At 41.0% G+C, this 144,179-nt stretch overlaps 1 protein-coding gene and 1 pseudogene across 2 annotated transcripts; one reads left to right on the top strand and one right to left on the bottom strand.

The window, feature by feature from the left end:
- Positions 1 to 29,327: 29,327 nt before the first annotated feature.
- On the bottom strand, positions 29,328 to 129,938 carry LOC140915356 (heparan sulfate glucosamine 3-O-sulfotransferase 1). 2 transcript variants are annotated; one of them, XM_073354944.2, is made up of 2 exons: positions 129,393 to 129,938; positions 29,328 to 32,665 (listed from the first exon to the last, which is right to left on the bottom strand). In XM_073354944.2, exon 2 carries the CDS (start codon positions 32,547 to 32,549, stop codon positions 31,620 to 31,622), a length of 930 nt encoding a protein of 309 aa, XP_073211045.1. In that variant the 5' UTR covers positions 32,550 to 32,665; positions 129,393 to 129,938; the 3' UTR covers positions 29,328 to 31,619. The 2 variants fall into 2 exon arrangements, with proteins under 2 accessions (XP_073211045.1, XP_073211044.1); XM_073354943.2 differs by having other exon boundaries at positions 129,402 to 129,937.
- On the top strand, positions 84,687 to 85,760 carry LOC140915204 (cyclin-I pseudogene; annotated as a pseudogene).
- Positions 129,939 to 144,179: the final 14,241 nt, after the last annotated feature.

Raw genomic sequence — 144,179 nt, 5'->3', positions numbered from 1 at the left:
CTGAAGGAACGTTAACTTTATAATTTTTAGCATGGATTCTATATTCTGGAAAAACATGATATCTGTATATTTTTACATCAGGTTAATATGTAAATACTGTACTATGGATTTATTGTACAAAATACATGGTTCCGTAGAAATTTTTTTAACAATAGTCCTTTATATTTTAAGTATTATAAAGGTTTCTATTTTGTAATATTTAAGTATGATTTTAATATCCCCCAAATATTTGTAACATTATTTGATATCTACTAAAATTTTGTTTCATTTTCCCATACGGGACTGTAAGCAAGTGTTATTCCCACTTTGAGTCTCTCTAATATATTTCTTCTTTTTGACTGCTCAAGGAGGGACCTTCCAGATGTTCAAGAAAAAGAAGGCACTGAGATGTGCGCTTCGGTACTCAGATCACACTCCCTCTTTCTTAGTGTTCCTGGTGCTCAAGCAAAGGCATAGGGGGCAAATCCCTTTGGAATTTGGGAAGAGATTAGAGTGTAATGACTCCATTTTTGAACACTACACTCTGATTCAGCAGCTCCTTTGGCTTCTCTACTTGGGGTGGTTTGAATTTCCCAGTGGTGTGAATTTTGGCAAATGTGTACGGTAACTGTTAATAGTGAAGCCTAGGCGATGTTAGGAAGCGGTCTAAATTTAATCTGCAGTGTGACACGAATAGACAAAGGATATTGAGCTCACAAGGTAAAGTCTGCAAGCTGAGTCATCAAGGGTAGACATAGAAGGGCTTATTCTTCATGGCTTATCCCCGTGGGAAATAGCTTGTAGCAGTTTCTGTGCAAATTTGTTGTACAAAAGTGAAATTGGAAAGCTGTGTGATTAACTAATGAAAGATCAGGCTTCCCAACCTGGTAGGGATGACTATGGTACATCCGGCTCCATACAGTAAGGACTCCTCCTGAATAGGGGGCTGTGCTGAGCTCCGCTGGGGAGCAAAGCTCCAGAAGGAGCCTCGCTGCTGTTAACTGAGTACAGCTTCAGCTAGGGCATCTATTCAAAGTGCTCTGCTTGGGACAGTGGTGTGGAGTTCAGCCACTCCCCCTTTCTACCTCTCCCCACCACCAAAATATCCTGCAGAGAAGCTTGTGCATGGTGCAGCGATGAAGGGAGAGGGCCATGGGGACAGGATGGGGCAGAAAGGGACATTTTCATCCCACTCACTGAAGTAGAGGAGGCAGTGTGACCCAGCTGTTTTATGTTTGATTATCTATGGTGAAATCAGTGCAGAACAGATCAGAGAGACATGACCCTCTCCCCGCCCCCCCCAGAGCTTACATTCAGATGAATCCATTACAGTGTTGCCAACTCTCATGATATTTGGTACTTTTCTTAGAGCTCCAGCTCCTGTACTTGTGTGAGAATCTCAGCTTTCATTTAAAATACAAATACAAAAAGGAAAACTGTAACCCTCTTCGTTGTAGAGGAAAGCTTACAAATGCTTCAAAAGCCAAAAGGCAATTAAAAAGAACCCAAGAAGTATTTTTAAATCTTATGATTCTGGGGGGGGGGGGGGGGGGCTTGAGTCATAATTTCCCAGCCCTTGGTTTTGATAATATTGATGTAGGTACAAGGGTCTACTTAGGTAGATACAGTGACAGGATCAGGGCCTATTTTAGATGATCTATTTCTGACTCCTAAACACCCAGCAGAAGTCAGCCTAAATATAGCACACTCTTAAAACAAACAAGCAAGCAAAACCATATGGCTTTCTTTGCTGGAGTATCATCGAAATGTATCATGAAAAAAGTACATTTTGCTGTATGATTTGGAGGAGGACAAAATGTTTATTTGCCATGAATACAATGTGATTTTAATAGTAAGATTATTTTTTTTATTCATGCTGCTGTATTTAATTTCTGGTCTCCAATGTTCTTCAGATCCACTCAAGTTGAGTTTGCAAGCACAACAATACAAAAGTTTTTGTTTTTGTTTTAGCAACAGTGAAATGTCATAAGATGGCACAATGAAAGATTTTACAATATTTCTTTAACTGCACACTACGCAGCATAGCTCAGGTTAACTACACCAAGCCAAAGGTGGAACAGAAGGCCAGTGTGTTTGTATGCACTACTGTTAAGAAAGACATAGGATTATTGTACTATCCTATTAGGATACGCTTTCTGACATTTAAGACTGAAAGGTACTAGATGAATTGCAACACTGACTGCACATACAAAGTTCTGTAGCCAGAGCACTAGTGTGGAAGGGATGCTTTTCTACAGTAATGCTGCGGATGAAAGCCAGCTCAAAATAAGAATGATTGTTTGCTCCATTCGACCTTAACTCTGTTTGGTAATATATTTTTCATTATTATTATTTTAGTTATATAGTCATACAATGAAATTGCTAACATGGGACCATTCTTAAGACAGCAGTATTTAAATGTCAAGACTCTTTATTGTTCAGGTTTTCTGGGTGACAGTGTTATTATTATAATTTTAGGGAAATGAGTGTCTGATGTACACATTTAATGTACACACTGCTTTGGATGCACTTCCTTTGCCTTCATCTTCCTGCCCTATGTTACTATTGGTCAGGTGCCTCCATGCTGTACTTCATTTTTTGTTTTTTTCTTCCAGTCCGTTAAAAAAGGGGTGATGTCTCACTCATGCATCATGAAGATAGACAATCACACCTTGGAATTGTGCAATTCACCCAGGACCTTGTCCCAACAATAGACGGGCAAAGCTATTCTGAAGATAATGAAGGAAGAGACAATAGACTGTCAAGGAAGAGCTGCACTGGCAATGATGAAAGCAAGGAAGGTGGTGGAACTACCAAGAATGAGACAAGAACTAGGATACTTTGGAATGAAAGGAATCAGTGGATTTATTCATTGGAGGTACGTGGAACCTTGCAGGATTGGGACATTAGCTATGACTTGACTTCCTTCAAAGGAATAAGGGGCCCACCATAGCTCACAGTTGCCTGTTATTAGGGTATTTCCTTATTCTGAAAGGAAATAATGAACAGTGTAAAATCTTTACTACTTCTCCTATTGAAATCAATGGGGTTTTGCTCTGGATTTCAGTGGGACCCGGCTCAGGCCTTTCACTTGTAATTAATTCTCTGTCTTTATTGATATTTATTGCTAATAACGCTCTAACATGTCATATGTAGAATTGTGTTGTATTTAGGGTGACCAGATGTCCCAATATTATTAGGACCATCCTGATATTAGGGGTTTGTCTTGTATACAAAACTATAGTCCCCCTCCCCTCCCGAAAAAAAAGTGTCCCAATTTTTCACAACTGCTGTATTCTATCGATTATTTTAAGACCCTGAGCTAAATTCATCCCCGATTAATGCCAAATAATATGTCATCTAAATAGTTGTAACACTACTTCCTATGTGAACAAGTGGTTGGATTGAAAACATTACAACAAATTGGGATATAATACAATTTTCATGTGTCTCCTTAATACTGTTAATATCACAGACTTAAATGAAGCAGGGTTTCATGCCTACCATCTAGATGACATTCATTAATTCCAGGGTCCTTGTCATTCCGAATCAGGTTCAGCACTGAAACCCCAGAGCTCAGGAAAAGCAAGGTGACTGTCTTGTTAGAAAAATCGCTTGGGGCATGAGGGTGATTATCAACCTTTGAAGGGCAGCCTAGTTCCTTAGAGAATCTAGAAGAGTATCATACTTAGGGCCTTACCAAACTTCTCGAGGTATTAGTCACAAATGTGCCTTTGCAAGCTTTGTAGCCAATGTAAACATCTTTCTGATCAGAACTTTCAAATCAAGATATCTTAGTGCATTTCTTGATAGAGAGTGACAGCTTCATGTTATCTGATTATTCTACTGAAGATATTATTTGACAAGCACACAGGGTAGAATCTGCTACCAAGGCAGGTCTTGGAAGCAATCCTGTTAGTAAGTTTTATGAGGCATCTTCAGGCTGCTTAACCTTTTGTAGGATATTTAGGCTGTGGATGGGGGAAAGAGGTATTCACAATGTAAACATTTAGCATCCAATGCACTTATATGGGACTTTACCTTGGGGAAGCAAGGGAAGGTATGGATGCAACTGGCAGGGCCATGACCCATATTATTTTCCATACTGATGTTGTAGAATCTATTAACATTAAGGCTTTAGGTCAAGGGCAGTATTTTCAAAAATTAATGAGAGCAGCTGGGTGTTCAGCACTTTTTGAAAAATAGGCTCTTTAGATGCCTACATATGGATTTAGGAGCCGAGCATTAGATTTGAAAATTTTTGCCAGAAGGCCTGAAAAATTAATATCAGGCATATGACATTGCTTCTTTTTACTCTAAGACGCTTTGCTGTGATTAATAATACAGAATTAGAGAAAGGTGGAATCATATAGGTCTATACTCTTCACTGTCATCGTGTGTGTGTGTGGGGGGGAGCTGGGGAGAGGAAGCTGCAATCAATGAGATTACAAAGTGTGTAAATTAGAGGAGAACTGGCCCACAAATCAGATCTTGCAAACAGTAGTAATGCTCTCCTGAGTTGTCCCAAAATTCATCTCCAGATTGCAATTTTTGCTGTTTTGTATTTGGAGATAAATGGAGAGTCCTTGAAAGAGAAATTTTACCTCCATATAATTTTGAGAAATATAAACTTCAATAAATTAGACTATTTCTAAAGATAAAAGCTAGTTGACAACGTGTTTTCCTGTCCAGTCATTTAAACATTTCCAAGCTAGCTACCATATTTCTGGGACTTTTTTCCAAGATCAAGCTTCAGTTCAACTTTCTTCTTGCCTTCTTCAGTAAGAGCCTCTGCTGCCTTATTGCCTGTAAAATCCACGGTATGGGAGTTCTTTTAGCTGCTATAATTTTGATTATGTACCAACAAGACTCTTCTACAGTATGTTCGTATCAGAGAAATATTTCTCTCCTGCCAATGAAAATTTGAAGAGCTAAGTCTAATTCTTCAAATTAGTGTAATGTTCAATGATCCAATGCAGTTCAAAGCAAACTATAAATGAATTCCAGAAGTGAGAGATTGTTTTCAGAGCATTATATTTCCTTAATGTATATATAACCTTACATCCATCTTTGAGTTCTCAGAAAAGTGTTTTTTGTTTTGTTTTTTTGGTGGTGGTGATCTTCCTTGCCATTAAACACATAGCTGCATGTACAATACTTGGTGTAAAATCATGGAAACATACTGCTTAATAAATACTGTGTGTAGTGATGATTTTCGTTTATCTCTTTCAAACAACAGTGAAGAGAGAAAACTGCAATGTGCTAAAGAGTTTTCCATTTCATAGGCTTGCTTGCTATAATACTTAAGGAGATTACTCCTGTAACCAGAGTGCTACATCAGTTGTTCACATATAATCATGCCTAGGAGATTTGTCCGACTGAATTTCTTTATCAAATTGTGTGTGTCTCTGCCTTTATGCTGACCTTCCACAAGAGCTAATCTGTATCAAGTTAAGACAGGGTCCCGCAGGGTCAAAAAGAATCTCCAGTGTTTTAGGTTGTTTTTGAAAACTACATGAAAGATACATTAAGGACAACATTCTACAATAGACTTGCAAGGACCTAAGCAAATGTTATGTCCTTAAGGTGACTTTTTTGGGGGTGGGAGGAATGGGTAGAGAGAGGATGTTCTTCCAAAAGAGTATTGAAACTGACACTTTAGTCAAAACTGAGTTTAAAACAGAGGAACAGAAGCTGCATAAGCAATGAATTATCCCTTTAACATATTTGAATAGCTTACTAGAGAAGATCTTATGCATCCGATGAAGTGGGCTGCAGCCCACGAAAGTTTATGCTCTAATAAATGTGTTAGTCTCTAAGGTGCCACAAGTCCCCCTTTTCTTTTTGCAGATACAGACTAACACGACTGTTATGACTGTTCACAGAAAAAAATAGAGTAATTGGCGTGAGTAACCACTTGGTGTCATCCAGGAGCTGCAAAATTAAGCTAAAAGGCATTTATAAAACCTTGTCTCTTAAAGAAAGTGATTTAGACATAACAAGTCCAGAGAGTTTGACACATTTATATTCTTCAGGGTTTTTTCTTCAGTTCTCTACAAAACTTTGCTAAGTTTTTTTTTTTCCTAGGGTCATGCATCATCTGTTTAAAGAAATTTTCTGACAGAATACTTAAGATGATTTCTCTTCCTCCTTGACTGAAAGAGAGAGCTGCAAATTTGACAAGAAATTGAACCATATTCATCCTTGGTGTGACTGCATTCATTTCAATGGAGTTACATAGAGATTAATTTGACTCAAAGTCTTTCTCAATATTGTACATGAAAACACATGGGAAGTTTTTTAAAATGTTTGACCGTTGGTTTTACTTGTAAGATCATTTATCTGAGTTATGTTGACTTTGCAGTTTGTTTTTTTCTTTCAATATCAAAACTTTACACAGACCCTTAAATGGGAATTTAACTCTATTTTTCTGCAGTTCTTAAGAAAGCAGAAAAAAATTCCCTCTGGACCAGAGATTTGTGTCAGCAAAAGTTTCAGTTTTGCTGACAGATACTGACTAGCAGAAAATATGCCCTCACCTCTACTGCTGAGCATGGTTCACTCATTGTGAATCAGTCTGAAAAGGGATTGAAATCTTCTCTAATTCTGAAAGAAAAAAGGGAACTTTTTAGGCTAATCCTGATTCTGGAACACTGAACAACTATGAATACCGGAGCAAAAATGAATTTAACCCAGCTCTAGAGCAGGATAATTTTGTTGTCCATTATCACTGGTTGTTAATGAAATAAAGGTCATCAAAGCATACCTGTGGGCATTTCCTGAGGCCTTTATACAAGGATGAGTTCCATGTTGCTACCTACCGTGCCCTTTTAGAAAGGAGACACACCTTTTTTTTGTACCAGTATGTCCCAGGTGCGGCTGTTCCTGTGGAGCCAAGTGTGGTGCTGCAGGCACTCCCTGCCTTAGTCCCCAAGTCATGGCTGCCTCCTTGCGGCAGGGTGGCTAACAAAACTCAGAGTTTGTGTGTTTAAAGGCACATGCATCCTGACAAACCTCAAAGGCACGTGCACAGTTGCAACACTTCAGGCAAGGCCCTGACCCGGCCCTGGGGTTCTGGGCTGGCATTGAGCTGCTCCTCCTCTAACCCAGCCTCACCCTGCACTGCCCCTGCAAAGACACAGGCATGCCTGGTAGCTCCTGACTGGTCAGTGTTTCCTCTAGCCACCGAAAGACTGTCTCTTTGGTAGCGGTAGGAGTGGCTTTTCCTTGAGTAGCAGGGAGGTGTCAGGGTGCCCCAGTAGGGGAAAGAGAAGGCTGACAGACTCTATCACATAGTGCAGAGGTTTTCAAATTGTGGGGCACCCCTGCCCTCCCTCAAGGAATAGTTGAGTGGGCGAGTGACAATGCCAAGCAGCTCAGGCCAGCCCCATGAAATGGGATTCAGGGAGGGACCATCCCCTCCACCCCTGACTCACCTCAGCAAGGGTGAGTGTCCGATTTCTGCTCTTGGCAGCCTCCGTGCCCAGTGCAGGCTCCACCTCCATCGTACACACCTTTCCCCACCTTGAAAACCCAAGAGGGGAGGGGTACGTATTGGCTCTGCCCTAAGGGTGCAGCCTGTCAGCAAGGCTAAAGCAGCCAGCTGCTGAGGTAATTTAATTTAATTTGAGGTAATTTAATTAAAGTTGTCTTAAGTCTACGAGTAGGCTGTCAAGCATACTTTTGCATGTGTCTATTTTTGTCTGGGTGTGGGGGTGGAGGAGAGGAAGGGGGTGTAACCAAAAATTTGTAATTCAAAGTGGGAGACTCAGCTCAAAAAGTTTGAAAACCACTGACATAGGGTGATTTCCCCTGCCCAAAATAGTTATACCAGTACAACACCTCATGTGTATCCAGTTATGCTGGTATAAAGCTGCCTTATACTGGTACCGCTAATTTCCCTTCCAGTATGGGAATAGCTATACTGTTCTAAAGCATCTTTGTACAGATATAACTGTACTCACACTTGGGGGATTATAACTGTGCCAGGATAGTTAAAGCAGTCCAATTTATGTCTGTAGACAAGTCCTAAAAAGTGGATGTCAGTGGAGGGCATGAGAATCTCAGTGAACGAAAGCTGTGTTCACCACTGGCAGTTCTACAAACAGCCTTCTGTTTGTATATGTGTGTCTGATGCTTTTATCAAATCCATCCATGATCCAGCGTAGTGCAGGAGAAAGGCAAGACAAAAGCAATTCTGCACAAAATATACAACTCAGAACTGTGGAATGAAAATGAATCAGGACTAATTCCTTTAGAGGAAAGGGAGCTCTTTAATATTTACTCATTGATACAGCATGGCTTAAGCTCTAGTAAAGGAGTCAAATGTTTTATTTGATCATTGTCTACTTTATTTTGTGAAGGAAATATGATTTCAAGAATTCTGTCTCTTGTGTCAAACTTCACAGGGACTAGACTGATGAAACTTGAAGGAACCTTCAATGTGGCAGTGACTAAGGCTGTGTATTTTATATGGATGGTGCAAAAATGCTGTCATTTCTCTTCACTCTTTGGCTGAATTCCAGCTATATCTAGTTCAAATATTTCTGACCTGCAAAAACCCCTGGAAACACCGGTTCCTGCTGAAGTGGCTATTGCCTACCACCCTTCCCTACTTCCTGCTGGACCTATTCCTTGTTACTACCTCCTCAGGCTCCTTCCCATTAGATTGGCTTTCCTGGGCTCAGCACATCCGATGAAGTGAGCTGTAGCTCACGAAAGCTTATGCTCAAATAAATTGGTTAGTCTCTAAGGTGCCACAAGTACTCCTTTCCTTTTTGCGAATACAGACTAACACGGCTGTTACTCTGAAACCTGGGATCTTGGTTTTCCCTCCCTGATCTCTCCCACTGGGCCATCCTCCTGTGGCTACTTTTTTTTGACCCTGGCTCCCCCTCCTGGCAGGCCCACATCGTTACCATGCAATTCATAATATTTTCCCACAGCGTGTCCATGAAATTGGAAAGTATTTGCTGTGAAAAATACTTTGCCTCTGTGTCTATAGGTTCCTGCACCTGCAATATATTTACAACAGGCTGCAAGTTTGGGTTGTGTTGTCATCTGAAACTTTCACAGATTCCACCTTGCATAAAACCTATAAAAAAGAAGAGTATGTACAGAGCATATAAATTAACACATTGGGTTTAAATTCAAGGATTTTGCACTTACTTGGTCATTCTCATAAGTATGCTGAGAGACCTATTGTGAAGCACTGTCATTTGTATTTCCATCTTTATGAACAATTTCCCCAAGCGAATATGATCCCAGTGGTTTCTAACAGCTGCACAAGAAAGATAGAGCTGAGACTGAAAGAGTCCAGAGAAGGGTACAGAAAATGGTTAGTGGTGTGGCAGAATATCCATAGGAACACAGAATGATTGAAAAGACTGGGATAATTTAGTGTGAAAGGTGAATCAGAAGGCTTTGATTGAGGTGAGAAGATTATAAAGGGCTTAGTAAGAACTACTTAGTATCTTCCTTTTAACCCTATCTTAAAATAGAAAACGAAGAGTACAAGATGAAATTAAAGCACATGACATTTTAACAAATATAGGGATTCCTCCCATCCCTGAGAGTATAATCATTCTGTGGCATTTACTGCTGCAGAGGTCATTGAGACAAATAAGTCTGTGGTTGGCTTTAAAAATCTCTGCTCTACCCCTTCCTGCCCCCGAATAGCACTGAATAAATTAGTTAGGTGGAATTATAGCATTTTCATCATCTACTGAATAATTCTATATTGGCTGCTAGCTGGGAAGAAAACATTGGCTTAGATAGAACTACAATTTGTCTGATCCAGTGCGGAAACTTTTATGATCTTATGTTTTGTTCTAAAAGAGGCTAATCTCATCTGCTGGAATCAAGGTATCTGCTGGAATTGAAGCTGGTTGTTGAGGTTCATGTCCTGAAGAAGCACCCGTTAACTGTCCCCTTGTTTCTCTGAGGTAGCCTGTAGAACATCTTTGAGTAGGCCAAATATAGTTTAAGAAACAAGGACCACCAATATGAGCAAGGCAAGGTATAAAGTATAAGAAAGAAGTTAAATAAAGGGCAAGATTTTTTAGAAACTGGATTCTCTTTCTGCACCCGCAATTATTTATTGCTTGAATGCCTAAAATGGTGCTGAATATGATTGTCCTTGCCCATGCTTGCAGCTCAAAATGTGCTCAGAAGAACTTCAACAGCAGCCATTGTCCAATACGTTTTTTTGTTTTTTTAATCAGGCCCTAAGGAGAGGTAGTTAAAAGATTATCTACAACCTCTTCTGATTTGGATTCTTGGTCAAAAGAGAATAGAGTAGGGCATCCTCACCCATTATGTGTCTTTCTTACAGGCCTGTGGACAACAGAGACACAGGAAACACCTAATGACCATGGACAAGAACCAATTTTCAGTGAAAAAGGTGACAAATGTCCTTTCAGAGTAGATTTTGGGTGCTTTGCAGTGGGTCTGTTTCTTATTAGAGGAGAAAGCTGTGAAACAGACTCTTGGGGTATTTTCTCATAATCTATTTTTATTCAGAAGATGCACACAATTCGTGTTTACTCTGACCAGAAATGGAAACAACAGCAAAACTACATACAAAGAATTCCACTTGCAGAAACTCCAGCTAACATTTCATTGGCTTTGTCTTTGTTGAGAGAGAGAGGTGTGTGTCCTTAATTTAAATTAGCTACTTTGAGGTAACATCCTAGTGAAGACAATGCAGTTTGTAGTTTTCATGAGTTAGCCGGCTGAGTCAAAGCCAATGATCCCCCATAAGCTTGATGTCAACCTACTAATTTGTGTGAAAACTACAAATTGCCTTGTCTTCACGAGGATTTTACCCTGAGTAGTTAACTCATTAGCTAATTTGAGTTAAGAACACAACTTTTTTTTTTTTTAATACAGTGTAGACAAGGCCACTCTAACAAGAAAAGCTGCTCCTAATCTGATCTTTGATTTCTGTCCTACAATCAGCCCGTTGGCTGTTCCGCTACACTCTTGCCTGAGGACATCCCTGTTTCAGAGTCACATGGCTTTTATTATGCTCAATAGGAAGCACAGGCTAGGTCAGATGCACTTGGTCAGATGCACCTCCTATTCTGTTGCAGAGCAGATGCACAAAGGAACCTCTCAAACGGATTCTGCTATAACCAGTGTCCAGTCAAGGGGGCTATTTCGTTGTGGTGTAGACATTCGGGCTCTGGAAACCTCCCACCTCCCAGGGTAATTTACTACTTATGCTGCCAGAGTGGTATAAAGAAGCTTTAGTGAAAATGAGAATCTGGGCCTTAATGTGGACAGGCTGCGAGCTGCCAATGGCATTTTAAGGACCAAGTTGGTCAGACCTATTCTGAGCAGGATTAGATGACACAGTGCTTAAAACACTGGCAGCTGCTTATCTGTCTAATGTTAGGTTTGGTATGTATCTGAGCACCTCACAATCTTTAATATATTTACCCTCACCACACCCCTGTGAAATGGATCTGGGGTCACAATGGCTCACAAGCTAAATATGAGTCAACAGTGTAACACTGTTGCAAAGAAAACAAGTGTTCTGGAATGTATTAGCAAGCAAGCCACAAGAATGAATTCTTCTGCTCTACTCTGTTCTGATTAGGCCTCAACTGGAGTATTGTGTCCAGTTCTGGGTGCCACATTTCAGGAAAGATGTGGACAAATTGGTGAAAGTCCAGTGAAGAGCAACAAAAATGATTAAAGTGCTAGAAAACATGACTTTTGAGGAAAGATTGAAAAAATTGGATTTGTTTAGTCTGGAGAAGAGAAGACTATGGGGGGACATGATAACAGTTTTCTAGTACATAAAAGGTTGTTTAAAAAAATGTTCTCATTAACCTCTGAGAATAGGATAAAAAACAGAGGGCTTAAATTGCAGCAAGGGTGATTTAGGTTGGACATCAGGAAAAACTTCCCATGAGGGTTGTTAAAAGCACTGGAATAAATTGCCTAGGGAGGTTGCAGAATCTCTGTTACTGCAGATTTTTAAGAGCAGGTTAAACAAACACCTGTCGGGATGGTCTAGATAATACTTAGTCCTGCCTTGAGTGCAGGGGACTGGACCAGAAGACCTCCTGAGGTCCTTTCCAATCCTATGATTCTTGAAATTTTTTTGAGAAATTTTGCTAGTGTAGGAGAGGCTTAAGCTTACCCCTTTTTATGAAGAGTTTCATATCACACAAAAATACAATACATAAAAATATTTATGTAAAAATTTGACCAGATGCATTTCATTACTACCGTTGCCATTACAACAAAGATTATTAAAAAGATTTAACACAGTGTAGACAAGATAATTCATCAAATGAAAAAGGTAAAAAAAAACTGGGCACATTTTAACTTAGTTAATTTAAGCTTTTGGATGAGTTAAAACAGTTAAAATATACACCGAGGTCCTCATTAATACAAATTTGAAATAAAATAAGAATTCCTTAGTTTCTACAAAAGGAGAATGAAGGCAGAAAAATGACAAATTGATATATGAAAAGCAATATATAAGATGTGACAGATAAATTATCTTCTGATATTTTAATGAGTTTCAGTTAAAGAAGTTGGCAATATGATGATTTATTGAAATTTTTAATAAAGTAAATTGAAAACTGAAAGGTGATCTGAATGAGAGAATCCTTATGAAGAGTTTGAACATTTAGAGGAACACTACTACATATAGTGAAACACTAACACACACACAAATATGCATTTGAAATATATATATATATATATATATGAAAAGCCTACAGAGGTACAATAGCTTCCCTCTGTTCAGCTGAACTTTGATCACAATTCTTAAGACTTCCCCCATTCAGGGGAGACAAAAGAAGTGCTCCTGATACACACTTGTAATTCCAGATATAATTTCAGAGTCCCTTCTTCCAACCCCATGGGTTAAATATTTGACTCAGTAAATGCACACACAAACATTTGCACAAGCATTTTTAAGTACCAGCACTTACAGACAAAGGTAATAGAATTTACATTCTTTTGGGAATAATGATTGAGAGTGTTTATCAAGAAAGTGCACATGTACTGAATTTAGAATAAGCCTTCCAAGAGATTAGTAATTTGGTGCTTAATGCCAAATTGGTGCCACATTGCAAGCTATTTACATAAGGGCATAACCACTCCTTTGTACAAAATTATGTGGAAATGTTTCCTTGGTGAATGAATAGCAAAATACAATGATCTCCCAGAGTCATTAAAATTTCTTATTAACAAAGTAGCTACCTGTTGTCAACAAAATAATTTATACCAAACATCACAAATAATAGCTGTAAACATTTGATTTGACCATTCCACACTTCTGGCCCGAGCCAAACACAGCTGAAGTCAGTGGGAGCCTTCCTATTGCCTTCTGACGGCTTTGGATCAGGTCTTATACACTTAAATGCCTTCAGAACGCTTGGATGAATATAATTTGGTGACTTGTTGTGTTTAGTTTATCGTTTTGTTGCATCACCTCCTGGATACTTCAGTCTCAGACAGTCCCCCATCTTAATGAACAGAAAAAGAATAGGTTTGTGATACATACTCCCAACGTTCTCTGTGGTGAAGACTAGCGGTGTTGTCAGCTCTTGTGTTTTAAGTGCAGGTCTCAAGATAATCGCTCTTAAAGTCCAAGTTGCTGGAATTGGTGAATACATGAGCATCTCAGCTTATGTTTTTTGTTTTTAATGAAAATATATAGACCTCATTGTTAGCGAAACGTGTGAAAATATAATCCGAGTGTACCATAAAGGCTTAAAAACCAGAAAGCAAATAAAAAGACCCAAATGTATTTGTTTTTTAAAATCTCATTATTTTTTAAACTAGTCTTGATGCTTTGGGGAAATTTGTTTACTGTCAGGAGTAGTAGAAGAGCTCTGTGTAAGCTCAAAAGTGTGTCTCTCTCACCAACAGAAGTTGGGTCAATAAAAGATATTACCTCAGCCACAGTGTCTCCCTAATACCCTGGGACCAACCTGGCTATACCAACGCTGCATACACCTTCATATGAATGCAGCTAGATTAATGACAGGTTAAAAGAAAAGGAGGACTTGTGGCACCTTAGAGACTAACCAATTTATTTGAGCATGAGCTTTCGTGAGCTACAGCTCACTTCATCAGATGTTTACATCTGATGAAGTGAGCTGTAGCTCACGAAAGCTCATGCTCAAATAAATTGGTTAGTCTCTAAGGTGCCACAAGTCCTCCTTTTCTTTTTGCGAATACAGACTAACACGGCTGTTCCTCTGAAAGCTAGATTAATGTTCACATGGACTGCATTAGCAGAAAGGTTGTGTGTGTATGCGTTGATTTAGAGTTAGGTGGTATTTAACATGAAAGGAGGCAAAATAGAATTGTGATCAGTGGGCTAAATCTTGAGGAGGTCCTTTAGTCGGTTTTTTAGGGGAACGCCTACAGTTTAGGGGAAGAGTTTCAGTCCCTCAGGAACCACATGGAGTGTCCTTTCTCTGCACTTGAGTGGTAGAAAATGAGGAAGAACTGGGAGGAGATAGCAGTTGCCTCTACAAAACCATGTCCCCACATGCCCTGAACTCAGTGGAGGACCCTCTACATGTATAAGAAAGTAAAGGAGCTGAGTTCAGCAGTGACAAGGTCAGTGAAACGCCCCCCCATGACCAGCATTAAATCTGCAGACAGTAACAGGGTGTCAGTTATTTTTCTATTCTTCTCCGGGGCGGGGGAGGAGAGAGAGAGAAGAGTCATGCTGTCAGTTTGCCAGGGTCTGAAAGGGGAATGGGCAGGAGTCGTGGAGTTGAGCTCAGAGGCACAAGGTCTCTGCACAGATGGCTCTGTGCCTCTGCCATATTCAATACTGTGTATCCTTGGAGCTGTGTATCATTTTCTTATTCTGCAGTGGGAAGAGACATTCCTGGCCTGTCCTTTCCCAGCTTCATAATCCAGGAGTAAACATCTGTATAGACCCTCAGCATCCCACCCCCCTTCCGCCCACCACACTCCCAGGGCTTTTCCCATTTTTTTCTCATGGGGATTAGGGCAATCTCGCTTGTGTTAGGACCTTAGGCTTTGGCCCACAGTAAACTGTTGGGAATTAGACATGAATCAGGTTTGCGTCTTGGCACTAGAGTTTTATTTTATGCTCTGTATTTCAGCACCGGGCATTTCATTCTCTAACCCTCCTATGACAAAGTGACATATTTTCAGCCAAAGCATTTACCGGATGCAAGACATTCTAGGAAGATACTAAGGGAAAGTAATCTGTACCTTTCCATCACAAGGATGCTAAAAGAGCAGTGGATGTTTATAATAATGTACTAACTACTGTGTTAATTCCATTCTTGCCCTAGTTTGATTTTGTTCTACACAATGTAAACAGTACTGGTGTAGGCCCATGCATTTGGGGCAAGACAATCTAAACCTACAGGAAGCTTTACATTTTTGGTATAACTGGATGCAAATGCAGTATTGGGGGCAATAGAGGCAGATTTGGTATGGTCTCACTGGTACAGCAGTGGTTTCATGCATACCTGAAAGAACATTCCTAGCCCATGACAGGAGAATTCTAGGCTCATGTGTGGTGTATCCCCCCAGATTGGTTTTGGCACGAATGCATGTAGCTATAGTCTGTCTTTTCAAGAGGCTTCTCAGAAGGATGGCCTGAACTACCATATATAGGAGATACACTGCTGTGTGTTTTTGTTGTAAGGGGACGTGCAGTGTCTGATCAATTTAATTTACTGACCAGAGATTGGCTAAAATTGAACCCCTGTATAACTGAGATTATGCGGATTGGTTCAGGCAGGAGATGTGAAGAAAGTGTCATTGCCCTAGGCTTTCTGAATTGTAATGAGGAACTGCATCTCTGGACCAGCACAGTGTGGTCATTGACCTAGAGCTGAGTTGAGGACATCTGGAGCCAACTATGGTAAGGGCAGTTACTTTATGATGTTAAGAATGCCTCCCAGACTGTGGTATTCCCTGGTGGTAATCATGATCTATATCTTTGTGAATTGGTGGTAGGATTACTGTAATGTGCTATATACTGAGAAACCTTAGTAAGAGATCTGCTGCCTGCAGCTAGTTCAGAATACAGCAGTCTGATTGTTGCAGGGGGAGATTAACAGAGGTTAGTCTGACTGCTCACTGTTTTGCCAAGTTGCTCAGCTGCCTGTTAGCCCAAGTATCAGGGTTAATTTTAATATTTAAAGCTCCAAATGGATTCTATCCCAAGTGTCTTTCTGAGCTTCTGATGACCTGTATTCCATTCCAGCCTCAAAGGTTGGAGGGAAAGACAACTTTTTGACCTGAGTGATGGACTAAACGAAGGTTGTACTTTGCCTGTGGAGCTCTAGGTCTGTGGGAATGCTTTCCTCACAGAGCTGAGAACAATCCTACATTCGGTATTTTTAAGAGGTCTATGCACCAGCATTCAGAAATGTGAGAGCCCCTGTACAGTAATTGTTTTGTTTAATTGTTTCTAGATAGGGTCTGATTGAAATGCGCACCTGTGTGTTGCACACTAATTGTGTGAACCCCGTTGGTGCTCACTAAAAATTCTCTACTGTGTACTGACTTAGACCTGTTTCACAGACAGTTAGTGCATGACCCACTGGGACAAACTAGAATTTACACCCTCTTCGGTATGCACTTATGCAGCATGTAGACAAGCCCTTAGCTCAGGCAGAACACCCATTACATTCAGTAGGAGTTTTAGGGGCTCCAGAATCAGTCATATGCTCAAATAAATTTTTTAATCTCTAAGGTGCCACAAGTACTCCTCTTCTTTTTGAGAATACAGACGAACACGGATGCTACTCTGAAACCAGTCATTTAGTTTGTACTGTCTATTTCGATCTACCCATCAACAGGATTCATACTGTAAAGGTTACAATATTTATTCAGGCATTCTGTATTTTTAACATCAAAAGCATGGGATAGAATTTAATACGTACAGATTATTTGGCTATAAGCTTCTCATACGTAAAGTTCTGCAAACAAGCAAATAAAGGAAGTAAAGAACACTACACTTAAAATGAATTGTGTTAAATTTGGCAAACACGCTGTTGCTGAGTTCATTGCAGTAGCATTTGCAAAAATGATACTAGATTTTCAGTCCTATGATCTTTATATTAAAAGTAAATTATCACCCTTAAGCAACAAAGGAATTGCCACTGAGCATAATTTTGAAACAACAGCTACAATAAGTTACTTTGATAGCTCAGATAACATGTTATCTAAAGTAAAACTAAATAGCTATTTAAAAGAATTCCTCAGTGTGACTGCTAGTGTTGCAAATACTATATTTCTATTTTATAAAGTGGTGTCTTATCATCTTTGAAGGCATGTTGGAGAGTGTTAGAATATATTCTATCATTTAGATCCGCTTTAGGCAATTATATATGTAAACATAATGACATTCTTATTCTTTTTTAAATGGATTGATCTCAAGTCTGTGATGAATGAATCTGCTATGTGTTTTCCTGAAATCTTGTTTGAATTAAATTAATCCAATATTAATTTATTTTACATGTGCCAGAAGCATCATCCTATTATTAATAAGTTGAAACAGACAGCAGGAAAAGGAGGTCCCTCCTTAGCATTGCCAGAGTGCATCTCTGTGTGTATCCAGCAATCTGTGTGATATGTTGACAGAATGAGGCCAGGGATGCAAATAAAGGAAACTTTCCCCCCACTCCTAGCAGTAAATATATTTATTTATATATGAAGTTAGAAAACATATAAAATCTCCGCACTGTATTTTCCCCTGCATGCATCCGATGAAGTGGGCTGGAGCTCATGAAAGCTTATGCTCAAATAAGTTAGTCTCTAAGGTGCCACACGTACTCCTTTTCTTTTTGTGAATATAGACTAACACAGCTGCTACTCTGAAACCAGTTTATTGCTTGTCATTCATTAATTTACTGAATGGTAGTTCTACTGATAAATTAAATTGAGAGAGAAATGGCTTACATATTATTATTAACATTGCAATCATATGTTTAATTCATACATTAAGAGATACTGTATTTGTATTTTAGAAAGTACAGTCATTCTAGCTGGCTTATCAGCCACCAAAGACTAAAAGAACATTTTTTTTGCACACACTGATGTATCAGTGATTGAAACATAGCTCTTCATTTCATAAAATATCTGCCAGAGCTATAATAAATATTTGGGGAACATCCACTGAAGATAGAGAAGCTATACCAATGTCAACAGCTGAAGTTCTGTCGCTATGTAATTTGCTAAATATATATATTTTCAATTGAAGATTAATTGGCTTTTCTACTGTTTTAAAAATAGCAACCCAATCACTTTGTTTGATATGACTGTTAGGAAAGGGTATGTTGGTATTGTTTTCAGGTTCGCATGTCTGGTCTCCTGAGACACTAATGCAACATAGCTATAAAGCTGTTTAGTTGTGAAAGCCACCGAAAAGGGAAATGTTTCTGGTTTTACTTCTCTCAGCCCAGGGAGGTGGAATTTAAAGTCAAAATTATTTATTCTATGAATTAGTAAAGTCAGGATTCATTCAAAATTTAAAAACACAGAGAAAAATCTACAAAAAGAAAGGGAAATCAAAGACAGTTTGTGAGTGATGGTGAAGATGGGCTTATGTAAAATAAACACCTTGGGCTTCAGTTTTAAACCTGGGTAATGTATTCCTCCTCCCTATGATCATAATATACAGGTAATCAAGAGAGGGGTTCATAAAAACTAGAACATGTGGGACTGAGACAATACCCAGTTCTTATTTGTTTAAAAAAAAGACGAATGCACGGAGGGCCTTATCACGGTAAGATGCGCCTCCACAGCTGCTGGCCTATTGAAACGAGAAGCTGCAGAAAGCTGATGAGACATTCGGGGCTAGATCCTCAAAGGGGATTTAGGCAGTGCAATTCTGAGCCTGACTTCAGGTGCCCTGCTGCCTAGTGGAATCCAGGATCCTGAGTTAGATGCCCAGGCTCCCGCTGCAATAGCTGGGGAGAGTTAGGCACCTGAGAATGGGATTCCCAAATACTAGCAGGCTGAGCAGACAGCCACCTAAACTAGTCAGTAGGAAAGGTTTACAGGTGTTAGCTACAGAACTCTCCCCCTATAATGCATGGGGAGCCTGGGCGGCTAATGCAAGGCCGCAGGGTGCCTAGGGGCGAGGCACTGCAATATCTAAGTGCCTTTGTGAATCTAGTCCTAAGCGATTTAAGCTTGGATTTGCCAGTTTATGATCTGAAAAGGTAGGTAATTGTTATACAGGCCATTGATGGATGGAAGGAAGTATCATGAGTTAAGAGCCTGTAGCAAAGAATTAGTAGGGTGTAAAGCAGTTACAGTTCACCAAAACATCCATCCCACAACACTCACAGCCCAAGGGGAATCACAAATTACATCCTTCTTATGTGTGCAATAATTACTCCAATAGAAGGAAAATGTCCTAGCAGAGAATAAAGTAAAAACTTGCTGCCTCATCCAGCATAATATGTAGGTGCAGTTCCAGACATGAAATGACCGGGTGGTGGGGGGAGGGGGGACAGGGCAGAGAGATTGGCCAACTCCATGAACCCTGCAACAAAAGGGCTCTCTGCTCATTTGGAACAGGGATGTCAATCCAGGTCTCCCACAGCACAGTTGAGTGCCCTAACCAGCAGACTATTTGGGGTGGCCAATAGTTGTTAGGCTAGAGAGTAACAATGTGTGATGCTATAGCCCTGCCATTAGGGCTCTATAGAATCAGACCCCCGCTTGTAAACTCGGAGTTTGGGAATTGCCACCAGGGCTAGGACTCCAAACAGCTCATCAGCTCTGAGTCCTACTGGTAGAAACATAGGCACCTAGGGCTAGCTCCACAAAGGCACTTAGGATATAGATTCATAGATATTTAGGTCAGAAGGGACCATTATGATCGTCTAGTCTGACCTGCACAATGCAGGCCACAGAATTTCACCCACCACTCCTACAAAAAAAACCCTCACACCTATATCTGTGCTATTGAAGTCCTCAAATCATAGTTTAAAGACTTCAAGGAGCAGAGAATCCTCCAGCAAGTGACCCGCGCCCCATGCTACAGAGGAAGGCAAAAAACCTCCAGGGCCTCTTCCAATCTGCCCTGGAGGAAAATTCCTTCCTGACCCCAAATATGGCGATCAGCTAAACCCTGAGCATATGGGCAAGACTCATCAGGCAGATACTACAGAAAATTCTTTGGCTACACTGTGATTAAACACCTGAGCCTGGCCTGTGTCAGCTGGCTCGGGCTATTTAATTGCAGCATCTAGCTTTGGGCTTGGGCTGGAGCCCAGGCTGTGGGACCGCTTCCCCCTTTCAGTTTTACAGCCCTGTGTCAGCGGATGCAGGCCAGCCATGGGTGTTTAACTGCTGTACCCTTACATGACTAAGTCCAACATTTAAGTGCCACGGTTGGTCATAAAACCACAACTCAGCTGCTGCCGAAGTTTCTGCCATTGAATATGCACAAAGCCACTGAAGTCTTAAAACTGCTCCACTACTCGCATCGAAGCTGCTTGGAGACTTGGGTTCAAGTCCCTACTCCACTCAGTCAGTGTGATGATTTAAGTTGATGAAGCACCGCATCCCAGATGAGGGCCCTCCTAACCATGGGATAATAAATGCTCTCATTCTTATTTGTTTTGGTGAGAAAGGGTTGCTCTGGCTTAGGCACTGAACTCAGGGTTCACAGCTGAGAATCAGTATAGGAGATAGGGTGCCTCCCACCCATGTGTCAGTCAGGCATCCAAGGGGAGTTAAGCACCCTTAAGAGCGGGGCCCTAAGCACCTGTTGTTCTTCTGCATCACCTGCAGGCTAGCTTAGGCAGTGCCTTACTTCACTTGCTGACTTCTGTGAAGCACTTTCTTTGAGACACCTAACCCTCCCTCGTCATTGTATGAGGCACCTGAGAGTCCAGCTTGGGGGCTGTGACTTCCACAGTCCAGAAAGAGACCCAGGTCCCCTTTGTGAATTTAGCCCTAAGATGGCTTTTCAAAACTTTACCTCTAATCCTTTTGTGCCACACTTCACATGCCCTGGAAGCAGAGGGTGCGATTTTCGAAGTCACAGAGGTGCTTTTGAAACCCTCCATCTGTAGAGAATAGATTGATTCAACTTATATGCATTTCAGAGCTTGATTGACAACAATCAAGTTGGGGTTGGTCCTGCTTTGAGCAGGGGGTTGGACTAGATGATCTCCAGAGGTCTATGATCATACATTGCTATGGTTTTCCTAATATGTCTGATACCCCTTCCCCCACTCCCCTCAATGCACCACCTAAGAGTGGAAGGTATCAGCTGGCGGAGAGCTTAGTATTTGCCTCACATTGTTTAATTCAGTCAGTGGCTAACATGAGCTATTAGTTGTCTACTTCCTCCTAGCTCAGGCATTTATTCCTCAGGCGATCAGTGGAATTACACTGATAACACACTTTGGGCTCTTCTGCTTTTACAGGATATTTGGGATGAGGGTTAGAGGAATGGTTTTGGGGAGGTGAATACCCAGCCTCCCACCCTCTTGCTAGGGCTAAAATGGGATCTCCCCTTCTCACCAGCTTTAAACACCTCTTCCAGTGGTTTGTTTTCAATAGATGCCTGGGTCTGTTCGAAGGCATCAGCAAGAGACGCCATCTCCATCCACAGACTTTACATGTTTGTCCCATAGACTCTGCTTTACATCAGCCTTACATATGCCTAGGAAATGCTCTTGAGCTACAAGCTCAAACATTCACTCAAAGCTTGTAACACCTTTGCCCCTCACTCACGTTCCCATCAAATCTTTCAATTTGTCACATATTCCCCATTACTCATACCAGTATCCCTATTAAGATTCCTAAATTTAACTCTCTGTGTTTCAGGGGCAATCTGAAACCGTTGTACTTTTGAATTTACAATAGTCTAAAGCATCATAGAATATCAGGGTTGGAAGGGAATCTCAGGAGGTCATCTAGTCTAACCCCCTGCTCAAAGCAGGACCAAGCCCCAAATCCCTAAATGGCCCCCTCAAGGATTGAATTTACAACCCTGAGTTTAGCAAGCCAATGCTCAAACCACTGAGCTATCCCTCTCTCCTCCCTCTTCAAAGGGCATTTCATTGAATACACTTAGAGCTTTACCAGTTTATTTTATAATCAGGGTAGGAACTTTCTTGGCATCAGGGTTCTCATACACTGCACACAGCCTTTCAAAGGTAGTCAGATGTTCAGCAATATCATCTGTCTCCTTGTATGCAGGATATAAATGGTCCCAAGTGTGAATTTTTGGCACAATGAGAATTGCTGAGGTTGGTGGGTTCTAGTTCTGCTTCTCTAGCAGGTCCAGTTTGTGTTTTCACTCTCTTTCTCCCCGCTTCTCCTTTATCTCCAGTTCTTTCACTTGCAATAGTCTCTGGTGTTCTCTCTCCTTTTCTGCAACTTGCAGCCTCAAAAGCTCCAACTTTGCAATCGCCACTGCTTCCAGTCATTTTCCTGCTTTTCTGTTCCTACTGCCCTTTCCCGAAATAAGCAAACAGAAAATAACAAACCAAAAGCCTCCTCCTGACTGTCCTTAGACACCACACTTAAAGCCTCACTTAAAATCTTTACACCAGTGTATGAAGTGCAAATCTTGCTCAGCACAACAAGCTGTGTGTTTCACGCTGCTCTCTGCACCATTGTGATGGGATTCCCCCTGGGGTGCAGCCTGAGACTGAGGGACCGCTGTGCCCCCTTAACTCTCTTCAGCCTGGGCTGTCTCTCACAATCCCTTGCTCGTGACCAGCAGCAAGCCCCTCCAGGCACTGGGATCACTCAGCACAACTGCATGTGGAAGTCCCACACCCAGCTAGATTGCATGAATGCTCCCAGAGCCACTCATTACTCACACAGGGAAAGACACCAGAGCCAAATCTCCCCAGCTCCCAGCACTGTACCTCAGGAATATACCATCTTGCATGGCTCAAGATGGGCAGTGCAAATTTATTAATTGGCTCACCACTTCAACAATGGAACGTGGACATACACCAGCCTTTGTCAAACCTGAGCAGATTTGCCCCACACTTCATACAAACTTGCTGGTAAAGATAAACAAATTTATTGACTATAAAAGGTAGATTTTAAGTGATTGGTAACTAACTGACTTTTTGCCTAAGAAATAAAATATAAGCGCACAGTCTCAATCCTAATAGATTGGGCAGCAACAAGATTAAGCAGTTTTTCTCACCCCACTGGATATTGCAGTCCTTAAAAAACAGCTTTGTACCTTAAACTTGGAGTCTTGTCTGTTGGAGTCTTGTCTTCGTCTCAGTGTCTTGGTTGCTTGTAGCGTAGGTGGTGGCAGGAGAAGGGCCAAGCATGGGGCCCCTGTGGTCTCTTTCACACCCTCTGTCCCATGTGCTTGGAGAATGCAAGTCCAGGCATGTCTGGGGGCATTGATGAGTCCCTAAGCAAGGTTGAGCAATTCCCTTGGTGTGGCCTCATACAGGTGAGTCATTGAATTGTAGCTCCCTTGCGGGACAATGGCTGGTGATTTCCGTTCACCAGCACCCACCCGGGTGTTGGTTACCTCCTTTGTCATTGTTGCTGTAGAGTCAGTAGCTGGGTGCCGCCCAAGCCCACAGCATATTTTAGTGACAACCATACAACGCAATTCTCATAACTTCGTATGCGTTGATGATACACATATTTAGATAGAACAATGGCTTTCAGCAGATCATAACCTTTCCCCTGATACAAGGCATGCTTTATATGTAAGACCACGATTATACAAAAATGAGGACTATGGGGGTTCCAGGATGGCTCCCCCAAGCTATAGAATGTCACACTAGGAAAGATTCATCAGGAGGGAATGAAAGGTGTTCGCTCATGAGGAAATCACTGGCACATGGTCCTGGAATGACTGAGTTATGTGAATGTAACAGTAAATTACATTCCAAACATTCCAATAGCTGCCCATGCTACAGTACACCCTCAATAGGATATCATTTTAGGGCAGAGCTTTGGATGCAATCTTGTTTTGTATTGGAGCAGGGTATTTTCCAAACGGTGCGAGATGATTTTTTTTGCACAGCTATAGCATACCTTTTTTGAATCTTCAATATTTTTTCACTTGTCTTACGAACCAATCAAGGCAAAAATTCACCCCCCATCACTTTGTAATATTCTGTGTGTGTGTGTGTGACTAGCCTTGTGTTGCATTAATGCACCTTGTCCTTGTGTGTGTGTATTATTGGGAGTGGACTACATTCACCCTGACTGAATTGGCCCTGTCAACACTGGTTCTCGTCTTATGAGGTAACTCCCTTCTCTTCATGTGTCAGTACAATAATGCCTGCATCTGTAATTTTCACTCCATGCAGCCGATGAAGTGGATTCTCGCCCACAAAAGCTTATGCCCAAATCAATCTGTTCATCTTTAAGGTGCCACCAGACTCCTTGTTGTTTTTGTGGATTCAGACTAACACGGCTACCCCCTGATATATATAGATATATATGAAAGAGGGCATTTTAGTGTTTACAGGACATGGTTTTTCAGAAGGGATAAAAAGAAACACTTCAGTATGAAGATGTTTTACGTCTCAGCTCACGCAACTCAGATTTTCTGCCTGACACAGACTTAGAGCATGTTGCCCCAGGCTAGTGGTAGCACAGTGCAACAGAGTCTAAGGTCACTGTGCTTCCCTCGCACCCTCCCCTATTTCATTTCAAGCCAGTGATCTATGCTTCACGAAAAGTTTACAGCAATATATTCCTGTGCAGGACAAAAATACTTGATTACGTAGCTGTATTTCTGAGTAGAGAAAGAAAAATGAGGCAATTTCTATTCTAAAACTACTTTCAATCCATGGCTAAAGAGACGGCTTTGGGAACCAACTTCATGGACATCGCAATTCCTGCCGTTTAATCCCAGCATGTTTCATGTCCTTCTGCTCCATTGTAGCAACATTTGAACTGCCTCTAAGAAAAACTGTTCATTCTCTTCTGCCACAAACACGTCTGCATTTCTGCTAAAGAGCGTGCGGTAAGACCTTTTTTTCCCTTCAGAAAGCTGGTGGGCATTATTTATACTAAGAATAAAAGGACATAGAGGATAAAAGTGCAAGTCAAACACATCAAAAGTATAACACAAAAATGTACTAAATGATATTTGCTACACAGCTGTTATTTTACTAGATATTATAAATTTGACATGACACGAGCTTAAAGGAATACAGTATGTTCAGAATACAATGTGCTATTTTTATCTGTATGGTATATTAGTGACAGCAATCACAGAAGATTTAAGTAAGGCACTAGCATGAAATTCATAGTCCTGAATCCAACTCTTTTCTTTCTTTCCATTAATTTTTCAGGAATTGTGATGAGTTGGGTCCCAGGACATTAAACTCGAAGAAATTAACAACGCCCAGCGCAACCACTATAGGCTAGTGCAGACACATTTTTAGCCACTACTTAAGATTACATTGGCATTTGGTTTATGAAATAGTAACTGAAATTTAATGTCACTTGCAATAAAAGCCCAGCTAACCAGGGGGCAAAGTATTTGGCCAGAAACAAACATTGGTCATTAACTATTGGTAGTGATTGATTTACTAGGCTAGTTACGACTGATTTTAATTCCAATGTGTCTGCATTTTTCCCCCCCTGTTGCAATGCAAACTCTTGGACTCAGGGATCAACTTTACAACTGCAGGAAAAAAAATCTAAACTTCATCTTCATAATTTAAAAGTCTAGTTCCCTGCACACTAGTCATATTTTTAAAAATTCTCAGTGTTTGGTTTACAGTTTCTCTTTTGTTATATTTTTAAAGTGTAATTGAGTAAAGGCTGGACTCTCTGTGCCTGCATCTAGATTTTTAGGAAAACATTTCTAACTAAAAGGGTAGTTAACCTCCAAGGGCGGTTGTGGACTCACCATCACTGGAAGATTTTTAAAGAAAACATGTTGGTCAAATATCTGTCAGGGATGGTGGAGGTTTACTTGATCTTGCCACAGTGCAGGTGTAACCCACATACCTCTTGGGTGTGGTGTTCTGACCCATCTAGTGGCACCAAGACCACTGGGAGAGAGAGAGAAAAATGAGTCTGCTCTACAGCCTCAGATAACAGGCAGCTGTCTTTTAGCTCATGCTGTAGAGGCTCATGCTCTAAGCACCAGAAGTCCCCAGTTTGAGCCCGCTCGCCGACGACTGGGGTCTGTCGGCGTTACACAGGGGCCTGGACTTGATGCTTTTGCGAGGTCACGTCCAGCCTTATGTTTCATCCATGACCGTAACACATTTTGTAAAATAGTTGAATTATTGTTTTGAAGGCTAGACTACAGGCAGTCCCTGCCCCCACCCAAATCAGTTCATCTTTTAGTCTGTGCCTCTCACAGCAGAAACATGTAAGCCATATGTGGTTTTTCTGAGTTTGTTAACTGGAATAGACAGGCAAAGCAGATACAGTATTTTGAACAAGATACAATGGAGCATCATGATGCTACTCAAACTTTTATGCATCAAGTGGAAAAGATCCTGTGGAGTGGTGATGATGGTCAGGGGAAGGGGGCAATGATGAGTTAAGGCTGCTGTGGGAACCTTCTTAATTTTTGCATTTTTTCTTTGTTTGTGCATGCCCCTGAAATATGTGAATGTTCCTCCCTCCTTCACTTGCAAGGATGGTTCAGCCTAATTGTAACCATTTCCCAGGACCCTGTTTTGGGAGCTGCATGGGTTTGGGATCCATGTTGGGGTGGGAAGCGGAAAGATGGGTAGTATTTTGTGGGGATGGGAGGGTGACATGATATGCGTCCTCTAGGATTTGGGTGTCTGAAGATTCACATGGAAATCCTAGAGATTTCCACAGAGAGCCTTTCTATGCTGGGAATCTTAAGGGAGATGATGGGGGAAGCCCACTCGTGTGGCTCCATCAAAGCCATGCTATCAGTGAGTGGGTTGTACCCAGGAGGACACTATCCAGCCCATAATAATAATGAAAATCAATTGGAAAATTATTACTGTGTGTGAGAGACCAAGTGCACCTCAGCTGAATAATATTGGGACCTTTCAGTGTTAGGCTGGAAAGTAAAAGCTTTCATTTGAGGTGAATGGGGGTACAGATGGGGACAAGGGAAAAAGAATTCACACTGTTGTGGCTGCTGCTGTTTGGTTGACCGTTCTCTGCAAGGCTGCGTTTAAAAAAGGCAACAGCACAGCTGTCTATATTTTGACAGCTGCATCTTGCCAACTGAAAAAGGAGGGAAACTATATTTAAAGTGAAAACTTAAAATGTACAGGATGTTGCAGAATGCTATAGAGCTTCTGAAATCCTCAGTCTTTGCAATACAGTATTTTTGTTTCTGATGTTAGTGGCAGGGCTTAAAACAATCTCCACACAATCTTCCAAACCAATCTCCCTTGTGAAAATGGTCTCTGAAGCAGTTCCTCTGGCTGGCAGGCCATGTCAGAAGAATGAGCATTTGGATGACCCAAAAGTTGGGGGGGGGGAGGGGGAGGGGGAGAAGAGGAGGAAACAGGAGTGATATTTGTCCCTCCTGACCTTCAAAAATTCCTTGGATAATAGTTTCTCCACCTTGATGGTGCATATACTCCTCAATGAGTATTATTTAATTAGCAGGTTTCAACATTCAACCATTTTTGAATTGTGTATATTAAAAAAATTATATTACCTTATCAGGGAAAATTATTATGTTTAGTTTCATGTAGCTAAAAGATGGCTGCATGAATTTTCTATTATACATATGGGGGAAAAGGTCACCTTTCAACTGAGACCATGTATGGAAAATTTCAGCCCTACAGGAGAATGTTTCAGAGACTGAAATGGGGTCTGTAATTGAAATTATGGTTGCAATCTTCGCTTCAGTATTCACTGGGCAGAAAAGGCTGTAATGCAAAGGTTAAACTGGATCTTTTAAAATGGATTCCCAAATCCAAACTTCAGAGGGGTTTAGGTAAATGAAAAAAGTTGATCAACAAAGTTCAACTATGCATAATATATTTCTCCTGCTATTAGTAAATTGTAAGGAGTTCATTGAATTAATTCCCTTAGCTGTTTTTCCCAGAACTGCTGAACAGAAATGGATGAAGACTTTGCTCACAAATCAGGTAGATTTATGCATCACTAATCCATATAGATCAGCACTCCTTGAAATGTAAATTTCAGAAACAGACACTAACATTTTTACAGATGCACACAGGTTTCTGCCAACTGATGTTCCTACATACTAGTCACGTACAGATTATCTGTAAACCTCAGAGAAAAAAAAATGAACCTCCCTTCCCCCAAACCTGTATTGATGCCTGCAGGCAAATATATAGAAAGATATTTGCTTTCTTTCAGAAGCCTAAAGGAATTTGATGCAGACTTGTGAAATCGTCTGTTATTGGCAACTACTATAAAAAAGCCTTTGTCTTCAACTTACATCTTTCACCAAGGAAAACCATTACACTTGCTTGATACAATTAAATAGCACTAACCTCAGTCAAAACCTTGCCAAAACAAAGTGTGAAAAATGGTACAACTAAAGTGTTAGAATGCATAAGTAATGGAAAATAATACTGGGGAAAAATGAATGCTATAAGTTAATGGTATGTCCTCTTCTGGAATATGGTTTTCACTTCTGGTTTGACTTCAGTGGGACACGCTAAGCAGACCCTTATTCCAGTGAGGCCTTTCATTAGAAAAAGATACAACTCTGACTTTGGTAAAAAAAAAGTTGGACCATAATTATTTATTCCTCTGTAAGTACATTTCAGATGTACTTACCCACTTTTACAAATCAGAGATTTACTAAATAATGATTGATACTCCAGAAAACTAAAATAATTGAAAAAGTTCATTGAATGATGAAAGAGTGATTGGCTCTTAATACAGAAATTATATATATATATATATATACACACACACACACACACACACAAATAGCAAAAGTAGGTAATTTAAATATTAGTCTGAAAATACAAGCTGCTCTGCACAATTTTTAACCTTCTGCTTTTATATTGGAGAGGTTTTGACAAAGAATATATTTCCCTTTAACTTTGTCTGGGGAGGATTCTATTTAACCTCAAGAGGAGTTGTTATGGATGTAAAGAAAACACTAACCAACTGTAGAAAGATTGAATAACTTCAGTTCCCATGTACTTCAGTTGGATTTCAAAGTACACACAATCTCAGTGCAAAAAGCACTAGATTCCTTGATGTTAGGGCCAGAAGTGACTATAAGATCATCTACTCTGACCTGCTGTATAACAGACCATAGAATTTCATCATAACTAAAAAGAAAAGGAGGTCTTGTGGCACCTTAGAGACTAACAAATGTATCTGAGCATAAGCTTTCGTGAGCTACAGCTCATTTCATCGATGAAGTGAGCTGTAGCTCACGAAAGCTCATGCTCAAATACATTTGTTAGTCTCTAAGGTGCCACAAGTCCTCCTTTTCTTTTTGCGAATACAGACTAACATGGCTGCTATTCTGAGACCTATCATAACTAAACTATGTCTTCCAGAAAGGCATCCGCTGTTATTGAGTCAACGTCTCTCATAGAGTGGAGGTTTGTGATTGCTAGGGAACAGGCTGCAGTGTGGTACAAACTAACAGTACTAGGAACAACTAAGGGATAACATTTCAAAGTAATACTGGATGAGTAGGAAAACTCCCATTCACACCAAAGTGACCTGTGTGTAGGGGTGAAAGTAACTTGATGGATGGATTTACTGGTATGCAGGGCGGCTGCGATCCTGGGCAAGGCGTGTGTGTGGGGAGGGGAGGGCGTGGCTCTGGGCCCCCAGAAGAGGTGGGGCCTTGGGCGGAAGTGGGGGAACTGGCAGCAACAGCAACGGCCAGGAACCCCTTTAAATTGCTGCCAGAGCCTCAGGGTAGCGGTGGCCGGGAGCCCCAGGGCTCCAGTAACGATTTAAAGGGCCAGGGGCTCCAGCTGCTGCCGGGAGCCCTGGGCCCTTTTAAATTGCTGGGCCCTGGGGAAGGTGCCCCTTTTGCACCCTCCTCCTCTCCTCCTCCCCCCCATCAGCGACCCTGCTGGTACAGTTGGCTGTGTACCGGCTTTCTTACCGGTATGCCATACCGTACCGGCTTACTTTCACCTCTGCCTGTGTGGCTGAATCACCACCTATCATTGTGAAACTGGAGTTCCTGAGTAGCAACATTCCAGCTGATCATGAAGACTATATTTTCTTCTTCTCTCCTGCCTGTCTGGAGTCAAGCCTGTTGATGAATATAGAAAGTATTTTAAAAATCCCACGCTAGGATCTTATTTGTACACTGGTGGATGATTCTTAAGAGAGACTTTTCATACTATGATCATTAAGACCAAATGCAACTGCTAGTACATTTCTCAGACTAACTGTAACTGGCAAAAATAACTCCTGCCAGAATGATTAAAGTAAGTTTTCTTTTTCAGTATTGATACACATGAGAAGGGTTAGAACCTAAAAAAGACCAGCATGATGCTGTTAAAATTATAATGAACAAACAATTCCTAATGCATGAATATGGATTGACATGATTTTATAGAAAATCTGAGTAAATCATACTTGATATCTTGAATATAACTTGTGACTGATATACAATATTATATACATGTTACATGAAATTACTTTCAACTCTGAGTACATCTAATGATCTGCAAATAGAAATTACAAAAAAATGGTATTCCATGCTTTGGAGAGCAGGCAATTAATATTTTTTCAGTAAACAATGTGTCAAATTAGATACATAAACTAAATCTAAGAGAGCAGTAGAACAATTAGTCACAGAAATACAAACAATAAGTCAGTATTGATGAAAAATTGTTTTCCATTCAAGAGGAAAGTGACAATTTATGTAATTAAATAAACATTTGTACAATTGCTGACATCTAATGACTGTTTACAGATTTACTTTTTATTAAGCATATCAATATTGCTATGTAAACCAAGAGTGTTTTGGATGCTTGTCTATTTGCATCCTGAACCCCAAAATTTTAAGTTTCTCCAAATAGTTAATTTTCTCCACCAGTTTGAAGATTTTGCGTGCAATTAATAAGTGTTAATACTAACATTCTATATAGAAGGAGCTTCAACACAGAGCAAGCTGGTAGGTATTCAAAACCATAGTTGGACTGGAGCCCCTTTATTATATGTTAGTTATTTAAGTAGGAAGTACTTTATAATAATAGTTAATTTCACAGATTTTAAATTGTTTAAAGGAAGCACTTTTGGAGTCCCCTGTATTAACATATGTCATTATTCTACTGTATGAAAGTTCTAGAAATCAATGCCATTATCATGGTGCATGATATAAAAAATACTACCAACAAAAATTACAGAACAGTTCGAATGATACCATTTCAACTATCTACATTTTGTATACTGCTTAAAGCAGTCTCATTTTTCCAAAGAGACTCAACTCTGATCTCAGTCATACAGGTGTAAATCTGAAGTTACTCCACTGAAATTAATGGATTTGCAGCAGTGAAACTGAGATAAAATTCTGGCCCACAGTAGTTATACATAAATATATCAAACTTATTTCTCCCATGTTTAAAGGGTGCTGCTAATGGACAACAATCCCCAATGGAGGCTATGTTTTCAATATAACCACTTCTGACGTTTTCAGTCTGAGCAACCCCAGAGAGTTTACAAAGGTAACTTTGAAAATAGTTTATTTCAGGACATTTTAAGAAACATTTATTCCAAATGTATTAATGCCAGTCAAACGAATGATTAACCATTCTGTAAAATTTTGCATTGTGCTCTCTGAAGTAAGAGTAAAGTTGCTCTAAAACAGTGTTGTTGACAACAGGGTGGGGGCGCCCTTTGGATTCATGTAAACATCTCTCTCTTCCATCACTTCTAATGCAATAGAACCCCTTGGTTTGGTTAAAATAAAAATTTGAAGACATAATTCTGGAAGGAAGATTAAGAAATGTTTCTACTTTTTGTAACTCAGGAAGAGGGTCCTTGATTAAAGTATTGCCATCCACTATGTGAATCTGATCTAAGTTGAAATGCTTAAGCCACTTTTCCATATGGATATCATAGAGACTTCTCTGAATAGCTTTATATTTGGTATTAAGTGCTCCATTTTTAATAACAATTTCTTCAAAGGGCTGAACACGCTTGTGGCTTTCTAGTCTGTTGTAATATACTTGGGTATAATCAGATATTACTCTCTCAGTGGGGTCTCTTAGAATGAGAAGCAATTTAATAGAGCTATTCATGTCATGAATTCTTTCTGGAGCCTGTGGTGAGGTAAAATAGCCTGGTGTTTTCTCAATAGTAATTTGATTTTCATAAGAAAATGGCATCAGACTCCTATACCAGTCTATTCCTTTAACATAATTCTCATCCCAGTCAAAGAAGTGGACTTCTGTAGTTGCTACCACAATATTAGGATGAATATCCAACATTTCCAATAAGGCCCTGGTCCCTCCTTTTCGAACTCCTACAATGATCGTCTGAGGTATTCGTCGGTTTGTGCCAGGAGGTCTCACCTGTGCAGAGTAGTGTTCACTTTTATTATTGAAAAATCCTACTTGCGACTTCAGTGTCTCCAGCAGTGCCCCATTCTCAACAGGAGCACCCTGAGTGTGAGTCAGCAAAAGATAAGCTGACACCAGGAGGAAGGCCATGTGGAGAATAATTAGTTCAAAATGCCGTTAAGCTTGGCTGGTGAAATAATAGGCGATTCCCCTCTCGAGGAGCTGGTTGACAGAACTGGGGGCGAGCGAACAACTTTCTGAAGCATCTGCAAAATAAAATAAGACTAATAATTATCTCTGTGTATATGCATGAATGCATCATAGATGAAGTCTGACTTCTTCTCTGTAATTAGTACCATGCAAAAAAGTTATCTAAAGCAGTTTACTTCCTCTCCCCCCACACCCCCGCCACTCTGTGCCAGGAGAGTAAAATGGTGAATTGACATTTTCTTGCTCAGTGCTGTAATTAATGGTGGATACTACATCAGTGAGAACATTTGCCTACTCAAAACGCTGGACTAGGCTACGAAGAAAGAAGAGGAGGCTCTACCTGGTTCTATTTTCCTTGTTATCATTTCCTTCCTTTTACTTCTTGCTATTTAGGACACGCCATTAATAGGGCTGTCAAGCAATTAAATAAATTAATTGTGATTAATCCCACGATTAAAAAAATGAAGCATGTCCTCTGGAAGGTGGCTGAAGCATGAAGGGCCATACAAATGTATAGCATATCTGGCACGTAAATACCTTGCATTGCTGGCTACAAAACTGCCAAGCAAACATCTGTTCTCACTTTCAGGTGACATTGTAAATAAGAAGCAGGCAGCATTACCTCCTGTAAATGTAAACAAACTTGTTTCTCTTAGTGATTGGCTGAACAAGAAGTTGGACTGAGTGGACTTGTAGGCTCTAAAGTTTTACATTATATTTTTTACATAACTGCACTCAAAAACAAAACAATCTACATTTGTAAGTTGTGCTTTCATGATAAAGAGCTTGCACTATAGTACTTATAGGAGGTGAATTGAAAAATACTATTTCTTTTGTTTATCATTTTTACAGTGCAAATATTTGTAATAAAAATAATATAAAGTGAGTACTATACACTTTGTATTCTGTGTTGTAAATGAAATCAATATATTTGAAAATGTAAAAAAAACCCAAAATATTTAATAATTTTCAATTGGTATTCTATTGTTTAATAGTGCAATTAAAACTGCAATTAATAGCCATTAACTTTTTTGGGGTAACTGCAATTAATCGACAGCCCTAGCCATTAATAATGATTCCATGACATTTTGGAGTATCAATTCATCTCCCCAAATTCACTGCTAGAATCTAACTAGCAAGTGTCATTTAGTTGATGCTTTAATTCTGTCTCCAATGGGCTATGGGTTGAGAGCCTTGACTTGTAGCACAGAAAGGATGTGTCTAGCAAGAGCAGAGTGAAATAAGGCAAAATCCTTGGGATCCAATCAGTAAGGAGACAGACAGACACAACAATGCATCAGAGCAAGAGAAATGGAGTCTGCATCAACTGAATGTGGAGTGAGAGGATAAACTAGTCTGGGTGGATTAGTTGCAGAAGCTCAAAGACCTGTGGTGTGTGCATGCACACACGTGTAGCTGGGGTAGTTGCTGCAAGGTCAGAGCTTTAGAATTAGAGCAGAGAACATTAGTCTCTCCAAGGAGAGGCTAAAGGTTGTCTCCAAGAGATACCTAGAATACAATTCAGGGGATTCTAAAAGTTTTTGTCTGGGAGGTGGGAGCAGGGGGCAAGTTTGGATGGTCTGGGCTCTATTTACTATTAATTCATCCTCAAACAGAAGAAAACCAGATATTAAAAGAGAGCAGGGGTTCTTAATCTGACAGTCGCAACTATCCCACCCTCCCAGATTGCTAAATGGGATGCAGGTCCCAGCTAGATGGAACAGGACTCCTGGGAATTGGAAAGGGATATATACAGAATATAGATAAATTTATATGGTTTTACTAATATTTAAAATGGACTTTGTGTGAGGCCCCTCTATATACTATTTGGAAACTTAGCTATAACAGAGCTGGCATCACAGAACCACTGATAAAAAATAATTTAGAAAAATACAACATCTGCACCAGGATAACTATGCTTGAGCGCACTGGACTGGATGTTCCAATCCCTTAAGTCCTTACTCAGGCAAAATTTCCTTGGGAAGCACTTCAGGATTTTGCCCTATTTCTGGGCAGCTAGAAGATTTTAATTGGTAATAAGCATGTATATTATATACACCATATTTTTCTTAACATGATTTATTTTTAATCCTAATAAAATGGAGTGTGAAAACTAGTTCATTTGACAAGCTCTGGCTAGAAATGGTGAAGTTATCTTATACAAATGAAGCAATAGTCACTTAAAACAAGAACTACCTATTTAGATTCTATTTTAAACCTCTATCTCATTCTTCGATTTTTAAAATGGTCTCAGTTATTGCAACTATCGCTCCTTTTTCAAATTCTAGTTTCAGTGATTTGCTGTGCTTTTTCTGAACATTCATCACATTAGTTCATTAATAACCTCTCTTACATAGTACCTCAAAGAAAGCAGACATTTTCTATTAGTCATGGCTCTGAAGAGGATTCACAGCTTCCCTCTATTATATTCCTTTTGGTAATTGTTTAGTCTGAGTTATTGGCAGCTTACAGGCTTAAGTTATCACAGTAATATTGTCAAAATTTTATGGTAGATTCTAATACTGTATAAGTAAAGCAGTAGATTTACTAAATGACAGTTCTAAATCTAATAATTAAAGGGCCAAATCCAACTGCCTCGGAAGTCAATGGAAAGACTCCCATTGACTCTAATGGGAATTTGATCAGGCTCTAAATTATAGGCAGCATTCATCAGCAAGATTTTTGAACTGACTGAGTATATCTAAAACTTTAATTTTACTTATAAACAGTGCCTCCTGTTGTGGAACTAACTTCACTCAAGACTATCCACATTAAAGCATGCCCCAGAGCTCCCGGAGGAAGACCCCAGGGGCAGCAGCCTATTCAAAAGGAGCAATAGATACACAAATATATGCACATGTGGACATACTTAAATACTAGAAAAATCCAATCTTTAAACCCAGTCTGAAATTTTAAGCCAAATCAAACCCAAGAAAAAAGTCCAAAGCAGAATGCCTCTCTAATCACAGCTAGACTAAATATTGTTATAGTTTTACCAGTTGAGAGAAAACTTCTATTTAAAGGGTTCATACACATCACCATTTTATTATGATTTTTTCTTTCAAGATTTATTTTAAATTCTCAAAAACAACACAAGGGACACCAAATGCAAGTTTTTATATTAGGACACTATGGCAGAATGTATATATTCACACCAGCAGTAATTTGCAGCCACATATTCAAAAATGGCTACTATTTTTTGGGTGTCCATCTTGAGAAACCTTGGACCTAATATTCAGATGTGCTGAGCACCTAAAACTGCAATGGAAGTGGCAGGTGCACAGGTCTTTTGAAAAGCCGGCTGAAAGTACCCTATGTAGAGCTCCCAAAATTGAGGTACCTAAAAACAGTGGCGCTCTGTGAAAATTTTGGCCATAGGATTTGAATGCAAGTCAGATGCTACAGTCTAAGAATTTCCAACACAGTTCTACCTCTGTGGCTCTTGATATTTCTAAATGGTTTGCACAGTGTTATGAATCAGATTTAAGGACAATTATAAAAAAAGTATTTTAAAAAATCCCCTTTTTATGAAAACCACCGCAAACACAGAAGCACCATGAAGTCAATAAACCTTAAATACCATTTTTTGTTTAAAGATGTAGTGGGAACAAGAACACATTAAAAGAATTACAGTAATTATAAATGAAAATGTGATTAGAATGCAAATCCACCCTGTAATAGCTAGGCCTAATCTTGCCTTTAGAATTAGGTATAAAAGATGAAATACTGCTTTCTTCTGACTTCCTGCCTACAGGCACTGCAGGCAAGGAGTGTAGCAGAAATCCCATACTCAACTGCACAGGAGGAGGTTGGTCTACAGAGAGACTCCACAAACACCCAGTGTACTGTGGAATTTAGTTACTCCATGAGTCCATCAGAACCCAGGTGGGCTTTGTTAACAAGCCAGGGGAGGAGTCATGGCCTGTGCATCCATGAACTGGGCAGTCATTCACCAAAATATCAGGCTGTTTTCACTACTTCCACCACATTCTGAGTTAGAAGACTTACAGCCTGGATGTGCCTGATATGATAAGGCTGAAGGCATTCATCAGAAAACAGATCAGAACTCTTTATCCAAGTAAGGAAGGGATCTGAGACTCATAAGGACACTTACTGATTAGGACAGTGGATATTTCTATATATATTTTTCGCCAGTGAGAATAATGCTTCTCATGAAAAATTAAGCTCAAATTTAAATTATCCTATGCTCTTGCTTACATCTGACCTTTTTATTTGAGACCCCCAAATTCGGAGAGGTTTTGTTATGCTTTTCATTTAGCTCCAGTGGAAAAGATTTCCACTCGTATGTCAGCAAAGAAAGGCAATTTAAGAGGTTTATCAGTGGTAGTCTCTTAGTTTGCATAATCAGTCGATTACCTCTTTGAATAATTAATGGTATAAAATTATTGTTTTCTGATATTCTTTACAAAAACATTGTTAGGATATTTAATCTGTTATTGAAATGCACTTAATATATTTTTCTTTTTTGGGTAAACCTTATGAAGAATGAAATAGGCTGGAAAAGTGAAAATTTACTTATCAAGAAAAATTATACTGATATACAGCAACATAGAAACAACAAATTGGTTTTTTTTTTTTAAATTGCTCAAATCCCCACCAACTTTGGTGAATTAAAACATGAATGCTATGGTTCATGCTGTAACATCTAGAATCCCGATTCTGCAAATAGACATGCACAAGTGAACTTCTCTGCACACATATTCAGATGCAGAACTAGGGTCCATAGGACGGGGTTTTCAATTACAATTACAATGAGAGTTGTCCTTCTATCTCTCAAAGGCTCCACTGAAAAATCCCAGCCTTGATTTAAAACAGAGTCTGCCTACTATATATTATTTCTTTATATTACGGTGTTCCCAAAAGCTTTGGCCAAGATTGGGAAACCACTGAGCTAGGCATGGAACCAACACATAATGAACACTTACTTAGCTCTTTACATTTTGTAGATATAAGAACAAAACACTGCAGATGAACTATTACACAGGCTGTTTATTTATTGTGCCCAAGCCCTGAGAGATTTGTTTTGTTTGGTCTTGCAGTTATTTTGATTCAAAATGTGGAAACAAACCTAAAAATGAGGTTAAACTGTCAAGGAGTCACATTAAGGACAGTTAGGTGCAGTCTGTTGTTCATTTGTCCTATTACTTACAACCTCTATGATCATTAGAGTTAACATATACTGTGAAGTTCAAGCCTCTTAGGAGGCTACAGCAGCCATAAGTATAGTAAGCTGGTAGTTTAGATGTTTCTCATGCTTTAGGTCACAGATTCCCAGACTGAGGCCCAAATGTCAAAATGTCAGCTGAAAGTATCCCTCATCTGTTATTTTGGGAAGGTTACATTTTCAATTTCAGCAGGTCAGGTTGAAACTGTACCTCTGAAGGTGTGAGACAAATGATAAGACAGCAATAGGTAAGAGCTGACTAGGTTCCAATCACATGAACAAGAGTGCACAGAGAATGCCATGCTGTCATGGAGAGAATCATCACGGTATGCTGCATGAAGTTTATGTTAAAAAAGGAAAAACAAACAAACAAGCCAACCAAACTTTGAAATGGGAATAAGTGGATCTTTTTTTTAAAAGGCCAAAATATCCCAAATATTTTGCATTTTCATTCACTGAGTTGACTTTAAAAGAAAACATGGAGAAAAGCACGCAGATAGGTTCACAAAGTGCTAATTAACACTATGTAAAGGCAAATCATTACAAAAGAGAAAACAGTTGAATATCTGGATTTGCCATTCCAGAAAAATTCAGAGTAAATTGAAATCTGGGCTATTTTAGTCACATGCTGAGAGTTCTAAAACAAATTTTGGGAAACATTCAAACATATCTACATTTTCTTTTTACTAATGATGATCGCTCATTTATTACATAAATGCTACCAGAAAATAAAGTCCCAAGTGACATCTGCAAATAGATAATACTCAGGGCAGTGCTTATTTTTATATGAAATATTTAATGTTTAAATGGAACAGAGTTCAGAGTTATTACATCTGTTTTGATACACAGGTTTTTCCAGCAAACTCAGGTGAGAACACCTAAAGCTTAATTCTGCTGTACTGCATCCACAATCTGTATTTTCATTTGTAACATTTGTGTATTTTCATTTGTGGAGAAAACTGTAAGCTGTTTAAAAAACATCAGAAACAGGGAAAAGGTTTTGCAAAAAAATGGCTAGCTAATGATCTCAGCTACATGGGAGTAAGTCTGGAATAACTATGACTTCAATGGCGTTACTTTGGATTTAAACCAGTGTAACAGAGCTCAGAGTCTGGCCCGAAGTCTTCTACTACAATCAGGCAACAATCTGTGTTGTACATCTGTCATAGCATTTCTAGTCACAATAGTCATATAGGACCCTGTACTTCAATCATTAAGCTGAGCACAAACAGGTTCCATTCTTTGCAGTGTAGTATTATGCACAAGGCCCTTTGAATTCTGTGATTTCACAGCTGCTGTACTTAGGGAATCTATTTCTTGTGACAGTTTTGCAATTAACTGCCATATTTTCTACCTGCATGTCCATCTGCCACCTTTGGTTTAAATGTTGTTAGGTGGGACAAGCATCCTTCATAGCTAGGTTTCAGAGTAACAGCCGTGTTAGTCTGTATTCGCAAAAAGAAAAGGAGTACTTGTGGCACCTTAGAGACTAACCAATTTATTTGAGCATAAGCTTTCGTGAGCTACAGCTCACTTCATCGGATGCGATGGGGATTTTTTTTTTTGAAACAGTTAACAGATTGGTTCCTAAAAATTATGTCAGGTAACATGGTTCAACCAGCGTCTTGTGTGGCTGGGCAACATGTTTTAGAAACTTTTCTAGAAATGGCCCTTGAGACCAGCTAAGTTAGAGCACTAAACAACTTTTTGAAAGTTTTTCTCATTTGACCTAGTTTTGCTGCTTGGTTCCAGTCTGTTTCTAAGAACCTAGAAAAGTGTTTCAGATTGGAGATAGTTTTGTAATGTAGACAGATCATAAGAACGGTCATACTGGGTCAGACCAAAGGTCCATCTAGTCTAGTATCCTGTCTTCTGATAGGTTTCAGAGTAGCAGCCGTGTTAGTCTGTATTTGCAAAAAGAAAAGGAGTACTCGTGGCACCTTAGAAACTAACCAATTTATTTGAGCATAAGCTTTCGTGAGCTACAGCTCACAAGTGAGTGTAGCTCACGAAAGCTTATGCTCAAATAAATTGGTTAGTCTCTAAGGTGCCACAAGTACTCCTTTTCTTTCTGTCTTCTGATAGTGCTCAATGCCAGGTGCCCCAGAGGGAATGAACAGAACAGGTAATCATCAAGTGATCATTAGAATCTGAATCCTGGTTAGGTTCACCCCAGCTCTGGCCACAGGCACAGAGAAGCCCAAATTGTCCCCACTCAATGTTTTATTTATTTATTTATTTATTTATTTATTTAATCTAGTTACTTCTTTATCCCATGAGTAAGTGACAGATCTGGTTTCATTCACTCATAGGTTCAGTCACATGTATTGTGATTCAAGGGAGTCCAGAAATTGAAAGACAAATAAATGATCAGTAGTATAGAAAGCTTGTACCCCTTTTAGCAGGTCCACACCAAGGGATTCTCAGGGTCTGGTTTGCCTATTGTTTGAGATCAAGAGTTGTTACAATTACATACTCAAACAAAACTGGTTCTGCACTTTCTAACAGTATTAATAATGTTTTTGAGTACAAATACTTCAGTTTAGCTAGTTTACAATTCATTTATTATTTTACATGATGGAAATTTCTTAGATTTATTGCCAGAATAAAACATTACCTTGAAAATATTACCAGGGATAATCTAATTCAGAATATGCTGTAAAACTGATGTCTAAATAGATCAAAATTGCCTTTGGGAGCAATTCCATCAGAACAACATTCCAGGTTCAGTCTAAGAAATTTGATTGATTTTGATGAAGCTCTATGATGTTAGATCCTGTGGTTAGGCTATAATTGCTACATAAATGTAAAAAGGATTTAAACAGGATTTAAAGGATTTAAATTGGAATACATTATTTCAATAATTTTTGTATTTTGCTGTCTTTATGCAATTAAATGCACATTTTTAGAAGACAATATGAGCTGTTTTGTATAATGAAAACAATAGATTTTAAATTGCAGCATCATGCACTTCCTGAATCTCAGCACATTCCTATTAGCTTTATGGTACATAATTAAAAAATTAACCCCATGATACAGAGTCAAAATTATACCGTCATTATATGTTATGTTTTCTATTATTTGGTAATGTTGGCGTTGCTTAGTAACATCAGTAGACTTGGTATACATTCGACAGAAGTGAGAGTTAGAAGGAAATTAATGCTGCAGAGAAAACCTGGGTATTCTTTTAATTTTTGAAAATCTTAGTGATGACATTTATTAAAGGGTCTAATAAATTGGCTGAAAATCATTTTAATTTAGTTGAGTGTGGAGCAGTTAAGGGTTTATTTGAACTCTTATAAAATCTATTTCTGAGGGAGTTCATAATTTATCTTGCTTCAGTCTTAAATAAAGCACTATAGGGTCAATTTAACCATAGTAATAACATTATAATTAATAACACTATTTGCCACTTCTGTAGTGCTTTCTGCATGAGGATTTCAAAGCACTTGACATGCATGAATTAACTCACTGCACCCCAGTGAAGTGCAGTAGGTATAGAATTCCCATTTTACACAAGGAAATTGAAGCACATGCTTAAATGCTTTGATGAATCAGGGCTTATGTGACCTGTCCCAGGCTGTATAGCAAGTCTGTAGCAGAACCAGAACAGAACCCAGGGCTTCTGATTTCTACTTTCATGCTGTTACATGACAATTGCTCCCCCTCTCATGGCAACAGAAGATTTATGTTGAACTTGAGAGAAAAGACTCAGTATCTCAGGGTAACAGCCAATTCTTCTACAACATTTGGCTAAGTATTTTAGTTGGAGATGCAAAAAAATAGTAAAATTTGGCTTCAAGCTTTCACAGTCTGTAATACAGCTCTGCAAAAATAGTCCCTTCACTGGGGAATCTGGCAAAAAAAGCAGCAGCAAAACCAAACATTTTCGTGGGGGTTGGACTGGGACCAGAGGAAGCAAACTATACTTTGTTCTTCCCTTAACAATTTTCTTGTAAATCAAAAGCCGTTTTTGGAAGTGAACAAATGTTATTTCACTGTGAAATTCCGTTACACTAAGGATACCAGCTCATTCCAACACAGGCCACCAAGCAACCTCAAGATGATAGCTTTCAGACATTACTAAGGGCTTGTCTACACACACACAAATTGTTTCACTTTAGCTATACTGGTATAGTTCAAGTGGTACAACCTTTCTAGTATGGATGCATTTATATGAGTATCAAAGTTCCTTATACCGGTATTGCTTATACCTAGGTATGGAAGGCGAGTAAGATATACCACCATAACTGCTTTCACACTACAGGTTGTAGTATAACTATTTCAGTAAAAAAATCACTCCCCTAATTGAAACAGTTATGTCGATATAAAAACTGCATAGACAAGGCCTTACCTGGTCTGGATTTGAACTGGTGAACTCCTTTTGCCAAGCACCTAGAGGCTCCAATGAAGATTAAAACCCCACTGTGCCAGGAACCCCACAACCAAAAACCAGTCCCTGCCCTAAGGAACTTGCAATCTAAGTATGTCACATGAGACAGCTGTTGGACACAACAAACAGACCTGTGGGCTAGGGTTGCCACGTGTCCGGTTTTTGACCAGAACGCCCGGTCGAAAAGTGATACTGGAGGCTCCAGTAAGCGCTGCTGACCAGGCTGTTTAAAGTCCAGTCGGTGGCATAGTGGGGCTAAGGCAGACTCCCTGCCTGCCCTGGCTCCATGCAACTCCCGGAAGCAGCGACGTGTTCCTGTGGCCCCTGGGGAACAGCGACCATTGGGAGCTGTGGGGGCGGTGCCTGCAGGCGTGGCAGCGTGCGGAACCACCTGGCTCCTCCACTGAGGAACTGCAGGGACATGCTGGCTGCTTCTGGGAGATGCCGGAGGTAAGTGCCGCTTGGAGCCCGCACCCCGAGATCTCTCTCGTGCCCCAATCCCCTACCCCAGGCCTGAGCCCCCTCCCGGAGCTCGCCTCCCACACTCCAGCCCCCTGTCCTGAGCCCCCTCCTGAACCCCAAGCCCCTTATCCCTAGCCCCACCTCATAGTCTGCACCCCCAGCCAGAGTCCTCACCCCCTGAACCCCAACCCCCTGCCAGGTGAAAATGAGTGAGTGAGGGTGGGGGAGAGCAAGCGATGGAGGGAGGGGAGATGGAGTGAGTAGGGACAGAACCTTGGAGAAGAGGCAGGGCAGGGATAGGACCTTGGGGCATGGGCGGGGCAGAGATAGGGCTGGGGCATTTGGTTTTCTGCAGTCAGAAAGTTGGCAACCCTATTGCGGGCACAAGGGGACAGTGAGACAATTATGATTAGTCTAACAGGCAGTGGTCACAGCACATCAGATGTCTAGCCATTGCCAAGCGTTTCATAAACATCGTGGTAGAAGTGAGCTTTGGAGAGATCTGAAGCAAGATAATGTATTAGCTTTGCAGATTTTTATAGGGGCTCCTCTAATGCCTAAGGGTTGGTTTTGGAGAAAGTGCAAAGGTGTTTGCAGGAAAAGTGGCCAGTAACGTCTGATATCACTGGCAAGGTAGAGAACCTAGTTCTTAGGGGGAAATTAACCAAAACATGTCCTTGTCTTTAAATTAAAAACCACAACACAAGACACAACACAGCTGTTTGATAAAACTGAAGTGGACAAACCTAGATTGCACAAGTTATCATAGATGCTGGTATGCTAGGTGGTGAAAGTGGAGCTAGTCACATTAGGTAATACATGCAAATCTGTTTTCACTTAATATTTTTTATCCATTTCAACAAAACAGGCAACCCAATAATCCAATGCATAAAACCCGTTGCTTAGTATAACTAAATATGAATTTATTCAAATCCAATAAAGGGAAGAATAAATCTTTTAATTCTTAGCAATGAGACATAAAAGTAATGGGACCATCAAAAGTCATCATTGCAATGCCTTTATCTCCCTCTGTAGAATAATTTGAGAAACTTCTTAAATACTCAGCATATGTGCAATTGTTACAGCAAAGAGTGCCTATCTTTGCTTGATTCCTTCCATTCTTAAATTCAGCTACCCTTATGTGCATAGCTCAGAGATGTCCAGTCATAGAAGAGGAATGAAAAAGGGTAAGGAGCAGGACAGAGCAATAAATGCCACAGAGTAATTTGAGCAGTGACAGGAAGTGGACTGGTAAAATAAAAGAATAGCATGGAAGCTCTAAAGAGAGCCTTAAATCAGAGTTACAGTAGGGAACATGAAGGAGCTAGACAGGTGAAACTGAAGTCAGTGCTGCAACATTTTAAGCAGAGAATAATTTCTTTGGAAGAACACCACATGGAAATGAGAAAATGGTCAATATTAATAACTTTTTAAACCCAACTATTCCATGAAGCTAAAAATTGGGACAGAGTACTCACACCAGCAAATCTTTCTGAGCATGAAAGAACTGGTAACTATGGCCAAGATCCTCAAAGGTATTTAGGCACCTAACTTCCACTGAAATCAATGAGAGTTAGGTGCCTTAATACTTCTATGGATCTAGGCCTATAATCCCATGTGTTTTCTCAATACTCCACCACCATCTTAATCACAATGCTACTTCCATTCAATTCAATGGGAAAACCAATTGATCTGAAATGGTACAGACTCAAGTCCTTAACTCCCATCAACATGGACCCTGGAGAATCAGACCCAAAAAGGAAAAAGCATTTGTATGCTACAAGTACGATACTTTCTATCATAGATTTCATTGTTTTTTTCCCAACTATGCCATGGTTGAGATTTATCATAATTCTGAGGTTATTCTTGTTTCCATGTGCATTCAAAAACTAGTCAGATAGAAGTGGATGGGAAAAAGCCTTGTATGCAAGAATTTTGGAACTCCTGTTCCCTCAGTATTGATGTCAGTTGTGAAAGTATGAAAGCACTGACCAGGAAAAAAGGACACATACTACTTGCCAAAGGGAGTAATGCTCTAACTTTCGACCTGAAGCTGCTTTCCTGAACATCCACAAAACTCCCACTCAGTTTGGGTTATGCAAGGAATACAGGACAAGGGGAGTACTAAGAACTGCAGATCCCTGTGATATTCAGAGTAACAGACAGAGATAGCAGGGTATACCGTTGCCAATGGATGTTAATAATCTTAACTACAACTGCACATCATCTATTTCATTTTACTTAAATTAAAATGTGTGTACTTAAATTAAGGGGTGATGGGGAGGGGAAGCATTAATAAAACATTTTCTTAAATGATGCATTTCCTATAAATATGGTATAAAAGAACCCACTGAAATGCTTATCAGGAGCCATAAGCCATCTTAAGACATCTCCTGAGAATGAAAAAAAGTCAAAAGGTACATATTTAAACTCAAATTACTAGACACAGTATATATTTAACCCAGAGCAGGGTGAAGAAGTAAACCATTTACAAGTTCTAACATTAGCAGTAAATTTATTTGGTTGGATCTTTTGTTAACGAAACCGCATTTCCATAACATCCCACAATCACCAACTTCCAGAAATAAAAAAGAAAATAGCTATTTCGTGGCTACAGATAGGAGCCGCAAAGTAATTGCAATTGGCTGCAGGCTTCCCTCTTACCAGGTACACAGACTATAATGAACTAAAAAAAAAAAAAAGCTATGGAAGGTTAGCATAAACTATAAATACATTAAATACCTGGCAGGTGATGTCAGCAGATTGGAGTTTTTAAAAAAGTTTACTTCCCTGAGACTAGAATTACCTTCTTCTAATTATTTTTTCTGATAATTTAAGATGCAAAATTGCCTGATGCTATTATAACTGCCAATTATTTATATTCATTCACACTGCAATAGATTTCTGGGCTAAGTGTATCTTTTATAACCTAATCATTTTTATATCACTATGATATTTTGAAGATGAAAAATAAAATCTTCCATGTATGTATTGTTGTATTCTAGTCTTGGTAAATTCCCTTAATGTGCTTAATTCCACATAACCATGCAAGTACAAAACATGTCTTCATTACCTCTAAGTGGGGATAAAAAAAAAAATCTCTTAATATGCTATAGCCTGTGGTCAGACTAATACAAACTGACAAGGTCAGTTTGAAATGTTGGTCTAAACCAGCATGGGCATATTTCAAATAGAATTATACTCTTGTTTAAGATTACACCTGTAACTGTCAATTATACTTCAGGACAAATGCTTTAATTAAGCAATAAAACATGACAGGCAATGCTTTAAGCAAAATAGTAGTACACATCAAGTGCAAGATGTGACGATGTTCAGTTTCCCACAGGCTGTGGTTTTAGGCCCAGTCCTGCAGTTCTCACTCAGGCAACCTCCCACTGAGTAAAGATTGCAGGATCAGGTCATTCTACCAGTGGCATGATTAATTATATTCATCCACCATCATTCTGAATGAATACAAAGGGCACTTTGACAATCCCCAATTTTTGGGGAGAAAAAAAGATTTGTTGTGTAGGAATCACGTGACATACTCTGAAAATCAAAGTATAAATAATTATTAGAATCACAAGAGGGTGTCAGTCACTGATGGCTTACAAGAAGAGGCCAGCTGGGCTCCACAGGACTACAGGACACCAAGAACCCAATGGACCTCCTCCCCAAATCTATGAAACTGAAGACCTCCAAGGTTTCCCACAGAGTCCTTTGAAAAGGCCTCAGCTCCCAAGGAAAGAAGAGTGGAGCACAAACTTTCAGTGCTCCAAACTGCTGGGAATCCGGTGACATTATTGGGCAAAGGTTCAGAGATGTTTCTGGAAGGGAGGTCCTGGACTCTCCAGGAATGGGGAGGAGTTGGCTGTAGGCAGGGCTGGGTAGAAAGGGATAAACACTTCTACTAGGGCAATTAAAAAAAGAATTGGGCAGAAACTTGTAAGGAAATAATTGTTTGCTAATGTTTCTACCCCTTGACTTTGTATGCCATGTGCCTTCAGAAATAAAAAGCTAATTTAGAGACTTATAGCTGAAATCACAGTCTCAGGACAATTGTTTTCCTTTCCTTTCCATCCAATATTGATCCCAACTTACCCAGTCCTGCTGGCCTAATTCCAGTACTGCAACCAAAACCTAGTGTTGAGAGTAGGAAGGGTCAAATCAAATGATTTAACACGTTAACTGAATATGAATCAGTCATATTAACTGAACCAAGTACTTCAGAATAAGTTTGGCTCATATTATGTGAGTAGTATCCAAGAGCAGCAGATAGAAACAGCTGATAGCACTCCTAGTTCTGCCTGGGCTCAGCCCAGCCAGCAGTTCCCATCTGAGCTGACATTGGCTGGACCATCTCTCTTCCCTGGCCTCCTTTCCCTGGAAGCTCCCTTCCCTAAGGACTGTGGGAGCAAAGATTACCCAGTGCTCCACGAGGGGCATGAAGATCCCCAGGAAAAGAAGTCGGTCAGGCCAGGCTGACTCTTTCTTCCCTTCACACAAACTATCTCATCCTTTCGACAGGTTCCAAGCATCCCAGTGCCAACACAATACCTCCCTCTCTCACACACACAGACTCATCTTTAGTTATCGTCTTAGGGGATTGCTGGATGCCTTGATGCTCTTCACCTCCACTCTGTTTGGGAGCTATCTGCCCCCTTTTTAACTCCTAATACTGTGGTATTTCACCCACCCTGCATCTTTGGGTTAGCAAGGTATCTTCGTACAAATTATTTCACAGGCTTTAAGGCACTAAAAATCGTAAATCCTGCAACACCTTTAAGTATATTGGCTACTTCAGGTATTCTTGAAGTATGTACACACAGGTTCATACGTTATTTTAGGCAGCATATGTAGTGACACAAATAATGCAGGCTGCCTGACACTTCCTATTATAAGACCATGTTTTCAGTTGCTTATAACTTTGCCAAACTTGAACTGTTCATGCTGAAGTTTTCCATGCTCGGTGTCTGCTTCAGGCTCAGTTTTTGGGTAAGTTTAAGCAAAAATAGTTTAGTAGTTTTTCAGAAGAAGACTAAAGAAACATATCGGTTTTGCCCATGTTGATGAATTGGTGGTGGTATTATTATTTAGAAGCTCTAGAACCTCTCTGGTTTGGCACAGGGACCTGAAATTTGGCAAGGGGGTTGCGCTGGGGTCAGGGATTGCCATCCCTGTGAAATACTCTCTCCATATGGCCAAATTATGAGAGCCTTGGAACTCTCACAGATCATGCACGCTCAGTAGGGAGTTGCTAGGTTTTGGCAGAGAAATTCTGTCTGCACAGGGTATGCCCCTCCAGAGCTCCTACATGTGACTGCACTGCTCATGTCCCATCCCCACACAGTGACTCGCATGTTCCATCTTGGGACTGGGCAGGATTTTCCCCTGTAATTACTCTGAGCTGCTGTGGCTCCAGGCACCAGAACTGAGGGCAGGGAGACTCTCTCTCTCTCATGTTCTCAATGCTCTCTCTGCTGATGCCCGGGCAGCGAGGAGAAAATAACTGCAGCCTGATTTAGAATGCAAGGCAGTGAGAAGGACAGGGAGAGAGCCAGAGGAGATACGAGCAAAAGGAAAACAGTGGGTGACAGTAGTGGTGGCAGCAGAGGGGGAGAAAGACTTGGCAGGGAGGTTTAATAGGAGCAGAGGAAGGAATGAGGCAGGAGCAAGGATGTTGGGGGCAGAGAGAGGCCTGGAGGGGGCAAGGGGTTAGACTTGACACTTGACAAACTCCCCTCCAGATCCTGGAATTAAACGTAGGAGTCTTACTCCTGAGTGTCAACATTCCTCTGTGAGAAAACAGCTAACAAAGTGTATGTCTGATACTCCTCTGCTCCACATACTCAGCCTGCTACTACTAGTATCCACATACTCAGACTACTCCACTCTCTCAAGTTGCAGAGGTCTGTGCCTTGGATCTAGAGGTCCAAACCCTGCTGATGACCCAAGCTAGTGGTCAGTATATGATTCAACATGGTGGAATTTCTATTTTTTCAGTTTTCGTAGAAAAGTAAGAAATTTGCATTAAAGAAATGGTAAGAGAATTTTAAGGTTGCAAGGTCAATGACTCAAAAGTTAGGAAATGCCAAAATTAAGGTTGCCTGTGCAACCTTAACCCATACCCCGTATGAGAGTATTTATGAGATAGTCTTTAATTACATGATCACATTTTTTAAATGTTTTTTTCCACAGGGCCCCTACCACAAAACAGGATAAAGCACCATCGTTCCATGGACATATTATCTTGAGGCTAAAGGATGTAGCTCTATGGTTCTGAACAGGGAAAACAGATTTTTTTTTCCTTAACTTGAAATGTATTTGCTTTTGTTGCTTTATCAAACCAGATTATTACAGTAAGGTTACCAATCTAGCATTTACACTGAAATGGTGGAGGGGGAGCATTAACCATCACTCAATAGAACTAATAAGAGCCCAATTAATTCATTTGGTGTTAGGCGTGCCTGCTTAAATTCCTATTCTACCACGCTCTGTGACAGAGGTTGCAGCCAGCTCCATGCTTACCTCCTCATCATGCACTTTAACTACAGGGACTTTGGCACACATGTTTGGGGAAGCAGGGTTTCCCCTTTGGGTACATCTACACAGCAATTAAACCCCTGCAGCTGGCTTGGGTTAGTGGTCTTGGGCTCACGGGCCTTGGACTGTGGGGTGTAAAATTGCAGTGTAGATTTTTGGGCTCTGGGATTCCGTGAGAGGGGAGCCCAGGCTCCAGTCTGAGCCTGCAGGTCAACATATCAATCTTTAATCTCACAGCTCAAGCCCCATGACCCCGAGTCAGCTGATACATGTGCCTCAGATCTTTAATTCCAGTGTAGATGTACAGTTTGATTTGCAGCATGTATTGAAGGATGGGACCAGCGTGATAGCCTAGGACTTGGGGGAGACAGATTGCCTGCTCCACCACATACTTCCTGTGTGGTTTTGGGCAAATCACTTAGTCTCTCAGTGCCTCCATTTCCCATCTGTAAAACAGGGATAATAGCACTGGGTGTTGTGAGGTGCTCAGTTGCTATAATGTCTGAGGCGCAGGTAAGTAAGTATCTAAGGTAATAAAAGTTAACCAACTACCATGCAAGCCAGATGTAGCTTGTAGTCTTAAATTAGATAATATAAAATGATCAGAATAGTAAATGATCTCTGGAATTACTTGAAAAAAATAGTTTTATTTCAAAAGGATATCATCAACTTGATCTGGAGAATTACACTCTAAACAGGTACTATTTCCGTCTCTGAATCCCCGCTAAATATTGTGGTATTACAATCACATTTTCCTATTTATTTATTTTTTTAAACCCACACAACAGAGGAAGATGACTGATCTTTTTCTCAGGAGAAACAGTGGGCCCAAGTATATATCAAGCATTGTCAAATGCATAAAGGAAACACATTTAAAAATACATTTCTCTCTTATCTTACAGTTTTAGTAATTGCAGAAACAACATGAAGTAAAAAAGAAAAAAAAAGGATGGAAGGAAGGAAATTTAGACAGAAGTCAGAGTTTTAAATTTGAGGAAAGGACGTCAGGATCTAAACCCACCAAAGTATGTTGCTGCATTTAGAATTTTAAATTTTGTTTAACACAATCGGCATCTGAGCTACTTTACGTGCCAAAGTTCAGCCAAGTTTGAATTAAAATATCGGCATTCCAAACCCCTCCAAAGCCCAGTTGTATTAATGGAGACATTGACAGACGAGTAGCTGTAGCAACACTGCTGGATGCCACATAATTAGAGCTTGTAAAGTGTGGGCTTTGACAAACCTTTCTGCTGACTCTTACTTCTCAACTTCTAGGGGGTGGGGAGGGGGAGAGTATGGTATTAAACTGTGAATTAGGTAAGAGAGCACGAATACCCTTAGCTTCACACTACATCTAAGGCTTGTTATTTAGGAGAAATTTCTCTATCGCATCATTAGGGTTCAGTCAGTTGTTTTGCTGGTTATTGAATTTGATGGGGGTTAAGCACGTGTATGTAATCACAGAATCATAGAATATCAGGGTTGGAAGGGACCTCAGGAGGTCATCTAGTCAACCCCCCCTGCTCAAAGCAGGACCAATCCCCATTTTTTGCCATAGATCCCTAAATGGCCCCCTCAAGGATTGAACTCACAACCCTGGTTTAGCAGGCCAATGCTCAAACCACTGAGCTATCCCTCCCCTTTTACATTTAAATAAGAGCTTAAAGATAGAATTGTATGCTCTGCAAGCTAAAAACAGAATTAAATCAGAATTAACTGTTTTTCCTGTGGATTACATTTGACTTTTTTTAAAAAAAATGTTATAGTGTTAAACAGGATTAAGAGTAAACCAAAGCACATTTGATGAGAAACCTCCAAATTATCCAATGATGCTTTTAGTTTCCCACTTGAGGTACATGCATATATAGAGAGGAATGGTTCCCTTCACCCCAATGTGAATCAAAAATGGCAAAGAATACACCTATACCTATAAATGGCAAAGAATTCATGTTTGATATCCAGGTGATCTAAAACATAGCTCCATCCCTGGGTCCTTTTGAATGATAAATTGACCGCACCTTGCGTAGGGCAGAAAAATGTGATGGGAAATGTTTTATACATTTCTGTGAAGGAAAAAAATAGAATTTAGGAAAACTCTTTCTGGGCTCAGATCCTGGAAATATTTAAGTACATGCTTAACTTTAAGCATATAAGCATATAAACATAAGCATATAAGCTTAGACCACTGAAGTCAGTGATATGCACACATGCTTAAATTAAGCATGTACAAAAATGTTTGCAGACTCAACACATAGTGAGCAAACTTTCCTTTAAAAATAAATCAAAGATTTTAAACTGGGATTTTCAAGAGAGTCTGAGGGAGGTAGGAACCCGAGTCGAATTTACTTTCAATGGCAATTGGGTGTATAACTCACTTAGGTTCCTTTAAAAATCCCACCCTAAAGTCCTCTGGACTATGCCCAGAAGAGCCAAGGTATTCTCTTGTAAGACAAAATAATGAACTGAGTCCTAGGAAGAAAGCAGGTAACTGTCAGAGCTTAATTTTTCCTCGGTGGTTTTTTGTTTGTTTTTTTGTTGGTTGGTTTTTTGATAACTTGAGAGCCAGGGATGGTGACCTTGCTAATTAATACTCTGCATATGCTTGGAGGTCACTAAAATCTGGAAGTAGCCTCTGAAGTGTGCTACTGTCTATCACTAACTTCCTGCCAATACTGGGGGTTTATAAACAAAATGATGTATTGGGTGTTACTAGTACATTTTGCCTTGTGCCAAACATATTTATGTGCGTAAACTGAAGGTTTCTCAATAGCTGAACACTAAGTGTGTAATATGTATTCTATAATTTATGAGCACTAAGGCCCAGATCCTGAAAGGTATGTGAAGTGGGTTGGGTTAGACCTCATCTAAACTGTTGACCTCCACCCTTCTTAAACCAAACAGTGAGAACAAGCTAAACAGACCCACTTCAGCAAAGAGGGTATATGACCCTATACAAGAATTTGGACTTTGTGCTCCATATTGTCTGTATGCATACACACATATAATCAGAGACAGAAACAGAGACACAGCCAGGCAGGCAGTCTAGAAGCATAGTAACATGGGCCTGTGACAAAGGAAAGAGAAAAAGCTTTTGGGAGTGTAGAGTGTTGGCTGGAAAGACAGGCTTGTACTGGTGAACAAAGCAACAGTCTCCTACTATTTGATTCCTACAGTGTTCAGAGGAACAGAACCTTGTACATTTCTGATAAATAAACAAGATTGCATACAAAAAAAGTATTCCATCGTCAATTTCAACACCAACTGGAACAACGCACCTTTGACTAATTGCTCGGGGTGAAAAGGGGTAATAAGTATTTAGGCACCTGAAGTCCATTGAAATCAATGGATGTTAGGGGCATAAATATCTTTGGGGATCTGGGCCTAAGCTTCTTTAGGTGAAAATTACCTGCACCTGGTCATGCCTGGTCAAGTCAGGTCAGGATTGAAAACCTGCTATCGCTATGACCTTAAGCGGTACAACCTGTATTGGTCAATGCCGAGTGCTGGGTGGCAGTTAATTAACCCAGAAACCTCAGGAAGCGCCAATGGCTTCGGGCTGATGAGCGCCCGAGGCGGGTAGTTGAATTCTTGATGGAGGAAATGCCATCAAAAGGCGGATGAGCAAATTCACTCAGTGTTTTTGCCAGTGACAGCCACACAGGACAGATTGGGTCCTTCAGCTGTGGCTGATAACCAATCTAGGAGTGGAGCCCCGAAAGGCAGGCAGATGGAAGATCTCCTTTGCTCTGGCAACTCCTGCAGCATAGCTGGTTCCAAATGTATCAACTTCCATCCTTCCTTTGGTCCAAACCAGTAAAGTCAAGAGGGGGATGCTGACACATGGGCAAAGCAGCGCCTCCATATCAACTGCCCAGGCTATTGCAGCCACATCACATGGAAAGGAGGCTCCATTCTTGCTGGCAACATGGAGACAACATGGAATGTGGCAGTTATGGGTTAAAAGCTGTCACTTGATTGGAGTAGAGGAGGGCACCACAGGTCACCTTTGACAGTGGGAGGAATCACTGCATTCCATTGGTCAGACACCACCCACCACAAAGCCGGACAGCCCCTAGACAGTTTGGTGCTGGCCCGCCACAGTCTGCTCACCTCATGGGGATACGTTTGGCTACACCAACAGTTGAATGGCAGACGGAAACCTTGCACCTGGCAAAAATAAGAAACCAAGAACTTTCCGGCTTGACAGCTGGAATATCAGGACCATGTGTCCGTGACTGACAGACTATGACGAACTACAATAAACAAGCAGCATACAGAAGTCAGCTTTGATAGACTGTGAATTGTACAAACTCAATGTTGATATGGCAGCACTTCAGGAAACAAGATGTTGATGCTGGTTCTGTCCAAGAGGCCAATTACACCTTCTTTTGGCAAGGTAAAAGCAGATAAGAAGATCATCTGCATGGTGTTGGTTTTGCTGTTAGAAATAAGTGGGTAAAGCTCCTAGAAACATCCATTGGGAAGTCAGAGAGTATCATCTCACTTAAACTTCAAATGACCATCGGTTCTGTGAACATCATGAGTGCCTATGCACCAACACTCAAATCTAGCCCCAAGGAGAAGGATACATTTTATGACTTTGAATCAAGTTGTCAAAAGAATACCATCAGCTGAGCAACTTTTCCTCCTTGGTGACTTTAATGCAAGAGTCAGTGCAGCCAACAACTCCTGGCCAGGTTGCCTAGGACATTTTGGCATTGGCAAGATGAATGAGAATGGCCAATGACTTCTTGAATTCTGAGCCCAAAATCAAATGTGCATTGCCAATTCACACTTTACAGGAAAAAATCACCACAAAGTGTCATGGCGACATCCATGATCAGGCCACTGGCACCAATTACACTTTGTTATCAACAGGAGGAAAGACCTACCCTTAGTGCAGAACACTCGCATGTTCCACAGCGCTGATTGTGACACTGACCACTCCTTGATTATTAGCAAAATGAAGATTACAACCAAGAAACTACATAGAGCAAAACCTAGGAGCAAGCCCAAAAATCAATGCTATTAACACCAAAAACCAGAGGAAATGCCGGGAGTTTATGAAGGCTTTTGAATTTAGCATGCATGGGAAGTCATTACCAGAGAAGGCAGAGGAATTCTGGGCAGATTTAAGAACAACAATCCCTGAAACAGCTGCATTTTGAGGAAAGAGACCATCAAAAAAAGGACTGGTTTGAAGAAAATGAAGCGGAACTATTATGTCTCATCAACATTAAGAACACAGCCTATCTGGAACACAACAAGAAGCCAACAGAGAACACCTCAAAGAGACTTCGACATGCAAAAACCGAGATACAGCAAGCAAGCAGACGCTGTGCAAATCATTACGGGATCAAGCTCTGTGAAGACACACAGATCGCTTCAGACACAGGAAACCTCAAAGTCATGGATGACGGCCTGAAGAAAACTCTAGGTCCCACTGTCAACAAGGTTGCCCCTCTCAAATCGCACAGCGGTGAAACCATTACAGATAAAACCAAGCAGTTGTCGAGTTGTGTTGAACACTATTTAGAGCTATACGCACAAGAAACATCACCGGACCAAATACCAACTCTACAGGTCACGCCAGAGCTAGATGTGGAGCCCACGGTAGAAGAGCGAAGCAAGGCCGTTGATTTGCTATCAAGTGGCCAGGCTCCTGGAAAAGACGGCGTCCCAGCGGAAACCCTCAAGGGTGGGAGAGACAGCCTATTACCATATCTTCATCAGCTGCTACTTACGTGCTGGAAAGGGGGTAAGGTACCACAAGAGATGTGTGATGCAAACATCATTATTTTGTATAAAAATAAAGGCGAAAGGGCGATTGCAACAACTACAGGGGTATCTTGCTAGTAAGCGTAGCAGGAAAAGCTTTCGCAAAAGTCGTCTTAATGCGCCTACAACAGCTGACGAATTGTGTCTACCGTGAATCACAGTGCAAATTCAGGGCTGAAAGATCAACTACAGACATGATATGTTCTCTGCATCAACTCCAAGAAAAGTGCAGAGAGCAAAACCGACCATTGTACATCGCCTTTGTGGACCTAACCAAAGCATTTGACAGAGTCAGCAGATCAGGTCTATTTGCAATCCTAGAAAAGATAGGATGTCCACTACCCCTGTTAAGTCTTATACATTCATTCCACAACAACATGAGAGCAACTGTCCAATTTGATGAGTCCACTTCAGACAGCTTTGAGATGCAAAGCAGAGTGAAGCAAGGATGTGTTCTTGCCCCTACACTATTTGGAATCTTCTTCTCAGTACTCTTGAATTGTGTGTTTAAGGACATGAAAGATGGAGTGTATCTCCACACAAGATCAGATGGGAAAATCTTCAACCTGTCCCGATTTAAGTCAAAGACCAAAAAGTCAAAAAGGTGCTAATCAGGGAACTTCTATTTGGTGATGATGGTACCCTTATAGCTCACAATGAAGATCTATTGCAAGAACTCACGGACTGCCTTTCAAGTACCTGTCAGGCATTTGCTCTCCCCATTAGCATCAAGAAAACAGTTGTATTTTGGGTTCCACAAGGTCCTTCAATTACCTTAAATGCAAATCAACTAGAAGTAGTCCTATAGTTCAGCTATTTAGGTTCTATAGTGACCACCAACCTCTCACTGGATGAAGAACTATATGTTTGCATTGGAAAGGCTGCCACCACCTTTAGAAGACTAACTAAAAGAGCATGGAACAACTCAAAGCTTACCATGAAGACCAAAATGCTAGTGTACCAAGCTTGCCTCTTCAGCACTCTCATGTGTGGTGGGGAAACAACTAATGCTCATCAGGACAAAAGGTTGAACAGTTTCCATTTATGTTGTTTACACTGCATACACAACACCAAATGGAAAGATAAAGTCACCAACGCAGAGGTTCTTCAAAGGGCAAATTTACCAACTGTTACAGCCCGGCTCAAGCAAAGACGACTGCGCTGGCTGGGCCATCTGAGTAGGTTGGAAGATAGACAGATACCCAAGGACATGCTATGTGGGGTGTTATCAAAGGGAACAAGAACAACAGGATATCCCAATAGGATATCCCATAAAGACACATGCAATTGAGATATGAAGGAATTTGGAGTTGATCCTGACCAATGGGAAATCTTGGCAAGTGATCGTAACAAGTGGTGTGATTGTCTCCATCAGGGTATCACAGTCCATGGCAAGAGCTCACTCCAACAGCTTGAGGAGAAAAGAGCCCATAGAAAGCAAGCAGCTCCCGACCAAGGTACATCCTTTGCAATAACTGCCAAAGATCATGCAAATCTTGGATTGGTCTATTCAGTCACATGAGACATTGCAGACTATCTACATCATAGGCTGCAATTCCCACCATCTCTCACAGACGAAAGGATTCCAGCATCATACCTGCAAAGCCCAACAGTATGTTTAATTTCCTTTAGCACATCTTCACTTTCCTCTGTAAATCATTTCTGCCTTAACAGATAAAAATCATTTCTGTTTACAGCTCAAATCCATCCCCAAATATAGTCTGCCCCTCCAAATGTATTTAGTGCTGCTTCCCTCCAAATCAACTAATGCTGCAACTCCAATCAGTTGCTCTCCCTCTACTTTTTAGAAAGGTTCCTCTTCCTTAAGCCTTTTTTTTCATTGCTCTTTTGGGTAAGTTTGAGGCCTTTGGCCAGCTCCTCCTCTTCACCTTAGCACTTTGCTTTTAAGTCCCTGTACCCCTGATCTTAAAGGAACAGCTTTTCAGAGGCAATCCTATTCCTCTTTCCCATTCTGTGAGAAATGTAGCAGACTCCAGTACTCTGCTCCCCTTCTCACTTCATCAAAAAAGAACTAGTGGACACTTGAATCGCTCTCTGCCCTGTTTCCCCACTTCTCCCCTGTTCAAGAAGTAACAGTACTAGGGTTGCTCCACTCTTGTCTTCTCCACGGGAGCAGGTTGAGTGTCAGAACTTCAGCTCCACAGGAAATTCTCAAACACACTTTCACACCACTCTGGAACAAAAAATAGAATTTTCAAAGTTTCCTATGGAAGAAGAAAGCCAATTTTTTTTGTTTTGAATCAAAATGTTTCAATTCAAATTTTGAAAAGAAATAGAGCCTGGGAGCCCAAGTTCCAAGACTCCCAGATCAGCCATGGCTCATAGGGATATTAGACTCCCAGGTCCTCATCAGCCCTAGTGGATAGATTAGCAGAACCCATTGCATTGAGGGGAACCGGGTGCCTAGAAGCCCTGGGAGCCATGGCTGAGCCAGGAGCATAAGCTTGGGAGATCAGGCTCCCAGATCCATGGAAAGACCCCAAGCAGGGTTTTCAGAGCTTCCACGCCCAATGTTGTGGAGCCAGGAGCTGATCCCTATCTACAGCTGGGGCTCCCAGAGCTTCCAGTTCTGGGAAGTCCAGGAGTCCCCAACCTTGGGGTTGTCTGTCCTGGAGCTGCAGAACCTGGGAAGCCTGGAGTTCCCAGCAGCTTGCCAGGAAAGTGGGAACCTGCCTATGGTTTGTCAGAAGTTTGAGTCAAATAGACTTCTGAAAAACATTTCTAATTAGACGAATTGGCATTTTCCAAGGAGCCCCACTTGGTTGGAAGCTTCCTGGCCATCTCTATTCTCCAGAAGAGCCTGAGCTTGCCTCCCAGCATTCTTACCTGGGAAAAATTTCGTATCTATGTGAGCAAGTGGACAAATGGGGCCAAATTCTCAACTAGTGTAAATCATCACGTCAATGGAGTTATGTCATTTATACTAGCTGAGGACCTGGGCACATGATCTTTTCAATCACAGACTATGATTTACGAGCCTCTTTGTGTGGGCTGTGAGAAGGGATCCAGTATTGCCAAGCCCAAGCATTCAAAAATGATGAGACAAAAAAAAGTCTTCTGGTTTTTGAGGTTTAGGGGTGCATTTTGGGCTGAGATTTTAAACTTTCCTCTGCAACCATGAGGAATAGGAACAATTTTTTAAAAAATTAAATCTGGGATTCTCCCCTAAGCACATGAATGCAGAAGCTAGGGCTTTCAGAAAAACCTCAAATATGATGAGATCCAATAAAAGTCACAAGAGCTGGCAATAGTAGCTGAGGATGTCAAGAAAGAAAGTGAGGAGGCATAGCCGATGGGGAGATCTGGGCACAGCAAGATAACCTTCTGCATTGAAACAACTGCAGTAAATACCTACTGAATATGATATAGGGGAATGTGCCTTTCACAAACAATTTCATATTATACTTCTTGTTTCAAATGTGAAATTACATGCTACTTTGGCTATACATGGCACAATGAACTTTAGCTCATTAGTTTTCTTTAAACAATGCGAAGTATTCTGGGAGACCAGGTGCTCAGATATTATAGACTTGATTAACGGGGGCGGGGGAGGGAAATGAGTGGTTTGGACTGGTCATGGGTGAACATGGTTTGATAAATACCACTCTAATTAATCTGCAAAAAAAGTGGCTGTCATATTTGTTGCTCTGTTACCAGCAGTTTACACAGTACATAAATCTCTACTTGAACCCACAGAAAACTTAAGAGTTTTCATGCACACGTTCAACAACTACAAAATGGTACCATAATAAAACATTAGACAGGCATCATATTGATGGGACATCCAGAAAATGCCCAAATAACAAACCTCAGACATGATGTAATATTAGAAATGTATTCATGCTTCTTAGGTAACACAGAATTTTATATCATTTTTTTTTTCATAGTGAAGTAACAGAGTTGGCAAAACTGTCAAAGCAAAAACAAAACGAACAAAAAAATCAAAGCACTAAAATGTTTTATTTCTGTTTCAAGCTAACAAAAGACTGTTGCTCTCCATGACTGGTATTATATGTAACAATCTCTGGGGCTGAGGGAGAAGAGAGAGGAAAGCACACTTGAAAGTGCTGTTCTATTTTGGTCCTATCCTTCTAATCCAGTATCTCCCCTACTTTCCCCCCTGAGTTTTCAAATACAATGGAATATAAACTATTAGAAAAAGCTGAAGTGTAGGCTTGTGATCAATCATTCTTTCTATCTTTCATTCAGTATTTAATAAGGGATGGAACTCCAATTTTTCTTATTGTATGGATCTCAAGCCAAGCATTTCCTCCCCCGTTTGGTCCCTTTTTTAGGTTGATCAAGGACAAGAAAATTAAAAGATCTATTTTGAAGATCAGCCCCTGCTTCTCTTTTTAGCCATTTTTTCTCTTCACTATTGAAGCCTTGTCATGTGAAATGGAAAAAAGGTCCTGGTTTTAAATGTACAACCTTCCTGCACCTCTCACTCCTTATCCTTCCAACCACATAATCACAATAACATGCCCCATGTTAATGCCATCCTTGTAGTGTGCCATCTCATTCTGCATGTTACCTTTGAGCAGGTCATTTTCCTCATGTTCTCAAAGCAATCTGAATTTTCCTGCAGGGTTGGCTCGGCAGAGCTATTTTCAGCATGTTTGTGGTGTCACTCTTCATCACCTGCCTAATAGTTACTTTCAGACTTAAAAAGAGCAAAGGCCTACAGGTGAATGGCAGTTAATTTCAAAGCTTGGTGAGACAGAGATAAAAGCATAAGGCCAACATTTTCAGACTTGGGCACTTAAATCAATAAGGAGAAATTCACGCTGAGTAGTGCCTTATTCCAGAAGTAGTCCCATTAAAGAAAATGGAGTTAGGTAAGAATGGCAGAAGCTAGTCCATATTTAAAAGCTCCTGTATAAAAGTGGTCTGGCTTTTATAGATGCTGAGCACCTGCAGCTCTGATGGCCTAAATATGAAGGTAGCTGCCTGACTTTAGGCATCCTCATTTGAAAATAGTGACCCAATCTTTACACTGACCATTTCAAACAAGTGTATTCAATTTGACTCTTGGGGAAATTCCTTTGAAAAAAGTCAGAGTTCCACTAGGTTTAGGTAACTCTTTGTTAAACAGTTATGGTTGCTGGGATTAGCAGCAATACCTGGTCACTGGGAAAAGCTCACCCATACCAGCATGCAGTGTTGGTAAGTAAAGATTTCTGTGGGAAACGTTATCAGTGGAAACATTAACCTATAGCAAATGGCAGAGGTCAAAGAACTACTATATAATTCCTGTTCAGGTAATTCTTGAGAAAACAGAATTTTCAAGTATTGAAAAAAATCAAGTGGTTTATAGTTGTTAGATTAAAAAATATCCCAACCCTGAGAAGGCTACCTATCAGTGTAAGAGAAATCAGACTGTCAACTGGTGGGGAGTATTTCTATCAATGTTGAACCTGAAATAATGTGTTTACTTCTGGTTTTGGACCTCTTAAATATGGATTCAAGGACTGAGTACACACCAGTATTGGACTTTGCAATGTACCACCAGGAGGGGGCAGTGGTCTGCTACAAGTGCAGTTCCCTGCTATTAAAGCTATTAAAGGGAGCTCCCTTCTTTCTGTCTCTGGTGGCTATCCAGACCAGGTTGAAGTTGTATCAGTTTCAAAAGGATTAGATAACCCCGGTTTCCTCCCAGTTCATATTCCCTCCTTCATTAAAACAGGTTCGAATATCTCGGCTGTCATGTGAGCTACTTGCTGAGGGTGAGCTGCTGCATTTGTCTGCACAATTATTGCATCTAAATTCCCTATTGCTGGTAGCTAACTCATTATTGCGAAGTGCTTTCCCATACAGGCAGTATGACGAACTTTTAAATAATTTCCAACACACACATTTTCCTTTGGATGGGTTCTAAAAGCACCATCCAAAACGCAGGGCCCAAATTCCATGAGGGGCTCAGGGAGCTAAGGGTGCTGAGCATTTTGCATGAGACACTGAGCACATCTCTGCACCCCAGGTGCAATCCTGTGAACAGGTGATCAGTCAAACCCTCTGTAGATTTGATCGTTTTTTGCTTTGCATAATATTATCCTCTTGATCAGCATCGACTCCCATTAATGACTAAGGAGGAATGTCCATGCACTGAAAAGAATATTCCCTATAAGCAGCAACTGCACCGCATCTTTTAATCTAAGACAGCCACCCAATATTTCAGAAAATTCTGCTGGGTTCTGCTCTTTCAGAGATAATAAAGCAAAATTTAGCTTTTCATTTTTTGCTTTGCTCTATATCTGAATATTCTTTGTTTGAGTTGAGCTGAAATTCAATTTACAAAACAAAGATATATTTTTTAAAAACTTATTTTATTAATTGGTGCTGCAGATTCCCCCTCTCAATGGGAGGAAGTATGGTCCTGTTAGTAAGTCACTGGATTGGGAATTGAGAGACATGGGCTTGTTTCTTAACTCTACCACAAATTTCCTGTATGACCTTGGAAAAGTCACTTAATCATCTTTGTGCCTCAGTTACCCACCTGTAAAATGGGAATAATACTATTTCCCTACCTGTCAGGAACGATGAAAGGCTAAATTCATTGTTTGTGAAGTGCTCAGATACTGTGGCCATGAGTAGACAGAAACAGGTTATAAACCAATGACTGCTCCCATATGACTATTTCTTAAAGGTCATTACAAATAGAGTTTTACCTTACAAAGCATCATTACTTCAGAAGCTTTATAGCAATATATTTTTAGATGCCTGCTCAGCAGTCACTGTTTCAGTTTGTGAATTGGATCTAGCTCTGAAACTGCTCTCCAGTTACATTTTAAGAAGTACTTACTACTTCACCACAGCCAGGGTGTGGGTGGGACATTGTAAAATGCTAACATTTCCTCTTCTCCAACAGAGTCTCAGCTGACCCAAAGATTCTTTCCCCACTCTAGCAAAGTGGCAGATCTCACAAGATATCTTGGCGCATTTCTAACGAGTACTACAGAGGAGCTGAATGTCGTGGTACAAATTGGTACCAAATGGTAACAATGGAAGGCACAAGGGAGAGGGGTCCTGGAAGTTAAATTTAGAGGGTCAGGAAAAGGATTTAAGGCAAGGGCCTCGTATTCTCTGAAAAGCTCCTAATTCTACACTCAGGCCAGCTAGACAGGAGAAACCTGGGGGCTCTCAATGCATGGATGCAAAAGGCAGTATAAAGAAGAAGGGTTGAAGTTCATTCAGCATTGGGAAAGGAGAATCTATATGGAAGGGATGAGCTCCACCTTAACTAAAGTGGGAGCAGACTGCCAGAAGAAAAAATTAACAAGTGTTAGATCAACTATTTAATATAGGAGCTAGGGGGAAAGCTGACAAGTGGAGGAGAGCAGTCAGGTCAAAGACATCTGCCAGTTAGCCAAAAGCAATATTATATCTGTTAAAAGGCAGGACTAATCAAAGCTGAACTGGAGGAGTGGATAGGTTAACATCACAGAGATATTTGCTAGAAAAATAATGGGGTCAGTTAAGGAGTTAAATAAAAAGCAAGCAAGCAAGCAAATAAATAAATAAGACTAGAAAAGTCTATGTAGCAAAGTGACAAATATAAAAGCAAAAAAGGAGAAGGGTAAGTGTACTTGATTTATGTATGTTTTGGGAATACATGAATCCTTGTAACAAACCACAGTCTTATTACCTCCGGTAAATTCACTTAGCTCCTACCTAATCCCTGCCAGGGACACTGGTCTTTCTGCCACCTCCCAGGAGAAGTTCATGGATGGTTTTGTTTTAAATTCAGAGAGATGACATTCCATATACAAATTTGCTTAAAAAAAAAAATCAAACTGAAGTCATTTAGCAATGGATGTGCTTCTGCATACCTTTGGATGGCCAAAAGCCTTACTGCATGCAGGGTGTTCTTATAGTTGGATGCAGCAAAGTTATAGCTGTGTGGATCCCAGGATATTAGAGAGACAAGGTGGGTGAGGTAATATCTTTTACTGGACCAACTTCTGTTGTTGAGAGACACAAGATATGCCCTGAGGAGAAAGTCCAGGATATGAACCTTAGCACTCTTAAAACCACTTTCACCAAACAAGGACACTCCAGCAGTTAAGTGGATCACATCATGGAACAGGCCACCCAAATACCCAGAGAGAACCTGCTTTAATACAGAAATAAAATTACTTCCAACTGCACACCCCTAGTTGTCATCTACCACCCCACACTGGAACCCATATGGGGTATTGTCAAACAACTACAACCCATGCTCAGTAGGTACCCCATCCTGAACTAAGTCTTTCCTGAACCCCCACTTCTGGCTGTCAAACAACCCTCCAATCTTACCAAGCTCATTCTCAGAAGCAAGCTCCCCACAGACGAAGTACACACCAACTCAAAGCGACACCAGACCCTGCCAAAACAGATGCAAAACTACAGACATATCTCCACTGCTACAATGATCCAACATTCTCCAAAACACACCTTTCAAGATCCATGGATTTTACACATGCCTATCACAACAAGTGGTGTACCACATCCAGTGCAGTAACTGCCCCAGTAACAATGGTGTGAGTGAAACCAGACACACAATCACTACTCTCTTCTAATGAACTCACACAGGAAGATGATAAAAGACAGAAACACCACATCACCTGTGGGTGAACACTTTTCACAAGTGATCATTCTATGCCTGAACTATCAGTCCCCATCCTTAAAGGAAACCTGCACAACACTTTCCAAAGATGAGCCTGGGAGCTTAAATTCACAACTCTGCTAGACACTAAAAATCAGGGACTGAACAGACACATTGAATTTCTGGCTTATTATAAACAAACAGTCTGTAATCCACTAACCCCCCTTTTTGTCCTATGAGTGCATAGGTATTAACACACCACTGTACCTTGAATGGTCCCTTACAATATTTGCCAACTACTGATTGTGCTAAACAATCTCTTCCATCTTGCATTTAGCTGTGATGCTTAGAATACCTTCCCAGACCGCAAGAATCGCTCCTTGTGGCTCAAAAGCTTCCCCCTCCCCTCAACAAAATAAGTTGTTCCAATAAAAGATGTTACCTCACCCACCTTGTCTTTATAGTTGGAGACCAACTCACCAGTGCAGTTCTCACACTTACCAACACTTCTCCATCAGTGCACTGAGGCTGTATGCAAAAAAAATTGAGGACTAATTTTTTGCAGCTGGTGACATATTTTGAAATATTGCTGTGCTCTGTGAGAGCCTTATTTATATTTTGAGACAACAAGGAAAATATTCACTTGTTTGGAAAGATAAATGTGAAATCTATTTAGGTAAAAAAGTGTCTGCACTGAAATCCTAGTATCATTGATTATATCGTGTCTGCTCTTCTTACTTTCAATGAGTTTTTAGTCCTTCACTGTTTAGTCATTTATACACAGAGTGCTTTATAAACACCGCAGAATACTATTTCAACATTTCAGTCCAGTCCAGTGAGAAAAGCGTTTACTCATTATAGTGATGTCATGTTTAGTTTTGCAGCTACAAATAATAACCTTTTCTGAATTATTGATTATATATGTTCAGTTCTTTTACCTAAGAAATGTATCCCAGGGGACAATAAATCTAGATTTGAAATTTAATTGGGAATTATACAAATATGGAAGAGTTATTTCTGTTTATAACATACACTTTCATTGCTTTTTTTTTTTTTTTTTGAGTATGTAAGCTATCAATTTCTGATGCTAGCACTTTTCTCTTGAAAAAATGGTAATAGCTTTTCCTCTTGAGAGAGGACAGTATTTTATCTAGAAACCGTAAATCTATACTTTACATTTTCTAATGCTGTATTTTCATCTTAGACACATAGCCTAGCATTATGTTTTTTCACCTAAAATATTTTCATGCTCATGTGCTACTTATTTCTTTGGGTTTCTATCAATATAAATTTAAATGTTTCAGCTAGCAACTTTAAATGTTAAAGCAACTTTAATGTTAGAACAGGTTAAATTTCCTTCAGAATTTTTCTGTCAAGGGGGAAAGTCTGACATCAATATTCTTGGAAAATACTTGTCACACCTACAAACTCCTTAGTTGCTAGGGGGACGATACGGAATTCCACATAGCTGATGCATTTGTTGAGATTACAGAGGTTGAGGATAGGTCTCATCCCTCCCTTGGCCTTGGGAACTAGGAAATACTGGGAGTAGAATTCCTGTCCCAGATGCTGCAGGGTGACCTCCTCTACAGCCGCCAAAGCCAGCAGAGACTGAACCTGCTCAAGGAGCAGGGGCTCCTATGAGGGGGGCCCCTGAAGCGGGGCAGGGTGGGGAGGAAGGATGGAGATGAACTGAATGGCATAACCTGACTTGAAAATGCTCAGGACCCAGCTGTCTGTGCTAATCAAAGTCTCAAACATTATAAAAACAAGCCAGCCTGTCCCCAAACAGAGAGGACAAAGAGGAGGTTACCACTGGGTCATTGTCCTGGACACACAAGTCAATACTGGCACTTGCTGGATGCCGGCGTGTATGTATGTGTGGGTGGGGGGAAGATGATGTGGCTGGCTAACCCCAGAACTGGAGGATCTCCTCCTTTTGGATCTATGGCCCTTCCAGGAGTAGTCCTGCTACCTTAAAGGAAGGGAGGACTGTCTAAAAAAATGCTGAGAGCGGTATTGCTGTGTTGCTACTGAGTGTTAGAGTGGCATCTCTTCGTGGCCAGAGTATATTCTCCCAAAGAATGTAAAGTAGCTCAGGAGTCTTTAAAAGAGTGCAGTATTTCATCTTCTGAAAAAAAAAAACCTGGCCATCAAAACAGTAAATCCTCAATGGTTTCATAGAATCATAGAATATCAGGGTTGGAAGGGACCTCAGGAGGTCATCTAGTTCAACCCCCTGCTCATAGCAGGACCAATCCCCAATTAAATCATCCCAGCCAGGGCTTTGTCAAGCCTGACCTTAAAAACTTCTAAGGAAGGAGATTCTACCACCTCCCTAGGTAACACATTCCAGTGTTTCACCACCCTCCTAGTGAAAAAGTTTTTCCTAATATCCAACCTAAACCTCCCCCACTGCAACTTGAGACCATTACTCCTTGTCCTGTCCTCTTCTACCACTGAGAATAGTCTAGAACCATCCTCTCTGGAACCCACCTATCAGGTAGTTGAAAGCAGCTATCAAATCCCCCCTCATTCTTCTCTTCTGCAGACTAAACAATCCCAGTTCCCTCAGCCTCTCCTCATAAGTCATGTGTTCCAGACCCCTAATCATTTTTGTTGCCCTTCGCTGGACTCTCTCCAATTTATCCACATCCTTCTTGTAGTGTGGGGCCCAAAACTGAACACAGTACTCCAGATGAGGCCTCACCAGTGTCGAATAGAGGGGGACGATCATGTCCCTCGATCTGCTCGCTATGCCCCTACTTATACATCCCAAAATGCCATTGGCCTTCTTGGCAACAAGGGCACACTGCTGACTCATATCCAGCTTCTCGTCCACTGTCACCCCTAGGTTTGCCGCATATCAGGAAAAATACCCAAATTGTGCAGTCATGAGGTCCTCCTCATGGTCATAGGAGGCACCATAATTCTGGTCATGGCATCCCCGCATGTCCACAGCTGAAGTCTTGGCCACCATATAACTTTCCACAGTGAATACCGTAAACTTTTCCCTAAAGGGTTCTGGCAATTTGTCTGCCAACTTAGACTTGGTCATTCAATTGACAAATTCATTTGTAGAAAGAGCAATGCCTGCTAGTTCGTGACGCACATTTATAGAGAAGAGGAGGTATAAAACTTCCTCCCCATTAAGTCCATTCTTTTGTACTCTTTGTCCTTAGGGATGGACTTACACCTGCCCTACGAAGTCCTGTCATTTGCTGCAGTCACCACCAGGGAGTTAGGGGCAAGGTGGGAGTAAAAACCCTCAAAAACCCTGCATTAAGGACAAAATACCACTTCTGCAAATGCTTTGCCATGTGGGGAAACAAAGCTAGAGTATTCTAGAGAGCCTCTGTAGGCTCCAAGACAGTATCATTTATCAGGAGGGCTACTCTCCCAGCAGTGATGACTGAAGAATATACAGCAATTTATGTGTATTCTCTGGCAAGAATTCAGTCTGGATACTCAAGGTAGTGACCATATGCCTCAGGAGGTCCTGATATACCTTAAAGTCCTCTGGCGCAAAGGGACAGGAAGATTCTGGCATTAGAGAGTCATCTGAGGAGGATGAGGAAGCAATTTGTTGCACTGACTATGGGTCCTGTTCTTGTACCACTGGGTATGGTTGGAATAGCCTGGAGGTCCAGGGGGAATGGGCTCAGTAATTGCTTGCAGTTAAGATGGTTTTGGAGTGGGAGCCACCATTGGGACTGGTAGTCTCACTCTGAGCAAATCAAAGAGCAGGACCTCAGGGACTGAGGAGCATCCCAAGGATTCTAAGGTGGATACTGGACATATGGATAAGGCACTGGTGGCCAGTAGGCACTGGGCCAAGAGCCCCCGCTCTGACTGCAGGACCGATCCCAGTACTGATGGTGATGTGAGGGCAATTCTGATGCCTATCTGAGGATGAGGGTGACCCTGACCTGGAACTTGAGGTGTACCAGAGGTTCTCTGGTGACTGTGGGGGAGCAAAACCAATGGGGCAAACAAATGGTCAGATTTGTCTGAAACACAATATGGGGGCAGCATCAGTACTGAAGAGGAATGGGGGATTAACACCTGCAGCACCAAAGGGAGACACTCCCACCCAGTACCTGTAGAGGCACCAGTACCTAGGCCAGGCGTGGGCAAACTTTTTGGCCCAAGGGTCACATCTGGGTATGGAAATTGTATGGCGGGTGCAGGAGGGTGCTCCACGCTGGGACACAGGCGCCACCCCTGTAGCTCCCATTTGCCATGGTTGCCGGCCAATGGGAGCTGCGGGAGCAGTGAGGGGAGCCCCCTGGCTGCCCCTCCATGTAAGAGCTGGAAGGGGGACATGCTGCTGCTTCCAGGAACTGTGGCATGCAGGGAGCGGGGCAAGCCTCCGACCCTGCTCCTCGGCTGGAGCGCCGGAACAGGGCAAGCCTCAGACCCCACACCCCAACAGGAGCTTGAGGCCCAGATTAAAAACATCTGAAGTGCCAGATGCGGCCCCCGGGCTATAGTTTGCCCACCCCTGACCAAGGCTAAAGGCAGTACCAAGCTTGGTGAAGGTATCTGCCACCAAGGTGACAGTGTGGAAGGATGCACCAACATCAAGGGGACCTTTGATGCCAGTGTAGGCCTTACCTCCATGGCCTGAAGCCTGGGTGGCATGAGCTGTGGTGCTGGTGAACCCGGTAGCTCTGCAACATGGCCAGGAAATCTCAAGGGCACAATGAAGGATATAGCAGCAGAAGCCATGGCACCAGCAAACTCTTGAACAAGTGGAGAGTCCAGGACTCCGAGGCAAAGCAGGTCTGATACCGTCTAGTACGTTGCCAGGATGGGGACAGTTGGTGCTGATGTCATTGATATTGGACTCAATGGATGCCCCGTGGCCAGAACTGGAGTCAATAATAAGGGCTTTCTTTGCTGTTGGCAGAGTACTAGGGAGCAGTTAGGTGGGCCTGCTCCATCCTGTGTGACAGAGGGAATACAGTGCCAGTCAGCACCCCTCTTAGAGGACAAGAAGTCTTCCCAAACCCTGAAATGATCCTGATTCATTTTATGGGACCCCTTTCTCACCATTCCAGATGAGGAAGAATGACCCCTCTGCCTCTTGGGACAAATGCCATATCCACCAATGAGACGAGTGCCTCAGTGCTGAATGGGGTCTCATGGTCTGCTCCAGCCGGTGCTGCTTCAGCTGTAAGTCTCTCACCACCAGAGTTGTCTTTGTGAACAATTTGCAGATGGAACACCTCTCTTTGGGGTGCCCTTCACCGAGGCACACCACCACCTTGTGTGGGAGTTGCTGTTGCGGATAGCCCCCCCCCCACACAATGGACAATGCTTGTACCCTGGTGAGGACATCATGCCAGGCATCCACCTACCCTGCCTAATATTTTACTAATCCTAAACTTAACCTCAAGTACGACTATATACACAAGAATCATTTCTCAGAAACAAAGACCAAAAGCACAAGGTGAAAAGACACCACACAGAACTCCAACTCTAGCCACGGACAGTGAGAAAGAACTGGGGGGGGCTTGGGTGGTGCCACCCTTATGGCCAATGGAAGAGCCAGGGCTGTAGGGCATGAGTGCCACCCCTTCAGGTACTGCTAGGCAAAGGTCTCAGGCACCAGTGCACTGGGCTCACACTCACCTGCATAGAATACATTGCTGCATCTGCTAGCTATGCATTTCCAGCTGAAGCTAAGTGACTAATCACCATGATGAATAGCATCAGATTTTATATTTGAATAAATCCCCCGGCGTGATGCCAATCTTTGGATTTCACAAAGTAGGGAAGGACAGAGAATAATGTAGTTAGACTCACCGGAATTAAGTTACTTGAGTTCCTGAGCATATGTAGTTGATGCTGATAAATGCAGATTATGAAGTTGTGTTGCAAATAGCTAACTGTATATTCAGTGGAACTGGGATTGAAGAGATCTGCGTTAAATTCCTCTTACTGTGGGCACTTTTGCAAATTGCTTAAGTGCCTAGCTCTGCTCCCACTAAAGACAAGGCTCTACCACTGGCTTCACAGAGAGCAGAATTAGGCCAATGCTGAGCACTTCTGAAATTCCCACTTCTAATCTCTCTGACTCAGCTCCCTGTCTGCAGGATAATAACACTTCCTAACTCCAAAAGGGTGTCGTGGGGATAAAACCATAACTATCTGGAAAGTGTCCAGATGTTACAGGTGTACTGTGTGTGAGTGGGGCCAGGGGGAGACAGGGTGAGGGGAAGAAAGATAGGCAGTACTGACATGCATTGCTACAGCAGAACTATACGGAAAATGATAAATCACCAAGACCAACTGAGTACAGATACACAAGTTCTGAAGGAGTTCACAAACAAAATGGATTAGTCTCTAAGGTGCCACAAGTCCTCCTTTTCTTTTTGCGGATACAGACTAACACAGAGGCTACTCTAAAAAATAAGCTGCATGTCACAAATATGCACTGTACTGGAAGGTGGCAAACATACCTATCTTTATGAAAAGCATTAAGAGTGATCCTTAGAATCAGGTAAATTGGTTGAACTAACAGAATTATATATCACTTAGCCAGACATGCCATAAGGTCAAGTCTACCTATTGATATGCCCACCACCACCACTGGATAATCTGACAGGCACATTGTGTACTGTACCTCTCTAAATCTATTATAATTCATTGAGCACGTCAGCAAAACAGAGAGAACAAAACCAGCTGGCATAACTTATTTGGGCCTTTCAAATAGCATCTGACAAAGTCTTTTACAAGAGAAGAAACTAACCAGTTTCGGGGTAAGAAGAAAAATTCCATCATGGATTAGAAAACTGGCTAAAATATTGAGAACAGAGAGTAGGAATGGATAGTAAATCTTCAGCATACGCACTACTAGGTTCTAAATTAATTGTAACTGATCAGGAAAAGACAAAGGCTGATATTCGCAAAAGATCCTAATTGTACGTCTACATTGCAAAGAAAGACCCGCAGCAGCAGGTCTCAGAGCCTTGGCCATCTGACTTGGGCTTGCACTACAGTACTGAAAATAGCTTTGTTGGCTCAGGCTGGAGCCCAGGCTCAAGACCCACTCCCTTCGCTGGGTTTCAGAACCCAGGCTCCGAAACCTGGAGACAGGAGTGGGTCCCAAGCTCAGGTCCAGCCTGAGCCTTAATGTCTATACTGCTATTTTTAAGTCCCTTAGTGTGAGCTTATGAGCCCAAGTCAGCTGACCTGGGCTCTGAAACTTGCTGTCATGGGTGTTCTTTTGAAATGGAGACCTACCCCTAATGGAGTTTCTGTACCTACTTCCTACTGAATGTGAATTTAGGAGATGGCACCTAATTCCCTTTCGCTTCTTAGAGTCCTAACGATAAAAGTTTCTTTGTGGAAAGTTCAATGAAAAATTCAGCTCAATGCACTTTGGTGGTCAAAAGGCAAACAAATCATTAGTATGCAAAAGCAATGGGACAGAAAATAGCAGAGCTATTATGTAAGTTTGTAAGTTAACGGTCCAGACTGACTGAGAATACTGTGCTCAGTTCTGGCTAATTTATCTCAAGAAGATATAGTAGAAATAGAAGAGGTTCAGAAGTAGATGACAAAGATTACAGGCATAGGAGACATTTTCATGCCAGGAGAGATTCAAAAGACTGGTACTGCTTAGTTTAGAAAAGAGACACAAAATAATCTATGTTAGTGAGAGAAAATTGGTACACCTATTACCCTCTCACAAGTCCTGAACAAGTGGAATGGAAAGGTAACAAAATTAAAAACTAATAAAATGAAATGCTCCTTTAGTGATGCTCAATTAATTTGTGGAACTTATTGTCACAGAATATCATTGAGGATTTATCCAAAAGCAAAAAAAAAAACCAAAACCAAAACACAAAAACACACCAAAGCTGGAAAAAACAAACAAACAAAAATCCCAGTAACAGATAAGGCAGTAAAGGATTTTGAAATACAAGAAAGTAAAAATTTCCTTAAATAAGCAAGTATAAAAATGAAGTAGATTTATAAGAAGTTAAAGTGAAATTGAATTGAATGTGTAAGACCATATTTCTCTGATCACAATACTTGGGAATGGCGTATATGAACATTAATTTTCCGTCTGTGGCTCAATACCCTCTCATTACAAATCTCTGAATTCAGTGCTATTTTATTTAAATAAAGATATCAGCAACTAATGCATGAATTTCTTAATAAGTTAAGGTTTATTTGTTCCTTATGGTCTTCTCAGGGGTCTCTGTTTCTGAACAGCTTAGCAGAGCTTTCATATCACTACTCAGAGCAAAGCTTTTCGTATTTCATTAACCAGTCATAAATATTGAGAAGACCTGAAACTTTACCGTTAAAACATATAATTCATGATTTATGGTGAAAGCACAAGCAAGCTCTACTGACTTTTAGAAGGCCTCAAAAGGACACTAAAAGAGCCTGCCGTGGCAACTGTGGTTCACAGACTAAAGATGTAGTGAGGAGACAGAAGGTATAAAGTAGCAGCAAATTAATGGAGAAAGTTAAAGTATTGCATGCCCTTTAAAGAAACCAAGACCTTAATATCAAGGCCAGTGGGAAATAAGATAAGTAAATCATGCATCCCGGAATATGGGTCCTTTCTGCATTTGATTAAAAAATATGATGTTATATGAAAAACAAACAAAGTCTTCATTTAAAGAAAACAAAACCCATGGGTAATTAGAACTGGTCAGAAAAATGGAGTTTTGCTTCCATGGAAAATTCTGACTTTTCATCAAAATATTGAAAACTGAGGTTTAATTTTTTGAGCAAAATGCTTTCCATGAAGAATTCTGATATTCATCAAAAAAATTAAATTAGACACTTTTCATTTAGTTGAAAGCCCAATTTTTTTTGTCATTATGCAGTTGATGAAAATGTTTTGACCAGCCCTATTTGTAGTTATTCCTGCTGTCCAAGTAGACTTCTCCATAGTAGCCAGAGCAGCATTGTCCCAGTAAGTCAAACAGTGATACGTACAATACAACTCTTCTTTATAGTCTTATACAAACTGCATTCCAAAATATTTCATAAAATTTAACAACAAATGACAGCAGCTGATATTTGACAAACTACAGAAAACAATCATGTGAAAAGATACAGGGAATAAATTAAAACATGATCAGTCATAAAAATAGATGGTAGCAGTAATGGCTTCCATTCACCTAAATAGAAGTATTAATTTCAAAGCATTTCAAGAGGGACTTTTTAGATACTCTCACATCAGTTGAAACATACAAGTTCCTTAGCAGTAGTTTTCAACAGAACATTCATTAACTTGAGATGCTAACTGCACTTCAGGAGCAAGTTTCTCAGACGTACTAGATATACTGTTGAGCATTAAAGAGATAAACGATTATTTACATCTATCAACACTTTCAGGTTTTCTAGAATGAAATCTATTTCAGCAACCTTTTCCCTCTGCCATACATTTCTGGCACATTCCATAGATGAAAGCTGGAAAGGAATATCAGTGTTTTCTATCCCTCATTTTGCAAGGCCCATAACTTTTCTGCAGCATTAATTAAACCCATGGTATAACTAAACAATAGCTGATCGGCAGAACAAGTGGCTGGGCTCATGTAAAGTAAAGGAGAAGAGCCTGGCTCTAGAAGAGAGATTCACCTTCTTTATACTGACCCAGCCTGTCTGGGAGGAAAACAAACATAGGGAGGTGGTTACAAAACATAAGGAGGTTGTTAGTTAATTCAACAGGTTTGTAGGAAAACCAGTTGTATTTCCCTATACAGGTTGGTTGCAGCCCTCTTGTTTATCAAAGCAGTGGAGCTTCTGGCTGAAATTTACAAGCTGTTTAAGGAAGATCATCATCATTAGAGGTATTCAAGACTTGCTGAAACAGCCATCTATTAGGGATATTTCAGAACTAATGAAATCAGTCCCTCTGAAATACAGAGAAATGGACTGGCATAATTCCCTAGGGGTCTCTTCCATCTTAAAGGATTTCATGGTGAAAGATGAGCAAAGTGGTTCCATTTAACTGCTGCTATGCCTGACAGGTGCCACAGACTGAAAAGTTAGGCTCTTGTTGAGATTTAAGTAGTATTTGCGCAAAAAGGGCCTGATGCAAAGCCCATTGAACTCAACGAGCCTCTTTCCATTGAGTTCCATATGCTCTGGAGCAGGGCCTAAAAGTTTCTGACATTAGATTAATAAACCCCACCACTACAGTACAGCGACAAGTACTCTGACTAGAACCTTCAACCAGGCAGAGCCCCATGGGACCCGATTACAAGTGTTGGGTTTGGAGGGATCATGTCAGGCATGATTTTTCTCAACACTATCGGGCTCAGGTCAGATTCGGATTGGCTGTGGTCTAGTCAAGTTCAGGTTGGGGTTAAGAATTAGACCTCAGCAAACCTCTACGCATACCCCCTACAGATCCTGGAATTGAACCCAGGAGGAGTCCTCAGTCTCTATGTTTCTTTGGGGCACCACTGCCTTCACCTCCCATAGCCCCTTCAAAAGCATGGAGGGTAGAGCTTCTGAATTGAATTTTTTTAACATGAGCTACCTTTTTCCTAACCTCATTCTTGGAAACAGCTGAACCACTTTTAGCAGAATCTTTCCAAACAGCTCAGCTGGAGACACACATGCAGCATGCAAAATTTCAGCTCCAAAAAAATGCAGATTTGACACTTTTGACAGACACCTCATTGGGAGTAAGGCAGCCTGGGGAGTCAGGCAGCCTGGGAAGTCCTGGGGCCAGGAGCAAGCCCAACAATTCTGTTTTTGTTCACCTGAAAGAGAATTTTTTAGAATGTTTCCTCTGGTGAAAAATTTTAAATTTTTGACTTTTGTCCCATTTTGCAATGAAAATGTTACCAAAAAATATTAATTTTTCATGGGAGGGAAATTCTGTTTTCAGCTCAGCTCTAACAGACACAATGAAGTGTCATCATTGAGTTAACACTGCAATGAGATTAACAGGGTACAGAAGAGCTCACACCTCTGCCACTGTTTGAAGCTGTCCACAGACTCTGGAAACATCACGGTATCAGTTTACTCTCGGTTCATATGTGAAAGGTATTGTTCTCAACCATGAGGGCTAGGAACATCAAAATATTCTTGGTGGGCCAAATAAATGTACCAAGTGAGCCAGATCCAGTTCACGTTCCACATGGTTGACTCCCCTGACTCACAGGCTTCACTAGCCAGCCCCTACGAGAAGTAGTGATCTAGTTATGCAGTCTCTTGATGCCCAAGGCTGCAACAACTATCCCAGAGCAGGGAGAGGGTTTTATCCTCTCCTGTGCTCCCCAGACACCAACGAACTTTGCTTCACACTGCTTGTGTTTTTGAACAATGCAGTCAATACAACAGAAGTGAAATCCTAGCCCCACTGAAATTAATGGAAGCTTTGCCATTGACTTCATTGAGGCCAGGATTTCACCTCAGGATTCGGCTCACTATAGAGGATTTGAATGTTAATATTTAACAAAGGGAATTTTGCTTCTATCCTCTACTCATCCAGGGTATAGAGCTTTCCTTATATTCAGCCCCTGGTTTGATGTTTCAGTCTTACTCAGAACTTTTGTATAATGTTCCCAGTAATGTAAGATACTTTACGAATTTATGTTCTGATCATTTTGTTTCTGTATGAATTCTATAATGTTTCTTGTACAGGGCTTTTCAGATAGTGAACCTTGCTTTTCATAAAGCTGAAACTGACTGTATATTAGCATAAGCATATTGAAACCAATCTCTGGATTCTGAATCACAAATCATAAAGACCTGAAGATAAATACTACAGAAAACAACTGTAAGTGTAATTTTCTTTAGCCTCCCAGGGGTATACTATACTTTTTGCTACACCAGCTGTATAGTTGGAAGCAGATTTACTCTAATTCAGTAACTGGGTTTTCCTGGTTGCAGGCGAGGGGGAAAGGATTAAATATCATGTCTTCAAACATCTTCTGGGAAATTGTATAATAAATCCCCACAGGGATTTCTGTAATCCTCCTTCCCAAACTCAGACAATCTCTTTAAACCTGCTCAACATTTCTGCCAAATATAAATGGGACACGTGGAAGGTTCAACTTTTATTCACACTATAATTAACATTAAGAAAAACAAATCTTTGTAGATTGCTTCTTCACTTATCCTATGCAAGAAATCCTCACCTGCATTGAAAAAAAAAACCCCTAATTAAAGTTCACTTGCTGTTAATTAAACAGGATTACACAGTTCCCTAAATTAAACTATTGTATTATTTCAAGTAATGCAATTCACATTTTGCATCTAATTAGCAGTAAATTACTGAACATGGTTCATTGGTAAATTTGACTAAAATTTTCCAACTTTAAAAGATTGAGATGCACCAAACAAATACAACTAGAGAAACAAGCTATTAAATATAGTAGTCTATCATAAAAATAAAGCTTGCCTAAAAATGAAGACCATCTCTAATAATAAATAATACTAATAAAAGATTCAATGTACTTTCATAGGTAGAAACAATAAAAGTATTCAATAGCTTTCCTCTTAAAATGTCGGAGTGTAGTCTTTGTTTGACAGTATTAAAATGTCAGTAGTTTGCATCTTTATAAAGAACATCATACTGCTTATGGGATTGTTCATGCTGTTTAAAACTAGACTATAATATTCTCTTGCAGGGTGCTGATGCTAAGAATGTAGAAGAGGGTGCTGAACTGAATATGTTATTCAGCATGAATATTTACCCCCCAATAGTATGAGGTGGTAATAAAATAAAATAAAATAAAATAAAAAAAGACTACAATGAATAACAAAAATCTCAAACACATGTCCCTGAATACTGCTGTTTCGAGATAGTAATCTAAAGCAATTTTAAAAAAGCACACTCCTCTCATTTTTTAGATCCATATTTCTGTTTCTACCTAGCTCTGAACCACAGTTAGGCAGAAATTCAGGAGGACAGCTCTTAAGCACACGCTTAAGTTCTATTGAGGTAAGAAGCAAGTACTTAAGTCCTAAAATGCTTTCCTGAATTGGGACATTATTTTGTTACAGTAAAATTAATCCGTTAACAAGCTGTCATATGAAAAAATTTTACAAAAATATTTCTACATCAGAATGTATTTCCTAACATCTCTTCTTAGGATTGTAAATCTTCTGAAATCAAGGATTAGAATATTTTGGCTTAGAAAAAGTTGTGTTTGACATTTGGGGCTGGATCCTGCAAGTTCTAAGCACTCCAGACTCATGCTTAACTTTACATGTGCTGGTAGTACAATGAATTTAGTGGAATTACTCATATGCTTAAAGTAAAGCACATGTTTAAATGCTTGCTTGATGAGCTAGAGTGCTCAGTACCATGAAGGATCAAGATCATACATAGTCTTCTTTAAGAGCATTTAGAAATACCTTTGAATTAGATTTCAAGACTCTGACAGGATGGAAATTTAGGCCAATTTTTTCACAAATATCGAATAATTTTGGCTGCCTCTTTTTATAAGGACCAAACTGGAGACACCTACTGCCTATTTCTTCAAATCAGGCCCACACTCTGCTACAGTTCTGCAGCCTCATCACTCACAGAATTTTGTCTCCAACATAGTTAGGATTTAAGCAGGTACAGAAAAGACTCTATCTTAATAAACACAGTTTGGAAATATAAGATGTGTTGCTTTTTGTCTGTCATTAGTACGTAGATTATAGTCTGTACAAACCATATAAAAATCAGCATAATTTTACAGTTATCAGCCGAAGTTTATTTACAGGCACAGTTCATTCTATTTAATCACTATTGGATTCTAGTGCTTCTACCATAAGAAACAAGATTTTTTTTTTTTTTGTCTCTGAGAAAGTTTTAACAGGCCAGTTAAAATGTTAATAGTGGTAGGCTGCAAAGAACCTTGCTGTTATGGGAAAGTGATTGTTCCAAGGCTTCAGTGCTAATGCCCGAAAAAGAGGTGAAAAATTGCCAGATGATCAGAAAACCTTTTGAAAAATGTTTAAATGACACTTCTTTACATTTTTAGGGTTCTTTCCAATAAATTATTTTTAATTTAATTAAGTATTGACTATACAGCGCTGATACGATTTTCTTGTAAAAAACAGCTAGAGCATTAGCAATAGAGTTTAGCACACTCACCAGTCCTGTACCCACATCTCCAGTAAAAGCTGCTGTCCAGTAAATAAAGCTGAATAACTCTGGGACGCTAAGCACATTTTTTCCTGCTGTTTTAAGCACACTAGCTAACGTTTGTAGAGTTTGCATGGCTTTCTTGTCGATACCTGCTGGTCACAGTTGGTGGAGAAGCAGTTTCTCTCATGAGGTGCTTGTTAATTAAGCATGGCAGTAGCCATTCAAGGTGAATTTCAACTCTATCCACAAAAGAGAAAAAAATATCAGATGTACCCTCTGAAGGCTCCAATCTGTAAATAGACTGTTTGGATTCTATAGTCACTGCAACTTAAAAAGAAAAGGAGTACTTGTGGCACCTTAGAGACTAACCAATTTATTTGAGCATGAGCTTTCGTGAGCTACAGCTCACTTCATCGGTGAGCTGTAGCTCATGAAAGCTCATGCTCAAATAAATTGGTTAGTCTCTAAGGTGCCACAAGTACTCCTTTTCTTTTTGCGAATACAGACTAACACGGCTGTTACTCTGAAACCTGCAACTTAAAAGAGTCTGTAACAGCTTAATGCACACACTGGATGACTTTTTTTGCTGAACTGTAACATAGTACAAGGAAGGAGTTTTTTCTCCTGGAACTTTAGTGTTAACACAGTCAATTCTTTAAAGAAAGAAAGCTTCAAAATCTTTGAACTTATCAAACACAACTTTTAGCCAAAGGCCTGCTCTGTCTTTCCTTGCTTGTCTTCACTTTCAAGACCCTTGAAAGCCTATCCCTGCCCTATCATCTCACGTTCACTATTGAAATGTTGACTCTTGCCGCCCATGATACCAGCCTCCACTGCTCATTTAGTAAGTTTTCAAATAAGCACTTCATGTTTCTCTCGTGCTGCCCCTCATGCTTGGGAGGAGCTCCCCATAAATATCCGCCAAGCAACCTTATTATCCTGCTTCAAAACTCTCCTTAAAACTCTCCTTTGTTGTGATGCCTACAAAAAACTTGACAGCAGATAAGCTGTGGATATGCTAAGATCCCTGCCTATCATCAAAGCCGCAACTAGGCATTTTAGCGCCTGCAGCGAGCAAGCATAATTGCACCCCGTACTGTTTTTTCCCCATAATTTTTCTGCCCTGTTCAGAAGCGACACATAACTGTTGATAGTGGGTTGGGGCACATGTACGGGGGCATGTGACCACCCCACAGAGGTTTTCCAACTGTGGGATGTACCCCTGAGTAATGTTTAGGGAGGCTTGATCCAGCCAGCCCCACACAGTGGGGCTCAGGAAGGGAGTGCCACCTCCACCCCCTGACTTACCTCAGCAGGCCACCCACCCTGTCTGGGTTAGGGACGCAACCAAAAAAAACCGGAAGGGGGGCATAATGTGATACCCCCCCATACCCGTCCCCCCCCTGTCATCTCTGGCCCCCTTTTTCCACCCCTGCGGCTTTGTGTCCTGGGTGGCTGCCCCACTCGCCCCAGCCTGGTTAGAGCCCTGCCTATCATGCTGACCAATATTGTCTCAGTGTTTCCTTATACTCCTTTGTTTGTCTATATGAATGTGTCGTCTCTTGGCTTATACTTAGGTTGTAAACTCTCTGGGGCAGAAACTGTCTTTTTGTTATTTATTTATACAGCACCTTGCACAAAGGGGTCTTGGTCCCTGACTGAGGCTCCCAGGTGAGAGCTAATACAAACAATCAACTACTGTAGGTTTTATACAGTCAGTGCTATTCACATAAAGAAACAGAAACAAAAGCCATTCCCAATGAATCCCAATTGAAACATAATATCCAAGGTTGTATGAGCCAGGAGTCTGCAGTATTTGACAGCTGAGCAAGGATCATTTGTTTCATTTGTGAAGGTAACCTGAAGATTAAACTATTAGCAAAAAGAAAAGGAGGACTTGTGGCACCTTAGAGACTAACCAATTTATTTGAGCATGAGCTTTCGTGAGCTACAGCTCACCTCATCGGATGCATACTGTGGAAATTGCAGAAGACATTATATACACACAAAGCATGAAAAAATACCTCCTCCCACCCCACTCTCCTGCTGGTAATAGCTTATCTAAAGTGACCACTCTCCTTACAATGTTTACAATACTATTAATAATACAACAAATAATAATAATAATAATACAATAATAATACAAACTATTAGCAGAACCCTTTTCAGGAAAGGCTGGTTAAGCTGTAGCAATACTACAGACAATTGTAAGGCGGCTACTTATTTAACGCCAACCCCATTCCTCACAGGGAAGGATTCCCCAGAAACAGCTTGGCATCATCCCGGGGGGGAGGGAGGGAACGACACGGGACTTGGAAGTTGACAGAAAAAGAGGCCTTCAAAAAACACGCTTGTCCACTATGTTCACAAATCAGGCCCAATAGTAATCGTGAGATCAAAATAAACAAATAATTATTTTTACACACACACACACACACACACACACACACTCTCACTCAGCATTTTAGGTTCTTTTTGTATGCCTTCCAGTTTTTAATGCTTGGGTTCAAAATTTTAAACTTTTCTCTGCAACAAGTACTTGAAACTTTATTTAGTTTTCCTAAATGAAAGCTGAAATTTTTTACATAATCATAAGATTCCAGGAGCTGAGGCTTTAAGAAAAACAACAAATATAGTGAGATAAAAAACACCACCACAAGAGTGGGTTTCACTGCAACTGATATGAGTCATGTTGCTTAATGCACTGCTGAACGGTGCTCAGATACTGTGGTGATGAGAATGATATAAAAACCTGAATAAAATAAGGATTGACTCCAGCAACACTGGAGATATAGAGTGGGGACAGTGGAAGCAGCAGGTTCCTGACCGTCTCTCCCTACGCACTCTGGGTCTAAGCTGTATTAATGCAAATATGGTAATAATGAGAGCAGCAGCCATTTGCTATAAGTGAATAAGGGGTATATACCAAAACCAAGGAAGTGTTATCAAATAGCAAGTCAGTGAATAGCAAACATAACTTGACTTACTGCAGTAGATTGTTTTAAGAAAACAACTGCTTTACAACACCACACTGGCTTAATTAGTCTTGATTTTAGTTTGAATACTAGAGATGGCAAGATAATTTTTTAGCTTTTCTGTTCAGATGTCATCAGCTGGTATTAAAATTTACAATTCCTAGAGTGTTTTATGGTACAATTCTGGTGGGAAAATATTTATTGTAAGCCTGCTTTTGAAATAAAGAAATTCTTTAAAATATTTTATCTTAAAGCTTGAATAGAATTTCTCTATTAGTAACAAACTAAAGATCCACTTGACAGACTATATAGCAAGAAGATAATTAGTAAAAAATATGAACGATTTAATTTTAAATTTAGTTCTTTCCTTACCCTTTGGGCTTATTATTATTTAAAAAAAAAAACTGTATATGAGGTTAAACTGCAAAAAAATGTCTGGAGAGGCCATGGAATATATTTAAATGAAGAATTATATCCAGATCGCATGATTAAAAAGGCAGTCAAGACCTGGCATGACAAGTCTTGCAAAATGAGTTATAGTGCATTAAAAAGTTTCATCTGGTAAAACTAACCAAAGAGAGCCACAAAAGCGCATCTGCTTTGGTTCTACTAGATTTAATATATCCATTGTGAACTATTGCTTTGAAATTCTTAAACACAGATATATAATTCATGCCATTGTTATTTTTTAAAATGTACCTGGCTGAGCCTCTGTGAATATTTACGATTAATAAAACATTAATTGACCTGGAACATTGATGGCATGCAGCCAGTGACTGGCATATAGAAAGAAACTGCAGTCTTCACCTGCCACAATGGCCTAGTACAAGGAAAGTGCACAGACTTGAAACATTCTCAGAGAGAAAGAAAAGGAGTACTTGTGGCACCTTAGAGACTAACCAATTTATTTGAGCATAAGCTTTTGTGAGCTACAGCTCACTTCATCGGATGCGCATCCGATGAAGTGAGCTGTAGCTCACGAAAGCTTATGCTCAAATAAATTGGTTAGTCTCTAAGGTGCCACAAGTACTCCTTTTCTTTTTGCGAATACAGACTAACACGGCTGTTACTCTGAAATTCTCAGACAGTTGCCTCACTAATTCCCGAGGCAATACCCCCAAACATTTGTAACACAAGGCAAAATCTGAACGTGGAAACTAAAACTCTTTTCTTTCAGGAATAAAACAATCAAAATGCTGTATAAATGGTCAGTCATAGCAATGGGTACTGAAATCACTGGAAGCCTCTGCCCCATGGCCACAGAGGTCTGCACCATCAGGGAAAAGAAAACACTAGGCTCCTTTTAAAGGAGTACACCCCACACACACGTCTTTTTGGGCATTCAGCCTCCCTCATGGTCTTGATGAGGCAAAGAGCAAGACTCTGAGCTGATAGGTAGGCCACAAAGCTGTAGCAAAGTCTATCGGCTCCCTCTGCACTTAGTGGGAGAGTTTGTAATACCTTCCCCAAAGCCTGGGGGCCATTCTGCACAGGAATAAAAGCTCCCCCCTTGCATTTATAATGGGACCAGGTTTGGGGGTCCCATTATAAAGTGGGTATCATGCTCGTTGCCTGTTGGGGCTAGGAAGGAATTTTTCCTCACTGCCAGACTGGCCAGGGTGAGGTGGGTTTTTAAACTTTCCTCTCAGCAGGCCAGGGACATGATGGGTAAGTTAAGCTGTAAAATTTATTTTTGTTGCAACTTAGCAGGTACCCCCAGGGCAGGTAATCAATCAACAGGAGGTCTGGTTCCCTGATAAACCATAATTGGAAGTGAATCAGGAGACTGCATCTCTGAAGTGGAGAATGGAACGGGAAGTAATGTGAAAATCTCAGTTTCAATATGAAACCAATTGAAGCTAGGTGGTTTTAGCAAAACTTTACTTTGTTTTTTCTTCAAAAATAATCTCAAACAAACAATGATTGTTCAATGGATATTGGGCTTTAAATACTTACCATTGTGTATGCACAGTATCTTTTTTCCAACCAAAACCTTCATGACTTTTAATATGTAGATTTGGAGGGATTTTTTTAAAATGAGTATGTGATAAATCATGAAGATGGTAAAGTTCAAACATCATTTGCATTCAACGAGTTCCACATTCTAGTATGTTTCCTGCTTAATTATCAAGCTGGAAATTTAGGGCATGTGGGACATCATGTCACATACTGTAGTTAGCTAATTAGTTTCTTTAGTAAAGTATGATTAATCAAGAACAAGTGTCACAAAAATGATAAATATGCCATTCTGTCTCTGAAAAGTATTTAGTTAATTTTATATGCTGCATTTGTTACATCCCATGATTGCTTACAGCAATTATGCATATTTGGTTGATTATGACTGTTATCTTCCATAGAATGTGTATTAAAACAAATGAACATAAATGAAACAAAAACTATTATATGCTCTTAACTATTTGTATTTATACTGCATGAACACAGTTAATACCAGAAACATAGTATGTATTTAACTAACAAAATTATAAAGATCTAGGGAAAACTGCTAGTATACTACAGTTTTAGCAAAAATAATTGATACTTGGCATTTTAAAAGAAAAATTCATTCATTCATTCATTTCATTTCATTCTGGACTTTTGGTCAATAGTTCCTGCTAACAAGATCGCCTGGACCAAGGAAAAGTTTGCCCTAGAGTTCATTTGTTGATAGGAGTCAGTTCACACACACTATCATCAGGGAAAGGGAGTAATAAACATTGTTTATTTACTCAGGAGAGGGGGAAAGAAGAGACATCAGTGGAAGATCTGAATTTTTTGGAAGTTCAAGTCCCAGAGGTAGGTGTGGAATGGAGGGTTTTGGGAGCCCCCTGAAAAAGTCTGAAATTTAAATTCATGTTGGAAGCATTTCTAATATTACTATGCTAAATATTTGACTTACAATCATTGAAGGCCTAAAAATAAGGCTGTAGAACATTTGTTTTAGCCCACAAAATTATCCAGAGCTTTTTGTGAAACTGCTTGCAGTGTCTGATTATCTATCTGTGAACTGCTGGACTTTTGACTGTGTTGGATTTGGTGAATTTTGTGCTAAAGCACACATCTTCAGGAATAGCACATGGTATTCCTTCAGTATCCCGGTCTGCCAAAAAGACTGCCCCATAGGAACAAGAAGGTCCACTCAGCAGAAGCCATTTTAATTTGATTTCTCAAAAATAATAGGACAGATATAGGGAGGAATGCATTATAACTGATCCCAGTTTGGAGGAGGATCTACCAAAATGTAACAAGTAGTTGCCTAGAACATAAAAACTTTCTTTAATTCTCCCAGTTAAGCAGGAACTGTCATTATTAAATTTTGACTTGCATAATAAAATCACGGAGAAAGCGAGTTTTCACTAACACCAGACTTTCCTGTCTGAATCAAAGCTGAGACCTATTCCCACTTCTAGCAAACCCACATGAGTAAAGCAAACTCCTCTACCACCAGCCTTGCCTATGGGTTTGCAATCCGATTAGGGTATTGGAAAACCTGGTTGAAACCTTAGAGCCTGTGAATTCAGTTCTGACCCAAAACAAACCACTGAAACTCACAACCAACATAGAGATAACACAAACAGGTTTGCACAGCTTTAACTTTAATTATGTTACCCTTACTTTTCACCACAGTAATTTTTAAATCCCCCCCAACCTACTTTTCCCTAGACCAGCCATTTCACAATACCTTAATTGGCTTTTCTGGAAGCACTATTTTCATGCCCACCACTGACAAATATTTCTTACAATATAGATTGTCTGTCTCTGCTTCTCCTCTTCTGTGCTCTTACCCTTTATTTTCAGCTATTTGTTATCCTCTTCCCCGTCACAAAATCACACCCCATTTTCCTGTTTTTTCTTTAGTCACTCCCCGCCTTGTTCCCGCCCCTCCCCAGCACGACGCGCGTCGCAGGCCGGGGGCGGCGGCGGCGGCAGCAGCAGGCGGGCCGGCCGGCCGGGCTCCCCTCCCGCTCACCCCACACAGCGAGCCGCCCGCCATGGAGACGTGAGCCCCGCGCCGCCGCTGCCGCTGCCGGCCGCCGCCGAGATGGCCCGGGCGGGAAACTAGCCGCGTGCAGCGCCTGCGCCGCCGGCATGGGGTTCTGATGGGCCGGAGGCTGGCCCGCCCCGACCGGGAACCCGACAGCTCCGCGGGGGAGGTAGCTGCATCCAGTTGGGTGGTAGGCGGATCCAAGGATTATCATGAAGTTTTCGGGGTCCCTGGAGAGCCAGAGATTGTCTCTCCTCTTGGAGACAGCAATCTCTAGAGAAGCTCAGATGTGGAAAGTGCATATGCCCAAAATTCAGCCCAATCAGGATGTAGCCATTTCTCCAGCGCAGTGGGATGAGGTGATTCAGTGGCTGGCCAAACTCAAGTACCAGTTCCACCTTTATCCAGAAACACTCGCCCTGGCCGTCAGTCTCTTGGACCGGTTTTTAGCCACGGTAAAGGCCCGTCCAAAATACTTGAATTGTATTGCGATCAGCTGCTTCTTCCTTGCTGCCAAAACCGTTGAGGAAGATGAGAGGGTTCCAGTACTGAAGGTGTTGGCCAGAGACAGTTTTTGCGGCTGTTCTCCAGCTGAAATTCGCAGAATGGAAAAGATTATTCTGGATAAACTGTACTGGGATCTTCACATGGCTACGCCACTGGATTTCCTTCACATTTTCCATGCAGTTGCTGTGTCAACCAGGCCTCAGTTACTGACCGTCCTGCCCAAGATGAACCCATCTCAGCATGTGGCTGTTCTCACCAAGCAGTTACTGCATTGTATGGCCTGTTACCAGCTGCTGCAGTTCAAGGGCTCCATGCTGGCACTGGCCATCATCAGTCTGGAACTGGAAAAGCTGATTCCTGATTGGCTCTCGCTCATCATTGAATTGCTCCAGAAAGCACAGATGGACAGCTCCCAGCTGATCCACTGTCTGGAGCTTGTGGCCCGTCACCTTTCCGCTCTGCAGTCTGCTCTGCCACCCAATTCTGTATACGTCTACAGTCCCCTCAAGCGTACCCTTGTGACCTGTAACAGAGGAGCATTCAGATTCAACCCCTCCTCTGTCCCAGGGCTAGAATTCTCCAAGGACTTTAGTCTTTGTTCTTCTCTAATCAAACATCATGTTGTCCTATCCCAAGATTTGTTCTGAAGTGGCTGCACTAGGAATGGTGTCATCTGCACATGAAGAGAAAGTTTTGGATCTGGAGGCCCCCTTTACTTCTGGACTTCTGTGGCAGAAGAAGTTCCCTTCTATTCAAGTAGTGCCCTCTATAGTTGAGCTGCACTGAGTGTCCTCAAATGTGATGTGGGTAGATATTTTTAGAGAGGAAAGGAGAGAGTAGGGCTCATCCAGAGACAGATTAAGGTTTTGTGAGGCCCTGGGCCAGAGCAAGTGTGGGGCCCCTCCCCATCCCTTCTACCTGGATTCCTGCCCCTTCTGCCTGCAGCCCTGCCCATGGCCGCAACCTGTTCAGCCCCTTCCCCCCGCAGCCCCGCCCCTGTTCCACTCACATTCCCGCCCCATTCCATCCCCCCCCACTGTGGCCTGCAACCTGTTTGCTCCTTTCTGCCCACACTCCCCCACTGTGGCCCCAGACCAGAGAAGCTTTGTCCTGTCACCATGGCTGCAGTGGAGAGTGAGAGCTCCTCCAACCTGAGGCCCAGCAGGAAGCTAGAGGTCCTCCAGTCCTAGGGCCGCAGAAGGGGTCTAGGCCCTGGGGCTTACCCCCCTAGTGTTTATGCCAGGTAACAGCATCAGGGCACAGGGACACCCATTTTTCTGGGGCCCCTGTGCACAGGCCCTCTCACCCCATTGGCTAAGTCCATTCTTCCACTACCTGCAAGCAGAAGTGTCTGGAACGCAGAGTTCGGGTCAAGGCAAGGTGACCCTGAAACCTGGGTACAGCTCCACTTCACTGTCTAATTTAACCCTCCCCTATTTAAAGACCCATGTCCCAGTGGCACTACTGCATGTTTGCAATCCTGGGGAGTCACTCATATCTCGACATGGCTGGGATAATTCCCTCATTAAAGTATTTGGGGTGATAGGCTTAATGGGAACTTCCCTGAATGGTATGTCAAGCTACACATTCTATCTTTGGGCATTTCAGAGAGTTGTTCTGAAAAGACCAATCTACACTATACCATGGACAAATATTAATATAAGGTGGCAAGTTTTATAGCAATTTTGCATAAACACTAGTTTTTCACATGTGTAATAAATACTACACTCACACAGAATGAAGAAAGAACATACAGACAGTGAGTTCTTTGCAAAAGGGTCTGTCACTTTTAATATTTGTACAGTGCCTAGCACATTGTGGGCTCTATAGAAAACAAGCAAAAAAAAATATATATATATATATATATATATAACAGGAAGACCACAGGAAAGCCATCTATGAACTGCAGTTTTCATAGTTTTTATGTACCTTTGTTTTTAAAACTGACACATAAAAGGCAAATTTCATCTGAGAGCACAAAATTGCACCTATTGGTGAGGACTTGAGTGGTATCCAGTTCTTGGCATAGAAGTGATTTTCACTTAAAATGAGAAATTTATAACATAAAACTAAATTTAAAAGCAGAGCTATTTGCAGGAATAGCAAGAGAAACACTGAAATCAAAAGCATGTACTCTTTTCTTTCTGCACTTTTACTTCCTTTGAAAGAGGAGATGCAGGCGCCTTTACAATTTTCAGATTGTCTAATTCCCATGTGATCCAGGTCCAACTACCAAGAACTTTCCTTACTAAGGCACCAGCTGTGCAATGTGGGCTATTTTAGAGCAGTTAAGTGGACACAGCTATTGAATATATTTAGATGGACAAGATCTTTATCGAAAAGTATTTTTTACTGTGCACAGTTCATCTTCAATACTTATCGCCAAGCTTAATGTTTATTTGCCACTTTCCCACCCACAGTGAAGTCACTGTACACCGTTGGTATTTATTTGCCTATAAAATATTCCTAGAAGCATTCAAAAAGTGAAAAATTTGTCTACTGCTGTGTTAGAAGAGAGAAGCACGTGTAGTTGTGTGCCTGTAAATAAAGATGTTTTCTTTAAACATCAGATTCATTACCTGCAGTAAATGCAGAAACAGTCTCTGTCAAGTTCTCAATCACTATGGTCTTTGGAGAGGCTATTTAGTCATGGAATTACATTTCTACTCCACATCTATGTTTTCAGAAAATTGCAACCTTCTATCAGCATAAGGTACAATCTATTTGTAATGAAGCGAAACACCTCTCTCTTTCTAACCCTGTCAACATGCACTGGACCAGATTCTCTAGTGTGATCCAGGGGTGCAAAGGGGTTGGATTTTGGCCATTAAGGGCCAGTGGAGAATTCGCTTTGCAGAGGGAGAAGTATTCTGTAGGTGTAATCCCAGTAGAGGTGTCTCCTTCACCAGCTACCACCTCCCACACGATGTAAGGGGTGGGTCAGGTTGGGGTAGAACAGAACCGACACAGAATCCTCCCTTGCTCAAGCTCTCTTCCCTCCCCTGTGGAGCAAAGAAGCAGGAGAGAAATGAGACCACTATTGGAGTAGTGCCTACTATGTGGAGTAATTCACAGAAAGTGAACACACAAGAGGCAAGGAGCACAAAAGAAGCACATCATTTAAAAATTTCAGCAAATCACAGTTTTGGGGTGGGGGGGGGTTTGCAGTATTTGCCCGTCTTCATTTTGTATATTTAGATTCAACAATGCCAGACCTCCCCACACCCTACTCTAATTCACCCAGGTGTTACAGGAGTCTTAAAGCAGAAGGTGGGATTTATCATGCCTCCAATCCACCCTCTTCTTCAAATACATAATAAAAAATATTGCAATGTTCATGGAGAAATTTTGCACTATTAAGACTTACTCACGCGGTAAGCTGAATGCAGATGAATTCCTGTGCCATCCAACTGTCCCCCTCCCTCATAGTCTCTTCACCTCTGCTTCACTCTACACCTGGCTTTGTTACCTTGTTCTCCCCTACCCTGTTCCCTTCTGTTTTTTCCATATAGCTGATCCCTTCCTAACTAAACCCACCCCCAAAAAACTGTGCAACTAATAGGATGTTTGCTGCCACCACATTGTTCACTCTGCTTTGCATTCTATCCCTTCCCCCACTGTGTCAGTCTTGTCAAATAGACTGTAAGCTCTTCAGGTCAGGGAGTGTCAACTACTCTGTACAGTGCCTAGCACAATAAGGCCCCATTCTTGATTGGGCCGGAGGCACTACTGTAATAAATATGAATAATAATAAAAACCACGCAGGGCCCCCACTAAAGACAAACTATATTTATAAAGGATACCTGGTGCATTATTTGCAAACTGAGAATTTAGCAAAATTGTGCAGAAGTGCAGTAGCATGAAGGCCCAAATCCGGCACCCACACAGTAGGGCTCCATGTAGACACAGGAATCTTCCACCCGCATCTATTCCAGGACTGAGGTCTAATATTGCAAAAATTATCCATGAACATTGTGAATATTTTCTGGTTGGAGTGAAAGGCAAGTTCGGGAGGAAAGCATGGAAAAAAACTCGCTGTTGAGAGACTTTGGCAAAATACTATAGATAGATTGGAGTTCAGACTTCCATTTGGAAATTCAGTGCTTTTGCAGGTTTGGCTTAGGTCCTTTGTATTATTTGAACTGATTTTTTGTGCTGTCTATTAAGTTCTGTTTCACAAGCATAGCTTCATAATGGATGGTACATTTAGTATTCTGCAATGAAACTAACAGTATTTTCATAAGGTTATATGAATACTGATTTCCTTTCAGCCTTTGATACTTCTGCTTGGGAAGAATTATAAAGCAGCAAGAAATTCAGAAAACAATTGTTAATATTCGTTAGTTTCAGAGATCAAAGTTATGAGAAGAGGTTAAAACATCAGAGATTTCTCAGAGCAGCTTTTAACAAGACACTTGTTGTATACACTATTCATATCATTGTACTGAATTAAAAAGTCTTTAAATTTAAAATAAAAAATTGCTAACCTTATAGATTACTGTATTAGGGATAACCCATCTATCATTGATACAGTATACAGATACGTATATTTTGTAAGGTTTCAAAATTACAAGAGAATCATATGCAATTTTGGTCCCAGACGATGAGAGACACCAGGTGAGTGAGACCAACTACTGTTAGTCTCTTTCAAGCTTATCTCTTTCACCAACAGATGTTGGTCCAATAAAAGATATTACCTCACCCCACCTTGTCTGTCTACCAGAGTTACAGTTGTGAGTTAGTGTATCCTTACAGTTGTGCCTGGTTTTCTGTGTGGGATTCTAGCTAAGTCTCTCAAGAACACTTTCACACCCTAGCAATAACCGTATACATAATTACAGGCTAGACGAGACAAAAAGATAACTTGAGAGTACATGGAAACCAAGAAACAAGCATCAGGGCCAACTCTAGGTTTTTTGCCTCCCCAAGCAAAAAAAAAAAAAAAAAAGGGTGGCCGGAATGCCGCCCCTGAAATTGTGCTGCACCAAACACGTGCTTGCTTTGCTGGTGCCCAGAGCCGGTCCGGATGAGCATATACAATCAGGTAAGTTTTTTATAATTTCATGTCAAAAAGTTATATTTTCCTACCTTATCCTACACTGAACCTTCACAAAATAAGTTACTGTAATCCAGAAGTGATACATTCATCTAGCTTTATCTAGGATACTATAATTTAATTTGAAAGCTTTTAAGTATGGATGTATATATAAATAAAATTACTATGTACTATCTAGAGTCTAGCTATTAGGTTTATTGACCTAAATCTTATGCTTTACCATCCTTAATATTAGTGAATCATTTTAGAAGCAAAACTTTGTAATCAAAATTACTCATTTGCTTGGGTTTATGAATGCTACTGCCTTTGTATGTCATCATTCAAATCATATAATTAATATAAGCAGCACAGGGTAAACAGGTCAGCACAAAAGGCCTGTAATTAAGTGATAAATAAATCTTTATAAATAAGTGATAAAAATATGAAAATACCTGATGAGATTTTAATATATACTAGGTGAAAATTAGAGAAAAATAGGTGATACTCTGATGTTTTTAATGCAAGGCAACAAATCACCAGGTTTGCTTGAAAGTTTATCTGAAGTCTTCTAGCAGCAAGATTTCTCTTGCATAGATACTTAAATTCTGGAGTTATCACGAAAAAAAACCCTCTTAACACATACTATATTTTAGCTTTTCAAAAGGTCACCCCAGGAAACTTGCATTTTTTCCTGTTCTTTACTTGGATGAATAGCAGGTAAGGATTATTGGCTGTCACAGTTACTGCCAGAGCTCTTCATTTCAAACGAGTCTCTATCAATGTCTACGTTAGTCACTAGCAAGGAGCACAGGACTCGTTATCACAGTAATGGATCTCAATATGTCATGTCAGTTTTCAACACCATCTGCTCATGTAACTCACATTCTTGTAGTACTGCACAGATTGATTTTCTTTAGTCTAAAGAGGGGAGAAATGCAGTTGGGAGAAGACATGGATTTTTAATTAATCATCTTGTCTGCACAGATGCAGAGAGGAAAGGAGGGTAGGGCGCTTAGAAGGGCCCAGAGGTATCTGAATGAGGTAGTTACAGCTTTGTTCAGTAGCTGTCTCTGAAGCAGTGCAGAGGATTTCCTTTAAGGGCAAGCAGTCTAGCAGGTTCCACACACCCACCATCAGAGAACTGAGCCAACTGGAGCTCATTAGGATAAAGGTTACAAATAGGAAGAGCTGAAGACAGTCCTGTGGACTCAGGGGCTGAACAAATACAGGACTAAGACATGTCTGCTATTAGGACTACGTCCCACAGCCTGTGCCTCTGGATCCACACTGCAGGCTCCCTATCTCACTGGAACCTGAGGATACAGCCAGCTATTGGCTCTGGGACTAAAACTGCTGCTTGCTGTGAGGCTATTCAGACTGCTTTTGTTGAAGAGATTCTGTAGAATTTGAAGAGTAACTGTGGGGCTGCCATTTTCTCTGGCTTTGTGGAGTCCAGGTGACACGTCACCTCATGCCACACTGCAGTGTTCGAGGCCTGGTCTACACCTAAAATGTAGGTTGATCTAACCATGCCACTCAAAAGTGTGAAAAATGTACTTCCCTCAGAGACATAGTTAAGGCAATGTAGGCCCTGGTGTAGACACCACTAGACAAGTAGACTGACATCAACCTAGCTACCCCCTCTTGAGGGACTACAGCGGTGGAAGAACCCCTTCTGTCACAAGACCAAGTGCCAACACTATCGCAGCACAGCTGAAGCGCTGGGGTTGTGCCATGGCAGCGTTTGTAGCAGAGACATATCCTGAGAAGACTCACGGGGAGCGTCTAAGCATGGGTATATACCATGGAATACCTTGCACTGAAAATGCATACAACAGCAACAAAGTGGAGAAATCTGTGTAGGGAAAACACTGTTTGCAGTGTTATTATAGTCATGTGGGTCTCAACAACAGCTCCTCCCCCCTCACCTCCCCGCTGCTTTTTCCTCTCCCACTCTCTTCCTTTCCTCCCTATGACTGTTAACAGACCACTTCACTTGAATGGTCCCATGAAACATGTCAGCTACTTATGCTAAACAATCTGTTTCACCTCGTATTTAGCTGTGACACTCAGGGCTTGCCTTTACTACCGTACTACATCAGCGTAGCTGCGTTGATGCAGCTGTGCCGATGTAGCGCGTCTGGTGAAGACGCGCTATGTCAACCGGAGAGCACTCTCCCATCAACGTAATTACTCCACCTCAATGAGAGGCAGAAGCTATGTTGGCGGGAGAGCATCTGCTGCCGACAGCGCAGTTTAGACAGTGCTTTAAGTCAATGTAACTTACATTGCTCAGGGGGGTGGTTTTTTCACATCCCTGAGCAACATAAGTTACATCAACTTAAACGGTAGTGTAGACAAGCCCTTCATTTCCCAGTCCTGAAGAAAAGCTCTGTGTAATCTCGAAAGCTTGTCTCTCTCCCCAAGAGAAGTTGGTCCAATAAAAGATATTACCTCACCTACATTGTCTCCCTGGGGAAAACACTAGTAGTTGTGAGCATTTTTCACAACTATTATGCCATAAGTATTCAAAATCCTGGTTGCGGATGTTTATCTATATTAAATGTTATTCCTTCAGAAATTGTGTGGCATGCTCTCTTGGTGCTTTAACCCTTCATATTTTTTTTTTTTACACTTAAATCCTGTAAAAACTGAGCTCTGGCCTGTGCTTCAGCAGAGAAGTAGGCAGAGATCATAGAATCATAGAATATCAGGGTTGGAAGGGACCCCAGAAGGTCATCTAGTCCAACCCTCTGCAGGGAGATGCAGGGGGGGGAAAGGGAAGTATATTAGAGTTATACATAATATAGCACCCTCCAACTTGTTAAACTCAAGCACATCTGCAGAGACACAACAGATACAGTATACAGCTGTAAGTATCCTTATGCCTATGTCTCTACATACTCCTTCCTGATGTTCATTTTAACAAATAGATTGCATTCTCTGTTTTGTTTTTTGTTAGCAACTTGCTAATACAGTACTGGTAAGATGCTTCCTGAAGCAAAACCCAGAATACCAAAATGTTAATCGGAAAAAAACGGAGGAGCAGATTAAAAAAAACAAATCTATAGAGAATGTGTCAGTTGGCTTTCTGTAGAAAAGGAGGCATTCCAGTGAGCATAGCCAATGTTAATGGAGCACATTATGTCCAAATGATTAGCTTGAAGATGTAAAATTTTAAATTAAAATAGCTTAGACTAAAAAGTCTAAGCTATTTTTGTAAAAACAAAATTTAAGAGATAAAGGGACCCTATAATTAAAAAAGAAAAAAGTGAAATAATTTTATTTTTAAAGTGGGGAAAGGGAACAGAAGAAACATTCCCAGTAACATGTGCTATCCAAACATGACACCATTTTGATACTGTACAAGAACCAGAAAAAAAAAAATGTTCACTCATCTGTTTTAGTTGTCTAAAACTGGGGCAAATGCATAACAAACTAATAGTAGAAAAAGATTAAATTTGATTGTTACAACAGTAATTTGGTTAATTAGAAGGGAAAGATATATTTCTCTGGAAGGCAATCACCTAGAGTAAAATTTTCTAAAATGTGTATGGGATTTAGGAGCCTAAGTCCCATTGACTGTCAGCGGAACACAGACTCTAAGTGACAGATGTGCTTGTGAAAAATGGGACTCAGGGTGCTAAGTCACTGAGACACTAGAAAATTTTACTCTTAGCCCTTTAAGATATTGGGTGAGGGCTAAAAGTTCACTCATAGCCAATTATGAACCAGATGCATGTAAGAAAATGACAGATCAGGGACACTGTCAGATACAACAGACCAGATCTAGTCATGATGTACCTGTATAACAACATTGAGGTAAACGGTGTTGCCTCAGTCAACACATCTGACTACAAGGGAAATAAGGATTTGAAATGTCAAGTCCCAAAGCAAATGTTCAGCAAGCGCCATCATATTGTGTCTTATTAAGATAGGACTGTCACATTGGATTCATGCCTCTCGGGTAAGAAAAGAATAATGGAAACTTACCTTGTCCTAAACAACTGCTGCTAAAAATGAAAAATGTCGTCTATTTTTATACCTCAGGAAGTGATCCTATTTTTCCACTGATGGGAGATACCACTTTCTAGTACCACAGATGCACAGGTCTAACCCCGTGTTTCACATGTGGAATTACTGTATATACACTTCAGGCTGCACTCACAGCTCAGATCAATGTATTTCTGAAGATACAAGGGAACACAGACTCTATCTGATCATCTATGACAAGACAAAGCAAAGCAGGGTTACAATTTTGCTGATTTTTTTAGTTCTCCCAGAGATGAAGTGTTTGTACTCTACCAGATTTTTCTTTAGCTAGGGATTACTTGTTTTTAGTAGAGGCAGTTCACATACCCTGGTGGACCCAAGTAAGGCTAAGAGAAAAGCCAGTTTAGCAGTTATATTATACTTGTTGGAGGCCAACAGTAACATTTTAGTTAAATGACTCTGGGGTCCCTTTGTTGTCGCTGTTGGTCCCAGGATATTAGAGAGACAAGGTGGGTGAGGCAATATCTTTTATTGGACCAACTTCTGTTGGGGAGAGAGACAAGCTTTCGAGCTTACACAGAGCTCTTCTTCAGGTCTGGGAAATATACTCAGAGTGTCACAGCTTAAAACCAAGGTGGAACAAACTGTTTAGCATAAGTAGTTAACACATATTTTGAGGGACCATTCAAGGAAAGATGGCCCCTTATCCACCCAGTCATAGAGGAGAAAGGAAGGAGAGAGGTGGGGTATTATTAGTTATAGATTGTTGTAATAAGCCATAAATCCAGTGTCGCGATTCAGTCCATGATTTTTAGTGTCTAGCAAAGTTACGAATGCTCCCAGGCTTGTCTTTTGAAAGTGTTGTGCAGGTTTCCTTTAAAGATGAGGACCAACAGGTTAGATGTAAAGTGATTGCTTATCCATCTTGTCTCTTTCAAGTCCCACTGACTTTCAAGACAATGTCATTTAGGCACTTTTTGAAAAAAAATTATTTAATCTCTGGTCCTTTCAGCGTAACTGGCTCCATTTTGTACAGGATTGTGAAGTATATGCTACTTATTTGGTGGAAATTGTGATTTGACCCTGATCTAGATGATGAAATCTGCAAACAGATATTATTGTTTTCTTTAGTGCCTACAAACACGCTTATTCATACTGGGCATTACATTATTTTGGATAGGGAGGGAGATCTGACTAGCATTCCAAATTGTCTGGTCCTTTTCACCCTAAAGGAAAACAAAAGCCAGAGCAGAGATATAATTCTTAATGGTGGCAGTAGATTAACCATCTGCCACCTTGCTTGCCAAGTAATCAAGGATTATAAGCTTAACTTCTGAAAGGGAATTTTTTATTGCCTGGCTTTGACTATGCCCACAAAACAAAGTCCCTATAAACCCCACTGAATGATATACTGGAGGCATATTTTGCAAATTTAAAGAAGGAGTCTGACATTTTGTTCTCAAAACCCTGTATTTTGTAAGGAATCCCCAATAGCATACGTGCTATCATCAGAAAATCCTTCAATGCAGAGTTTTCCCCCTGCATCTGGGTAGTGATGCCTAGTTTTGCTCAAGACTATGCAGAAATCTATCAATAATTGTAGAACTGAGCTGAACCATGACTTGACAGGAACTGGGGTAAGATCAGAAGGCTTCACGCTGAATGACTCTTGATTACATTTGCTAACACCTGCCCAAGGGGAGAAGTGATACTCAGGCATTGAGGGCATGCTCAGTGGCTTGAGAAGACATCTCTCGCTACAACCGTTTTGCACAGGAATCTCAGAAATTTTTTTAGGTTTTCTTTTTAGGATTGTTGTTTTTTAAAGAAATTAAACAACTCTCTCTCTTATGGGGATCCCTACAGATAGTCTGTGGAAGACTCTGATCTGAGGGATGCTTCTTTACAATCAGATTGTCAGCCAGTCTGATTCCCTCCCTCCTACAGCAAATAAAAGAGTAGAGTGCTAACATCTTTGTGTCCCGAGATATCAAGAAGTTGTAAACTTTCCTGACTGAAAAGAGATCTAGTTTGTTTATGCTTAATGGAGCCTCTCATAACTATCCCATGACTCATTTTTGGTAACAGAATGAGGCTCCAAGCCTGTCTGCAAGAAAGTGTGCCTTGAAAGGCTGTGATGGCTAAATAGGTAATATGGAAGCCTGAAACTGAAAACTGCTTCTCTCTGACAGGGCTCTGTGGAGATGACTTTCTCCTACCTCAGGAAGATGCAGTGGATGCTCCTTGGAGCTAGTAACTATGAGTTTTTGTTCTTTTTTCCTATGCTTGAGAGTAGACTGCTTCCTATATCCTTGCTTTAGATTGAGAGCTGTTGCTCCACTTCATCTTCTCAATGGAATTTTGGCCAAGGAAGTCATAACTGACCAAACTGAGGATGTCCAGGGAACTTGGGGACATCCCAAGTACTTTGAAGAACCTGGTCTGTGCTGATAATTTACAAATGAGTCAGGACTGCCACCTTGTTCTTACCCTGCTGTGTAAGAGATTTTTTCCTTCAGCTGGGATTCAATAAGGGTATCCCATCCGACAAATCAAAACAATCCAGGAGCCTTGCAAACAGCCCGAACTACCAACTTCCATTTTGACGTCAGAGGAGGAAGGGGCACCTCAAGTCATCCACACAGCAATTGGCATCAGCTGGAAAAAAATGCCAATTCCTAATTAAAATTGTGGGATGTCATCATTCATGCTAAACAGCAATACTAGTGTTTCCTATATTATATGTAAGCAAAGGATTTCGACAGGGCTCTCATTTTACATTTCAGTAACTATATTCTGTCAATGACTAGAGTAAGGAGGGGGCCTACATGACAGGAATTACTAAGGTCATGTCCCAGTTCTGACGTGGATTCTTATTATCTCCACAGCATATACTTGGGAGTGGGGGAGGACTTTGGGATCCTGTACTAACCTACTAAAATAAAGTACTCTAAGAGTAAAGCCATGCTCTTAGAGTGAAGTAAGAGAAAAGATCTTGATTTTGTTGTTCATATTCATTGTTACTATCTTGAACACAGAACGCACATTCTGGAAGGTTGCAATGTAGCACCATTTTATTTCTTAAAATCCAGAACACCACAAAACCCTGAAATAGCAAGAGACAAAGCAGGCTGCTCCGTAAAACAGAGGCACAACTCACCCCCACCTTAGTGTAAGCTTGCTATCTGCAAACTGACTGCTGGTAGGCCCAGAATTGCACACTTCCCTACAGGGCTCCCTAATCTGCAAGCAGGACCACAAAAAGACACTGAAATTTAAAGTGACAACCTACACCTTTAAAAGATTATTCAGTATACCATAATTCCCTTTGTGGCCTTGAATTAGTCCTGAACACTCTGCCTCCATTTTCTAATATTGAGAATGGGATTAGCACTTATTTGACTCTATTATAGGGGGTATGATGATTAAATCAGCCAATATTTCTAAAGCTAACTGAAGATTAAAAGTTTCTGTTCACAAGATCATTATTATTTAGATTGCAGTAATGCTCCACAGTGCACCAGATCTGCCCAAACTCAGTCATGGTTCCAGTCTACATTCTAAAACAGCAAAGGCAGACAAGGACTGGGACAAAATAAATACAGCCTACAAGCAAATGATGAGAGCCACATAGGGTATGTCTACACTGAAATTAAACATCTGCTGCTGGCTCATGTCAGCTGACTCAGTCTCATGGGGCTCAGGCTTAGGAGCTGTTTAATTGTGGAGTACATGTTCAGCCTTGGGCTGGAGCCCGAGCTCTAGGACCCTTTCCCCTTCGCAGGGTCTCAGAGCCTGGGCTCCAGCCTAAGTCCACATGTCTACACCACAATTAAAGAGCCCCTTAGCCCGAGCCCAAGTCAGCTGACATGGGCCAGCCAGGAGTTTTTAACTGCAGTGTAGACATAGGCATAACTTGCCAGATAGATGGACAGAGATCAGGGTGACAACAAAAACACATCTTAGTTATAGGTTTGTTTGTTTATGTTGTTGGTGTGGCTAACTTCTCTAATCCATTCTCCGCTATTCATCCCCCTCAAAATTCCCCACAGCAACCTCCAACTTCAAGTCAATTTATCCTATGCCTTCCTTCCCAACACTTGGCCCCTTGCCTCCACATAAATGAGAGATCAGCAATGAATAAAGGAGAAGTAGTAGTCAGTCAGCAAGAGCATCAAAATAGTCTCATCTAAGAGTATACGAAAGAGGACAAGGAACATACAAGAATCCTGCCCATCTTGAAATGCGACTGAAAGAACGGACTTAGAAGTCAGGAATTACCCAAAACATTGGGGAATTTGGGATTCGGTGTATTGGAATACCATACAATACAAGAGTGGTTTTACTCAGAGTGAAGGAAGAAAAAATATCTTGATTTTGTTATTCCCATGAATTATGACTAGTACCTTAAATATACAAAATATGACCAAAAAAATTAAAGCCTACAAATATTGTAGAAATCGATTGCTTCCTTTTACTACTGCTGTGTTGGCAATTAATCTATAATTCTACTTATCTTGTATTCCAGACTACAGATTTGTTTTGTAGGAGGACTGAATTTTCTGGGCTGCCAGGTTCACACGGACTTCAAAATTTTTCGAAAACTGGCTGTTTATAAGCATTCTATTGAGTAGATTGACTTTTCTGTAATATCATTCTAATAAGGTTTTATCCATATGTGTTTAGAAACTGCAACTAGGTTATAACTGAAAGGATACTTTATAATGAAAACTGAATAAGGGAAGATTAACAACTTTAAATTTGTTATCTTCCCTGGTTACTTTTAAAAATTATGAACCTTATCTAAAATCATAGCCAAAAATGGTTCTACAGAAGCCATGTTTCACATTTTTAAATAATTTGAATTAAAAGAAAAGAAAAGAAAAGAAAAAGAAATAATGCATTATGAGTCACATCCAGTGAAATCTAGAAGTAAATAGATTTACTCGCACAAGTAAGAGGAAATGCAGAATCAAGGCCTTTTATTCTTGTTATTCTGGATACATGCAGATAGTGAGTAAATGGCCTTCAGTATGAATGAATAACTGAAACAACATAACACTTCCAACATTGATTTAGGTACCATTCAGTCAGGGTACATTCACCTGTATCACATTTCTTTGACATCTGGGAAAGCCATAATATATATCAGTGCTAGATGACATTCATTGTTTAGCTTATAGGCAAAATCTTGGCCCCTTTGAAATCAGTGGCAAAACCCCCAAAGATTTCAATGATGCGAGGGCTAAGGGACTCACCCCTCTGAAAAGATAACGTTTCCTTTGTTTCTTTCAGAATAGATATTTATTCAAGGGGTACCCTCCTACTGACTGACTGATTCCATAATTTTAGACACTGGCATTTTATATTTACAGACAAAAATTCAAGTCTAGGGCCAAGTCTACACTAGCACTTACGTTGGCAAAAACTTTTGTCACTCAAGGACGTGAAAAAAACCACACCCCAGAGCGCTATAAGTTTTGCTGGCATAAGTGTCCATGTGCACAGTGCTACCTCGCTGGAAACATCTTCCCGCAAACATAGCTAGCATCACTTGTTGAGCTGGTTTTATTATATCGACGGGAACGCTCTCTCCCTTCAGCATAACACAGCTGCACAAGCGCTCTGACAGTGGCACAGCTGTATTGGTACAACTGTGCTGCTGTAAGCGTGTAAGTATAGACATGGCCTATATCAGCTAGAAATCATTCCTACTTGAGCTCATATTTCACGTATTGTAAATATCCCATTTTTTTCTGTTGAGACTTGCAAAGAGTTTTCTTGTACTATACACAAGATTTGTTTTGACTCAAAGTCACAATATAAACATTTTCAGCACTGTACTATCATTGGGTTGGATTTTATGTCATTTTGCAGCATGTCATCTTTTATTAAGTCAAACTGCAGAAAGACCTCACAGCTTTGCAGCAAAATCTATGAGGTACAAAAAGCTGACACATTGGTTGTTACTAAGTAAAGGTTGCTCTAAAATAGAAGATGGAAGCCAAACAGATTGCATATTGAGGCACCTGTATTCTGAACTGCAAAGCACAAGTGGTTGGTGGAATGTCACACACAGCCCCACTGTTTATGATGAGCATATAAATTAAACAAAAAAACAAGCAGAAAACACCACTTCCAAGACAAGACTTTTTATAAGAGTCTTGTACTTGTTCTTCGTTGTGTAAACTGCTGATTTTCCTAAAACGGATGTGTGGGTTAGGGTTGCCAGGCATCTGGTTTTCAACTGGAAAATCCAGTCAAAAAAGGGACCTGGCTGTGTCCGGTCAGTATGCTGACTGGACACTAAAAGTCCAGTTACCAGAGTAACTGCAATCAGCCTACCCTCCGAGAGGATACGGAAAGCAGCAGCTGCTGCCTGGAGGAGCTGCTCAGCTGCTGGCAGAGAGAACTGGCTCCCAGACCTGTGGCTTCAGCCTCCAGGGACCATCCGCCCCACTGTGCCCTGATTGCCCTTCCCAGCCCCTTACTCCAGGGACCAACCCCATACTGGCCCCGCGCTCTGTGGACCGACACCCCCTCTCTGCCCCGCAGTGCCCTGATTTCCCCCGGCCCCTCACTCTGAAGTCCCATACCTCCATCTGCCCCAACTGCCCCTGGCCCCTCATTCTGGGGACTGACCTTTTCTGAGCCAGAGCCCAACCGCTGTACCCTGATTGTGCAGGCAGGCTCCGCATCAGCTCCTCCCAGCCCAGCTCTCCGGGGGGAAGCAGGGGTCTCCAGTTTTCAGCAATTAGAGTGTTGGCAACTCTATTGTGATTTGATAGGTCAATTGGTTTTATGCTTTCAACATATTACAACACCTCCATATGGGGAAGATGACAGCACTTTCACTAGTCAAAACTGTTTTCCGGTTATTGTGAAAACAAGTGAAACTGCGTCAGTGGAAAAGGACTTTCCCCACTAAGCTAAATTTGTGACTGCTTCTTTGTATACAAGAGAGACAAGGTGGGTGAGGTAGTATCTTTTATTGGACCCAGAGGCAGATTACAGTTTTGCTGGGCCAGAGCAAGTGGCCAGTTTTGTGGGGCCCTGGGCTCTCCCCACCCTTTCCACCTGCCATTCCCCCAACCCCCGGTGATCTTGCCGGGGAGCAGGGTCGGAACGCAGGGGCAAGCTCCAGGGAGCGAGGTCAGGGCGTGGAGGCTTGCCTTGCTCCACCTGCCCGGTGTTCCTGCTGGAGAGTGGGGGTCAGGGTGCGGGGGGCTCGCCCTGCTCCCCGGCAGAAGCACCGGGCAGGCAGAGCAGAGCAAGCCCCCACACCTCGACCCCGTTCCTTGGCAGAGTGCTAGACGGAGTGGGGCAAGCCCCTATTCCCTGACCTCGCTCCCCGGCCACAGTGCTGGACAGGTGGAGCGGGACAAGCCCCAGCGCCCTGATCCCACTCCTTAGCAAGAGCGCCAGGAGCGGAGTGGAACAGAGAAGGTAGGGGCCATTTTTCTGGGGTCCCTCAATTGGCTGTGGCCACTGGGCCCCAGCCCTATTAACCCAGTGGCTAATCTGCCACTGATTAGACAGAATTCTATTGGTGAGAGAGACACAAGCTTTTGAGCTTACATAGAGCTCTTTTTCAGGGCTTTATATTGTATACAATATATTCTCTGTGATTCTAGAACTCTCTCACTATAGTAAGTCACTTAGAACAGAGATCTTTTTTGTGGTAGTGTAATGGCCATTAAGAAACTGCTTTATCTGTTCTCACTCACCCTTCTCCAAGAAAAATATAAGTATTATTGATATTTGAGACTTGTTTTACATTAGAGGCAAACTGCAGCTGATCATTAGCACTTTATACATGAACTCAGAGTAAGGAATCTACTGTTACTGGAGCAAGGAATCTACTATTCAAATAGCATGGTTTGGAAAATTTATCTTCATAAAGTGAAGCTAAATCAACTGTGGTCTAGTCTCCTCTACTTGTGAGAGGAAGCTGCCTGTATACATCCCCCACATATTGTGTGAATAACTCTTGAATTAGGTAAGCCAATTTTCTTCTAAAACCCCCCACAATTTTATTATTTTCTTTTAGACTTTTCTTCAAAAATTATGGCGGATACAATATGAAGGAGCTTATTAGCTACTAGCAAACTTAATTGAATGGACAGTAATTCAAATGCTGGCTCCATTTGGTCCTTTCCTGGTGCTGAATTATACTGTATACACCGTGGTGCCCTTATGCATATGATCACACTGTGCTATCAAAAAGTAAACTCCATGGTTGAAAGCAACTTCCAAATAAAATGAGAAGCTATTTCATGCTGCAACTACATACTATTTTCATGTAGATGTAAATGAAAGCCAGCAGGAAGAATATTCTAAAGGACCCATAGTTAAGCTAAGTAATAGTTTGTGAAAGAGAACAATCTCTTAGTTTGGACCAGCCATTGCAAAGCTTCTATAAAACAGTTCAGTTCATATTCCACCCAAAACAACATTTGCTGCTGTACGATTTCATTACAGAGTCCAGGAGGAGCTAACAAAATATTGGCCCAAATTCAGTCCTTAGAGTAAAAATGTGGAAATCTAATACATTCAATAGAGTTATTATAGCCACTTACATCAGTCCTGGATTTGGCACACACTTTCTGTCCTAGATTTTTGGGAACTAGCAAAGTAGTTCTTCAAACAAAATGCGTGCACCCAGAGACACTAAAGCAAAGAGGGTTAAATGCAGAGTTTTACGGTCTTTACAGTGTCAGAACCGCAAAAAAAATGCAAGGGTGAAATGTGCCTTTTTTGTAAGAGAGTTAGAGTACTTAAATGTCTATGGTCTTAATCAGGCTTCCTGCTATTAGTGACAGAGGAGTTCCTGGTATTGATGCTTGCTCATCAATAAGCCAGGATAGAAATATTTCTTCTGAACATTCTATTCCTCAGAAATTAATTAAATCTGAATAAGCCCTTTTGGAGTTATGTTGTGAAAAGTTTTGTTTACGAGAATTGTTCATCAAGAAACTAAAGCTATGAGATGCACTGGGAACAAGTTTTAACATATGTAAACCCGGGGATCTTGAAATTAACATATATTCCTAAAATAATTGTTTGGGTGCAGGGAAAAGGAAATTAATACAACTGGAGAAGAAAAAGACAAGATGAGGTGCTTTTTCAGGCTAATTTGAAAACTAATTTTACCCACCCACATGTACAGAAAGCAGAATGAAAGTGGCATGGATCACAACACAGGTTTGTTGCTACACATTATTATTATTATGCATACCACCTACAGAACAGATTTGAAAATCTCTCACTTGTTACCAAGATCAACTAATATCCATTCCCTCTATGCCCTCATCATAGCTATCTGGCATGTGTTCTGTGCATGAATCAAAGTGGCATCCAGTATGGAAAAAGTCATTTCTTAACAGTTCAACATGTTTCCTTGGCTGGTTATAATCCTGCTGAGCCAGTGTGTGGCAACAAATCAGGTGCAAGGGAGTCCTGCTCCCATTCAAGTGCATGGCTAGACTCCCATTGATTTCAATGGGAACAGGTCCTTCAAAGACTACTAACATTGCTGTGACAAGTTTTAACATAACTTTCCTCCCAATAAGCTAAAGTTGTCCTTGGGCCCTAAGGACGCCTCCTAAAATGTTCTTTGTAGGTTCTCAAGAGGCAATTGCTTAGATCCTCACCTCTTTGAAATGTTCCAGCTCTGAACTTGTTTCTTCAGTTATCATCTTGCTTATTGTAGCATGAAAAAGCTGGTACTTGTTATTTTCTCCAGCCCATCTACAATTTTGGATCTTCCCCACCCACATGAACTTGCTCACATACTGGGTCTGCAAATCCCCCAACATAAAAGTTTGGATTCATTCAAGAACTGCTGTATCTTTAACTCAATCTAGTGGGAGAGAGAAATCTATTTATCAGAAAGATTCACCATAGCTATGAAATATCATCCCTTGTTTAAGATACTTTTTAGTATCATTGAGATGTGAACCAGATTGCATACTGGTTTAATGAAGGCCATACACAGCAAAATTACAAAGAATGGGGAAAGTCTCAAGGAAGAAAATACTAGGAAAATAATGGATCAAGATTCTGTTACAATTAGATTTTCATTAATTAGAGTGAATATCACTGTGCCTGTCTATCTTAGCACTTGAAAAAAAAATTTAAAAAAAAGATTTTTACTCAGTACTTCACCCCATTAAAACTTTAAACAATTTACAGCCTTGATGACTACAGTAAGGAGAATAAATGAAAATACCACCCGTCTATCCATCTAGCTACTTATTTCGCCCTCCATCACCACAATATGTGAGCACCCAATACTACGGTAGTGGTTGGTGACATAAATGACTGTCAGTTTTGGCCTTTTACTGCTGAAGCGCATACAGTGAAAAGTTGATGCCATTCATTTTGTGAAACTGTTTTTTTCCTCTTCACTATTAGCTTTTGAAGAAGTGCAGTTTTTCCTTTGCTGGGGTTTAGTTGCTTCATTTGAAAAACAAAGAACAGGAGCTTCAAGGCCACAGAGATATGTTGTTTCCCCTAACCAGCATTAGAGAGTGCTAAATACAGAAATTATTCAAGATACCAACAAGCACAGAGGAGAGACAAAGGGGACAAACAATAACATCAGTAAGCTCTGATGAGAGAATCTACCATAAAACTCTAAAAACCAATTCTAGTGGTTAAAAAAAAAATTAGTGCATAAATGAAGCAGGATCAACTTTATTGCTTTAGGTTTTGTTCTTATTAGTAGTAGTAATAATACTGAGGTAGAATTGCTTGTGTGCACCCTGTGCAGTTGGCAATTTCCTTTCTCCTTTTACTCAGTTTAACTAAATACAGAAACACACAGTAGTTTAGGTAGGCAGAACATAGTTACCTAAACCAAAACTTAGCCAGGGCACTGGGGTTAACACTTGAGCTATGGAACCCCAACAGCACATTGACCTCAAACATTCTGCTAAGGCATTCGTTCAGTAATGAGTCAGGCAGAGATAATCCATCATCATCACCACCACTACACTCCTGCATGCTGCCTTCCTGTCCAGCATGTCCAATCCAAGTATTGTCCATGCCTGACCCTGCTTTGCTTCTGCAATTATTGAACTAGTCCTAACTATGGCTATTTGCAGATGTATGACTTCAGACTCTGATTTCAGCAATCAAGTATTATATAGAGGCATGGAAGAATTAGATGAGTAAACATCAGTAAACATAGGTTTCACTGTGTGTACACACACACACACAGCAACAAAAATATTGCCATTCATAATAATCAAAATATACAGATAGGAAAAGAAAGATGCTGCTTGAGAACTTCTTAGAGTTTGATTTGATATATAAATTTTATATACTTTGACATGTAATGTTGACAATTTGTGTTTTAACAGTTATAAAACTACCTTTTTGAATCTCAGCATCTACTGTCATTAAATAATTATTGTGTGACCCCCTATAATTTCCCACAACTGTGAAAATTTGATAAAAATTGAATAAAAAATGTTTAAAACCCATAATTTTGTACAACTGTGAAAATTTAAAAATCAATAGAAATAAAAATATTACTTAAGATAAATATTGATATTATCCACTGAAATTTTACAAAGTATCAAATTCTGCCCAGTTTAATTATATTGATGATAAAACATTGCATCTTTCTGTAACAGGATGGCAAGGCTCTTCTGTTGACCCATGCTGTGATGGAATCCTGCATAAAACTGCCAGCTAATTCCTAATTACTCAATATGGAAGATGTAGCTCATTAGCTCACCATATGGAAGAGCTGGGAGCAGGCCTTTAGGCAGAAGGTTCTTTCCAAAGAACCTGCCAAGTCTGGGGCGTGTGTTTTCATTTGAGTTACCAGTAAAGCCAGGCCTCAGAGAAAGTGAGTTTCTCTCAGTGCCGAGGCCCTGATTCTCAATTGTTTCATTTCTGTGCACAGAAATGTGGAGAGAGCAAAGGAGGCCATGAGTACCTTAGAAGAGAAAGAGTGCAGTGTGCTCTGGCCACTCCTCCTAGCCTGGGGGCTGTCAGGGGGACAGATGCCGGGCCCTTACGCCTGCTCTGTGCCAGCCACAGAGGATATGTCTCCACTTCATTGATTGGAAGCCTCCCAGCCCAGTAAGCAGACTTCCGCTAGAGAAGCTTGAGCTAGCTCGCAAAAATATTAGCAGTGCTGACGTTGCAGCTCCAGCACACACTCAGGCTACCCACCTGAGCTCAGACCTTGGGGGTCAGGTGGGCTTGAGAATGCAAGCTACCACCCAAGCCGCAACTTCCAAACTGCTATTCTTAGCATGCTAGGTCAAGCCCCACTAGTGGGTCTGAGCATCACTCCCCCACCTGCCATGCAGACATACCCAAAGGCCCTCTTCGTTGGGCAAAGCAGCTGGATTGCTACAGAAAAATCAAGCGCAGTGTGCTTATTACTTTGGACAGAGCAGGGTCGGAACATACATAACTAGACATTTTGGGTTAACTCTTGTCACTCATCTTAGCTAGACACTATTAAAACACCAAAACTTAACCCAGGAAGATGGAGGATGATTTGTTCTACATCTTTTGCTGTGAAATAGCAGAGAAGGCTTCACCTACCAGAGAGACCAGTACACTTTTTGTATTATATGTATTATTTGATTTACTCTCCATCTCACCTCTTGAAAAGGAATTCCACACAATGGACCAAATTCACCTTTGGGTTAAGGGGTTACAGTCCCACTAAGTTATCTCCTCTTGCATCAGCGGTGAATTGAATTGAGTGACTTAACATCTAAATTAACTAACTACTCAAACACATAATAGTACAGAGTTTCTAGCACTGTAGGGGGCTAGGTAAGGTCTGAGAGCCTGTCTACATAGGGACACTCAGGAAAGTTAAGTTGAGGTGCAATAATTAAAGTGCATTAAATCCATGTGCAGATGCTCTAATTCAGAAGTGAAGTGGCCACTTTGTAAATTAAGCTGAAGTGAACTACAGCCACTTTATTTCTGAATGTGTGAGAGTCCACACAGGGTGTTTCATTAGCTGTGAATTCACACTTTCAGTAAATTTGGTGAACCTTTCCTTAGCATCCCCATGTAGACATGCCCTGGCTATCACCGTAATAGCCACTTATCACTTCCAACATATTCTTCTAGGCATTTCTCTGCCCCCATCACTATTGAGCTGTAGTAAAATAATACTTAATACATTAGGGATTTTTCTACTGAGCCTTCACATCCTTCTTCTGTTTAGTATGCTCCAGTGTTTTCCATTTAGATATTTTTAATCTTTGACCCAAGAGTCATTCTATTCCATATCTGCATCTGACAGCTCTTAGCCTGTATATTTAACTGGTCTAAAATCTTTTGTTCAAAATGTGACCACATTGTTCCTCCTAATTTCTTTGAATTCTACAATCCAAACTTCATTGAAAAGTTATTAAAAGAATGATAGATTGTTCCCAGCCTGAAAAGATTTTGGAGATGCTGATTTTCTGCCACTAAGCTTTTTTAATTTGATGTGCCATCCTTTTATTTTTCCACAGGTTTACATTTTCCACCTAAACCTTTATAGGAAACCCATCAAATTTTGTTTAATACAGTTTTGGCATCAGTTCCATGAACCGTATAAATTTAATCACATGAATAATTCTACTTACTTACATGGGCCTATTTACATGCTTAAAATTATGCACATGCTTAAGTATCTCATGGAATCAGGTGCTTTATTAATTAGCAATGATTGCACCTCAATTATAAATGTAAAGAGGGGTCTAAGCAATCAACTAGCATTGCCTTACTTCAATGAAAGGCAGAACTGGGGTACAGCATTCCAGTAAAATAATTTCTCCTATTTACATTTAGCTGATCCAGGCTACGAAAACATGTTAGAAAAAGCAAAAAGTCCAATATCAATTTAAAAACAAAGATTTAAAATGTATAGTTATATAGGGCTACATTTTCAAAAAATATTAATAATTTTGGGCTCCCAACCTGAGACACCTTAAAAGAGACCTGAGTTGCAGAGGGCCAGTGCTGAATACTTCAGCAGTCCAGGCCCCTTTAAGGTGGCAGTTGGCACCCCAAAACTGAAGCATCCAAAAAATCAGTAGTCACTTCTGAAAATGTAGGCCAAGATGTTTAAATGTTGTTCTATTCCAGTGGCAATACTGTCAGGCAATCGAAATAATTAGTCTGACCTTTCTTTGACTGGTCTCACTTCTCACACTGCTTTTCCAAACGTCCAATTCTACTTTTGTCAAGTCTGTCCCGAAAGTCAATGTTAAATTAATTGGTCTGTAAAAGAAGTAGACCTAGGCCCAGATCCACAAAAAGACACCTAACTCCCACTTCAGGCACAATGGAGATCCTCCAAATTCCTGCTTGGTTGCCCCCTAAATCTGGAGGTGCCTTAAGTCCCTCGGCACCTAAATTTTGGCCAGTGAAGTCCCTTATGTGCCTATGTTTCTGCTGCTGCCACTGGGCACACAATGTCTCAGTGTAGGCACCTAAGCATCTCTCTGTCACCTAAGCCCCAACAGGATCTTCAAACCAGGTGAAGATAGGTGTTCCAGCTCCTATCTCTCCTGCAGGGCCCAATCTGGTAAGTGTTCTCAAAGCATGCCTAACTCCACATAAAATGGCTGGGGGAGAGGATGGGGAAGAGAGACAGTAGGCTTCCTTATTTGAACATGGATCTCCCACTTCTCAGGTGGGTGCCCTAACCACTGGCTCTGGGATAGTCCAATGTAGATCTCCCTCAATCTCTCCTGCTGAAGCTCTTCCACTGTGGATAAATAATTACATACGCATTGGGCCAGGCAGAGATAGTGAGAATAACCCTGTAGCCCAGTAGTCAGGGCAGTCACCTGGGGGTAGAACACCTTCTTCTCAGGCTGAAGAGGGAACTGAACCAGTGTCTCCCACAGCCTGGCTGAGTGCCCTAACAAGAGGGTTGAAGGTTAGAAGGACTTCTCCTTCCTCCACCATTTTGCATGGAGTTAAGTATGGAATCACTTGAGTTCTTGCAAGAAATGGCTTAGGTTCCTGGCTCCTGAAGATGTTTCCCTGCTGTGGATCCCAACTGGAGATAGATGCCTCCCTCCAGCCTAGGTTTAGTCACCTAACTCACAGAGGGAGGGGGCAGGGGTGGCTTAGGATACACTCCTTTCCTCAGCATCTGCTATTGGCTAGCTTTTGTGACCACTCTTCCTACACTCTAGTTTTTGTGGATCCCTTTCTTAGGCACATCTCTCCCACCACCCCATGTGTTATATAGGGAGCCTAGACCCCTTAGGGTTTGTGGATTCTACCAGGTGGTTAGGTGCTCAAAAGTTAGATATCGCAACACTGAGGGTTGCAACGCCTGAATACCTTTTGCCCATCTGCCTCCCCACCATATCCAGCAAGTCCATTGAAAATGGACAAGAAACTACCTTCTTTGTTTGCTTTTCACTGTGTGCGCGCATCTTCTGGAATGGCCTGCAATACCAGTAGTTTTGTACTTTGAAGTCTCCTGACAGAAGAGTGGAAAAGCCTACGGTGGTGTTTTCAGCAAATTACTGCAGGAACATATTGATTTTATAGTTTAAAATTGTCCTTATTTGGTTGAAAAACTCAGGTGGAATTAAACTGTGAAATGAGAGCTGGAAGCAATCCAACAATCAGATTTTTAAAAGGTATTTAGGAGCCTATTTATAAGATTATTATAAAGCCAGAAGGGACTATTGTGATAATCAAGACTGACCTCCCGTATAATGCAAGCTGGGCGACTGGAAGATAGTGAAGGATGACAACAGGGAATCAAAAGAAGAAATGGACAGTAAAGCTTCGAGAGAAATAGAAAAGCAAGGGAAACAAAGCACAAATAGGAGTCAAGTGACTAAAAAAATAAGGACAAAAAAAAAAAAAGCTGTGACAGTGTGTAAAGTACACCAAAATGGTGAGCTGGAAAAAAGTGCAACTATAAATAACAGAAAAACAGCAAACAACCAGGAAAGAAAAACAGGTCTTAGAAATATGTCAAAACAATACAACTGTACAATATTATTACAGACTTATTACACTGAACATTCTCCCTCAATATATTTACTTTATGCAACATCTACTAAAATGTAACTACATATTTAAATGCATGGGAATTAAACAAAAGTATTATATTTAAACTACTAAATCATCCCTCCTCTCTTGTAAAGAGCAGAACTGGAAGTTCTGAAATCATTATTCTATTCCTAGTTCTGCCATAAATTCCAGTGTGAAGTTGGTCAACTCACTTAAAGGTGACTGTAAAGGTTTAAAAAAAAAAATTGGACTTTTTTCCCCTTTTTTGCTTCTTTTTTTCTGATTTATAAAGACAGCCTGAGCTTTCCCCAATCCCTATTCTCTTACTTTAGAAAAAGGAGTGTCAAGTCTGGTCTTCCTTGGTTTTTCTTGTGGGATCATAGTGAGGTCTGAAAACATGTTTATTAAGAGCTCTAACAACTTAGTTGAAGATATGCACGTGTTGAATCTTTAACAGATTTCCTTTTATTCAGCATCAATCACTGAAGAGCTAGATAGGTGTTTAGCTCCCTCTCCTCACCACACACCATAACAGTTTTAAACAGTTGAAAACTGCCTCTTTTTCTTCAATTAATTAACTTTCAGCTCTCTTGCTAACATGATGTCACTATCGCACTTGTTCTCCAATCATCAAGTCTAGTTGACTGGCCTCAACAAGACCTGTATTTCTAATGTAACAAAAAAAAAACCTCCAAGCCCTAGCAGAAATTAAAAATAAATTTAATAACAAAACAAACCCCCAGGCCATCTTTATCCATCGCAAAGCAGCAAAAAGGACAAGCACAGGTTTTTCCTATGCAGGTCACCTTCAATCTCAGCACTATCCTTTTCCACCATCTATAAATTAGAGAGGATATTTGTTTTTCTCTCAGAGTGATGTGAGGCTTAACTAATCAACATTTGCAAAGCACTTTGTGTTTCTATAGTACTTTCCATGTAGAGGTCACAAAGTATTAGTTTATTATTTAGTCTCCTCTTTTCTGAAACTGGATTTCATATTTAAAACTTTCAATAGCAGGATCCAAACCTTTTGAGAGAGAGTCTACACAGAGACAATATCCATATGATATTATTACCCTCCACACTCCTTCCAATCCATCCCAGGGTGCCTTCTTATATGTATTTCTTTAGGCTCTGAAAATCTGAAGCTCCCATTCCATTAGCTCTACCTCATTATGCATATGCATTATAATTCAGCCTTAATACACTGTACGTGGTCACATACAATACTTGACCCTAAAGGACCCCTGCTTACTTCACTGTCTGGATAGTGAATAAAGCAAGGGTTGTTTAGTAGAGAGGCCCACAACCACGCGTTAAACAATAAAGATAAAAGTACTGAACAGCTGCCACATTCATTGCGAATAGGGCACTATACTTGGGTTCGGTTACCTGTCTTGTCTCCCATCTGCTGTGAGACCTTGCACAGCTTGCTTCCCCTGTCTGTAAAATGGGAGTTCCTAAAGCATTTTAAAAATCTACATATGAAGCATGCTATATAAGAGCCAACTATTTATTATAATTATTATATATGCACAACAACAGAGGTAGGAGTCCTGTGGGAAAATATAGTATGTAGCAGTGAAGTTGAAGACTGCATCATCATATCAAGATACCAGGGGTTGTGTGGACAAACTTTAATCTGGCATTTCCTGCCTATTTTTTTATTCTCTTTGAAATCTAACTGTTCTTTTTATATAGGTTTCTGTATGGAACTGATTTGTGTGTGGAATACTTTATAAAGAGAGGAAAATCATCTCTGAAAGAAATAACCATTCTTAGAACTTAAATAGTGTTTGATATACTTATCCTCCCAACATCCCTGTGATGGAAGCAAGACTGATAATCCCCATTTTACAGATGAGAACAAGCCCTTTTGGCGCTCTATAAAACCACAAAACAAGTTGATAGCAGAGCAGGCACTAGGAACTCATGAGCTCAGATTCCCAGTCTCTGATTTTTCATGCACACAATAGGGGGGAAAAAAATCATTGGTAGGTACAAATGAGTGGATTAGAAGAATGTATTTTTGGTACTGGAATGTCAATAGATTATCTGAACACTAAAATGGAATATAGAATATGATCTTACATTTTAGAAACACAACAACAAGTATACTGGAAGGGGGAGACACAACACTGTATTTTTCCTTATTTGGGGAGGGGGTAAAAATGCTTTTACTGCATTTCCTTCTAGTGCAAGCCAGCACTAATCCAAATATCTCCCAGTGGGCAAAACAAAGCCACGTTAGGTATTTGTGTATCCCCATTGGCTTTCACTTGATTAAAGGAAACTGCTTCATTATAGAAGCAAAGTAGAACAATCCCTTCGAGTATTAAAGCACAATTTTCTATGTGTATTACCATGCAAGGATGAAAAAAAGATGCAATACTCTTTTCTAAATACCTGGGCATCAGGATTGGATTTTATTGATATTTTGATGAGATTTAGAATGCCTGGCTATTCATCTAGCAGAGATTCACATTACAAGCAAAATTCTATAAAAACAGAACTATAGTCTTCCTCCCCATCCTTTTTCCTCAAGTGAAAAAAAAAATTAGTTTGAAAATTTCTATTTTGTATCACTGACATATTTTTTGAACGATCATTATTTTACAGATTCTACAAAGCAGGAGCTCATAAGAAGATGTCTCTATTAACTTTCTCGAGCTATATTCAACTTCTATAATTTGATTAAAAGGTGGAGAGGAAAGGGAGTTGGAAACACAGTGAAAACTCAGACCTCTGGCCTGTTATCCTGACTCAATTTCTTGTTTTCTGCTTGATACACACCTGGGTCTAACTTTAAGATCCAGAAACTTAGAGCTACCATGAGGATGCAGTAGAGTATGAAAATAATAAGCCTTTTCTTTTTCTTCATTCTCCAGTGCACTTGTCAGTTTCTGAACTTAGAAAACCCTAGAAGTACACAGGAGGCTATACATTGCAAGAGACTTCATTAATTGTAGTATCCCAGGGAACAACAACAAAAAAAAGTTACAGCTAGAAAATATCAGTGATGCACAGGTTATCAAAACTAGTGCCAAAACAGAAGCCTCAGCATTTAATAATGTGGTGCAAAACCAAAGCAGTAAAAATGGAATTCTGTAAATATAAATGAATATATAAGAAAATCAAGTAACAAGATTTAAAAATATTTTTCTTCTATTCCACCTTTGTGGAGTCTGGAAAAAGGCTGAAAAGTCAGGTCAATCCTGCAGAGGTTCAAGCACTCTGGCTTGATCCAGGAAAGAACTTAAACACATGCTTAGATTTAAGGATGACAGTAGTCTCACTGGTTTCACAGTAGCAGCCGTGTTAGTCTGTATTTGCAAAAACAAAAGGAGGACATGTGGCACCTTAGAGACTAACAAATTTATTTGAGCATAAGCTTTCATGAGCATCCGATGAAGTGAGCTGTAGCTCACGAAAGCTTATGCTCAAATAAATTTGTTAGTCTCTAAGGTGCCACAAGTCCTCCTTTTCTTTTAGTAGTCTCACTGAAGACTATGGAGTCTTTCCGATGGCTTCACTGGACACTGGATAGAAAGAGATGGCAGCCTGTGACAGGGTTCGACTCACCACCGTGGGCGCCTCCAGCCGGTCGCCCCAGGAATTAGCTCTCAATTGCTGCAGAGCGCCCTCAACACGTGGTGTCGGGCCCATCATTTGCTCTGCTGCCCTGGGACCTGCGTTGCTCTCTGCTTGGACAGTCCTCGTCTGCTTCAGGACACTTCCCGCTGGCAGTGCCCACCGCTTCAGTCTCACCCCCTTCCAGGAGGGGGTTGGGGGGAGAGGGGGAGGTGTTGTTAAGAGCAATCCTTCTGTCTGCACCTGCCTCGGTGGCCAACCACAACCCTATAGTCTAGCCTGTTACCTCAGGGGCCAGTTGCAGTCTGTCTCGGCCCCTCTCCTCAATGGCCAGGTGCAGTGCAAAGGGGGAAAGGTGGGGGGACGACCCAGGCCTGCCCGCTACTCTGGGCCCCGACCCAGGGACCCTCCTCTAGTGGCAGCCTCTCTCTGCCCTTCTTCCTTCCCCTCTTGCCTGCTCAGTTTCCCTGGGCCACTTCCTCTTTGGTCCTATGCACCTTCCTAACCCTTTGCATCAGGGCCACAGCCTGGCAGGTAATGGGCTGGAGCCCCTGTCTGCTCCCCCAAGCCTGCCCAGCACTGCTTTGTCCAAGGTGCTGCTCCTTTCATCAGGAGCAAAGTCCATCTCCCTTGCTGGCCATCTCCTTTTACTGCTTTGGTTTTGCACCACATTATTAAATGCTGAGGCTTCTGTTTTGGCACTAGTTTTGATAACCTGTGCATCACTGATATTTTCTAGCTGTAACTTTTTTGTTGTTGTTGTTCCCTGCCTTCTCCCTAGCTGGGCAGCCTTTATATAGGACCTAGCCTGGTCCTGATTGGCTCTCCCCAGGCCTTCACTGATCGGCTGCTGGTCTGTGCAGCCTCTCTGGCCTGGTTCAGACCTTTTTCTCAGGGGGTGGGGCTCTGCCCCACCACACAGCCACATCAGAATTAAAGGCTGCAAATGAGTTTCCATTTTAAGTGTGACATTGACTCCCCCATACCATGCCCAAATTAAAAGGCAAATTTTTATATTTTTTCCATGTAAACCTGTAGACCTTTTCCTTGCAGAGTTGGACTTCAATATGTCAACTGAACACAAGAGGGGCTTGTCAATAGAAAAAGAAATTGATGTTAAATTGGACAAGCTGTTTGTAAATTAAGAAACATTTAAAAAAAATTTGGCATTCAGCATAGACAACAAACTCTAACCTTTGTTCACCAACTCTTAGCTTGTGAACACAGAGTGGGAGTCAATGAAATTTAAGTTTATTGGACTCATCTAATACTTGGGTAGGAGAGGAGGAGAATAAGGAAAGGAATACCAAATCACACTGCTAGCCCCATCATCCCCTGTCATGCAGACCTCCTCAATTGCTCACTTCCTAAGGAAGGCTGCAGAAGCTGTGCCTTTGGAAAGGTTGGAAAATGAGGATGAGGATGAAAACAGATCAGGGCCATTGGCATAGAGAGAAGGAGGTTGCCATCAAAGTGGGAGAGATCATGGATAAGGGGAGTATGAGAGGCAGAGCCTACCAACCAAATCCATCATCATTGGGTGGCAGGAATGGGGACATCAAGCCTAACTTTAAAAGTCCCAGGTCTAAAAATTGTTGGCCTTAAACTGTCCATCTGTAAAACAAATATAATATCTACATGCTTTGCAGGGATGTTAGGATTATTGATGTTTGCAAAGTTCTTTGAACACAGAAAGCACTATATATAAATGCTAAGATATTATGACAGGGAACATAACTAGTCCAATTTCTCTCAGCCTCAGAGAGTAAATATTTCTTCAGCTCTGCTCAGAGAATTCTGATTGCCTTAAACTTTAGGCACTCAACTTTGAAAAACTGACTGTATTTTTCAGTTTTGCTATTAAATAAGATCTACACAGCTTCCTAGCTTCCATTTTTTTTATACTTTATAAAGTGCTTTGGGATATCACGACTGGGCAGTAGTAATAGCTGCCATTTCAGTTACACACTCTACAAAGTTCAATTACAAACCAAAGCTGTATAAAAAATATTTTTGGGTCTACAGCTTTCCATGGTTGGCCTCATGCCAGAAGGAAAGGGTGTGAGTTTGTGTTTTATTTAAAGTTGGAGGAAAGATTTTTTTTTTTCCAAAAAAGGAGCTCAACACTAAGATGAAAAAAAGACTTTTTTGATACCCAAATAGTATAAAGAGGATATACAAATAAATCCTGCCCACCCTCCAAAGTTAACTAGTGGTTAACCTCCACGAATAAAACCTTTTGGCTAAATTTGGTGATGGGGAATTAAAAGAAATTAAATAATCAAAAAATCATAACTGAGCACACTTTGTAGTTATCCACTAAAATTTTTGCAGAGTGCAAGGCTCTCCACCCCTTTGTGATACCAGTGAAGAAGGAACTGGATGCTCTCCCTTCTTAGCTTACTCAGTTGCCCAGCCAAGACAGAGGCTCCTGATCACAAGCTGCTGGGACAATTCACAACAGAGAAATTGCAAACGTCTCATTAAAACATACAGTCATTCCCTCTTATTGGCAGTCTCTGCACACTACTAGCCTTGAGGGTTTATTTTATGCCACCTTTGTTGTCCACCCTACTCAGATCCCAATTATAACTACACTTAAACAAGATGTTGTTAGTTTAAGAAAGCAAGAAGAGAAACAGATTAAAAACCAAAGTCATTTACTCTTACCAGTGTTTACCAAAGTCATTTACTCTCAAACTATGAGAAGATGCATCCAGGTTTGGAGGGGAAAAAATAAATCAAGAAAAAGTCCAAAGATTGGAAATTGTATTGCTATATGATTCGCAGTGTTTCAGCTCATAGCTGTTTCTTGTAGCTAACAGCCTCTCAGTCATTCTCCCAGAATTCTGTAGGTCTCTGCCTTCTAGAGAGGGCCTGACTGACATACAGAGAAAGCCCTTTATTTTTTTCTATAAGGCACTTCATGTATGGGCACCCTAAAGGATGTGAATTGTGAGTTGATGGGCCTTAGGCAGCACTACAATATATTCATACAGAGATTACACAGACTGAGAAATACTATACCAAATTATAAACCTCAAGTACATAGATCTTCAGACCTCCATAAACCCATGTCTTCACATCAGGGGCAAGAAGAAAAAAAAATTGTGGATGTGAGAAAATTGTGGATCCCATCAATTTATGATTTCTCAGCATTTTGCAAGATTCTGCAAAATGTTAAGTTTTCATTTTAGTGATACGTTCCCCCCTGCCCGTCCACTGTAAAGGTACAGCTCTCCATTTGGAAATGGATGCACTGCTGGCCTGATAACCCAACCTTGCAGACATCTGTCTCCAACCAAGCAATAGTCAAGATATCGAAACAGATTTCCTGGCACACAGCAATCCGGCCCTTCAACCGGGTTACCTAGTGCATGGAGGATCATCGCAGCATACAGGCCACCCTCCCCAGTGTAGTGCCAACGTAGGTACTCAGATGCTATTCCTGCTCTCTGCTCCTGGCATAGCAGATAAAAGGGGCATGGCCAAAAGAACAGGGGTGTGCATGCCACAGCAGTCATTGGCACTTTCAGTCTCTTGTGGCCATTCGGAGCCAAAGTAAATGACAAGAACCTTTATGCTGTTCTAACATGGTAAAAGAGATAGGCACCTACATACAACTGTATCAAGGAGTCGTTAATGAGTTAAAGTTAATGTGAGCTTTATGTCATCTTTGCACCCTCACACTCTGACCTATGCATTGTGCAGTTCATCTATGCCCCAAGATCTGACTCATTAGCTCTTCCCTTCCCACAAGACATTCACTTCAAAGATCTTTACATTTCATACCCTCCACTCTAAACATTAAGCCTGGATAGGGTTTCTCCCCCGAAAATGGAAACTACATACATAAAAACAATACAGATGCAGTATCTAGATCATACATTTTACTTCACACAAGTAACATTAACTTTTCCCACATCACATGTACTGTATGGGCCAGACTGGGATCAGATTATACTCAGGAACATGATGTGGCCATGTGTGTGCAGGCACTCCTGCCTCCCCATGTCCCACTATTGTGTTGCCTGTACAAGGAGGGAGAAGTTTTTTCCATAGGGCAGGACAGCTCCACACGACTCTCCCCACAGAGAAGTGTGTTGAGCAAACAGTCTAGTTCCATATGTTTACATTTAACCATCTAAACAAGGGAAATGTATGTGTAAGACAGGGGTGGGCAAACTTTTTGGCTCAAGGACTACATCTGGGTATGGAAATTGTATGGTGGGCCATGAATGCTCAAGAAATTTGGGGTTGGGGTGTGGGGTTGGGGGTGAGGGTTCTGGCTGGAGGTGCAAGCTCTGGGGTGGGGCCATAAATGGGGAGTTCAGAGTGCGGCGGGGAGCTCTGAGCTGGAGCAGACAGTTGGGGTGCAGGGTGGGGGGAGGGCTCAGGCTGGGGGTAGGGATAAGAGGTTGGGGGTGCAGGAGGATGCTCTGAGCTGGGACGGAGGGGTTCAGAAGCGGGAAGGGGATGAGGGCTGGGACAGGGGGTAGGAGGGTGGGAGGGGGTCAGGAGTACAGGCTGTGGGTGGTGCTTATCTCAAGCAGCTCCAGGAAGCAGCAACATGTCCCCCCTCTGGCTCCAATGTGGAGGCGTGGCCAGGTGCCTCTGTGCCCTGCCCAGTCCGCAGGTGCCGCCCCTGCAGCTCTCATTGGCCATGGTTCCTGGCCAATAGGAGCTGCGGGGGAGGCACTTGGGGGCGGGGGAAGCGTGCAGAACCCCCTGGCTGCCCCAGCATGTAGGAGCCGGAGAGGGGCATGCCGCTGCTTTCAGGAGCCATGTGGAGCCATGGCATGCATGGAGAGGGGCAAGCCCCAGATCCTGCTCCCCAGCGGGAACTCAAGGGCCAGATTAAAACATCCGAAGGGCTGGATGCAGCCCCTAGGTCATAGTTTGCCCACCCCTGGTGTCAGAGTAAGCTAGTGCTGCTTAGGATAAAAATCTGTACATCTTGTCCTGACTTTTCAATGTGTTGTTCACACAGGGTTTTTGTATTGTTCTCTTGATGTTTACATTCTAATGTTAAGCTACTAACAAAACTGTAAAAGTGCAATGGAAATCATGTTACAATGTCAAGATGAAACAAATCAATACCAGGACAAGTCTTTACAAACCTCATTATGATGTCAACATGAACTAAAATAAAGGTAAATACACTAATAACTAGACAATGTACTAACCAAACTCAAAACTACATTAAAAATACTAAGTTTGAAAAAAAGATGTTAAATGCATGGACATTTTTATTTGAGTTCCATTTATCCAAGCCTTTATATGACTTATGTTTTCTATTAGTGTTCCCAAATAGAAGGCCTAAATCCTTCTATTTTGTACAGAAGTTAGGCCTTTATTTTTAAAGAAAATAAGTTCTTGACTATAGAGGTAACCTTCTAAATGTGCACCGAAGGGATAGGATTTTCTTGAGCCCACAGACTAACAGTTCCATACTGTTCATGTAACCCCTTTACATTGAAAGTAACTGGAGACTTTCATTCAGAACTTTTTGGGCAGCTGTGAAATGCAGAACATGTATGTCAATTTCACTTTGCTAGGGAAAGCTACAAGCAGCCCTGGAGTTTCTCACATAGGTGAGGAAAACTGACAAAACAGCAACCGAGTGTGTGTGTATGCAGGGCCAGTTCTAAGGGTGGGCAACCAGGTTGGTCACCTTCGGTGCACACTTACAGGGAGTGCTGGACCACTGTGCTGCTTAGCTTTTTGGGGAGCGGAGGGCAGCTGGTTTTGATCAGTTGATTGGCCAGCCCCCTCTCCTCAATTGTGTAGATATTTTTTTTTTTTGCTCGGCCACTCATGGGTGGGGAAGCCAAAAATATTTTCCACCATGGCCAACAAAACAGCTAGGGCTGCCCCTGTGTGTGAGTGTCACAGAGACCACTTTTACTTTAACAGCAACCAAGGGCCTGGGGAAGGAAGAGTAGCAGAAATCTTTCCTCTTTTCCCTTTAACAGTCAGGATACACAGACAGGGGAGTGAGAGAAGGATAGGTGCCTGGGCTACTAATTTATCCAACATCTACTGGCTAGAGTTTGATACAAAAGATGGCATCCAACACTAATGCCATTCAGGAGCCACTAAAACCATAGGCACCGACACTGTGCGTGCTCTGGGTCTGGAGCACCCATGGGGAAAAAAAAAACAGTGGGTGCTCAACAGCACCTCGATCAGCTCCTCCCCCTCTCCCCAGCATCTTCTTCCCTCCCCAGCGCCTCCCAGGATCAGCCATCCCACGATGTGCAGGAGGCGCTGGGGAGGAGAGGGGAGGAGTGAGTGAGGGGTCGGAGAGGGGGCGAGAAGAGGCAGGGTGAGGGCAAGGCAGGACGAGGCAGAGCCAGGGTGGGGCATTGGGGGAAGGGATAGAGTGGAGGCAGGACCTCAGATAGAGCAGGGGTCGAGCATCCCATGGCACATTAGAAAGTCGGCGCCTCTGACCAAAATTACTGACTCCCATTCTATCCCTCACAAAAAGCAAACAAAAATAACTCTGACTGTCCATGACGATCACAACCATTCTGCATTAATATAAATGACCACCACAATTTCAGTTTTTACAAATAATAAGCTTATCATGTGAACTTCAAATACTAGCAGTGCCATACCAAATAAGTCAACCGGTCAATCTACTCCAGTATCCTGTCTCTGACAGTGGTCAGCACACTTACGTAAGCGGGGGAATAGTCCCGCTATTGTGGGGAACTTTCCTGGCTTCTGCACTACCCCGGTGAAGTGGGCTAGCAAAAGGATCTGAGTCCTCGCTCCCACTTCCTTTACCCAGTGGCCTCCCTGCCCTTGAGGACTCCCCTTCCACTCTCCTGTCTGGCAGAGTCCTCGTAACCCCAAAAAGGCTGGGTCCGGGATTCCTGGGGGGCTCGACCCCCAACCCTGCTGTGGTCACCTAGGACAGGGGCTAGGGTCTTCCCACTCCGAGGTACTCTCTCTCTGCACTGGGCACTTCTCTGACCCACTGACCCACATACACGTTAAACCAAATGCAAGTTATTTAATCAACAATTAATTTTAAAAAGAATAAGGAAAAATGGGAACAGTTAACGGAAACACATCACCCCGCTCTGTGGCAGGGAACATCACAAACAGTGTCTCTGTAATGCCAGGGCAGTTCACAGTCTGTTCCTTGTAAGTCCTAGGCCTTCTTCTCAGGCCCTGACTGTGCTGCAGGGATGCTGTGGGCTGGACACTCGCTCTGGTGGTGGCCACACGCTCTCAGGCTCTAGGTGGCAGGACCCTTCTTCCCAGCGTTGCCCCCGCCCTGTCAGGGTTACCAATCCCCCCCACAAGTCTGGCCTGCAGAGCCTCCTGGCTGAGGCGTCTCCCTGTGCTGGGCCCGCTGCCCAGGGTCCCCCTCCGTCTCCCCAGCTGCTCCCCGCACCCAGCTCCAGACTGCTCCAGCCCCAGCTCCACCACCCTGTCTCTGCACTGCTGCTGTTGCTGCTCTGCCTCCAGCTCCCTGTGCTGCTTCTTTGGCCCCTCTGCCTCTGGTTGCTGCAACTCTGCTCCCAGGACAGGTCTGCTCTGCAGGCTGCTTCTGTGACTCTGCTCCCAGCACTGACCTGCTTCCTGGGCTGCTTTTCTGGCCCCTCTGGCTCTGGTTGCTGCAGCTCTCCTCCCAGGGCAAGTCTGCTCTCTCTGGGCTGTGCCTCTGGCTTTGGGGCTGCAGCTCTGCTCCCAGGACAGGGTCTGCTTTCTCTGGGCTGCTTTTCTGGTCCCTCTGGATCTGGCACACCCCTGCTCCCCAGCTTAGCTTGGGCCCCTGCTTTCTCCTTAGCTCAGCCCCACTCTGTCTGACCCAGGCAAATCCAGCTCACACAGAGGACAGGACCTTCCTGGCTTCCTGACTCCCTGATTAGCCTGCTCACCCTGTCATTGGCCTCTCCCCATTGTTCCTGGGGACTATCAGTCTCAGGGTCCTCGTTTCCCATAGACCCTTCCCCTTTTAGTACTGGGAGCTAGCTAACCAAAACACCCCCACTGAATGTTAGTAAGGGTTCAACAGTCCCCTTACACTTATTCAGATTCTTAATTTTTACATTTTTATTAAGTTAGAAAATGGTGATTGATGCATTTCTCACTAGCGATTTGTGTCAAGCTCTTTTTGGATGAAAACTTGAATTCAACTAAAAGTGCACAAAACCAGCATTTTTAAAAATTAGTTAAATAAAACTACTGTAAATATGCTGGATACATAAGAAAAAAGGTTTACCAAAAAATGCTTTGCATTTAAATCTAACTGATTGATTAAACAAAGGAAGAATTATCTGTAGGTTAGTGAACTGAATTGATTGTTTTCGGCCACCATTGTCCTTCAAAACTATAACAGGGTTCAAAAAGAACTAGATAAGTTAATGGAGGATAGGTCCATCAATGGTTATTAGGCAACATGGTCAGGGATGCACCACCATGCTCTGAATGTCCCTAGCCTCTATTTGTAAGAAACTGGGAGTGGACAACAGGGGATGGATCACTTGTTGATTGCCTGTTCTGTACATTCCCTTTGAAGCACTTAGCATTGGTCACAGGATTCTGGGCTAGACGGATCATTGGTCTAACCTAGTATGACCGTTCTTATGTTCAAAATTTTAGAACTTGTAGATCTCAGCCTCTCACAAGTAGTTTTCATTCATAGATAGAAAAAGGAAAACAAGCTTTCCTGCATTTTCAACTCTCACTTGGCTTCTTAACTATGAATGAACTAGTCATTGAACTGAACTAGTTGAATAAACGGAAGAAAATGGTCTCTCTGCACCTTGCAGAAAATGCTACTGCTGTTGACAATTGATGATAAGTTTAGGCCTTAACATAGGCTGCCATAATTTCAAGTTTAAATTTAAAAAAGAAACCTATATTTAATATAAATGTAAGTAATTTTTTTAATTTGTAAATTTTTTATCCTCCCTAATATTTGTTTATGTAACTATGGATATTCCTTTTACTACTGAAAACATCAAGTCCTACCCTCAGTGGGTACATCTACACTCTGATTAAAAAAAACAAACCCATGGCACTGAGCCTCAGAGTCCAGGTCAGCTAACTTGGCTCACAGGGCTCTGGCTGTGGCGCTATAAAATTGCAGCATAGACATTCGGGCTTTGGCTGGAGCCCAGACTCTAAGACTCCACAACGGGGGGAAGGTCTCAGAGCCTGTGCTCCAATCCAAGGCCAAATGTCTATGCTGAAATTTCATAGCTCCGCAGCCCAAGCCCCGCAAGCCCAAGTCAACTGACCCAGGCCAGCCATGGGTCTTTTATTACAGTGTAGACATCCCACAAGATGCCACTGGGTAATACATTTCATAAGCTACTTGTGCATTGTGTGAAAAAGCATTTGCTTTTATAGCTTTGAATTTGCCCTTTCAGTTTCATTGAATCCTCCGTTGTTCTTGTGTACGAAGAACAATTTTGTGTTATCTGTAAACTTTGCCATCTCACTGCTGACCACCTTTCACAAAACATTAATAAATATATGGGATAAGACCAATCCTGGTACAGAATCTTGTAAGCACCCCACCGTTTACCTTTAGCATGATGAAAACTGACTTCTTATTCCTATTCTTTGTTTTCTGTCTGTTACCAGTTTCTGATCCATGATAGCATTTTACCTCTGCCTCACGACTACTTTGCTTCTTTAGTAGCTTCTCACGAGTGACTTTGTCAAAGGCGTTTTTAAAAAGTCCGAACAAATATCAACTGGTTCTTTTTTAGCCACTATTTTATTAATCTGTTCAAGGAATTCTAACAGATTACTAAGGGACATTTTTCTTTTGCAGAAGCCATGCTTGTTAATTGCTATAATATCATGATTTTCTAGGTATCATTCTATTTTTAATTATTGTTTCAGCCAATTTACCAGGTACAAATGTAAGGTTTACTGGGCTGTAATTTCCCAGAGCTCCCAATGTAGTATCCTATATAGTAGCAGATTTTCATGACAGACTGTTTTTTGCTAGAAGCTCAACTACTTCATTTTCGGGGCCTGTCCCTGTCAGTTTAAAAAAAACAGAGTGTTGTCTCATGGTTTTTGTCAGCCTTAGGAGAATTGTCACCTGAAGTAGCCACTGGCCAGCTGAGCTGGTAAAACAGATAACAGGATGTGTCAGTACATAAGCACCTCCGGGACCACCCCAACTCTGACATAAGTCATGCTGCCCTCCTGCCCCCAGGAAGCCTCACAACAAGCAACCTCTTCATGATAATCCTCTCCCACACAAAGGTACGGTCTACACGAGGAAGGCTTTGCTGGTATCACTATCTACACTGGACAGGGTTTGCTGGAATAACCCTATTAGCAAACCCTCCTAGTGGAGACACAGCTTATACTGACAAAGTTCTTTCACTGGAAAAGCTTATACCAGTTCCCAAATGAAATAAGCTACACCAGCTAACAGACTTTGCCAGTACAACTCCATTTATACTCGGGCTTATGGTGGCATAGGTCTGTCAGGTAGGGATGGGTGGTGTTGTTTTTTTGCACGCTCTTAACCAACATGCCAGCAAAACATTTAAGTGTAGACCTGGCCGAATGGACATAAGTTTTACTGGCACAAACTGGTAAAACTGCACTTATACTAGGACTTTTGCAGACACAGCTATGTCAGGAAAAAACAAACATATTGTATCCTTAACCAACACAGCTATACTGGTAAAAGTTTCTAATGTAGAAGGCCAGAGTCAGATCCATGTAAAGTGCAAAACTCTGGACACTCTGCAAATGGTAAGCCTATGAGCAGTGCAGCCACACTAATGCATGCAGGGAACCACTGATGAAAAAACTGTGGGCCAGTGTTAGAATATAAGAACAGCCATACTGGGTCAGCCCAAAGGTCCATCTAGCTCAGGACCCTGTCTTCCAACAGTGACCAATGCCAGGTGTTCCTGCTTCTCCTCACAGCCTCTGGGCCAAAGGTGAGCACGGAGGGTGTAGTATGATAGTGGCAAAAGAAAGAAGGGAGTAAGAGGGACTGATCAGAGCAGGTCAAAATCTTTCATTCCAAATTTTTTTAAATGAAAAATGGCTTTTTCATCAACTTGGAAATTTGTTTTCAATTAATTTTTGGGCCCAAAATTAACAAGCTATTTGGGGTTTTCAATTAAAATCTGAAAACTTTTGAAGAAAAATCTTGATAAAAAGCAAAATTTTCATCAATTTTTTCATAGGGACAAAATGTATTTCCCGTTCAGCTCTAACATGACTAGTGACTGTGATAGAGGGAGTGAATGTGTAGAGGGAGAAGAAGGAGACACGAGAGTGAACGAGGGTATTCCACCTGCATCTTTGGGTACCTAACTTTAGGCACACAAGTTTGAAATACCTGAATTATGTAACTTGACAAAGGCCATAGATAGAGTCAGTGGCTGGCCTGGGATTAGTCCCTTGCTCTCAGTCCTTTGATTAGTCCACTAGACCACATCGGCTTTCATACTACCAAGTTGCCCTTCCCTGTGGTCACAGGTCATGCGGGGTGCTCAGCAGAGACACTGACTCAGACCCAGACAGCTAGCTACTAGGGAGCTTGTCGTGGCTCTAGTTCTTCAGCAATAGTTTACATGACACTGATTACAACCATAAACTTGGTATGCAGTCTTCATCACCACTCTAACTCCTCTTCCCCACACAAAGATACACCAACCCACAACCCCAAAGACCTGGAGTTATGCTTTTTTCTGGACACCAAATCCTAAACCTGGATGACTGTTAATAACCCATGAAGTTTAGGAAAAGATTAGCTCCAAGCTTTAACCCCTAGTGATTGGTTCACATCCTTTTACATTTTCAAGGCTATCTTTGCATGGAAGAAGACTAGAAACTTACTCTTTTCTTCAAATTAAGAGATTCAAGCAGAGACTAGGAATTTTACCAAACAGACTGATGGCCTGGAATGGTATTGCCTCTCGTACAGGCTCATCAGAAAATTACCATTCCACACTCATCAGCTACTGAACTACTACAAGTTTGTAATTTCCTATGTCTTTGTATGAGCCATCCGATTCTCAGTGTGGTTTTATTTCCCTAGATTACTGCCACCCACTGCTAGCCTGTAACTGACCATCCCTATGAGTCCACTCTCAAAGACTATGGAACTCTTTCCAGTTTTGCTAAAGTGAACAGCTTGTTTGAACCCTGAAACCACCACCATTTTTTGGAGCACAAGTTGACGAGACACGTTCAAGAAAAGTGACAATGTATAAAACAAGAATAGCGACTGGATACTGAATTGCTCATGCATACAGGCCTATGCTGTCAGCATTGCACTCTCTAGCCTTATGCTGCCATCTCAATATTTCATAGCAATCACTCTTAAAATGTATGCCTGCAGCTGATGCCCAGGTAATATTCCTCTGGTATCTCCAGACATTCTGTTAAACAGTTTTATGATGCTAAGAGAATACCATGCGATTGAAAAACAAGCTATAGACAGTAAGGAGGGCATGCTCACTTTACCACAGATATGGACCAGTTGTCAAATAGTAAACTATAGGTCATTTATATCACACTGAGTAAATGCTGTGGTCAGACAACTCTGCTCGGCCTTGCTCCTTTTAAACCAGGTGTCACCAAGAGGCGTGGAAAACTACACTTTTAAGAAAATGCTCAACCTGTTGCAGCAGCTGAAAAACCAAATAGGACTGTCACTTACTCAAGTCACTGAGCCCTGGATTCATTGCATCAACCAACAGTGTCAATAGAGTCTGAGGAGTAAAGCATGATAACTGTACGTGCACGTTCTTTCCTTGCTGCTGGCTGACCAATGACTTCCCATTCTGATTAAAATGGAAGCAAATGATTTCCAACATAATTTGATCCAGGCTTCAGTGGCCAAACATATATTATATTTCAGCCTTAGACAGATACTAAGCTCAAACTGCGATGGTGGCTCTGGTATCATCTTTCTTTTTCAGAGCTTCCATGCCACATGCAGCGACGTATTCAGGCAGAACACCAGCCAGAGTGACAGCAAGAGGACTTACTAAAAGTAGCAATAGAACATCATGTCCCTGCCACCTCAGACTACTACTTTCTCTTATCAATCTATACAGGTTCAGGGCTCGCCATTCAAATTCAATCGGCTTCTAGATCAGTGAAAAATGATTATTGCTAAATATTTTTACTTTTAAAAAGTCAACACATAAGGAAAGACATTTTGATCGATCCAAAAATAAAAAAAGTTAACTATGGTGCTAACCTCCCCATTCCCACCACCCCTACCCCCCAACAAAATATCCAAAAGGTTATTCTCGGAGTTGCTCACCACTCAGTGTATACTTTGAACACACTGGCTGTTCAAAGTATACACTGGATGGTCCAATGTTACTGACAGTTCTGAACATGCCATTGATAGTGATAGCAGAATCATATTTGACAAACACTATGCTTTTAAAGAAAAACAACTGCCCTCCAGTTGCCATTGCAGATATTCAAGCCAACTAAGAAGCCAATAAAGAAGACCCCATTGTTTACAGTGGTTTGACCTATAGTTTCCTTATTTCATGCACATCTATACTTGATTCCCCACCTTTTTGATTGGCTTATTGACAAACTTAAAAAAAAAACCCACAGCAGTATATTTGATGAACTATCTGCTGTGCTTTGTCAATCCTTGAATGACTGGGTTTGACAGAAAAACCACAACTCACAAATATAATTTCCTCCTCAATATTTTCTTTTTATATTTTGTCCTTTTTATACATCTTGGTTATTTGTTTTTGACTCCTTCATGCTTTAGTTGTAGTGCTGAATACTGATGAGACAATTAGTGCAACCATTTTTGGTTTTAAGACTAGATGTGTCCAGCAGTAAGATCACTTGTGACCATATTTGTTACTTCTGACATACCTGGGCTTATCAAATATTTTAATAGGAGCCTCCCTTTCACTAATTGACAACAATCTCTCTTCATTAAACCTGCAAGTTATGAAAGTTCAAACCAGATACACCACTGGTGTTATAACAACAGCACCCCTCATTTTCTTCAGTCATTGTGCCTCAAATAAAGGAAGATTGTTATGTTTTGCAAGTTGACTTGAATTACTATTTGTCTTTTTAGTATGGACATCAGTATTTTTGCACAATTGGAAGAATAAAACTTTTGCAGTTTTTGCAACTTTTACTGTTTTCTGCCATAAGATTTACATATAGGAATGACCATTATTAAAAATATTATAGATTGTTAATATTAACCAAATATAAATATTATTTGCATATGTACAGACACAAACCTGTTTGTGACACATCTGTTTAAATCTGCAAGTATGACTAGTAAAATATAGGCAGCTTAACTGATGTCACAACAAAAAAATCTAAATTTTTATCTTAAAGATACTATAACATGAAACAAATGATTTTCTAGAACTATACCAGTCTATAATCAAATTGCCTAATTAGTGAACCAATATTAGCCATATTGATAAGAAATTCCTATAAATAGCAGTCACGTGCAATCGCTTTTTAAAAAAGAAAAAATATATATTGGCTAATCTCATTTATTCTCATGAACCAAAAACTATTTAAAAGTGTTTCACTTGGAGAAGTAGTCAAAAATTTACAGAGAATGAAGTACTACAATTTAAAAAGGGTGATTCAGAGGATCAAGGCAGTCTATATACATTTGGCATAGATTTTCTTTTTTTAAAGAGAAAGAGAAAGTGAATCATTATTCTGGTAGCTGCAGTTTTTCCAGTCGTTTTCAGCCATGATATAAATTGGAAAATGTGATTTTGCATGCCTACACTCCAGAATTTGGACAGTGAAATTTAACATAGCCCAATGATTCTCATTTTATCATAGACAGGTGTCAAAATGAAAGGATGCATTTAAGTCTAAAACATAATCCTTATATTAGTCACCCACTTTTGAGACTGAGAAATATCAGTTTAACAATTTACCCAATATTATGTACTCTAAAAGGATTACCTGTATTTGTATCAGAACAAGACAAGAGTGCGCTCTTCAGAATTACAATAAATAACTGCAGTTTAGCTTTAAATGAAATGAGGTACTTTGGATCTGACCTGACTCTAAATGGTCCCTGTCTTTTCCTAGTGGAAAATTTAAATGCAGCACTTGGATTCATAATTCCACAGATCTCAAACACATAATCTAAGGCAACCGCTTTACATGAGTTATAGTTGTTCTCTAGATTCAAATGACAAATCTCGATGGAGCAGGTGCAATGGGATGTGGTTCCCCCCCACAAGATAATTTCCTAGTACTGTATGTAAATTAGCAAGTCTTCATTACTCTGGTGTAACCAGGGCATTATGAATATACTGGCTGTGTTTAATATTTCGTATCTTTTCAAGTGACCTGGAAGTCCGGAGGTTTAAGTCACAATGTTTTTGATAGCATCAGTAGCTGTAAAAGTAGGACTGAATCATGCACAGTTATGCAGGAGGTGCCGATTCTTAACTATTGAAAGGATTAAGGACATTAGGCTACTTGCCTGTCTGTTTACTACTCTTCCTGGGCTACCAAGGGACAGCTAACAATAAAAGCAGCTGTTACTCATGCACAACCTTACGCCGCCCTCCCCCCAAACCCAGCCCTGTTTCCTGGCTGCTGCTGGAAACAGGGAGTAAGCCGGTCCCTGGCTTCTACGGCGAGTCCTTACTCTCGTTACCTCCTCCGGAGCCATAGAGAGCGACGCTTCCTCGGCGTCCGGGTTTGCCAGGCTGGCAGCAGAGCAGGCTCGGAGCCGGAGCGGGTGCTGGAGGGAGCAGGGGGCAGGCGCCCGCGCTCTTCACCCCACAGTGCTGCGGCTGGAGCCGGTGGCCCCGTCCGCTCCGGATAAATGCAGGACCAGCAGCAGCCCCATCATGATTAATTTATCAGCGCGGGTGACCGGAGCGGAGCGGAGCAGGGGCTGGGCAGGCGGCTCGCACGGTCACTCCGAAGTTGCTGAAGGGACGCATGGGTTCCCGGCCAGCCAGGCACCAAGCGGGGGGGCGGCGCTCAGCGCGGAGCTGGCTCCCCGCCGGCTCCGAGAGAGGGGAGGAGCCTGGGCAGGTGACTAGGCGCCCACTGTCGGAGCGAGCCGGCTCCTCCTTCCCCTGCCTCGGGAGGTACCGCTCCCGCTCCGGGCTGGGCTCGGGCGGGCTGCTGGCGCTGCCCTGCCCGCTCGCGGGGAGCCGGCTGCGGGGACTGCCGAGGCGCTGGGAGCGCTCAGCCCCCGGGCAGGGAGGCGGTAGCGCTGGGGCATCCAGCGCAGTACCTGAGCCCCTGCTCCTGCAAAGCCGGGCTAGACCGCGGGGCCGTAGTTCGGGCTCGCCCGTGGAGAGGGATCCGGTGGGCAGGGCGCTGCAGAGGGGCCGCCTGAGCCGGTTCCAGCAGCTTGCTCGTTTGAATGGTGAGGTTTGGAGCTGTTGGACCAAACCCGCAGGAAAGCCTGGAGCCAATCGTGTCTCGCGGCCAAAGCCTCTGGGAAAACCCCACTGACTTCAATGGCACCACCCATGGTTAGTCCTCTGCCACTCAGGGTGCCTTGCTTGCTGCCGAATAAACAGACAGGCCCCTTGTTCCAAGAAACTTACAAACGAGGGTCCTAATCCTGCAACGACAGCAATGGGGCTCCAGGTGGGTGCAGGGGTCTCCCCAGGATGTGCGGAATCAGACCCTAAAGACAAGTTGCCCCTTGGTTACATCAAGTGGCTGGGGAGCAACAGGGTTACACTGGTAACTGACGAGAATATAGCCCACATCATGCCAAATGAGGACAAAGTCTGAAGAAAGAGAACAAAAGAGGAGGAAAAGGGAATTTATATGGCACAGTGTTGTTTTGTGTTTTCTTTTTCTGCTGTAGATTTTTAGGTGTTGGCTACATTCAAAGGAATAAGCACTAGTTCTTCCACAGCTGAGATTGGATGTGCTTAAAGCAGCTGGTGGTGTTTCACACTTGACTGAATGAATTTAGTCTACAAGTTTGGCACCGTAATACTTCAGAGGACAATTGCCTTTTCTTTGTTTTATATTAATTTTTGCAGAAGAAAGATTTTCAAATTCTCCCTTTCTGAAATGTTACCATTTTCCTCACGTTTGGGATTGCTGTAATTCTAACCCCTAATCTTCCAATAAGCTCAGGCAAAAGCCAGTTCTGAACTTTTAAGCACGCACAATTATTCCATTATTTGTCACAAAAAAATTTCCACCAACTCTTCTTTGAAGGCCAGGGGTATGGGCAGAGCACTACTGGTGGGTCAGGTTTAGAACTGGTCAGAAAGTTACATGGAAAACATTCAGTTTGACCAAGATGATTCAAATGGAGGGCTACTTCTGTTTCTGCCTTCAGAAACTGCCAGCCTGGCTCCCTAACATTTTAAGAAAAGGAGTACTTGTGGCACCTTAGAGACTAATTTATTTGAGCATAAGCTTTCGTGAGCTACAGCTCACTTCATCGGATGCATACTGTGGAAAATACAGAAGATGTTCTTATACATACAAACCATGAAAAAATGGGTGTTTACCACTACAAAAGGTTTTGTCTCCCCCCACCCCACTCTCCTGCTGCTAGGGAGCTTATTCCTTCACCCGCTTCCTTCCCTGGTCCTTCTCGCATGAACAGAGAGCAACAATACCCGAAGTCCAAAGGTGCAAACAATTTGATGTTTATTGGGGTGAACTTCCAGCAAGCATGATTCCAGTTTCCTTCCTTAGTGTCCCCCTTCCCAGCTCTGACACCACAGCGCCTTACACCTGTGTCCTTGTTCCCATTCCTGTCCTTAGCCAAACATGATTCTAATTTCCTTACCCCCATTCCCTGTTCCCATTTCCCCCTTTAACAAAACATGATTCCAATTTCCTTACCCACATTCCCTGTTCCCATTTTCCCCACACACAGCCACCCACACACTTCCTGATTGACTGCAGGCTATATAGTAAAACTTGAGTTCTGCTTTGCTATACCTTAACCAATCATTTTTCTGAAATTTAACTAACCAATCCTAACATATTGTAACATGATTATGTAACCAATTATATCCCACCACCTTAATTAGTTTACACCCAGCAAAATTAATTATACAGCAGACAGGAACAATCACAGAACCAGACAGAGATTATACAGACAAACAATAGCAAAGTGGGAACTATAATGACAAGACAATACAGAAGTGAGGATTTCACGTCCCAGCTATTGATAAGTGAGTTCTTGCCAGACAGGATGCTATCAAACTAAGTTTCCTTTTACATTTTCTAGGCACTTCCCTTTCTCTGGAGGCGATAGGCACTATCAGGACAGGATTGTATTCCTAACAGCCCAATAGCACCTTATTTCAATGTGACTAGTTTGGAATGTGAGGATGTGACTGTTCGCTTCCCAGTTTATGGCTGCCTCTGCTGCTTATTACCAGCAGGAGCGCTATTAAATTAAATTAAATAAATTTGTTAGTCTCTAAGGTGCCACAAGTACTCCTTTTCTTTTTGTGAATACAGACTAACACGGATGCTACTCTGAAACCTAACATTTTAAGGAAACATGAAAATAATTTGTTTGAAATTGTAGGTTCTCTTTTTCACATACATTTCATTTTTCATGTAACTTTCTGACCAGTTCTAAACCTGACCGACCAGTAGTGCTCTGCCCATGCCCCTAGCCTTCAAAGAAGAGTTGGTGGAAATTTTTTTTGAGAGAAATTTCACATCTAAAAATGCAATTTCATCAAAATTGAAATATTTCATGGGAATGTGTCAATTTCAACACATTCTTTTTGATTCATTTGTTGCATTCTTTTTTATTCATTTCCTTTGACTCTTGTTATATCAAAATGTTAATTGTTATATTTGTATAAACGTTATGTTGTGTGTGTGTGTGTGTGTGTGTGCGTATAATAATTTTTTAATAAGTTGAAAGTGTTTTGACACTATTGTGACCATTGACCCAAGGTTTCATCACTTACCTAAGAAACTTTCTTCACAGTAGTATAATAAAGTGAGATTATTCAGACAAATATGGATTTAAATTTGCATAAAACTCACAGGAACTTCATCATATTAAACCTCAGGGCTTGACATCTGCAGCATCTGGTATTCATACAGTGCTAACCTTTGAAAAACTCCAGAGAAGTGCATCTTCTCGAATATTTATTTGGTAAGTGGGTATTGTAGTCCATGACCTCTTAATTATCATGAAATGACTTTTCTCACTGAAGTCATAAGACAGTTAGACATTCTTATTAATATTAAAGTGACAGACAAGTTAGTTGGAGTATGTCAGTGTTATTCTAAGAATATTGGAATTTATTTTCATAAAATGTGGTGAATCATATCACTCTTAAGTGGCTAATGAGGATTTTCCTACTGAGAATAGATAATTTCTAAAACTGCCAGACATATTACTTATTCTATTTCCTATTTTAAATCTACTCATTCTTGCAGCCACTGCACTGTACTGAGTTGGTCCTTCTGAGAGACTGAATTGAAGAAAAAGAAGGGAGAAGAGAAACGGGAAGGGTGAACAATTGGAGTGGGTATGGACTAATGAAAGATTTAATTTAAAAAAAAAAAAAAAAGGAAACATTACTCCAGATCCTTGGGTCTCACTGAGATGTGCAGGACCAGAGCAGAGGGTGAATAAAGAAGGATTAAAGCCACCATTGCACTCCCCTGCTCATGCAGGCAGCCTCAGTCCAGTCCTAGCCCCCGGCATAAGTTAGAGTAGCCGTAAGGCTGTTAGAAGTTACACCAACTCTTAACAGCTTCCTGAGGATATTACAGTAGCCAAGGATTGTTGGTGTGCAATGAGCTACAGCCCATGCGCCTTCTGGCCAGCCCCAGCTCTGGTACTGGACATGGAAGCTGATAGCCTAGAGGATTTCCCTGTGCCACTCTGCAGCACAAAAGGGACTTATTGGGGACTGGATAGCTGGCTCAGAGTCTTTAACTGAACTGTGGCTTGTAACAATATTTATGGTGTCAGTGATAATATTCAGTTATATGGATATACACAGTCTCACTTCCTGCATTCCAAACATCTCAAGTTATCTTGCAAAAGTGAACCTTAGAATAATTTTATATATTCAGGTATCTGATTATCCTAGTACAATAAATGAATATTCTCTGTGTAAATGGCAAGACATACACCTGTTAAATCATTACAGTGTGTGCCAGGGCAACGACGCTCTCTCCCCACCCCCCCAATCACTCGTATCCTCATTTTCCTCCCTTTTCTCTTCTTCTCCACTTTTACCAGACAGTTCTAAATGCAGTCAATTAGTTAACTTCTATAAAGACAAAGTCTGCTTCTACCAGGAAATCTAATAGTTCAGCAATACGTTTACTGGGGGATCACAAGGTAGGCAATGTTGGCTAATTAACAGTGCCAGAGTTTACTGCGGCACAACTGGTGGGTTTACTGTTAATCAGTCATACTTTTTTGCAACTGGAAAAACCTGAAATCGCCAAAATGTAATATAAAGCACACTCATGAATTAAAACATTTGCCTAGCTAAAAAGGAGACCCTTCTAAACTTTCTACCTCTTACAATTTACATATCATTTACACAACATGATGGCTGCTTTAATAATACATTAATATATTAACATATTTATATAACTAAACAGATAAATAACTGGAGCAGAGATTGTCTTTTATTATATGTCTGTCGAATACTTTGCATAAATAGGGTCCCACCCCTGTTGGGGCCTCTAAGCACTAGCATGATACAAATAATAATTACATATATACACACACATCTTTATAGAGTAATTTTGTTCAGCATTGAAAAGCAGCCATCACTGAGATGGATGGGGGCAGTTGTTTAACAGCTCACAGAAACACTACACAATAATTTAGAATAGCGAATTAAAGAAGACTTATATGCAATGGTTGAATATGATTCAGGAAGAAGGGTAGCTACTGAATCTGCAGCACCATTTCAAGCAGTATCTTGGGTTTTCCTTGGAGATCTCCCAGCCAATTACTAACCAATGCCAACCTGCTTAGTTTGTGAGATCTGACAAGATCACAGCCTGAGGTTGTATGGCTGCTGGGATTTAACTTTTATCTAGAAAACTTAATTAGGAGTGGGGGCTGAGGGGAGGGTTTCTGCTCCTGATTACTAAAAAAACACATACACAAAACAAAGAATAAAAGTGAACCAAAACAGCCAGCAAAGTTAAATGCTACAGAAACATCAGTGCTGGCATTAACACTTCAAAAGAAAAAAGCTATTTTAAAATTTAACTGCTTGGCAGATGCAGCAGACAGAGCAAGAATGAAAGGGAGGTAAGGAGAATTAGAGCAAGGGACAGTAGGAAGAGGAGAAAGGTACCTGGGAGAAGGGATAGGAAAATAGACGAACCTTACATTATTCAAAATTTAAAAAGCCAATCTAAGTGCACTGAGGGTGAAATCCTGACTCCATTGAAGTCTATGGCAAAACTCCTGTTGACTTCAGTGATGTAAGATTTTTCATACTTTATGGATAACAATGTGTCAACACAACCCTTCAACATATTTATTTCTTTTTTTAGCTCACAGTTGCCTATCATTTATAAAACCAGCATTGTAGGAAGATTCTTAAGATGAGGAAGAAATTGACTCTTACTTCTGTTTTCAGTACTCAGGAAAAACGAGCCAGAGTTGGGCAAATTTTTTCGGACAAATAGATTATTCACGGAAAAGTACAATTTCAATTTGCCAAATTTAGACAAAAATAAGTTTAGGGCTAGATTCACAACAGGGCTTAGCAGCCATTCACAAAACAAACAGTGATGGTGCCGCTACCCGTATAACATTTAGCCTGAAGGTTATGTTACTCACCTGGGATATGGGAGACCCAAACTCAAATCCCTATCCCGAAGATTATTTTATCATTGATACAAAGTGAAATAGCTTCAACAGAAGAGACGGAGAGCAACCCCATCCAGACCACTCTATAGCCTGGTGGTTAGAGCACTCATTAAGGAGGGGAGCAAACTGTGGGTTTAATTCTCTGTTCCAGAGTGGAGATTCAGATCTAGGTATCCCATATCCCAGCTGAGTGCCCTAACCACTGGGTAAAGTTTATCGAGGGCACCCACACCTCCTCTGTTTTGTAAATCTACCCTATCATTTTCTTTGCTTTTATTTAAAGGGGGAGGGGGAAGGGTTAAAAATGCCCAGAAACAAAATGAAACATTAGCTTTGGGTCAGATAAAATGCTTCATTTATCCCAGAATGGAATGTATCAACTTTTTTGATTATCAAAAATGCTGAAAAGTTTTGGGCTTTGGTTTTGACTGAACTGAAGGGTTATTTTGGATATTTCGTACAAGGACCTAATCTAAGTTGCTGTTCACAACTATGGTGCTATACAAACATTAAATAACCATTAATAATATATTAAACTCATATAGTTTCAAGAAATCACAGAGTTCTAGCCCCCAGATTCATGCATTGACATTATCGGGCATCCCAGCACGATAATTGCAACACATAGGGAGTTAAGACAGAATGCTCAGTGAGTGAGTTTGTCATGCAAAATATATGGCAGACAGTTTGCCAATCTATACTGTTGCATAACTGATTATTCCTCAAGGTGAAAAATATATTGGGTCTGATTGGCGTGATAACACTAACCAATTAACATTATGTTTGACGAAACTTACCGAGCTCATTAAGTCCTTGTCCACGGTAAACATTTTCTTAAACAATCTACTGTTGATACCAGTTCTACAGTTCCACTGGTAGTAGTAATGATAGAAACCCTTGTGCAGATAAGCTAGGAGTGTTTTAACCACCATGGCATCTACTGTTAGACGTTCTTCTGAGCAGGATTAGATGATATGGTTAAAAGGCATTACCGTTGTTGCTACTCGGGTTTGCACAGGTGGAAGTACCATGGTGGGAAGTTTCAGGCGCATCTTAAGAGCCAGACTGGGCCTTGATGGCGCTGGCCCCTATTGGGGGTGTTACAGAACCTTGTTCCCCAGAGCAGTTGTGACAGCAATTCTGTTCCAGGAAAACACAGTCTCCTCTGGATTTTCAAAGATCACCACGGAAGATGAACACACTATAATCTGTTAGGTCCCTATTCCAGAGCAACTGTGCTCAACAGATTCCATCTCCTCCCTGCCCCCATTGGGATGGCTTGAGACCAAGGGTGTGCTGAAAAAGGAGCAGTCCCTAAACCGAGTGGAGCACAGAGTCTGCAACTGTCCCTGGCTCTTGTGCAAGGGCTGTAAAGGGAGTAAGGCTTTTTGCAACTTTACCACACAAGGCCCAATCACAAACTAGACCTAAATGTAAATATATCCCTTGGCATTGGGCAAACAATTTTCTCTCCATTCTTTTATGAACAGAGAAATAGGGACCAGGGCAGTTTTGTAGACAGGAAGTACTTAAAAAATATATTTCCTCCAGTTTTTGAAAGTTGCAGTTAATCTCAGCTTTATTCATCTAGGTGCTGAGAAAATCTGAGACAGGGATTTTATTTATCCAGACATTGGGGAATGATCATTATCCTCTTTATCGAGTAAAGTATTCATCATGGTTTAACAGATGACAACGATAGATACAGAAGAGAGAAATGCAGAGAACAGGCAAAACCCCACTATTTTCCAAGGAGAATGTGAAGTCATATCAATCAGCATAATGAAACAGAGGTTAACTGATAAATGATTACATTTACAATGAAAGAATTACATTACATACCTTTAACTTATTCACTAAAGCTTTTATGTTCCTCCACCTATTTATCTCTGCATGTATGTAAAGTTTCAGGCCATAAAAGCATTTCAATTTCCCCCTTTATCTGCATGGTTGGGTTAACAGTTATTTAATTAAATTTTTAAAAATGGTTTTGATCCATAGGCTTAAAACTTGAACCCTTGAACTTTTCTGACGAAAGAAAGGGCTTGGAAGCAGGATCAGACTCAAAAAGAAAAATGTTTCAAATTAAATGCCTGGGCTTAAAAAGAAAGAAATATGTCTAAAATACAAATTAATTAATTTAATATATAAAGCCAGTTTGGCTTCTATTCCTGCTTGTGTAGACAGAGTCATTTTAATTAATGAATGGGAGGAAATGTGAAGGGTTCTAAATACAATATTATGAAACAAATAACACCTCTTAATGGGTTGTTTAAATGTTATTGAACTCTGGGTTAAACTATCTGATGGACTTACCCATAGTTTTCTACTTGCACCTGGGAGACTGGGCCTGTCAAAGTTCTCTTTATAAACTGCAGTTTTCAGAGTTGGTAATTAGTCTGCATGCTCCCAGATCCTCAAAGTCCCAGACCACTGGGGAAATTATATTCATTTGTTTAAATAACTATTGAGCACCTATTATGCAAAGGGCACCTAGCACCCAGTCCTGCATCTATACAAGTCATTCAAGGTTTGTCATTGACTCCAGTGGGAGCAGAACAAAGCCACTAGGTGCAGAACATAAATGTTTAATATTTGCATCATGATACCGATTAGAGACCTGAATCAAAGTTGGGATCTCGTTATGTTAGCCACTGTACAAACACACAGTAAAAACACAGTATTTGCCCAGAAGAGCTTATAGTCTAACTGGACAAGACTGACTAAGGAAACATTATTAACCCATTGTTACAAATGGGGAGCTGAGGATCCAAAGAAATTAGAGATGGAAAAGGGTAGTCTTTGGGTTATTCAGTTCATCCTCCTGTCTGTGCTGGACTGCATTTGACACTATATAAATATTAAATAAACCAGTATTTTTTTTTTTTTGGCAAACACATTAGTTGGGTCATTTTAACAAATTAGAATACTATGGAACATGGTTAGATACCCAGAATCTATTTCTCACTGGACTCTAACTCACGGGTTAATCCCAGAAAATGATGCTTTTGCTGTGAAAAAATGTTTATGGTCCTTTCAAAGAATGAGTTGACACACTCGTCACAGGAGAAATACTAAAACAAGAAAATGATAATGGTATCTATACTCTTCTAATCATAACACTCTACTGTTATGGGTACCACTGTGAGATAATAAACTAGACTTCTACTGCACAATCTCATTTTTGTTTTAGGATGCATAACTCGTGTCACAGTCAATTCTCTCACAGCAGTGGCTGCAACTATGAAGACTACAGTTTAATTAGACCCCCGACCCACCCCCCCGGCAAAATAACTCCAATAATAATTATTGTATTCCTGTTGTTTCAGACTTCACATCGTGTTTCAAAAAGTGAAAACACAAGAAAAAAAATCAACCTTCTGACACAGACATTTTATAGGCTAAGGCTACAGTGTGGATTAATAATTAGACAATGGAGCCTTTTGCATCAGGATTTTTGGTAGATAGCCTTACTTCTACTACGTCTATGGCTAATGGATAATTGCCAACATTTTTAAAAACATGCCTCAGTTTTGACAACTGTGTACAACTTTGGCCTGATCTTCAGAGTTGCTAAGCAATAAGAGTTCCAGCTGAATCCAATGGGAAGTTTGGATACTCAACCCTTCTGAAAAGTGAGCCTCAAGTTCTTTCAAACTGGACACCCAAAAACTGAGGCATCCCAAATCAGAGGTCACTTATAAACATTTTGTTCTATAGAACTATTTAAAAAAATCTTTTTATGACCAATTTTTCACATAATATTCCCAGTCCAAACCATTGGTCTTTTGATACGCTGTGGAACAAAAGCATCACATATTGGGAAAAACTGAAAAATCACTTTTAGTTACTCCTTAGTCCAGTTTTGTTCCTTGTGAATAGCATGCAAAGAGATAATAGTGCAATTTATCTTCAAATCAGGTTGGCTTCCTTGAAGAAACGCCCACAGTCATTCGGATTAAACCTCTACAGAAAGTATCATAAACATTTCAAAATTCATTTGGAGTTACTTTGTCAATGAAGACTCAAAATGGAGGCACGGGAACATTAATCCACTTCAAGATACACCTTATTAAAATTGCTATAACATCAGCTTCCACTAAACCCATGGTTTTTCTAGAAGAACTTGAGGGCAAACAAATTAGATCTATGGGCTTTTTATGTGGTATTGATTTTGTGCAGAACTGCCACTGAAGTCAATGGAAATTTTGCCTGTGAATCAGCATAAGCTCGGTGTTCAAACAATATTAAGAATCAGACAAATCCACAAAAGTAAGGCAATTTGAAGTAAAGGCTTAATTCATATTGCTATGCCTAGATATTTTAGGGGTTTGAGAACATTGACTTGTCCTGTGTACCACAGGGAGCACAATCTTGTAGTTCTTCCACATGCAAAAGTCTCATGGATCAGAGTGGGAGTTTAGTAAACACACTATGAGATTTGGCACAGACATTCTCAATGTATCACAAAGCCAAACAGTGCAATTTAAAAGAGGAGGGAAAATTTAACTCAGACTTTAATAACAGTTGGCGTGTTTGTCAGGAGCCCAAGGTCTTATTTTTCTGTGTGCTGTTTGACAGTCATCAAGGCACCTTCTGCAGAAGTAGAGATATTTACCCCAATGTCTTGGCCAAATTCCAATTTGGGTAATTAAAATGTTCATAATTAATTTACTCCTGTAGTTTCAAATGGATAAAATATTATTCTCTTTCTGTCCTAAATGGCTATGAATGTTATTTTGTGCTGTATAGCAGTGGCTATGTTTCACCCCAGAGATGGATACATTTCAGCAGTGGAAAGAGTGATCCTTGTATATCCCATGGTTTGTGAATTTCAGACTGGTAAGGGCCAGATTCTTATACCCTTTCTTCTGTTGAATGTACCTTACTCTGAGAAGTCCTGTTCTCTGCAATGAGACTACTCAAGGATCAAGGCACCACTCAGTTTAAGTATATAAGAATCTAGCCCTAAATTTGTAAAATACTTTGCAAATTCTTCTAGACATAAGGTGCTATCCAAATATACTATACCTATTCAACTTGTTCACATTCACTACCTTCATAATCTAAACAAATATTAAAAATAGATTTTAAAAAATAAAATATTCTGTTAAGATAGCATGAGGTAAAGCTATATGTTCTTTTTTGACACGATATGCCGTTATCATGCAAAACACTTGCACTTTCCATTGACTTTTACACAATGCCTAGAAATATGACATTTTCAGCAAAACATTGGTTATTAGACTATTAATATAATGCATTGAATACAATAAGCAATTATGCTAATTGCATGGATAATCACAGAAAACAAGAAGTGCAGAAAATGCCTTGGTTATTTGATTTAAGACTTCAAAAACTGCATAATTAGCAAGGGCTCTTGTTTATTTACAGAATCTGAAAGGAGCCTTTTATGCCTGACACACTCAATGCATATTTTAAACATTTTATATCAGTGTTCAAATTGTGTTTAGCAGGTAGGGGAAAACGAAGCATTTCCAAATAACTATAGCCCAGATCCTTCCCTGGAGACACCTATGCCACATGGACCCTTTATGAACTGACTTTCTCTGGTCTGCTTAGGAGCCAGGTATCCCTGGATACTGCAAAAAATGATCCATAGAGTTGTGGCCCACATGTTGCGTAGAAAGCTAAGATGTGGGGCTATCACTTCAAGGGACATAGCATCCCACCCTTTGTCACCACAGGAATACAGTCAGGAATTGCCTCAACAACTAATTCATCTTCAAGCTGTTTTTGACAGAGAAATCTTGATAGGAGCCCATTGGGCAAAAATTTAAAAGTGAGAACTTTTCTAAGGGAAATGTTTAGTCTCAAACTCTTTCCACAGGGAAAACTTTGCATGTCAGCAAGTTTAAACAAGGTGAATTGATTTCTGCAATCACCAGACTTCAGCACTTCAGAAAAAAAATAAAAAGCATGAGTAATACCCATAGAGCAAGTTAGACAAACATCTGACAGGGATGGCCTAAGGGGGATGTACTTCTTGAGGTATCTTTCAGCCATACATTTCTGTGGTTCTCCCCTCACTTCATGCTAATTCCTATTTCCCGAGAGCAAACTTTATGTCTGTAGGCCTTGGTCCACAATTCCCTCCTAGCTGATTCAGTCCATGTGACTCTTCAGTATCAGTTCTGGGACTCAGACACATTTGGTCCATGGAGTGCATCTAACAGAGGAAACAATTATTTACTTGTACTGTACCTATTGTTCTTCAAGATGTAGGTGCAGGTGTGCATTCCATTCAGGTGTGCACAGACCCAGCACATCAAAGATGGAGAACCTTGCAGAGCAGTACTCATCAGGATGGTGCATGCACTTTCTGCCTTCTCATGGCCCACTCCCAAGACTATTTAGGAACAGCACCATCCTGAGCCCCCTCAGTTCCTTTACCCTGTAATTCATGTCTGGCAACTCCATCGCAGAGTGGACAGTTGGTGGTTTGTGGAATACATGTCTGCATCCATGTCTCAAACAACAACAGTTACAGTATGTTTTAGTAAACATTTCTTCTTCTTTGAGAGGTTAGTAACTTCTTTACAGGTTAATAACCATTTCATCTTCTTTGAGTGGTTGCAGATGACTATCCACTCACTTAACTCACAAGCAGTAATGGAAAGAGGTGGGGTTCAGCGTCTGTTTAAATAGTGACTGCAGAACTGCTCTTCCAAAACTTGCACCCGGACCTAGAAGCAGTCATGATAGCATAATGCTTGATAGGGGAATGCATATGTCCAATAGGGGAACATCCCTGAGAAACACAACTGAAGCATCGAAGGCCCTTATCAAATGAGCCAATAGCCTTTGTGGAAGTGTGGCCTTTGCTACACCATATGCTGTCATAGCGCAGAAAGTAATCCATCTGGAAGCTGTCTATGCTGAAATCATTTGACCCCTCATCTGATCCACATAGGAGTGATAAATGAAATGGTTTAGTTCTGTCCAGATAGAATACCAGGGATCATCTTACATCCAGTGTATGTAGGCTTGTTCATCTGAAGCAGAGTGTGAAAGACAGACATAGGCGGCAAACTGTCTGAAACTGTTCATGTGGGAGAAAGGCCCTTGAACTTGTAGAGTCTAGCAGTGCCCCCAATTAACTTGATTTTTTGTGTTGGAATTAATGTGGACTTTCTTTTGTTTAAAATCAGCCCCAGATGATAGAAGAGACAGAGTGAACTGGATGTGGTAGGGGACTTGGTCTTTGGACTTTCCCCTCCCTAGTCAATAATCCAGGCATGGGAAGATATGAATCCCCATTCTCCTGAGAGAATTGTCATACATTTGTAAATACTCATGGGGCTGAGGACAGAACAAAGGGATTACTGTGTATTGAAAATGTTGACTGACTACTGCAAATCTCAGAATCTGCCTGGGGCTGGTAAAACTGCTACATGGAAGTAGGCATTTTGGTGGTGGAGGGCAGCCAAACATTTGTTGTGATTCAAAAAGAAGAGTTGTGGCTAAGGTGACCAGGTGGAGTCTCATATATTTGTTGTACTTGCCAAGACCTTGGAGTTTGAGTATCATTCTCAACTCCCTCTTGGACTTGGGGATCATGAAATGTGAATGGAAACTCTTTCCCCAGTGATGGGGAAGAACTTCTTCTGTGGCCCCTGAAACATGCGGTCTCTGAAGCTGTTGAAGCAGCAACAACTTGTGAAACGGGTCCTGAAAAGGGACAGGGTAGGATGATGTGAAGAGGGGATGGTTAGGAACTGGATGGCATATCCCAATACCACAGTGCTTAAGACCCATCTGTGGTTATTGTTTCCCAAGCATTGAAGAAGTAGGTCAGCCTGTCCACAAATGCATTCATAGACAGCTAGAATGCTAACCTTGAGAGAAGATTCAAATTGCCTGTTTGCCCAGATCTGACAATTGTTTAAAGTTGGAACCAGAGGACCTTCTCCACTATGATTTGTGTCCCCTCTTGGAGATGTCTTGCTGTGTGGAGGAATAAGCCAGTTGCCTGGAAAACTGCTGAGTATTGTCAATATTGTTGCTGTTGTTGTCCAATGTTATGCTCTCTCTTAATGGATGGGATATAGACTCCCAATGATTGCAAAGTGACTTGAGAGTCCTTAAAAGAATGCAGAGTCTTATCTGTTTTATCAGTAAACAAGAACCATCTATCAAAAGGGGGGTCTATATTCTATCAGACATCAGAAGCAAACCCAGAGTTCTGTAACCAAGAAGTCCTTGTAATTGTACAGCTAAGGCCATAATCCTAGCAGCAGTATCTGCCACACTGACTGCTGATTGCAGTGATATCAGCCATTAGTTGACCTTCTTCCAAGAATGGCTTAAAATCTTCCTTGGCATCTTTGGGCAACTTATCCATACATTTGGACATCAAGATCCAGTTTACAAAATCTTATTTAAATAAAACTACTCGCAGATTGACCATATGCATCTGCAATAACAATGTTGAATAAATCTTTCTCCCCACTAAATCCAATCTCTTGGCCTCCAGAGGCAGTCTAAAAGACTTCTGAGATTGGTACCTGGAATAGGATGGCAAAGTAGAAGACAACTCTAAGTCCGAGTATGAGGAACTCCCCAAATAGTTCGTAGGCAACTGATGTGCCA

This window comes from Lepidochelys kempii, chromosome 7 (genome assembly GCF_965140285.1).
Source record: "Lepidochelys kempii isolate rLepKem1 chromosome 7, rLepKem1.hap1, whole genome shotgun sequence".
NCBI lineage: Eukaryota > Metazoa > Chordata > Testudines > Cheloniidae > Lepidochelys > Lepidochelys kempii.
The sequence above is the reverse complement of the archived record's forward strand: the minus strand, read 5'-3'. Positions and strand labels throughout refer to the sequence as shown.

Coding starts and splice junctions, on each gene's coding strand:
- LOC140915356 (XM_073354944.2), bottom strand. CDS start 32,549: ATGGCCTTCCTCCTGGTGTCAGCTTATCTTTTGCTGACTCACACTCAG.